The sequence below is a fragment of the Pseudophryne corroboree genome, chromosome 8 (genome assembly GCF_028390025.1).
Source record: "Pseudophryne corroboree isolate aPseCor3 chromosome 8, aPseCor3.hap2, whole genome shotgun sequence".
Lineage (NCBI taxonomy): Eukaryota > Metazoa > Chordata > Amphibia > Anura > Myobatrachidae > Pseudophryne > Pseudophryne corroboree.
The window spans coordinates 468,229,909-468,374,087 of record NC_086451.1 but is presented as its reverse complement, the minus strand read 5'-3'; the positions used below and the strand labels follow the sequence as shown (position 1 = coordinate 468,374,087).

At 46.7% G+C, this 144,179-nt stretch overlaps 2 protein-coding genes across 2 annotated transcripts; both read right to left on the bottom strand.

The window, feature by feature from the left end:
• Positions 1 to 21,932: 21,932 nt before the first annotated feature.
• On the bottom strand, positions 21,933 to 47,613 carry SASH3 (SAM and SH3 domain containing 3). The gene is made up of 8 exons (XM_063938371.1): positions 47,478 to 47,613; positions 38,439 to 38,534; positions 32,199 to 32,351; positions 28,778 to 28,895; positions 27,569 to 27,726; positions 26,383 to 26,589; positions 25,349 to 25,499; positions 21,933 to 24,236 (listed from the first exon to the last, which is right to left on the bottom strand). The coding sequence occupies exons 1-8, from the start codon at positions 47,532 to 47,534 to the stop codon at positions 24,043 to 24,045; spliced, it is 1,134 nt and encodes a 377-aa protein (XP_063794441.1). The 5' UTR covers positions 47,535 to 47,613; the 3' UTR covers positions 21,933 to 24,042.
• An 18,709-nt stretch (positions 47,614 to 66,322) lies between these two features.
• On the bottom strand, positions 66,323 to 128,945 carry XPNPEP2 (X-prolyl aminopeptidase 2). Its single transcript, XM_063935760.1, has 21 exons — positions 128,817 to 128,945; positions 127,924 to 127,991; positions 125,049 to 125,159; positions 121,014 to 121,077; positions 113,783 to 113,887; positions 95,943 to 96,029; positions 93,317 to 93,463; positions 92,074 to 92,175; positions 89,387 to 89,468; positions 87,266 to 87,458; positions 86,938 to 87,027; positions 85,832 to 85,941; positions 84,127 to 84,204; positions 83,812 to 83,883; positions 73,527 to 73,587; positions 72,320 to 72,389; positions 70,463 to 70,567; positions 70,203 to 70,262; positions 68,474 to 68,550; positions 67,342 to 67,440; positions 66,323 to 66,988 (listed from the first exon to the last, which is right to left on the bottom strand). Exons 1-21 carry the CDS (start codon positions 128,863 to 128,865, stop codon positions 66,788 to 66,790), a joined length of 2,031 nt encoding a protein of 676 aa, XP_063791830.1. The 5' UTR covers positions 128,866 to 128,945; the 3' UTR covers positions 66,323 to 66,787.
• Between the last annotated feature and the right edge of the window lie 15,234 nt (positions 128,946 to 144,179).

Below are 144,179 nucleotides of genomic sequence, written 5' to 3'. Positions count from 1 at the left end.
GAAGCGTGGGTTCCCCCGATAAGAAACTGGTAATTTCTAAAAAGTTACTGATGGCGTACCCTTTCCCGCCAGAGGATAGGTCACGTTGGGAGATATCCCCTAGGGTGGATAAGGCGCTCACACGTTTGTCAAAAAAGGTGGCACTGCCGTCTTAGGATACGGCCACCTTAAAGGAGCCTGCTGATAAAAAGCAGGAGGCTATCCTGAAGTCTGTATATACACACTCAGGTACTATACTGAGACCTGCAATTGCCTCAGCATAAATAGTGCTGCTGCAGCGTGGTCTGATACCCTGTCAGATAATATTAATACCCTAGACAGGGATAATATTTTGCTAACATAGAGCATATTAAAGACGTCGTCTTATATATGAAGGATGCACAGAGGGATATTTGCCGGCTGGCATCCAGAATTAATGCAATGTCCATTCTGCCAGGAGGGTATTAGAAACCCGGCAGTGGACAGGTGATGCTGCCTTTAAAAGGCACATGGAGATTCTGCCTTATAAGGCTGAGGAATTGTTTGGGGATGGTCTCTGGGACCTCGTATCCACAGCAACAGCGGGAAAGAGAATTTTTTTACCTCAGGTTTCCTCACAGCCTAAGAAAGCACCGTATTTTCAGGTACAGTCCTTTCGGCTTCAGAAAAGCAAGCGGGTCAAAGGCGCTTCCTTTCTGCACAGAGACAAGGGAAGAAGGAAAAAGCTGCACCAGACAGCCAGTTCCCAGGATCAAAAATCTTCCCCCGCTTCCTCTGAGTCCACCGCATGACGCTGGGGCTCCACAGGTGGAGACAGGTGCGGTGGGGGCGCGTCTCGGGAACTTCAGGGACCAGTGGGCTTGCCCACAGGTGGATCCCTAGGTTCTGCAAGTAGTATCACAGGGATACAGGCTGGAGTTCGAGGCGACTCCCCCTCGCCGTTACCTCACATCAGCCTTGCCTGCTGCCCTCGGAGAAAGGGAGGTAGTACTGGCTGCAATTCACAAGCTGTACTTCCAGCAGGTGAAATCAAGGTACCCCTCCTTCAACAAGGCCGGGGTTACTATTCCAAAATGTTGTGGTACCGAAACCAGACGGTTCGGTGAGACCCATTCTAAAATTGAAAGCCTTGAACACTTATATACGAAGGTTCAAGTTCAAAATGGAATCGCTCAGGGCGATTATTGCAAGCCTGGAGAATTTCATGGTATCACTGGACATCAAGGATGCTTACCTGCATGTCCCTATTTACCCTCTTCACCAGGAGTACCTCAAAATTGTGGTACAGGATTGTCATTACCAATTCCAGACGTTGCCGTTGGTCTGTCCCCGGCACCGAGGGTATTTACCAAGGTAATGGCCGAAATAATTATCCCGTACTTGGACGATCTCCTTTATAAAGGCGAGGTCCAGGGAGCAGTTGTTCGTCGGAGTAGCACTATCTCGGAAGTGCTACAACAGCACGGCTGGATTCTGAATATTCCAAAGTCGCAGCTCCTACGACGCGTCTACTGTTCCTGGGTATGGTTCTGGACACAGAACAGGATAAAAAGGGTTTCTCCTGGAGGAGAAGTCCAAGGAGTTGTCGTCTCTAGACAGAGACCTCCTAATACAAATACAGGTGTCGGTGCATCAATGCACGCGAGCCCTGGGAAAGATGGTAGCTTCTTACGAAGAAATTCCATTCGCCAGGTCCCATGCAAGGATTTTCCAGTGGGATCTGTTGGACAAGTGGTCCGGGTCGCATCTTCAGATGCATCGGCGGATAACACTGTCTCCAAGGGCCAGGGTGTCGCTGTTGTGGTGGCTGCAGAGTGCTCATCTTTTAGGGGGCCGCAGATTCGGCATACAGGACTGGGTCCTGGTGACCACGGATGCCAGCCTTCGAGGCTGGGGGGCAGTCACACAGGGAAGAAACTTCCAAGGACTATGGAAAAGTCAGGAGACTTCCCTACACATAAATATTCTGGAACTAAGGGCCATTTACAATGCCCTAAGTCAGGCTAGACCCCTGCTTCAACACCGGCCGGTGCTGATCCAGTCAGACAACATCACGGCGGTCGCTCATGTAAACCGACAGGGCGGCACAAGAAGCAGGATGGTGATGGCAGAAGCCACAAGGATTCTCCGATGGGCGGAAAATCATGTGTTAGCACTGTCAGCAGTGTTCATTCCCGGAGTGGACAACTGGGAAGCAGACTTTCTCAGCAGACACGACCTCCACCCGGGAGAGTGGGGACTTCATCCAGAAGTCTTCCAAATGATTGTACACCGTTGGGAAAGGCCACAGGTGGACATGATGGCGTCCCGCCTCAACAAAAAGCTACAAAGATATTGCGCCAGGTCAAGGGACCCTCAGGCGATAGCTGTGGACGCTCTGGTAACACCGTGGGTGTACCAGTCGGTGTATGTGTTCCCTTCTCTGCCTCTCTTACCCAGGGTAATGAGAATAATAAGAAGGAGAGGAGTAAGAACTATACTCATTGTTCCGGATTGGCCAAGAAGAGCTTGGTACCCAGAACTCCAATGAATGATCTCAGAGTACCCATGGCCTCTGCCGCTCAGACAGGACCTGCTGCAGCAGGGGGCCTGTCTGTTCCAAGACGTACCGCGGCTGCGTTTGACGGCATGGCGGTTGAACGCCGGATCCTGAAGGAAAAGGGCATTCCGGAGGAAGTTATCCCTACGCTAATTGAAGCTAGGAAAGAAGTGAACGCAAACCATTATCACCGCATATGGCGGAAATATGTTGCGTGCTGTGAGGCCAGGAAGGCCCCAAAGGAGGAATTTCAGCTAGGTCGATTTCTGCACTTCCTACAGTCAGAGGTGACTATGGGCCTAAAATTGGGTTCCATTAAGGTCCAGATTTCGGCTCTATCGATTTTCTTCCAAAATAGAACTGGCTTCACTGCCTGAAGTTCAGACTTTTGTTAAGGGAGTGCTGCATAGTCAGTCCCCGTTTGTGCCTCCAGTGGCACCGTGGGATCTCAACGTGGTGTTGGATTTCCTGAAGTCGCATTGGGTTGAGCCACTTAAATCCGTGGAGCTACAATACCTCACGTGAAAAGTGGTCATGCTGTGGGCCTTGGCGTCGGCCAGGCGTGTATCAGAATTGGCGGCTTTGTCATGCAAAAGTCCTTATCTGATTTTTTATATGGATAAGGCGGAATTGAGGACTCGTTCCCAATTCCTTCCTAAGGTGGTATCAGTTTTTCATGTGAACCAACCTATTGTGGTGCCTGCGGCTACTTGGGACTTGGAGGATTCCAAGTTACTGGACGTAGTCAGGGCCCTGAAAAGTATATGTTTCCAGGACGGCTGGAGTCGGGAAAACTGACTCTCTATTTATCCTGTATGCACCCAACAAGCTGGGTGATCCTGCTTCTAAGCAGACTATTGCTCGCTGGATCTGTAGCACGATTCAACTTGCACATTCTGCGGCTGGACTGCCGCACCCTAAATCTGTAAAAGCCCATTCCACGAGGAAAGTGGGCTCTTCTTGGGCGGCTGCCCGAGGGGTCTCTGCTTTACAAATTTGCTGAGCTGTTACTTGGTCGGGTTTAAACATTTTTGCAAGAGTCTACAAGTTTGATACCCTGGCTGAGGAGGACCTAGAGTTTGCTCATTCGGTGCTGCAGAGTCATCCGCACTCTCCCGCCCGTTTGGGAGCTTTGGTATAATCCCCATGGTCCTTACGGAGTCCCAGCATCCACTTAGGACGTCAGAGAAAATAAGATTTTACTCACCGGTAAATCTATTTCTCGTAGTCCGTAGTAGATGCTGGGCGCCCATCCCAAGTGCGGATTGTCTGCAATACTTGTTTATAGTTATTGCCTAACTAAAGGGTTATTGTTGAGCCATCTGTTGAGAGGCTCAGTTATATTTCATACTGTTAACTGGGTATAGTATCACGAGTTATACGGTGTGATTGGTGTGGCTGGTATGAGTCTTACCCGGGATTCAAAATCCTTCCTTATTGTGTCAGCTCCTCCGGGCACAGTATCCTAACTGAGGTCTGGAGGAGGGTCATGGTGGGAGGAGCCAGTGCACACCAGGTAGTCCTAAAGCTTTCTTTAGTTGTGCCCAGTCTCCTGCGGAGCCGCTATTCCCCATGGTCCTTACGGAGTCCCAGCATCCACTACGGACTACGAGAAATAGATTTACCGGTGAGTAAAATCTTATTTTTACCGTTACAATTGTGCTGGACCATGCAATATGTGGCATTTGTATCACACTCCTATTGCCCTGTAGAGTGTAAGCCTGCGAGCAGGGCCCTATTACCCAGTCTTGTTTTATTACTATGTTTGTTCCCAATTGTAAAGCACTACAGAATATGCTGGCACTATATAAATAAATACATGTTAAATAATAACTGAGTTGAAGATTTTGGGTGGAATAATGGGGACTATTTATTCTACATGTATTAATGCCAAACACTGTATATGTGCTATCGTTTTGGGTACGAAATACCGTGGTCAGGATACCGGCAGTCACAATGCTAACGGATCCCGGTGAGTATTCTAACCCTAGGCCTGTCCATCCCCTCCCACAGTCTTTACCCTCCCCCTAGTGCCTAACCCTAATACTTGCCGTCAGGATCTTGACCGCCCGATATTCTGACTATCCGGTGCTATCTTGGGAGAAGATCATAGAACAAAACACAACTTACAGTGATAGGAAACAGAAGTTAAAGCTTTCCCTAGACAAAGGAGCTTGCAATCAAAGAGAACGTGTGGAGAACAGTTGGATCATAAGGTAGATGAATAATAATTTTGGGCTATTCCATGAAAATATGGTCAGAGGCTAATACATTAAAGTCAACACCGGTAGAAGATTTTGGCATTATTGATCAGTTAAAGTTCTCTATTTTGCTAATAGAGGAATATCAGTTTGATTGATTTGTGATCTAGTTTTTCATATTAGGGCTCTTTAAACTATCAGTGTCCACTGATTTGAAAAAAATATAATGGGCTGGCTTTCCTTAATTTGCATTTAAAGCATTGAAAATGTTTTTGATTAAATTATCGCATAATATCTCAATAAAAGGGGTAATATAATTAAAATAAGGCAGTTGAACAGCCATAAGTAATTCCCCATAATATGGTTAAATTAAAAGTTATACTGAAGTTAATTCCATTACTGAAAAAGGTAAAATAAAAAATAAAAATGTGATTACTTTGTTCAGTTTTTGAGACATTGCCTCAAAATTCAGTTTTATATTAAAGTTTTGCTGTGCTCATTACCCACTTGGTGATTGTTACTTTATTTAAAGAAAAAAAAAATGTGCCCAGGTTACACAAATTGTCAGACTGTTCCCAAATTTATGTAGATATATCCCCAAGATGTCCACGTCGTGCAATCAAATTGTAAAAATTTTAATTCTGGAAGCTGAATTTATCAATCTTGTGTACAAACACAGACAGTAGTAACATGTCTCATGAATGATAATTTCATTACTGACCTTGAAAGTAGGCTGATTTATCAAGGATAACTTACACAAGATTGCTGTTAAGCAATTCTGATTTTATATGGGGTTTATGGTTGGGTTATAGTGATTTGTTGACATTGGTGGTGGCAGTTGTATAATGAGTAGAGTTTATCACTATTAAAAGGTGATTCCATTATTGGTGGCATTGCCCATTTATCTGCTGATAGGGAAGTTAAGGACTACTACAAGTAGTACTTATGTATGATCATAGCGGAGAAGGACACTAGTTCCTTCAAATATTTAGAAAATTTCTTGATAGGACTGAGGTAGAATGTTCTATGAAGGGGAACTGGTGTGGGAATTGTTTTACAGGGGTGAGGGTGTGAGAGGCTAGACCAGAGGCATTACTAGGCTTTTTGGACCCGAGGGCAAGATTAAGAATAGTGGCAGGAAGAGCTGGTGGAGGGTGGGATGACAGCTCTGTGGTGGTCTGACTGGAGGGCGGGCAGTGCTGGTGGCGCCCCCCTCTGCTGGGGCTGCCACCGTGCTCAGGACATGTGCCCTGCTTGCACCCCCTTAGTTACGCCGTTGTGCTAGACTTAAGATGGTTACTTGAGCAGTGCAATAGTCATATGGAAGATTTTGGCTGAGGTTGGGAAAGAAGAAGGAAATATAGTGGGACAGGAAGATGTAGGAAAGGCTTACAAATTTACATTTGTAATCTGAAATGTATGAGAAGTCAATGAAGAGATTGGTGGAGGAACATCAGAGTAGGAAAGGCCGGAGGTATGGAGGAGTCTGGGAGCCGCATTCTGCATTCATTGCAGGGGCCTACTCACGTCATTGGCAGGCCAGGCTGAAGGAGATTGCAGTAGTCAAAAATGGTGGTCTGGATCATATTGATGGTGTACTTTTGGAGATGTTGAGCAAACCAGATTTGGGGGGTAGATTTCGTAAAGCTTCTATATCAGGCAAGTGGTGGTATTGCCAATAGCAACCAGATTCTGTCTGTCATTTTCAAGAATGCAATAGAGGAATGATAGCTCGAGTCTGATTGTTATTTGCACCACTTGTCTGCTGGAGTATGGTGATGGAGAGTGGAGGGAGATATGGATAGCCTTATAGAGTCACAGAAAATGATATACATACATATGAAAATGTTTCCAATTGTCCAGTGAGACGCATGTCGCCTTACGTCCATCACAACAGAACGGACACAGCACGACATCAGGTACGACACGTTTAGCGCAGAGAAAGTGTAGAGAGCAGCCGATCGCTGACCGCAGTATAGGCACAAGATGTTTTGCTCGTTTTTGTGTGCAATCTGGTAATATGAAGTGTCAACGCAGTGCGTAATAACCATTTACCATAGATACAAACACACCCACCGGATGCAAATTAGATTCCTTTAAGTCAGTGGTTCTCACACTTGGTCCTCAGGACCCTACACCGGCCATGTTTTCCAGATCACCCAGCAGGTGCACAGGTGTACTCATTACTCACTGACAAATTTTAAAAAATCCACAGGAGGAGTTAGTTTCTTCACTTGTGATTTTGTGAGGAGACTTGGAAAAGGGGTGGAGGGATATAATCCGTGTCGGCGCTACCCGCTCAGCAAGGTCTGCAATGCAGGGAGGTGCCATGCTGAAGAGGCGCTCTCCCTGCTTTACAAACCTTGCTGATGTGCGCTGTTGCTGGCCTTTACCGCTGTGCCTGTCACGCAGTGTGACAGGTGCCGTTAAAATGAGCGGCTCCACTTCCCTTCCTCCTTACTACTGCCTCTGCGTTCTGCCGGTGGAGCCTTGTGTGAGGGCAGCTTCACGCTGCAGAAGTGTGACCCTCTCTGGCAGATGGGGGTGGGACCTGTGGTGATTGACAGCTCGGCCATAAATCACACAGACAGCCGGGGTGCAGCTGCCGGGAGGCCGGTGGGGAACAACACAGGCACTTCGTCCTAGGGCTGCATCATGACAGGGTGCCTCAGGCGAGGCCAGCCTGGGCAGCACAGGAAGAAGCTAATCAGTGGGGTGATACAAGGGGCAGATAAGGGGCTGAGTCTAGGGACGGATTATGGTGTGGCACGGGGCAGCTACTGGGGGGGGGGGGGCAGGGGACAGATAATGAGGTGACACAGGTGCCTGGACCGGTTACAGGTAATGGGGTAGCACAGGTGCTAGGACGGGACAGATATTGGGGTGACACAGGCGCCAAGGACTGGTTACAGGTAAAGGTGCGACACTGGTTCCACAACTGGGGACATATGACAGGATGACAGGCCTGGGAACAGATATGTGGGTGACATAGTGTATGGTACTGGGGACAGATCTGGGGGATGATAACTGGATGATACAGGTGATGGGGACTAATAATAGGGTGACACAGGTGCTGGGGATGGATAATAGGCTAACACAGGTCCCAGGTCAGGACACGATAATGAGGGGATACAAGGGCAACGTCTGGGGACAGAGAATATGGTGACAAAGGGTTCAGGACTGAGGGAGTCAGGGCTTATGCTGCGGGCTGAGAATAGGAAGACGCAGGAGCGCAGGCAGGTGATGCCAGGCTACGTGCCACATCCAGAGTCAGGAGTAAGAGGAGAGAGGCAGGTAGGATGTGCTGTGGGCAGGAGGTCTCTCTTTACTTGCCCACTGGCCACCACCAGAAAGTCTGAGCACAGGGTGATGGCTGGCAGGGGAATGAGATCTCCAAATAAAGGGGAAAACAACGGGTCCAGAAGAATAATAATTATAATAATAATAATTTTATTTATATAGCGCTCTTTCTCCAATAGGACTCAAGGCGCTTAACAGATACATAGCATAATATAGTACAGAAAATAATGAAGTACATTTCTCTGACGTCCTAGTGGATGCTGGGACTCCTTCAGGACCATGGGGATTAGCGGCTCCGCAGGAGACAGGGCACAAAAATAAAAGCTTTAGGACTAGGTGGTGTGCACTGGCTCCTCCCCCTATGACCCTCCTCCAAGCCTCAGTTAGGTTTTTGTGCCCGTCCGAGCAGGGTGCAATCTAGGTGGCTCTCCTAAAGAGCTGCTTAGAAAAAGTTATTAGGTTTTTTATTTTCAGTGAGTCCTGCTGGCAACAGGCTCACTGCAACAAGGGACTTAGGGGAGAAGAAGTGAACTCACCTGCGTGCAGGATGGATTGGCTTCTTAGGCTACTGGACACCATTAGCTCCAGAGGGATCGAACACAGGCCCAGCCATGGAGTCCGGTCCCAGAGCCGCGCCGCCGACCCCCTTGCAGATGCCGAAAAGTGAAGAGGTCCAGAAACCGGCGGCAGAAGACTTTTCAGTCTTCATGAGGTAGCGCACAGCACTGCAGCTGTGCGCCATTGTTGTCAGCACACTTCACACCAGCGGTCACTGAGGGTGCAGGGCGCTGGGGGGGGGCGCCCTGGGCAGCAATGATAATACCTTGTTCTGGCTAAAAATACATCACATATAGCCCCTGGGGCTATATGGATGTATTTAACCCCTGCCAGGTCTCACAAACACCGGGAGAAGAGCCCGCCGAAATAGGGGGCGGGGCCTATCTCCTCAGCACACAGCGCCATTTTCCTGCACAGCTCCGCTGCGAGGAAGGCTCCCAGGACTCTCCCCTGCACTGCACTACAGAAACAGGGTAAAAAAACAGAGAGGGGGGGCACTTTTTTGGCGATATTGATATATTAAGCTGCTATAAAGGAAACAACACTTCTGTAGGGTTGTTCCTATATATTTATAGCGCTTGGGTGTGTGCTGGCAAACTCTCCCTCTGTCTCCCCAAAGGGCTAGTGGGGTCCTGTCTTCGATAAGAGCATTCCCTGTGTGTCTGCTGTGTGTCGGTACGTGTGTGTCGACATGTATGAGGACGATGTTGGTGTGGAGGCAGAGCAATTGCCGGTAATGGTGATGTCACCCCCTAGGGAGTCGACACCGGAATGGATGGCTTTGTTTATGGAATTACGTGATAATGTCAGCACGTTACAAAAATCAGTTGACGACATGAGACGGCCGGCAAACCAGTTAGTACCTGTCCAGGCGTCTCAGACACCGTCATGGGCTGTAAAACGCCCTTTACCTCAGTCGGTCGACACAGACCCAGACACGGACACCGAATCTAGTGTCGACGGTGAAGAAACAAACGTATTTTCCAGTAGGGCCACACGTTATATGATCACGGCAATGAAGGAGGCTTTGCATATCTCTGATACTGCAAGTACCACAAAAAGGGGTATTATGTGGGGTCTGAAAAAACTACCTGTAGTTTTTCCTGAATCAGAGGAATTGAATGAAGTGTGTGATAAAGCGTGGGTTAACCCCGATAGAAAACTGCTAATTTCAAAGAAGTTATTGGCATTATATCCTTTCCCGCCAGAGGTTAGGGCGCGCTGGGAAACACCCCCTAAGGTGGATAAGGCACTCACACGCTTATCAAAACAAGTGGCGTTACCGTCTCCTGAAACGGCCGCCCTCAAGGATCCAGCTGATAGGAGGCTGGAAACTACCCTGAAAAGTATATACACTCATACTGGTGTTATACTGCGACCAGCCATCGCCTCAGCATGGATGTGCAGTGCTGGGGTGGTTTGGTCGGATTCCCTGACTGAAAATATTGATACCCTGGATAGGGACAGTATTTTATTGACTATAGAGCAATTAAAGGATGCTTTTCTTTATATGCGAGATGCTCAGAGGGATATTTGCACTCTGGCATCGAGAGTAAGTGCGATGTCCATATCTGCCAGAAGAAGTTTATGGACGCGACAGTGGTCAGGTGATGCGGATTCCAAACGGCATATGGAAGTATTGCCGTATAAAGGGGAGGAATTATTTGGGGTCGGTCTATCGGATTTGGTGGCCACGGCAACAGCCGGGAAATCCACCTTTTTACCTCAGGTCCCCTCCCAACAGAAAAAGACACAGTCTTTTCAGCCGCAGTCCTTTCGTTCCTATAAGAACAAGCGGGCAAAAGGACAGTCATATCTGCCCCGAGGCAAGGGAAAGGGTAAGAGAGTGCACCAAGCAGCTCCCTCCCAGGAGCAGAAGCCCCCCCGGCTTCTGCAAAGCCCTCAGCATGACGTTGGGGCTTTACAAGCGGACTCAGGGGCGGTGGGGGGTCGACTCAAGAATTTCAGCGCACAGTGGGCTCACTCACAGGTGGACCCCTGGATCCTGCAGGTAGTATCTCAGGGTTACAGGTTGGAATTCGAGAAGTCTCCCCCTCGCCGGTTCCTAAAGTCTGCTCTGCCAACGTCTCCCTCAGACAGGGCGACGGTGTTGGAAGCCATTCACAAGCTGTATTCTCAGCAGGTGATAGTCAAGGTACCCCTCCTACAACAGGGAAAGGGGTATTATTCCACACTATTTGTGGTACCGAAGCCGGACGGCTCGGTAAGACCTATTCTAAATCTGAAATCTTTGAACCTGTACATACAAAAATTCAAGTTCAAGATGGAGTCACTCAGAGCAGTGATAGCGAATCTGGAAGAAGGGGACTTTATGGTGTCCCTGGACATCAAGGATGCTTACCTGCATGTCCCAATTTGCCCTTCACATCAAGGGTACCTCAGGTTCGTGGTGCAAAACTGTCATTATCAGTTTCAGACGCTGCCGTTTGGATTGTCCACGGCACCTCGGGTCTTTACCAAGGTAATGGCCGAAATGATGTTTCTTCTGCGAAGAAAAGGCGTATTAATTATCCCTTACTTGGACGATCTCCTGATAAGGGCAAGGTCCAGAGAACAGCTGGAGGACGTAGTAGCACTAACCCAAGTAGTGCTGCAACAGCACGGGTGGATTCTGAATTTTCCAAAATCTCAATTGACCCCGACGACACGTCTGCTGTTCCTGGGAATGATTCTGGACACGGTTCAGAAAAAGGTGTTTCTTCCGGAGGAGAAAGCCAGGGAGTTATCCGAACTTGTCAGGAACCTCCTAAAACCAGGAAAAGTGTCTGTGCATCAATGCACAAGAGTCCTGGGAAAAATGGTGGCTTCTTACGAAGCGATTCCATTCGGCAGATTCCACGCACGAACTTTTCAGTGGGATCTGCTGGACAAATGGTCCGGATCGCATCTGCAGATGCATCAGCGGATAACTTTGTCTCCACGGACAAGGGTGTCTCTTCTGTGGTGGTTGCAGAGTGCTCATCTGTTAGAGGGCCGCAGATTCGGCATACAGGACTGGGTCCTGGTGACCACGGATGCCAGTCTGAGAGGCTGGGGAGCGGTCACACAGGGAAGAAACTTCCAGGGAGTGTGGTCAAGCCTGGAGATGTCTCTTCACATAAATATACTGGAGCTAAGAGCGATTTACAATGCTCTAAGCCTGGCAAAACCCCTGCTTCAGGGTCAGCCGGTGTTGATCCAGTCGGACAACATCACGGCAGTCGCCCACGTAAACAGACAGGGCGGCACAAGAAGCAGGAGGGCAATGGCAGAAGCTGCAAGGATTCTTCGCTGGGCGGAAGATCATGTGATAGCACTGTCAGCAGTGTTCATTCCGGGAGTAGACAACTGGGAAGCGGACTTCCTCAGCAGACACGATCTACACCCGGGAGAGTGGGGACTTCATCCAGAAGTCTTCCACATGATTGTGAACCGTTGGGAAAAACCAAAGGTGGATATGATGGCGTCCCGCCTCAACAAAAAACTGGACAGGTATTGCGCCAGGTCAAGAGACCCTCAGGCAATAGCTGTGGACGCTCTGGTAACACCGTGGGTGTTCCAGTCAGTGTATGTGTTTCCTCCTCTGCCTCTCATACCAAAAGTACTGAGCATTATACGGCAAAGGGGAGTAAGAACGATACTCGTGGCTCCGGATTGGCCAAGAAGAACTTGGTACCCAGAACTTCAGGAGATGCTCACGGAAGATCCGTGGCTTCTACCTCTAAGACGGGACCTGCTTCAGCAGGGACCGTGTCTATTCCAAGACTTACCGCGGCTGCGTTTGACGGCATGGCGGTTGAACGCCGAATTCTAAGGGAAAAAGGCATTCCGGAAGAGGTCATCCCTACCCTGGTAAAAGCCAGGAAGGAGGTGACTGCACAACATTATCACCGCATTTGGAGAAAATATGTTGCGTGGTGTGAGGCCAGGAAGGCCCCGACGGAGGAATTTCAACTGGGTCGATTCCTACATTTCCTGCAAACAGGATTGTCTATGGGCCTCAAATTAGGGTCCATTAAGGTTCAAATTTCGGCCCTGTCGATTTTCTTCCAGAAAGAATTGGCTTCAGTTCCTGAAGTCCAGACTTTTGTAAAAGGAGTACTACATATACAGCCCCCGGTTGTGCCCCCAGTGGCTCCGTGGGATCTTAATGTAGTTTTGGATTTTCTCAAATCCCATTGGTTTGAGCCACTCAAATCGGTGGATTTGAAATATCTTACATGGAAAGTAACCATGCTACTGGCCCTGGCTTCAGCCAGGAGAGTGTCAAAATTGGCGGCTTTATCGTATAAAAGCCCATATCTGATTTTCCATTCGGACAGGGCAGAACTGCGGACGCGTCCTCAGTTTCTGCCTAAGGTGGTTTCAGCGTTTCACCTGAACCAGCCTATTGTGGTGCCTGCGGCTACTAGCGATTTGGAGGATTCCAAGTTGCTGGACGTTGTCAGGGCATTGAAAATATATATTTCAAGGACGGCTGGAGTCAGAAAATCTGACTCGCTGTTTATACTGTATGCACCCAACAAGCTGGGTGCTCCTGCTTCTAAGCAGACGATTGCTCGTTGGATTTGTAGCACAATTCAACTTGCACATTCTGTGGCAGGCCTGCCACAGCCTAAATCTATCAAGGCCCATTCCACAAGGAAGGTGGGCTCATCTTGGGCGGCTGCCCGAGGGGTCTCGGCATTACAACTCTGCCGAGCAGCTACGTGGTCGGGGGAGAACACGTTTGTAAAATTCTACAAATTTGATACCCTGGCTAAAGAGGACCTGGAGTTCTCTCATTCGGTGCTGCAGAGTTATCCGCACTCTCCCGCCCGTTTGGGAGCTTTGGTATAATCCCCATGGTCCTGACGGAGTCCCAGCATCCACTAGGACGTCAGAGAAAATAAGATTTTACTTACCGATAAATCTATTTCTCGTAGTCCGTAGTGGATGCTGGGCGCCCATCCCAAGTGCGGATTGTCTGCAATACTTGTACATAGTTATTGTTACAAAAAAATCGGGTTGTTATTGTTGTGAGCCGTCTGTTCAGAGGCTCCTACGTTTGTCATACTGTTAACTGGGTTCAGATCACAGGTTGCACGGTGTGATTGGTGTGGCTGGTATGAGTCTTACCCGGGATTCAAAATCCTTCCTTATTGTGTACGCTCGTCCGGGCACAGTATCCTAACTGAGGCTTGGAGGAGGGTCATAGGGGGAGGAGCCAGTGCACACCACCTAGTCCTAAAGCTTTTATTTTTGTGCCCGGTCTCCTGCGGAGCCGCTAATCCCCATGGTCCTGACGGAGTCCCAGCATCCACTACGGACTACGAGAAATAGATTTATCGGTAAGTAAAATCTTATTTTTCATAAAATACAGAAGCATGAAGATACTAAAAGGGGCACTATGGAAATGCTTTAGTAAACAGAAAAGTCTTGAGTCTACTTTTGAAGGATTCTATAGTTGGGGCCTCTCGCACTGTGCGGGGAAATGAGTTCCATAGAGTCGGAGCCGCATGACTAAAAGCTCGACCCCCAGATGAATTACGGAAGATTCTAGGTACTGCTAAAAGTCCTTCATCTACAGATCGCAGTAATCGAGTGGGGCAGTATGGGGTCAGAAGCTGTTTCAGGTACCTTGGGCCCTGGTCATGTAATGCTTTGAAACTCAGTAAGCCAATCTTGAAGATGATTCGCCATCTTACAGGCAGCCAGTGAAGGGAGTAGAGGATGGGTGTTATGTGGCTAGAATGGGGCTGGTTGGTTAACAGCCTGGCAGCTGTGTTTTGCACCATCTGTAAGTGGTGCAATTCTTTTGCTGGGACACCAAAGGTAGAGGTCATTACAGTAGTCTAATCGAGATGATACAAATGCATGTATGACTTTTGGCATATCATCTGAGGGAATTAAGTGCTTGATTCTGGCTATGTTCCTCAGGTGAAAGAATGAGGATTTGATTGTGGCTGATATCTGATGTTTAAGTGTCAAGCCACCATCCAGGACAACGCCAAGATTCCGCACATGATCACTGGTCTGTAATTCTGAATCCCCGAGTGTAAGTCCAGTTGGTTGGCTATGCTGCAGTCTTGTCCTTTGATGTTGCGGTCGTATCAAAAGGACCTCTGTTTTATCCGGGTTCAGTCGCAGCCAACTGGCGCTCATCCACTTCTGTAGTTCAGCTAGACAGCCATTTAGGGTTGCTATTGGGTTATCAGTGCCCGGAGCAAAGGACAAGTAGCGTTGTGTATCATCTGCATAGCAGTGGTAGACCAGGCCATGGCGCCTGATTATTTCGCCCAATGGGAGCATGTATACTGCAAAAAGCATGGGGGATAGTATAGAACCTTGTGGGACACCACATGGCAATGGAACTGGTGGTGATGAGTATAATCCAGATGATACTCTCTGTGACCTGCCTGTGAGAAATGATTTGAACCAGCTCAGGACTGTGCCATCCAGACCACAGAAATGTATCAGTCGCTCAATCAGAAGCCCATGGTCCACGGTATCAAATGCTGCCGAGAGATCCAGAAGGATTAATATTGAACAGTCACCTTTGTCTTTTGCCATCAGAAGATCATTTAACACACACACCAGGGCTGTTTCAGTGCTATGTCTTCTCCTGAATCCTGATTGAAATGGATCATAAATATCATGGGTTGTCAGGCGGGTTTCCAGTTGATTTGCAACGACTTTCTCAATAACCTTTCCTAGGAAAGGAAGGTTCGATACCGGTCTGTAGTTGGTCATGCAGTCGGGATCTAAATTAGGTTTTTTAAGAAGCGGTCTAACAATTGCTTTCTTTAGGGGTCCAGGAAAAATGCCTGTCTGCAAAGAGCATTGAACAATTTTTGTAAAGACAGGACCAATTATATCCATACAACCTATTAGAAGCTTGGTTGAGGCTGGGTCCAGATCACAGGTGGTGGGACGCAAAATTCGAGCAATTTCAGCAGTGTCCTTTACATCCACTGGGTCAAAGCTGGTCCATGAAGGCAGGTAGCTTATATTGGCAGGCTTTGTAGTTTGGCACTCCTTTGATGGCACTGTGGAGATTCCAGCCCGGATGGTAGATATTTTATCTGCAAAGAAGTTTGCAAACTCGTTGCATCTTGCCTGGGAGAGGGTCTCATCAGTCTGCAGGCATGCTGGTTTGCAAAGCATCTCCACTGTGCGGAAAAGCTGAGCTGGCCTATTGTTTGCTGCTGTGATCTCATTTGACAGGAACTGTGCCTTCTTACGAGTGATTGTCGATTGATATTCTTCGTTATGCTTTATTAGTTTTATTTTGTCATCCACTAGGTTAGTCTTCCTCCATCGTCTTTCCAGTCTACGCCCCCTTTTCTTGAGCTCACTAACACTGTTGTCGAACCATGGAGCTTGACGTTGTGGTTTACGAGGTCTTAAACGCACAGGGGCGATAACATCAATTGCAGAAGGTGGAGGACAGGACACAGCAGAGACATGTCACTGTGGACAGCTCCAGGGCTAAGACGTCTCTGTAGGTGCTGAAGTCAGCATCAAGCAGCTGAAGTGGAGAGAAGTAAGTGATCGGCGCTTTGTGTCGGTCGGACGTGTGACCGGGGGTTTGTGCTATTAGTATGGCTGCTGCTGGAACTGGCCATCGGTGCTCTGCAACCGTCTCCTATCACAGATAGAAGCGTGCTGCAGTGTGAATGCCCCCTCTCCAGTCATTAACTGGAAAGGGGGCTGTCACACAACGTTTCATCCAGCCATTGCCCCTGGACGCACCTGTGTGGTTTGTGGGTCCACCTGAAAATGGTGGAAAGAATGAAAAACAAGTCTGACTTATTCTCACTTTGGGACCTCTCTGTTTAGCTGTTAACATTCGGTCTAACTCGATATTGAGAGTTGGATACATCAGAGCTCTGTGACGTGTTTGCATTGGTGCAAGTGTGCGCAGAAATCTGCTTATCAAGTGCAATTGGAAAGTGCAGTATACATCCAGTTTCTAGTGTGGTTATAGGGCCTCTGCCATCTCAGACGATCAGAGCATTTGTGCAAATACTAGCGCTCAGTTTTGTCATAAATGACCTTTATTAACTCAGTGATTCATTTTATTGTGTAAGTAACACTTTGTGTAATGTGACTGACGGACACTAATGTGCGTTGTAATGTTAATTGGTATTATTCTGTGGTCATGCCCCTTCCCCATGAAACCACGCACCTAAATTTTTGCTGCGCACATCTGTTCCTTATATATATATATATATATATATATATATATATATATATATATAATCTCCTATATATTAGTCCAAATCTGTGACTCTGTGGCTGGCCGTAACGCTGGGCGGAGTCACCTGCTTCTGGCCAGACAGCCACACAATCCAGCCACCGTCGTCAGAGGGAACCACCACTGGACACCTCCAGCCGCACGCAACAACCGCTGCACGGGAGCCGCCCGCACCCCGACCCACCACAGCCTTCCCCGCCACAACCCCTCCCCAGCTCCCAGCCTCTCACATGAAGCGGGGGACGGGAGCCGCCCGCACCAGCGCTGCTTGCCCCCGCCACCCCCACCCTCCCCACCTCCAGCCTCTCACATGAAGTGGGGGACGGGAGCCGGCCGCACCCCGCACCAATGCTCCCCGCCACCCCCCCTCCTCAGCTCCCACCTCCAGCCTCGCACATGAAGCGGGGGATAGCAGCCGCCCGCACCAACGCTGCCTGCCCCCAGCTCCCACCTCCAGCCTCTCACATGAAGCGGGGGATGGGAGCCGGCCGCACCCCGCACCAACGTTGCCTGCCCCCACCACCCCCTCCCCAGCTCCAGCCTCTCACTTGAGGCGGGGGAAGGGAACCGGCCGCACCCCGCACCAATGCTCTCTGCCCCCGCCACCCCCCCTCCTCAGCTCCCACCTCCAGCCTCGCACATGAAGCACTGGACGGGAGCCGCAATACACCCGCACCAACGCTGCCTGCCCTCCCCTCCCCAGCTCCCTCCTCCAGCCTCGCACATGAAGCACTGGACGGGAGCCGCAATACACCCGCACCAACGCTGCCTGCCCTCCCCTCCCCAGCTCCCTCCTCCAGCCTCTCACATGAAGCACTGGACGGGAGGCACAAGACACCCGCACCCACCACACCCTGCCTCCATAAACCACCCTTCCCAGCTCCCACCTCCAGCACCCCTCACCACTACGCAACAACATATACAGCCAGCAAACCCACTCCACACACTTTCCACAGCTCCATACATCACAGAACACCACACACCTAACTACGCACCCCTTAATACTCCACCACACTCCTTCCCTTCAAAACCCTCAAAAAACCACCCCAACACCACCTGAACCCTATAGCACACACACCTCCCTCCCTCTGCAACCAACTAATTCTGTCAAACCATCAAAACACCAGTGACCCCACAACACTACGGCCATATCGTAACGCCAGTCATTCTCTACTTACACCAGCAACACCTAAACACCATACCCAACCACCTGGATTATTCTCTAACACCCCCACAACCACCTCTCCAACACCCCCACGCACACCACACGGCCAGCCCACAACCCCAATAACCCCATATCTCCCACACAGCCTCCACAACTACAACACCCATCCACCACCCCCTGCACCACAACACAACCTTCACCATCTGCCAAAGCACACCTCTGAACACAAACCTCGCCCACCCACAACCTCAACACACTAGAAACTCCCCCACTGTATTCAACCACCACACCTCACAAACACATCCATCTAACACCCACGCACAATACCTAACACAACCCCTTCCATAAATCCATCCCACCTTGCTCCTCAACACACCCTTCCACATCCCCCCACCTAATCACCACCCACCCTTCCATGCACACACCACCCTAAACACATCACCCTATCCAAACATCCCTCCGCCATGGCACCTTTGCACACCCAACCCCTTAACCACACACCCACAACTCCACCAAGTGCAGCACCTCAGTCCCACAACCCTCACCCCTATGCCAAAGTATACAGTTAACGGACCACACCCACCATCCACCCTTACTCTGGTCAGCCAACAACCACAGCTTCTTATGGACAGACAGCCTAATCCATGTACCCCTTCTCACAAAACACTCCACCAACCACCGTCCCTTCACAATGCAGACCAAAGCCAACCCTACACCTATTAAATCCAAACATTCAACCTACCCTTACGCCTCATACACCCCACCCACACCCCCATCAAGTCCCCCTTGCACATGCCATACACACAACCTGCACCCCCTCTCAACCTACCTGTCCGCAAACCCTTCCTCCCTCACACACACTTTTCCTTCACCCTCTCTTATTGCCATGCCCTCCAATGATAACCTCCCACCACTCACATCATGTACACACCACATTGTCTTCAGCCCCTCTACAACATCACCCCCATCCCCACCTCCCTTTCCCAAACAACCATCCTCCACATCCACACCACTGAATACCATCCCACTCTGCACACTGTCACTACCTACATCATAAAACACTGCCACCACAAACAAACCCCTACCCCTCAACACAACCCCACCCACACCTACAACTCACCCACCTTCACCACACACCCTGTACCTCACAAGCACAACCCCCAACTCTTTCTGCACATGTTACATCTGCCCCCCCTGCAGTGCACATGGTTTTGCCCAACTGCTAACAAAATTCCTGCTGCGATCAACTTGGAAATACCCCCATTGCTGGGTGCATCACTGGTGATATGAGCAGCTCACATCCCGCGATGTATGACGGAAAGTGAGATAACGGCGCAGTTCTAGGAATGAGACATCGCTCCCCGGATAAGTCTTATCTGCTCTGACAGGCTGCGCGCTGTGCGGAGAGGCTTCTTCTGTATCACCCTCTCCCTGCACATAGTAGTGATGAGGCGAGCCCCCCTTCCGCAGGGGATTTTACTTTGTTTTACCCAGATCCCTGCTGCTTGGGGGGGGGGGGTGTGTGTGTGTGTGTGTGTGTGTTTGTGTGTGTGTGTGTGTGTGTGTGTGTGTGTGTGTGTGTGTGTATATATGAGGCGTAAGGGTAGGTTGAATGTTTGGATTTAAAAGGTGTAGGGTTGGCTTTGGTCTGCATTGTGAAGGGACGGTGGTTGGTGGAGTGTTTTGTGAGAAGTTCGTTATTCCATTAAAGAGTATTGCTGTGGCAGAGACTCTAGTAATTGTGTGTAGTAAAGTTGCAGTGTGTTGTGTCCCAGCACTGCGTCTACTCAGGGCAGATCCACGCATGTGCTCATGACAGCCGGATACCGCAGGTCCGCAGATGACCAGGACCCAGCGTCACCCCCTCACCCTGGACATCCCAGTGGGGACCCCGCACCATGAACATCACCAGGTGCTGTGGGCCTTCATGCTGGCTGCGGCCAAGTGGCTGGTGCGGCCGGAGGAGAAGAACATGGCTGGCTCCCGGGATGGTGGGGAAAGCCGAGGCTCAACCTCCTAGCAGCACAGAGATGCTCGACGCCTGGGACTGTTCTCTGTGTCGGGCTCGAGTGATGTCCTGCTGCTAAGGTAATCTCTTTTAAGTGGGAGGGGCATAACTAAGTGGGAGGAGTAAGAGTAGAGAGGGGAGGAGTCAGTATACATTTTTAACCCCCCCCCCCCTAAAACTAAAGTCTAGATCCGCCACTGCCCCGGACGTAATAACGTACTCTATGACATAATGATATGTTGAAGGGCGCTGAATAATATGGGCGGTGTATACATATTAACCTAGTGCTTTAAAAAAAAATATGTAATAATAATGTTTTTCATTATTTAATTTAAATTTATTTTCCTTACGTTTTGTCGTCATTAGGAATACAGGAATTTCCCCCTCTTTTCCTAATCTATATACCCCAGCACTTTTTGTATTGCATGTGTGTTTTTGTAAGTCAACTTTTTATGCCATTTTTCTGTAAAAGAAAGTCATGTTTTTTTGATTCAGTTGTTATGTTGGTCTCCAGAGTGCCCTTCCATAGAGTTTTTCTTTTTGATTTTTTTATGTTCTCTGAACAAATTGATCCATTCAAAAATCCAGCTCGTTAACGCCCGGACATAAATGAACCAATGAACAGTTCCATGTTAGATGCTTAGGCTGTAAGAACTGCTGAGTGTATTTGACAATAGGATCTATGGGGGGGGGGTCATTCCGAGTTGTTTGCTCGCTAGCTAGTTTTAGCAGCCGTGCAAACGCTATGCCGCCGCCCACTGGGGAGTGTATTTTAGCTTAGCAGAAGTGCGAACGCTTGTGCAGCCGAGCTCTGCAAAAACAGTTTGTGCAGTTTCTGAGTAGCTCTGAACCTACTCAGCGCTTGCGATCACTTCAGCCTATTCGTGTCCGGATTTGATGTCATACACCCGCCCAGCGAACGCCCAGCCACGCCTGCATTTTTTCAAACACGCCTGCGTTTTTGCAAACACTCCCTGAAAACGGTCAGTTGACACCCAGAAACGCCCCCTTCCTGTCAATCTTCTTGCGGTCGTCCGTGCGAAGGAAAACTTCGCTAGAACCTGAGCACAACCACAAAGAGCTTTGTACCCGTACGTCGCGCGTGCGCATTGCAACCCATACGCATGCGCATAAATGCCATTTTTTTCACCTGATCGCTGCGCTGCAAAAATCGGCAGCGAGCGATCGACTCAGAATGACCCCCTATGTACAGTACTAAGCCTTGAAGAGAGAGAAAGTGTACGGGGACAAAGTAGCAACCAATCAGCGCCTGTCATTTTTGAAACAGCCTGGCGACATGGCAGTTAGGAGCTGATTGGCTGGTACTTTATCTCTGTCCACTCTATCTCTCTCTCCAATGCTTAGTACATCGATCCCTATGTCACTGATAGAATACTGTATAAGCTGTTTAGCTTCTTTTTACTCGTTGCCAACCCCTTGACTCTCCACATGCTGCACTGGAAGCTGCAATGACTGACTCTGTGCAGTCACACGGATAAGACGGAGAGAAGCATTTGGATATTTTCATCTCCATACTTGAGCTATTTTTTTCCGTGAAGCATCAGCAACTTCTGTATTACAAGCGTCTTTCTCAATTTAACTTTCTTATTGAGGACACAAATGTTTTTGTTTTGTTTTTTTCATTTTTGTTTTTTCATTTTTCTTTTCTTTTTTTTCTTTTTGATCCCTCTATCAATGACCCCTCTGTGTTGTATTTTAGCTTCACTCTGTATGTACTGTAACAGTGCGCAGCTGCGAGCAATATTAAGTGAAGACACGTGTTCCTGTACAGATCAGAAAGATAGTAAGACTCCTTGGTCTTCTGTTTCTCTTCCATGGACACCATACAAAGTAACCAAGGTCGGCAATGGTACCTCCTGGGAGCTCTCCCAACCTTGTATATGTGTTCTATGGTGGAAAGAAGAAATACAATATATCACATCCTATGTACAACTTTATTTAATACTCAGATGACCTTTAGTACACAGAAATACATGTAGAGGTGAGTTTTATAGAACAGAAGACACGTTGACGTTTAAGCTCCGTATGGACACAAATCTATTAGCTGAGCCCAGATGGAGCCATCACAGTCGCTTAGAGGCTGTCCATCGAAGGACATACAGTAATTATGTTTAACTAAAATCAGACTGTGGAGTGTTCAGCTGTAAGTGGACTCAATGGGTTTTCATCAATGAGACTCGCTAAGCCCTCTGGGCCTGACTCCTGACTGCTTGCATCTATTATTCCCAAAGTGTGCCAGGATTAAAAAAAAGACGTAGCATCTACAACAGAGCCAGAATCATAGAGGGCGATTCTGTCATCAGCGATCTGTCTTCACCCCCCTGTCACTGTGTGCAGGAAAATGAGCAAAGTTTGTAAATAAGCAGTAATTTGCGCAGCCGGGCATCGCGGTGAAGCCTGACGGCACAGCGCCAAGCATTGAATGGTCTACAAAGATTCTAAGTAAAGAGTGCATGACCATACACCATCATATAGTTACTGGTGTGATAAGTACTGTTAATAATGTGTGTATTGCAGCACTTCTACTTAGTTCTTATGGACAGATGCAACATTCAACTTTTTTATGTTTTTTATGGACAGTTTGTAAACTTGAATTAAAATAAAATATGTGGATGAATGTGGGCCACTTATTTAATAGGTATATAGCGCCAGCAATTCCCCAACTTAACCGTATGTGTTCCAGGGCCGGAGCCAGAGGTGCACGCAATTCGAACGCTATGGCGCTGTTCACGTAGTTGAAAGGAGGAACTGACCCGCCCCTTAAGCATGGGAACATACCATTGCATCCCCCTGGTGGGCCCTTCGCGCCCCAGTCCGAGACTGTCTACACCTTTATGTCATTGCGCATGTGCAAAAAGTCCTGAACACCACGACTCAATGATTCTATTGCGATCGGAAGAGAGGGCATCCGATATAAGGCAGCACCGTGACAAGTGTTCCTGGGCAGTGACTGTTAGGTGGCCTGCAGTGAGCGTGAAAATAATTTGTCTCAAAGGCGTGTTATGGAAGTGTCGCGGGCATGTCTGTGAAAGCGGCTGCATTCTCAAACGCACAGCCCCAGAGGCCATATTCTGATGGAGGAATTGCTTGTGGCTTATCAGGAATCACCGGCGGTGCATAGATGCAGAAAGTGGGTGTCTCAGTGCTTGCTACTACACATCATCACAGCCACGACTCCGGCAACGGCAGACTCCGCAGTGTCCATCTCTGTATTTGGCCACTAGTTGGGTAAGATCCTCCTGGATGTTGGTAATACTAGTACAGTATGTAATTTTGCTTCTACACACAGGATTGGACTGGCCCACCGGAGCACAGGGGGCATTCCCGGTGGGCCCCACTGCATAAGGGCCCACCCCCTCATGTTCCAGACTCAAATTGTACATTGTTACTGTATTAGATGGGAAGTTATCCAGTGGAGCAGGACCACTGATAAACATGGGTTCTTGGTTCACTTCTATAAAAATGACACCAAGCTTTGTCTGACGGCCAAGCATCTGCGATTCCTGACCACACCCCCTCTGGTGGATGACCCGCCCCTTAAGCATAGGCCCATACCATTGCATCCCCCTGGTGGGCCCTTCACGTCCCAGTCCGAGACTGTCTACACCTTTATGTCACACAAGAAGTTCATGAAAGGTCTTTGTCCTTCACAATGCATCATACGATGTGTCACATAAGAAGTTTGTTTTAATCCTCTCTGCATTGTAACATTATCTTTTACAAAATGCATATTACTTATCATCTGTATGTGCTGTAATATGCCTGAGGACTGTGAAGAACTGTACAATATAATCCAAAAGCTACAACAAAAAGACTATACCAATAAACCAACAGAAAAAAAGACAAAAAAGAAAGTTTACAATACTGTGTAATATTAGAAAACGTATTTGGTCCTTATATCCAGGAATCTTGCCAGGTCAGAGGCATCATTATTTTTAGTCCACTTGATGGTTTTCTATTTGACTTATTCCTGGATGTTACCCGTTTGTTCTTCAGTTTCACAATCTCGAGGTTCCGGTTCTCATCCATCCATCAGCCGTTATGAGACTGCTTCTGGATAACGGAGTCTTCTAAGGATAAGTTCTGTAAGTTCTCCATACTGGTCTTGTCTGTCTCATCCCGACTGTTCTCAAAATTCTCTGATCCCTCATAGCAGCCCGAGTCTCGCGGAAGGTGACAGTTTTGGTTGGAAGATGTCTCGGTCACCTCCTCTGATTCACTGCCGGCTGCAATACATGAATCATGACAAATTAATGACTGTGCTGTAATTGGGTTTTGATAAAATTTCTCTCCCACATTGTGAACTATTGCCCTGCTGCAAAATCACTAAGGGGGAATTCAGATAGCCCCAACACTGTTTTGGGAGGGGAAAAAACATCTTTTACCTTGATTTTTGCCCGGTGTGTTTTTCAGGCAATTCAATTATAGCCTGTTTTTTTTTGTCCTGAAAAATGTCCCATTTTTGGGCAAAAACACATAGGATCCGGGATAACTTTCGAGACCTATGTGGTTGCGATTGTGAAAACAGGTCACGTAGAAACAGAATTTGACAGTAGATAAGAACTACTTGTGAATGTGAGTGTGAGCTATGGGGAAACACATAGCCTATGTTCTAACCCAGCCTCTAATCTATTCTTAAGACAATTGTCAAGTCAATCGATTCAAATGATTGGCCGTGATTGAGCAACATACAGTGGCGGCTCCAGAGCTGGGAGTCGCACGACCTGGCAGTGAGTTAGTTTGGGATGAAAGTTGGTGTGGCTCTAGTATTTGAACCTTGGACTGTGCTGCAGCCCCACCTCTGGGGCAGCCACTAGCTACAAACATACATTTAATTTTTGTATATTAGTAGGGAGATAGATATATATATATATATATATATATTTATTGTATATAGGGAAAAAAATATTAAAGTAGCCTGTAGATATGGGGAAAATATTTTTCCCATGTGTGCCACTCATGTTTGTTAGCTCTTTGAAAACTGAGAAGAGCATCTTTGGGCAATAACTTGCATTGCTCTACATAGACACAATATCTCAGGATATGTCTGGTTAATTTGTAGGCTACATTTAGAAGCTATTTAAGGAATGGCCTGTTAATGCAATCTCCTGTCATCACAGAGGAGTTATAGTATATTTGTCACACATACACATTCTGGAGGCTAGATCAATATTCTACCCATAGCCATGAATATTGGCTATGGGTGCACAAGATAGCCGCCTGTACTCCGTATAAGCAATGTCCCGTCCCAGTGTTAATGACAGCAGCAGATAAAGGAAACCTCTACAATCTCCTATGTAGTGTTCCCGCATGAGTACTAGTTACAGAGTTTCCTTACTGCCATAATCCAGCAGGAACTCGGCCGCAGTCAGGAGCTTGACGACGTGTTGTGGGTCAGTGATATTTAGTTCAAGCAGGTGACTCTCCGTCAGGTCTTTAAAGTCTTCGATCGTCTCGTAACCGTTCAGCATGAGGGTTGCAATATGTTCCTGTGGATAAATAATCAGAAAATATGACCTGACCACATCCTGACCGCATGTGCACACTGAACTACTCTGTAACATACATTCATAGAATCAGTGAGTAGACATGTAGAAGGTTTTAATATTGTCAGAATGTAATCACTTACTGTAAGAAATGATTTGCTGCACTATATTCTCTGATTTACATGCCCATTGTTACTTTTGAGATAGAGATTCCCTTGGGTAATTTTTGGTGAAGAGGCCTGGACCTGTTAGGAGGTCTCTAAGCACCTCAGATCTATCACATGCTTCTCACTATGGAATTGAAGCTTATCCCGCTTCAAACTACTATCAGCCAATCAGAGCCCTATTACCCAGGCCATTAGGCAACTGAGGCTTCCTTCTAGGGCCCAATGGGAATGGGCAGGTCTGGATTATTCTAACCTGTTGTTATATGTATGTGTGTGGGTTTTTGTAAATATTTTTATTATACAACTGGTGGGAGGAAGAGGCCCAAACCATTATTCTGCCTAGTGCCTTATTGGGTATTAATCAAGCACCTTTTGATGTAACCCATAATGTTCACAATTAGTGGAAGATGTATCAAACCTTTGAGATAGATAAGGTGGAGCAACAGCTGAAGTGGTTTCATAGTCAAAACAAGCAAGTTACGACTCTCGATTTAGCCCAGAGGTTCCCAAACGTGGTCCTCAAGGCACCGCAACGTTCCAGGTTTTAGGTATATCCATGGCTCATAACAAATTGTTAAATCAAATTGACTGAGGAGTTATTTAAGTCACCTGTGGCAAATCATGGATATACTTAAAACCTAAACCATTGGGTGCCTCGAGGACCACGTTTGAGGATCCTCTGGTTTAGCCAATCAAGGTTTGCACAATTAGTGTCTGACCTGCATATTAATGCGTTCTAGCAGCTCCTGCAGACTCTTCGGTTGGGACTTCTTGCTCCGTCCGCGTCTCCTGGCTTTTCTCGGGGCGTCTTTCTCTTCAGGCAGAATATTAACATAGATAAACTTGAATGACCCAACCTTGTTGTTGAGCATTCCCGTCCACGTGCCATCTGGTGGTTTTTCAATGATGTCAATGATATCTCCAACCTGAGGGCAATGAAAGGAACCTAATTAGTTTTATGTTCTGCAAGATACTGAATGGAAAGCACATGGGGGGTAGCACAGCGGAACAGTGGTTGGCATTCCCACCGTTCAGTTCCAGTTTTTGTCAGACATTTCCTCTCCTGGATAATGACATGAAATATCCAATGCAAATGATTTTTAACAATAATCATTGCCCTCTAACCCTACGAGCAATTCCTCCGTTAGCTTTTTATATATTTAAATGTGGTTAACTAGGGATGGTCCTTGACGGCTCTGCAATCGATGGTCTTTATCGATGATGTTATTTGTGATTTACAATTGACATCACGTGTAGCCAAATTGGGCGATAGTCCTGCCTGTTGCATAAATCCTCCTCACAGAACGGGTATAAAAACATTTCCAACTCTGGGGGTCTTTCCGACCCGTTCGCACGCAGCGGTTCTTTGCTGTGGTGCGAACGGGTTGGAAATGCGCATGCACGGCAGACGCATTGCGCACACACGTCGTTGCCTGGCGACGATAGTCGCCGGACAACGACGCCGCCAGCGAGAAATGTGATAGCAGCGGCGATCGCAAAAAGACGGACAGGCGGGAGGCGTTCCGGGGCGGATACTCACCGTTTTCCAGGCGTGGTGAGTCCAACGCAGGTGGATCCAGGCGTTTGGAGGGCGGATGTCTGACGTCAGGACCGGGACCTTCATCGCTGGATCCGTCGCACAGGGTAAGTAGCTGCAGGGCTGGTCTTGTTTTACTTGAAACTTTTTTAGCTTAGCAGGGCTGCACAAACGATCGCAGCCCTGCTATGCTAAAATACACTCCCCCCATAGGCGGCGTCAGGTTGATCACACGAGCAGCAAAAAGTTGCTACGTGCGATGAACTCGGAATGACCCCTTCTGTTTCCTATAAGTCACATGGACGCTCTGCGCCCTGATTTTATGACTGTAAAAGGCCTAGTTCTGTAATGGCAAAGATTTGTCTTACTCTAAGCTTGAGCGAATCCTTTTCGTAAGGGCTCGGTGTGAAGTCGGTATGGACCTTCGCTTTCCCACAAAACGGGCCCGTGTACGGCGGCGACATGCATTCCATATTCATGCTGTCCCTGGTGCTGAACATGTATGACGGACTGCACAGCTCACTGCCTGTATGGGGAGGAAACAGCGGCGGGTTACAGCACAAGCTCATTTATAAAGCAATACATCATTCTGCATTTCTTGTCGGAAGGTAGGGTATCCGGTCAGAATGTCGACACCAGAATATCGACATGTTTGGAATGTTGACAGAATATGAACATGGGTGGTAGGTCAACAATGTCAACATTTAACACATTGATACCAGAATGTTGACAGTACATTTTTTTGTTATTTTTAGGTTTAGGAGTTAGGATTAGTCTTAACAAAAAATTGTATGCCAGCATTCCGGCGTGAACAGGTCAAAGGTCAACATGAACATGTTGACATTTTGTCTAATTGTAAAGCGCAACGGAATATGCTGCGCTATATAAGAAACTTAATAAATACATAAATAAATTTTGCCCATGTCGACATGTGTGAATGTCAACGTTTCTCCTGTTGAACTAATGTCTTTGTCAACATTCAGACATTCATTCTGAATGTCGACTTTTCATGCAACACCCGGATGGCATCAATCAATGGACATGCTAATTAAAAGGGAAAAAAATTAAGATTTTTATATATATTTAAAAAAAAAATCTGTATTCCTGATTGGAATCTATGGCTTGTGGCAATGACGGTAGTTTTGGCACTGAGTTGCGGCACATTGATGGTATACGGCAGGTATAAAACAATTGGCTGATTGGCGTTAGTGTGTCGTAACATACAGTATCAGCAAATCACTTGTCTATTGCAGGCAGCAGATGCGCCCATATTACAGACTAAGCCGTCAGGAACATGCAGCCTGATACCCCAGCTCCATCTAATAAGCTAAATTCTAATTCAGGGGGAAGTGTATCAAACACACTACAGAGAACAAGGGTGGGAGAAGTTGCCCACAGCAGGCAATCCGATCTAGCTATCATTTTATGGAATGTATGAAATAAATGAGCGCTAGAAACTAATTGATCATTAGGGGCCACTTCTCCACGTGTCCTTTTTAGAAAGTTTGATAAATCTCCCACTGTCAGTCCCATCACCATCAAAACCATTACCAACCCATGTTGTTACATGAACTCACCACTAGAGGTCTGTCTGCTGACTGTTGTGTGTTCACTGTCCTCATAGTCTGACAGTTTGCAGGGGAAGCTCCCATCAGGGGATACGGGGGACGAGGATGCTTGTTCTCCTGGTTCTTCCTACAGCAGACATGGAAATAGGGACATACTGTATGATATGCAGTGTGTAGTAATAGTGTGGGTGCCAGTGGCAAATGCAGAATTTCTAGAGGGGGGGATTTCTGAAAGCAGTCCACAATCTCCCACTCTGCGGAACATTGAAGCAAGTGCTAGTAACGGGTGGTCTTCAGGTTGTCGGCGGCCGGGCTCCCGGCGACCACCATACCGACGCCGGAATCCCGACTGCTGGCATACCGACAACTTTTCTCCCTCTTGGGGGGTCCACGACCCTCCTAGAGGGAAAATAGATAGCGTAGCGCGCCACTGTGCCCGCAGTGTGGCGAGCACAGTGAGCTCGCAAGGGGCTCATTTGCGGTCGACTAGCTGTCGGAATGCCGGCGGACGGGATTCCGGCACCGGTATGCTGGTCGCCGGGACCCTGACTGCCGGCAAACCATACTACACCCCTAGTAACGACCCTGGACATTAATGTGTATACACTGGAAACTGTATGAAATGCAGGATTAATATTTAACACTGTAGATGGTCTATAGTATGGTATGTATCAAACATTTAAATAACGTAAATAAGTGGTCAGGAAAAGGTCAAACATCCCATAATAAATAATTACACAAACATAATAGAACCAGTACTGCACTTTCTAAGCACACATTCTCCCGCCTCACGGTAAGGCTGCTGTCTTTTCTTCCTGGTAGCTACTCTCTGGTCCAGTGCACTGACTGAGCACTCATATCCACACACACAGCAAACTCAGTAGAAGCAGCTGCTACCACTGGGCATGTGCAGCAGCTCCACTCTGTCCCGTACACTGCAAGATGTGGCGACAGCTCTAGTAATAGTATTATATACCATTGCTATTGTCATAATTTGAGCCACTTGCCAAGAGGAGGGGGGTTTCTGGGCAACTGGACCCTCCCCCTGCGTTTGCCTATAGGTACCATTATTCACGGGACACAGGCCAGCGACATATAAATGATACTGACTTAGATGCCCTGGAGTTCATGCATTCAGTCTGCAATTTTGTTTCCCCTAAACACCTTTGTCCAAGATTTAGCTTAGAACATGTGTCAAATTACTAGTCCAAAATTGCATGTATCTCCATCCTTGTGCGGTTGTGAGTGGTAACAGGTTAGCGTGATCTGGGCAGTAACAGGGCGGGTATACTGAGTTGCACAGAAAGGCTCATTTCCATGGGAGTGTCATTGATGTAGTAAAATATTGTTGCACCTCTGCAGGGGTTGCGTGGAAATCCGATTCCTTTTCAGACAGATCATTTGCACCAAGCACGGTGCAGGCGGAGATTCAGACACTATTGATGACAGCTGCATACACGGCCGTGAACCCAGTGGGCGAGATAGGCTTATCGCATTCAGTCGCTCAGACTTCAGAAACGCCAATGCAGATTGTCGCATTTGAATATTAGACGCAGCCGCAGAGAACAACGATCACGGATGCATCCGACTCAGCTCCTCAGTGACTATGGGGTCTATTTACTAAGCCCTGGATAAAGTGGACGGAGATAAAGTACCAGCCAATCAGCTCCTAATTGTCATTTTTCAAACCCAGCCTGTGACATGCCAGGTAGTTGCTGATTGGCTGGTACTTTAGCTCCGTCCACTTTATCTCCATCCAGGGCTTCGTAAATAGACCCCTATTTCCCCTCCCCAAGCGCACACATAGCAGCCACATTCTGCTCCTGGGAACTGTCCATGTAACTATAACAATGTGCAAAAACACTGGTTCTAAATTCGACCTACTGTGACAGCATTCTAGTACGTGTGAGTGATGAGAGGGAGGGGACACAGCGACTGACATTATTGCATTCGGCAGTATTGTGTGTATTTATATATGTGTCCATGAATTTACCTGCATCTAATCTGCCTGGATTATATATAAGGTTTCCTACTGATAGGGAGGTAGCCATTATTGTCAGCAATCATAATGTTGACACTACCCGGTCAACGGTTATGATGTCAGCATCTTTGAATTATAAATCATTGAACATAGCCACATCTGCAGGATGTCATCATTCTGCATGGACTGGGGGGTTAGGGTTAAGTTATGGGAGAGGAGGGTTAGGATGTAGCAGCGGAAGGTTAGGGTTAGGCAATGAGAGTGGAGGGTTAAGGTTAGGCTATGGAAGTGGAGGGTTAGGGTTAGGCTATAGGAGTGGAGGGTTAGGCTGCAGCAGCAGAAGGTTAGGATTAGGCTATTGGAGTGGAGGGTTTGGCTATAGGAGTGGAGGGTTAGGGTTAGGCTATAGGAGTGGAGGGTTAGGCTGCAGCAGAAGGTTAGGATTAGGCTATAGGAGTGGAGGGTTAGGGTTAGGCTATAGGAGAGGAGGGTTAGGCTGCGGCAGCAGAAGGTTAGGATTAGGCTACTGGAGTGGAGGGTTAGGCTGCGGCAGCAGATGGTTAGGATTAGGCTATTGGAGTGGAGGGTTAGGCTATAGGAGTGGAGGGTTAGGCTGTGGCAGCAGAAGGTTAGGATTAGGCTATAGGAGTGGAGGGTTAGGCTGCGTCAGCAGAGGGTTAGGGTTAGGCTATTGGAGTGGAGGGTTAGGCTATAGGAGTGGAGGGTTAGGGTTAGGCTATTGGAGTGGAGGGTTAGGCTATAGAAGTGGAGGGTTAGGCTGCGTCAGCAGAAGGTTAGGGTTAGGCTATTGGAGTGGAGGGTTAGGGTTAGGCTATAGGAGTGGAGGGTTAGGGTTAGGCTATTGGAGTGGAGGGTTAGGGTAAGGCTATTGGAGTGGAGGGTTAGGGTTAGGCTATAGGAGTGGAGGGTTAGGCTATTGGAGTGGAGGGTTAGGGTTAGGCTATTGGAGTGGAGGGTTAGGGTCAGGCTATTGGAGTGGAGGGTTAGGGTTAGGCTATAGGAGTGGAGGGTTAGGATGCAGCAGCAGTAGGTTAGGATTAGGCTATTGGAGTGCATGGTTAGGATTAGGCTATTGGAGTGCATGGTTAGGATTAGGCTATTGGAGTGCATGGTTAGGGATAGGCACTAGGATGATACTAATTGCCGGAATGTGACACCCACCGTCAACTGACTTCCTGGCCGAACAAAAAACGCTGGAACAGCCGGACCTACCAAACTTTGTGTGACACCACTGGACCACCAGGAATGTTTTATCAACATTATAAACGTGTTGACATTTCACCAGTGTAGACATGAGGACTGACTACATGATGAATGTCACCAGAATTTCCCGCACCCAGTTTGCCACCCCTGTGCCCATCCCCTCTTAGATGCCACATTTGCAGAGAAATTGTTACATATGCATTTTTTGACCAGGTAAGTTCTCACCATTTCATCAGCCATCGCCTTCAGCATAATCTTTCCTGATTTTCTGTTCATGGTCCGAGATATTACGGCCCGCCACTTTTTGCCGAACTTGCCTCCACTGTGCTTAACTTCTTCTGCTCCTTTGGTTCCAGACCCAGCGTCATCTTCAAGGATCTGCATAGACAATAGAACATTGACAACATCACCAGTAGAATAAGGCCTGCTGGTTTCATCCACAGTGTCCAGAATGACATTGTCCTTAATATGTTTTCATCACAATATAAAGCCACTCAGGACCCCCAACCGCCAATAGCAAATGTCACTTGTCATTGTGGGCTTGTACTTTCAAACTAGGGGTCTATTTACTAAGCTTTGGATAGAGATAAACTACCAGCCAACCAGCTTCTGTCATTTTTCAAGCCCAGCCTGTAACATGACAGTTAGAGGCTGATTGGCTAGTACTTTATCTCCATTCACTTTATGTCCATCCAAGGCTTAGTAAATAGACCCTAAAGTTCATAAGTGCTGTATGCACTGTGTATGGGCTACCTCCTTTTTTTTTGCTTTGGCCATCTAGAAAAAATCCAAGAAGATTTTTGGCCCCTTTGGGAAATTGGAGGATCTTCGCTTGGGATAATAATAATAATAATAATAATAATAATAATAATAATAATAGAATTTATATAGCGCTCTTTCTCCAAACAGGACTCAAGCGATTCTGGGTTCCAATGTTTAGACAATATCTAGGTCGACTAGCAATAGGTCGATCCCATATGATCAACATGCATTAGGACGACACTGACAAAAGGTCGACATGCTTTAGGTTAACACTGACAAAAGGTCGACAAGTACAAAAGGTCAACAGGTTCAAATAGTCGACATGGCAATGGTCAACACACATATGGTCGACACAGCTTTTTAAGGGTTTTTTGCCTTTTTATTAATACCTTTTTCATACTTTACCATCCACGTGAACTTCGATGGGGAATAGTAACCTACAAGGTGACACGGTACATTAATTGGGGTTTGACTGTGAAAACGGCACCAAAAAAGAAAAGAAAAAAGTTGTGCTGACCTTTTTTGTGTCGACTCTTTGTTCCTGACGACCTTTTCCTGTGTTGACTTTTTGTCAGTGTCGACCTAATGCATGTCAACCATCTGGGGTCGACCTAGACATTGTAGATCTTCTATTCCACACCGGGATGCGGCCTAGACTCCTCATATGAATTAGATTTAGGCCCAGATTTATCAAGCCTTGGAGAGTGATAAATTGCATGGTGATAAAGTACCAACCAATCAGCTGCTAACTGTCATTTTTCAAACCCAGCCTGTAACATGGCAGTTAGGAGCTGATTGGCTGGTCCTTTATCACCGTGTAGTTTATCACTCTCCAAGGCTTGATAAATCTGGGCCTTAATAACTTAGCAGTTATAAAAACACATAGCGTTATCCTTGTGGAGGACTGCCTGGTGTTGTCACATCATTGTTATCATTGTGTGATGTGTCTGTATATTATTAATGGTTTACACAGGGCCGGTTCCAGCGCTTTTTGCGCCCCGGGCGGGAAATAGGGGCGTGGCTTCATACAGGAGGCATGGTCAGTTACGCCCCCTGTTCAGTAGAGTAGCGCCGATGAAATGCTGTGCGGTGCGCGATGACGTCATCGCGCACCGCACAGTAAAGGTCCTCTCCACGAAAGAAAACTAGACGCTACGCGTCTAGTTCTCTTCACAGCGGCAGCTGGGGGCAGTAGCGGATCTTGCCATGGTGTGGCGCCCTCCGGAAGGCTTCGCCCCGGTCAAAAGTCCTGCTTGCCCATGGCAAGATCCGCTACTGATTACAATAATCATTTACCTAGTCATTTGTTTAAACCATGTCTTGGCACCGGGAAGGCAAAGCCGGGCTATGCGTAAGTCCAACTTACCCAGTTGGCAGAATAAAAAAAAGTAATCATTGCCCCTGAATCTTCACAAGAGATCTTCAATATCAGCTAGTCCTGATTACAGACCCAGACTGCCTTTATCCAGGTGTTGCACACAGAGTATAGTTCATTATGGTCACTGTACTAGGTAAAAGTCTTGCAATGTTACAGGAAGCTAATGCAGAGAAAAGTGCAGCGACCGATAGTGAGAGTGGCAGCGACAGAGTCCTATTGGGGGATGAACAATTGGGTGGCCCGGGGAGTTTTGTGAATATCACAGAATAAGATGTCATCCCGCAGACCCAAAGTAGGGATGACCATTAACCATTGATGATTTGAAATCATCGATGGTCTGTGACCAATGTTGAATACTTTTACCATTGATAGGGGAGAACCAGATGTTTTCCCGCCATCTATGGTAGAGAGCTACCAAATTTTCTTTTCTTTCTCAAAGGGTCTGAACACGGAGCTTAGACCTGCCCCTGAAACCTGTGAAGCCCCGCCCCTTGGCTCTGATTGGCCCACAGCTCATTCATTGCTAATGCAGAGGTGATCATGAGTGGGTAAAACCATCAATAGTTCCCTTACAGATAGTTTAACACCATCAAGGTTATTCCTCAATGGTATCATCAATAGTGACCATCGATTGATAACCCACTGATGGCCATACCTAACCCAAAGGCGGTGCTTCTCCGCCACCTAAGTGAAGGGGATTGCAACCACGGTGACGGATGAGACGATAAGAATGCACATGAAACAGCAGAGGAGATGGTGGTGTACCTGTCTATGCATGCAGATGCACCACATGTGTGCAATCACAAAGATCCTAGTGAATCCCTTGCACTGGATCTAAGACTGGCCAATACTGAGACAGTAAAGGCCTGCATCATGCAGAACATGCTGGGGGTGGATGTAGTTAAAATGCCGCCGGACGGGATACCGACCGGTGGAAAAATACCGTCATCACAATCCCGACAGAGCTTGGGATTCTGGTGTTAAATTACCGACACCTGGAATCCCGAATGTTCTTTTAGCAGGATGCGCTTGTGTCCTGCTGCAGGGGGTGGGAGGTTAGGTTTAGGCACTAGTATGGGGGTTAGGGTGCAGGGACGGGAAGCGGATAGTTAGGTACCGGGAAGAGGGGTTAGGGTTAGGCACTTACATGAGGAGGTTAGGGTTAGTCACCAAGTGGGGAGGGTTAGGTTTAGGCAGCGGGAAAGGTAAGGTTAGGGTTAGGCACCCACAAGGGAGGGTAGGGGGCAGGGGAGGGTTAGGGTTAGGCAGCGGGGAGGGTTAGGGTTAGGCAGCGGGGAAGGGAGGGTTAGGGTTAGGCACCCACAAGGGAGGGTTAGGGTAGGGGGCAGGGGAGGGTTAGGTTTAGGCAGCGGGGAAGGTTAGGGTTAGGCAGTGGGGAAGGGAGGGTTAGGCAGCGGGGAAGGGAGGGTTAGTGTTAGGCACCACCGGGGAGGGTTAGGGTTAGGCAGCAGGGAAGGTAAGGGTTAGGCAGCGGGGAAGGGAGTGTTAGGTTTAGTCACCACCGCGGAGGGTTATGGTCAGGCAGCGGGGAAGGGAAGGTTAGGGGTAGACAGCGGGGAAGGGAGGGTTAGGCACCACCGGGGAGGGGTAGGGTTAGGCAGCGGGGAAGGGAGGGTTAGGGTTAGGCACCACCGTGAAGGGCTAGGGTTAGGCAGCGGGGAAGGGAGGGTTAGGTTTAGGCACCACCAAGGAGGGTTAGGGTTAGGCAGCGGGGAAGGTTAGGGTTAGGCAGCGGGGAAGGGAGGGTTAGGCACCACCGGGGAGGGTTAGGGTTAGGCAGCGGGGAAGGGAAGGTTAGGTGTAGACAGCAGGGAAGGGCGGGTTAGGTTTAGGCAGCGGGGAAGGTTAGGGTTAGGCAGCGGGGAAGGTTAGGGTAAGGCAGCGGGGAAGGGAGGGTTAGGGTTAGGCAGCGGGGTAGGGACGGTTATGGGTAGACAGAGGGGAAGGAGGGTTAGGGTTAGGCACCACCGGGGACGTTTAGGGTAGGGGGCAGGGGAGGGTTAGGGTACTCTCTGGGGGGGCTGTCGGGATCTTGATGAATGGGATGCTGCTGTCGGTGTTATGACCGCCGGCATCCCATCCATCGGTATATCATAACGAATCCGCTGGGAGAGCTCATCCAGGTACCAACCCCTGCAGTATCCAACCGCTCAGGTGCATACAACACCCTGTCTGGGATATGCAGACAAGTACACGTTTAATGTGACATTAGCTGACACCGATATGTATCTTCAGGTATTTTATTCCATGATAGCTGTGCATGGTATGGAGAAGGCAGAGCGGCCCTAATCTCTATACCCCAGTGCGGCAGGAGGTGCGCTCCAGGCGTCCCATGCTTTGTGCCCTGCAGCATGCGGCAATTATGTGGATGTTCGCAGCGCACTCTTGGCTCGATTTGCAGTAGCTCCAGAGGCCTACAGGTCCATGTTGTGTACGCTGTCCAAGGGTGGCCTCTTGTGCGCTTCCTGCCTAGTTTGTTGGTTTATTACTGTGGGGTCTATTTACTAAGTCTTTGAGAATGATAAAGTGGAGAGAGATAAAGTACAAGCCAATCAGCTCCTAACTGTTATATCACAGGCTGGGTTTGAAAACTGACAGGAGCTGAGTGGTTGGTACTTTATATCTCTCCAAGGCTTAGTACATCTGCCCCTTGATGTTCTGCTAAGACGAGTGTTGCTTTGTGTGAGGGTTCTGAAAGCTTCAGATTCTAAGTTCCAAGAAACATAACAACAAAGGGTTTAAACCCATCAACCTCTCCATCCGGCTCTTTGATCTAACCCTAACACCTACACCTCTGCGCCTTTGCAGCAAGCTAGCGCTCTGAGGCTGAAAAGCAGCTGAAATCACGATGTTATCACATTTTTCAGTGGAATTTAAGCTTAGAAGGATTTTCTTTTGTAACAGTAATTGTGATGTTTGTGTAATAGCGTAGCAGCACAGCGTTGTGCAATCACCTGAGACATAACGCACAATGCATGAAGATGTCTATCTGTAGGGTCACAGTGATGCTTTGACAATAGGACAGGAATGCTTTGGTTATACTGAGCAACGTTACACCGCCTGGCGGTTTGGTTATCGTTATGTCGGGGATTTTAATACTAGATGATAATTACATTTCAGAAAAGAAAGTAACATACTGTTTCTACTAATACAAATAAATAAAAACAGTTGTTGCTAAAAACTGATCATCTGCATTGATACAAACTTGTGCAAGAATATTCCAAAATGTTACTGGCAAAAGCAAAGAATCAAAAAGTTTTCATTCCCTCCATATTAAAAAAGGAAACCGCTGAAAAACCAGCGTGAAAGGCAAAATGTTTTCTCTCAGGATTCTTTAACTTTAGCATGGCACAGACTGATGGTAGCGCTCACCCCTCCTTCTCCAGACAAGGGCAGCAAAGAAGCCCCTTCTCTCCAGGAAAAACATCAGGGACAGACTGATATTCTGCAGAAGGTTCAGGGATTGGACTGCTGAGGACTGGGGTAAAGTCATTTTCTCTGATGAATCCCTTTTCAGATTGTTTGGGGCATCTGGAAAAACGCTTGTCCGGAGAAGGGAAGGTGAGCGCTACCATCAGTCCTGTGTCATGCCAATAGTAGAGCATCCGGAGACCATTCACGTGTGGGGTGGCTTCTCAGCCAAGGGAGTGGGCTCACTTACAATTTTGCCTAAGAACACAGCCATGAATAAAGAATGGTACCAAAACATCCTCTAAGAGCAACTTCTCCCAATCATCCAAGAACCGTTTGGTGACATACGTACAATGCCTTTTCCAGCATGATAGAGCCCCTTGCCATAAGGCAAACTTGATAACTAAGTGGCTCGGAGAACAAAAACATCGAAATTTTGGGTCCACGGCCAGAAAACTTCCCAGATCTTAATGCCATTGAGAACTTGTGGTCAATCCTCAAGAAGCGGGTGAGCAAACAAAAACCCACAAATTCTAACAAACTCCAAGCATTGATTAGGCAAGAATGGGGCGGCCATCAGTCAGTACGTGGTCCAGAAGTTGACTGACAGTGTGCCAGGGCAAATTGCAGACGTCTTTAAAAAGAAGGGTCAACACTGCAAATATTGACTCTTTGCATAAACTTAATGTAATGATCAATAAAAGCCTTTGACACTTATGAAATGCTTGTAATTTTACTTCTGTATACAATAGTAACATCTGACAAAAAGGTCTAAAAACACTGAAGCAGCAAACTTTGTGTAAACCAATACTGTGTCATTCTCAAAAGTTTTGGCCAAAATCGCATGTACGACAGCAGTAGCCCATGACTAAGTTAGTAGCTTCTGGACCCACCTCATTCTCCAAGTTGAACTCCTTCTCGCACACAACTGGGGAGCTTGGCTTCGATTTTCCAAAATCCTTGAAACTGCTGGATCGTTGCAAAGAGAGCTGGAGAAAAATACAACAGAGTATGAGCGACAGCGGAAACCGGGCGCCTTTTTCCCATAATCAGGGATCACAATACAGTAGTGTCCTTCTTCCCTGCCGCGCACCATGCAAATTAACCCAATCTCCGCCAAGGGGTTTCCCCCTCCTCACTTTATTCATGCAGCCTACACACAAGCTAGACCTACAGTAGATGTTTTAAAAGTAATTTTCAGAAAATACTATTAGTCAAATAAAATGTAACTTCCTCAATTTTTTCTTTAAATGTAAGAAAGTGAAGTAAAAGTAGTTTTGTGGTTCTTGCTTCAGAATTAATTCACCTTTCCAAAACTGCAATATAAAACATGTTCATTTATCATGAGTGTTATGGCTAGGCTGCTGTACTGGGGGGGGGGGGGGGGGGGGGGGGGGGGTAGTTAGTGTTAGGCTGCGGGGTTGCACTGCAGGTGGGGCAAATGTAACATGTGCAGAGGGAGTTAGACTTGGGTGGAGTGTGTTTAAACTGAAATGTCAATTGCAGTGTAGAAATAAAGTTGTCTAACACTTGTAGGCTACATGCAAAAGCAGACAGTATTTACCCTGCACAGAAACAATATAACGCACCCAAATCTAAATCTCTCTGCACATGTTACATCTGCCCCATCTGCAGTACATTATGGTTTTGCCCAGTTGAGTGCAATTTCTTGCTTTGCTTACAAACTTGAATCAGACCCAGTGTGATCACACCTCATCCAGTAAACAGTAGCTACATGAACCCCCAGGGTAACTTGGGCTCCTGTGCTTTTTACCAGTTCCCCCAACTCCCCACCCCCTTTCCAGTAGCCCTGTTCATATCTGCATCTGTAATCAACCTCAAGATTATTTAAACACCTCTTCTTGAAATACTAAACATGTCCAAAGGACACAATGATTCTGCAGACAGACAATGCAGACGATGCAGAACTGAAGTACGTTTGCTGAGCATATCTTGTATATTTTCACTCCGTGAATGCTTCAAAATTAAATGTGCTCAACTACAGGTGATGCTGAGGTATGGTATGGGATCAGTAGTTGGAGGGTATACTGATCCTTGTAATGCCATATTGGAAGATCCTAGGGTTCCTCCAGGTGTCAAACATTGGAAAGTAGAGAGAGATAAAGTACCAACCAATCAGCTCCTAACTATCATGTTACAGGCTGTGTTTAAAAAAATGACAGTTAGGAACTGACTGATACTTAGGGGTCTATTTACTAAGCCTTGGATGGAGGTAAAGTGAACGATGTAGATTCTATTATCATGTAGCGTTAGTACCACCAAAACAAAGATGTCTTGGTGTGGCTGGTGGCTTACCATTTGTTTGCAAATATATGTAACTGAGATCTCTGCATGCTACTATTATGTAGGATGCATGTCCAGTTTTGTTGGGGAACTTATGTTGTGTTTTCTTGTCTAGGTTCGCCCCTCCCTGGCATGCACCTGTGACGGGCGAATACATCGAGCATCTGCCATTCTGTGTATCACTAGTGAGCGGGTTTTGTCAGGAGGAAAAACTAAAATGTGTGAATTGATGATACTCTGATAATACATTGTTATAAGAAAGTAACAATTGCGTTGCATATAATACACTACAGATTGTTTCCACCAGCGTCTGTGCGGTTCTCACTTCTAGAATGCTGAAACCTCAGATTCTCTTTATGTCGCTGCAACTGGGGATATGTGTGACATTAACCCTTCCCGCTGCTGTGCAGGCCGCAGCGCTCCACAGGAAGCGCGCTCACACCTGAGAGCTGACGGGAAACTGAGCCGAGTTTCAGTCATCAGACAAACAAATGAGGCTCCAGCTGAGACGTTTCTGTAGCTGTTTTAGTAAGGTGGGAACAGGGTTTGCTGTCTGCAATGTAATGCTCAGGACAATGTTTCCCAACCTGTCCAGCTGGCATCCAGGGCAGGGTCGGACTGGCCCACAGGGGCAGGGCCGTTTCTTGGGGCAGGCGAGCAGTGCAACCGCACTGGGCGCCCGCCGCGGCACTAACTGTGGCTCCCTGCTTCCCCCTCCTATTTCTCCCCGAGTAACCCGCTCGGGGGCGGAGTTTCACGGAATGACGCGGTTGCGCCGTTACGTCACAACGCAACCCCGTCACTCCGTGAAACTCCCCCCCCCCCCCCGAGCGGAGTACAGAGGGGGATCCAAGATAGGAAGAGGGAAAGGCCGGCGCGAGGAGCGACTGGTGAGGCGGGCCGAAGAGCGGTAATCGCCTCTGTAAGTATTCTCTCTCTCTCTCTCAATGTGTAAAATGGGGACACCTGCCGTAATGTGTGAAATGGGGAATCTTGCCTGCCGTAGTGTGGGGATTTAATGTATCAAGGGCTTTGCAGTGTGTGGTATAATATGGTGCAGGGGGCATTACTGGGTGGGGCTAAATATGGTAGAATTTCTTTTTCCTGTGGTGGTCGTGATCTGTTGGAGCAGGGTCAAAAACTGGATTGTGAGGTAGACTTTTCAGACGGGGCCATGCCCATTTAAATTAGACCACACCCATTTAGACGAGGCCACGCCCCCTTGCCGTGTGGCGCGCACAAGTTTTTTTTTTTTATCTAGGTGTGTGTGTGGGGGGTTTTTTATGTCAAGGGGGGGGCACATTTTTAAATCTCGCACTGGGAGCCAAATTGGCTAGAAACAGCCCTGCACAGGGGTACCGGGGAAACCACCGGTAGGCCCCACTGCCCGAAGGTCCACTCCTTCCTCTAGGGATTAGGTTCCAGACTATGCACTTGTATAATACATGGTAGATATGTTGCATTACACTGCACTAGACTATTGTGCATTTCAAGCCTCTGTGGAGGCTGGCCACACCCCCTTTGTAGGCTGGCCACACCCCTAAGTATGGGCCCCTATAACTGCAGTCCCCCGGTGGGCCCTTCCTGCCCCAGTCCGACACTAATCCAGGGGGTTAAAAAAAAAAGTGACAAGAGCCGCACTGTAGGTACGGTAGCAGCCGCTGATTAGCTAACGGCTCTGCAAGTGACAGCACTCATGTGGGCTCCACCACTTCGGCCCCCGCTCTGTATGTACAGAATGTACAGTGAATAGAAGCCGGGGGTTTGCGTATGCTCAGTAAAGCTGCCGCTTGACTGCACATGTGATGTCCCGGGACCCAGCTGGCGGCAGCAGCTGCTTCGGGACCTGACCCGTGGCAGGCCCCTCCTCCTCAAAGGTTGGAGCCCCTGCTGCGGGAGGGGGGACCTCTTTATTGAGGGGTCCTCACTTTCTGATGAATCCCAAGGCTGGGGTGACTAGTTGTTAGGAAAGAATGCTTTGGCTGGGGGTCCCCATCAAGTGTGTGCCCTGACTGTAGCATCACCCTCCATTCCCCCCCACGCTAGTAAGAGCCTGGTGTTTGACCTGGAAATACGCGGGACCCATACTCCCCCCCCCCCCCCCCCCCCCCAGTATTTCTAGCATCATAACTGGTTCAAGAGCCCAGTTTAGGTTCATTGAAATACGGGGGGACCCCCACAGTTTTACCCCATATTTCCTGAACCAGGAGTGGCTCACATAGCCCAACGCTGGTTATGTTGTTGGGGGGAACCCCCCACAGTTTTTTCCCCCCCAAAACTAATCCTTTAATTCACTTATTACACAAAAGCCTGCACAGATCTCCTTGATCCGTACAGGCTTCCCAACAAACACAGCTGTTTTTTTTTGTGAGAGTATTGGTATAGTGAATTGTGTAGCGATTTTGGTGCAAGTTCGATCAATTTTGCAAACACGATTTGCATTACTATCAATGTTATTTTGTATGTTCAGATGGTGATTTGCCGCGATTTGGTCTGCAAAGTTGAATTTGACATGCGAACTGGCCATTAGTAAATTAGCAGTTTGCACAATCGTGGCTTGATCGCCGAATAACGAAATATTACCAAACACAATTCTTAGTAACTTTCCCCCTAAGAGTCCATGTTATAGTGATATCTATGCTTGAGCGAAGATGATTAAATAAAAATCCCTGAAAAACTAATCAAGTCTGGGGAAAAAAAGGGGGAACTTGGACTGCACACCCAATTTTCAAACATAGTAAGGTATCCAGTACCACACAGGAAAAAAAAAGTAAAGTTTCACCCTATGCACTAAGAATACTTAAAGTCAAAATAATTTTGATGAACTCTTACAATTAGCGTGGAGTATACGTGAAGTTCTTAGCACAAATTTGGCCAAATATGGGCCAATCCATCACGTCCAGGTGAACTTCATTAGTTGGGTCCCCAACATCCCTAATAACACATTATACAGTATAAATGTATCCAGTTCTTTCCTTTAAATAGAGCCAATTCTATATGTATTACGCAATGCAGGAACCTGTACTAATTAAAAACACCTAAGGGTAGATCTGTGTGGTACTGGAAGCCTCACAACTTTTGCCAGGGGGTCATCCCACTCCAAACAGATGCAATTGTGCCTGTTAGGTGGACATCTTAGCGTGCATTTTGTGGCAACGTACTCTTATTGTTCTAAACATACTCAAAGGTGCCAAGATTGGGGGGAGGGGGAGGTTAAGGCCTCTGTTACGTCCCAAGAGTGAAGGCATGGTGTAACCATAATGCCGCAATCAAGTCCCCTGGTGCCATGTCCAAGCCCTTTCATACATGCCCCCCCCCCCCCCCTCCATCTGACTACCCGAGCTTGTCCAATGTCTTGTTTGTACTGCACGTCCCCCTTCAGCTTCCCTCTTGGCCTACTTGGCTGGGTAGTTGGAGCCAAGTCACCAGGGCAAGAGAGGCAGCCTCGAATTGACCGGACCCATTGTCGTACATGTTTCCATGTTGTGTCTACATTGAGGGCAAGAGAGCATAACCGAGGGAACTGCATGCAAATCTGAATTATTAAAATGAGATGAGTAATAATAATGAAAGTGCCACATAAGGCTGGAACTGCTGTCATCTGCAGAACGTGGGCTAAATATACCGTGCACCACAGATATTTGTGTTTCTTCCTTTTTTTTTATTTTAACTAAATCGTAGACATAAACAATTCACTTTTAATGATAAATATTACATTACAGTAATGAAGAGATATCAGGTGTTAAACCTGAGTCCCTTCTCTAATATACACTATATAAATGATATACAATAATATACATAACAATTGTGTGCACACAGTACAGCGATCACAAGCCGCTACGTTTTCAGATACTTTGTGACACTTTAGTCTCTCTACCATATTTATATGGCAAATGATGTGACCCCCCTCTTTTATTATAGTGTGGAATAAGAACTATTATAATGCCTTTTACTTCCAATTTCCTGTTTAATTAAGGTTAACGACTTCCATAGTAGGAGACCATTGAGATAGACTAATAAATAAGAATTGTGGTGAACAATAATTCTGCAGTCGTGTTGCACACGATAAATGTCTGTTGTAACGTAAGCTGGGTACACACTATCCAGCTGATCAGCTGAAAATGGCTATTCGGTATAATAATTGTAAAATGTGTATGCAGGAGCGTTTGAGAGGTTTTAACTGATAAACGCTGAAAACGCTCCTGATTGGGTGAACGATATAGCGTGCGCTTCACGACCTATATCATTCCCGTCTCCCGATCTAATTCAAGGGATGAATGCAAAGTACTCACTGAGGGGGTTAATCAGGTTCATTAGCAAACCAAAAAATAGAGATGAGCGGGTTCGGTTTTACTCGGTTCTCAAAACGGCATCTTATTGGCTATCCAAAACACGTGACATCCGTGAGCCAATAAGATGCCGTTTTGAGAACCGAGTAAATCCGAGTAAAACCGAACCCGCTCATCTCTACCAAAAAAGCACACTAATGGGCAAAACCATGTTGGACTGCAGGTGGGGCAGATGTAGAATGTGCACAGAGAGAGTTAATGGTAGCCGTTTTGCACAGTGAACTACTGACATCACTGTGGCAGTGACATCACTGAGACAGGAGGCAATCTGATAGGCTGCATTCTCATGGTTGCCTGTACAACTGCTTACCAAATCTGGACATTCAGTAAATGATATAAAAGTTTTCATACCATGAGAAAACTCATAGTGCACTAATTTGTTTTAACACTTATTGCACAGAAGAATTTTTTACTTCAGATATCAGATATGTTCAGCGGTTCTCAAACTGTAGGTCACGACCCCAAAGTGGTTCGCGACCATATCAGCATGTGGTTGCGACTCCCTGCTGATTGTCAGGTTGATGATGACTTCTCTGACCTCTCAGCCAGCGATAAGAGGAATATGAAATTGAACTGTCTGCCTCACCCCCACCCCAGTGCACAGACAGTCCAGTCCTGCCAACAGGAGGGGAGCACTGAGTGCAGACTGCATGAAATGTGTTAAATACCCACTGCCTCTCCCTAGTCATCCACTGCCTCTGCCTGTCACCCACTACCACCTACTGTCACCCTTTGCTTCTCCCTGTCACTCTCTGCGTCTCCTTGTCACCCACAGCCTCCCCAGTCTCCCCCTGTCACCCACTGCCTCCCCAGTCTTCCCCTGTAACCCTCTGCCTTCCCTGCATTTCCCCTGTCACCCTGTGCCTTCCCCCATCACCCTCTGTCTCCTCATCACCCACTACCTGTATCATTCACTGCTTCACCAGTCTCTCACTGCCTCTGGCTATAATCCTCTGTCACCCACTGCCTCTCCCTAGTGATCCACTGCTGCTGCCTGTCACCCACTACCACCTCCTGTCACCCACTGCTTCTCCCTATCACTCTCTGCTCCTCCTTGTCACCCACTGCCTCCCAGTCTCCCCATCACCCACTGCCTCCCCAGTCTTCCCCTGTCACCCTCTGCCTTCACTGCCTTTCCCCTGCCACCCTGTGCCTTCCCCCATCACCCTCTGTCTCCTCATCACCCACTACCTCTGTCATTCACTGCCCCCCCCCCCCCCCAGTCTCTCACTGCCTCTGCCTGTAACCCTGTCACCCACTGCCTCTCCCTGTAATCCACTCTCTTCCCCCTGTCACCCTATTCCTTCTACCTTTAATCCACTCTCTTTCTAGTCACCCTCTGCCTCTCCCTGCCTCCTCCATAGATTTAACATATAAACTTAACATTCGCATGAATGTGTTAAAAAACACATGTAGGTCAGGGGCTCCAAAAGGAGCTCGTCCCTGGGATGTGTAGAAATGAAGTGATCACATTAGCGGTCACTTCACTTCTGTTTTATGATTCCGCAGTGCTACCGCACATGCGTAGTCTGTTAACCACGCATGTGTGATGACCATTCTGCTGTAACTTCCTAGGGTCCCGTAAAAATGTTCATTGTCAAGCGGGGTCCCAGAGCAAAATAGTTTGAGAACCCCTGTGTTAGACAATGCATATGTGTGCTACACATCCAGGTCCAATAGTGGTCACATCCCCTGTGGTTTCTCAGCCATTGGTTGGAGTACTTCACCAGCCTGGAGAATTAAACTTCATGGACAGAAAGGTGCTGCTTTCACTCTATGGGTGGCCATTGGAAGCTGGCACAGTGGAGGCATTGCAATGCCATGTAGCCACCTCATGTACCCATTTGATGGTAGTACAGTACCTTTGATGGAATGTTGGTGCACATGTGCAGTGGGCAGCTCATGATTTTGCATGGGCCAAGGATCTCTGCTCTGGACACAAGGAGCTTCTCCTTCCTGCAGGAAGAGTGAGGTCCACAGCCATCAGAAAGAAGCATGCGATGGTGGTGACCACGGCAATCCTGCCAACAGGCATTTCCATTGGATCAGGAACATCAACGTTTGTCCACCATCAGTTTCTGATGGCCGTCCCTATCTCACTTACACGTCCCTCATACCCAGGAGTTTCCATATTGCTGATGGATGAAGTCCTCCTACTTTAATAACTGGAGTCCTCCAGCCTTCAGCCACCACCGGGTGCCACACGTGACATGGACCTAGCTTCCTTAAACATTATAGACCCAGTCTCTGCATTCTTACTCCTCCTCTTCTAGTACTACAATAATATGAAGACTCTGGGGTCTATTTACTAAGCCTTGGGTGGAGATAAAGTAGACGGAGCTAAAGTACCAGTCAATCAGCTCCCAACTGTCATTTTTCAAACACAGCCTGTGACATGGCAGTTAGGAGCTGATTGGCTGGCACTTTGTCTCTGTCCACTTTATCTCCATCCAATGCTTAGTAAATAGACCCATCTGTTACAGTATATATGCTTTTTTTGCACTAATGAAATTACGAAACCCTCGCCCCCCCATCCTCCAACAAACTGAGACTAGCACAGAGCGTTTTCCAGGTTATGTCATCATAACCTTACCATACAATGGGCGGGATTTACTATAAGCAATCGCCGTCTCTCGACGCCTACCGCAGCGATACTAATCGCATATGTACTAACATATGCAATTAGAATCGCAATGCGGTATAGGAGGCCCCCCGCGATGATGTCTACCGGGGTCTGCGGGGGTCAGCAGGGGTCTCCGTCACCTCCCAGACTCGGGAGGTGACGTGGGCAGGGAGTCCCCCCGGGCTCCTCCTCCTCCCCCCTGCAGCCGGAAGGAGACAAGGCTGTGATGCGGGGGAGAAGGAGGAGGGGGGGCCGCACCAGCAGGCAGTAGCAGCTCAGGTATGCCGGGGGGGAAGGGGGGGGGCCGTCGTGAGTGGCGCGGGGCGGCGGCGGCGGTAAGAAACCCATAGGCTTCTATAGGGTATCGCCATAAAAAGATGGCGATACCCTATGAGGCGAAAACGCGGGCGGTTGGAGTTAGTACATATGAAAATGCGGTAAAACGGGGGTTTTACCACATTTTTCCCTTTAGTAAATCCCGCCCTATCCCTTTAAACCAGGACATTCATGAATTACACAGGTCTTGGTTTTAATCAGCCATAGACCTGTGTAATTCATGTGTGTCCCGGTATGTTATACATATTCTAATTCTCTACCAGTCATGCACACCTGTGCGCCTTGTATCCGATGCGTGAGATCACCCCTGTGTACCTCACCTTTTTCTTCTGAGCGGGGGTCCTTGTCCGAGGCGTTGGAGGGCTTCCGCGCAGCATCCCTGATTGATTTGTGGGGCTCTGAGATACGAAGTATCAGTCTACGAGCGGCTCAGAAGGCTTGGTGCTTCTTTCTTTTTTTTTTGCAAGGGATTGAGAATATTACAGGAAACAAGGTCACGTGATCTGCCAAAAAGGCCCACTTCTCGGTTCTCGCTCAGAGTGTTGCAGCAGAATGAGACCAGAAGGGACCTGTGAATCAGGAAGGAAACGGCAGCAATATCACCCAACAGCTGTGCCCAACACACAACTTCTGAGACAGCCAGAGAGACTGTCAGAGTGATCCCTGCCACACGGACCACCCCGTTATAGCTGCTGTGACCACTGGGCCTGATTCATGTTGGTAAGTAAAGCAAAAAAGCAAGCAACTGGGAAAACACCATGCTGCACTGCAGGTGGGGGCAGATGTAACACGTGCAGAGGGGGTAGCGGTTGATTTACCGATGGACACAATACAGACGGGTATAATCCCAACAGCCACTGACCGGCAGTCAAAATACCGACATGGTCAAAATACCGTCATTATGCCGATATGTTCGAATGCCGACACAGTCAGAATACCGACATTTGAAATGCCGACATGTCAAAATGCCTATATGCGTTTTTAAGATTTTTTTCCCCAAAAAACAGACTTGTTCATACTTTGCCATCCCCAGTGGACCTGGACGGGAAATATAACAGTGTGCGGAGCGCAGCGAAGCATCGTGCCGGAAGTATGGCGAGCGCAGCGAGGGGACACGGTACACTTAGACGGTGTCCATGTCAACCTATGTAGACATGACACAAAACCCTCCAGAAAAAACTCATGCCGGTATTTTGACATGTCGACATTTAAAATGTCGGTATTCTGACTATGTAGGCATTTTGAACATGCTGGCATAATGAATGTCGGTATTTTGACCATGTCGGCATCTTGAGTGTAGGTCAATGGCTGTCGGGATTACGACCGTCAGTTTTGTGTCCGCCGGTAAATCATAATGAATCCGTGCAGAGAGAGTGAGATTTGGGGGGGGGGGGGGTTCAAAAATGAAATCTAAATTGCAGTGTAAAAAAAAAGCTGTCTAACATTTGTGGTCTAACATGCAAAAGCAGCCAGTATTTACACTGCACAGCAACAATATAGCCCACCCGAATCGAACTCTCTCTGCACATGTTACATCTGCCCTCCCTGCAGTGTAACATGGTTTTGCCCAGTTGCTCGCTTATTTGCTATACTTACCAACATGAATCAGTCCCCATTGTAAGTATCCAACTGGATAATCAAAAGGCGATTATGAAAGGTACCCTGGATCTAGGGATGGGACAATCTGGCCCTGTGGGCACCTCAAGAAAGGCGAGTGTAATTCCTTGGACCAACACAGTGCTTGTCCCTTGGGACTCATTTTATCATAGCATGGGGGAGCACAGAGGAAGTTAGTTCAGTCTCTTGCCCTGGCACCATTTCAGGTTTTATTTTGTTTGCAGGAAAGCCACCCAATGTTTCGATATATTACAAGTAGCGAGTGCTCCCTGGAATCTACAGAGACCTTCAGCAGAGATGTGTATTTGCGTTTGCGGTGCGTGCGAGCAATTTGCTAAAAAGCTTCAAAGACACCAAAGTGAGAAATGCAATAAAAAGAGTCCCAGGCGTAAATTTCTAAGGTTGATTTTAATAGATTTTAAATTGCTCTAAATTAATGTTGTGTTTCAGGAGCTAAAACAAACATTTACTAACAAAAACTGATATAAAAAATTGTCGCTATCAACCTGTAAGAAATTTACCCACAGAATCGACATGGCAGCCTTACATAAGACAACATTGAGCAGTAATTTAGGGCAAAGGTAAAGGGAAATAGTTTATGATGTGTCGTTTCCACTGCAACTCCTAGTGATTATTTTGCTGCCCGTGGTTTATAACAGGTGTTGGTTCAGTGGTAATATATGAGCAATGTGTTGGAAATATGTGTGTACAGTCCTGAGGATGTAGCAGAGTTTCCGTACATACTGGTATATGTCTTACAACTACAAACAGCCCAGTTACTTATCCTGTGGAGTGGTTTTATAGAAGATATACAGGTACAGCCGTACTCACTGTTACACACACTGGTCAGTCTATGGATGTACTGGGTAACGGCAGACCCATAGAGATCATGGCCGGGCCATGGTACTTGAGGGGACAAGGCCTAATGTAATGAGGTGTGGACAAATAAAAAAAAAAACAGAAAAAAATAGTATTTACGATCGGCAATCGCCTCCCCGCACCCACTGCACTTGGCACACAGCATCATGTGCTAGACTGACAGGCAGAAGATGCGGCGCTGACAGGTAAGTGGGAAAGCAGAGTGAGGAGATGACCTGGGCCACCACCAGGCCCCTCCATCAGACCCAGCCATGGTAATTACATGTGCAGGGAGATGTAGATTTGGGTGCGGTGTGTTCAAACTGAAATCTAAATTGCAGTGTAAAAATAAAGCAGCCAGTATTTACCCTGCACAGAAACAAAATAACCCACCCAACTCTAACTCTCTCTGCACATGTTACATATGCCCCACCTGCAGCCCATGAGCTAACGAACTTGCTGCTGCGATCAGCTCTGAATTACCCCCTCTGTTTTGTTTCGCTGCACAGTAGAGGGAAGTAAGTGGTGTTAGGTGCAACCTACGGGCGGTTTCTTCTGACTTCTGCATAAATGTTTCCAGAAAATAGGTTTTAAAATAGAGGTGTTTGCAGAAATTTTACAATAAATATCACTTTTAATGATGGAGACAAAATACCAAAACCTCTGTCATGTAATACTTCTCCTCATCTCGTGGAATGCGGAATTTTGCGTTTTTCCCGAGTGGAATTTGGCCTTTACGCCTTGCATGTGCCCCTTTTCCTCCGGAATTCCCCCATGGTAATTCCTCCACCTAAACATACTAAAGGCAGCGGGATGTGAAGACATGAAAGAGCCGGTATCATTATATTTCCTGCTCGGTCTCCGGAACAGGGCTCTTGTGCTGCACGCCATTCCACTGCCAGCTGCAGGTGCTGTATCATCAGGACATTACAGTACCCTTGGCATCAGGCTCCCTGGTGGACTTTGAGCCAGGACTTACCATGTTTGCAGAAGTTGTGGTGGCAGCTGCTGTCAGTGAGGATGCCATAGAGGTCACCAAAAGAGGAACAAAGATGGAAGCAGCATTGGCAATTAGGGGCGTAACCAGTGGTATACCATGTAACCATGGCGGCAGCACCACCCGTCACATGTCAACAAACAAAACAGGCCCCGCGTGCACATCAGCCCACCGGCCCGAGAATATTCTTCCTTCTCTTCTCCCCCCCATCCCCATGGGTCGATGTGGCCAGCCGGCCCTGGCAGTTATACCCACTGCGCCATAGAAACATAGAAATTGACGGCAGATAAAAACCACTTGGTCCATCAAGCCTGCCCCTTTTCCAGCAGCAATTTCCCAAACCCTTGGTGTAATGAATCCTTGGCACTGTTGCAGTAGTTTCCCATCGCTTCCCAGCTCGTTTGATGTCTCTAATCGTGTGCAGATGATTACGTGGAAATGTGGGGCACAGAGCTGACGCAAAGTGCAGCAATCTCTAGCCGTCGCCTGCATTACATAAAATATGGAGCAGAACAATCATTCCATGGATTAGGGACACAAAAGCAGAAATTCTGTGTTGTGTCTTGGAAGTGACATGCAATTTGTCCTGAATGCCTCTGCAAATTTGGTCATCTCTAATACAGTTCAATCTCCTTTCCCTAGTATATAACTGGGCAGATCCACTTATAGCAGAATAAATAGGATTATCTGCAAAAATACAAAACTGTGGGCCCACAGATCTGGCTACACCTTATGTACTATGGGGGTAATTCAGAGTTGATCGCAGCAGCAAATTTTTTAGCAGTTGGGCAAAACCATGTGCACTGCAGGGGGGGGGGGGGGGGGCAGATGTAACATGTGCAGAGAGAGTTAGATTTGGGTGGGTTATTTTGTTTCTGTGCAGGGTAAATACTGGCTGCTTTATTTTTACACTGCAATTTAGATTTCAGTTTGAACACACCCCACCCAAATCTAACTCTCTCTGCACGTTATATCTGCCTCCCCTGCACTGCACATGGGCCCTCATTCCGAGTTGTTCGCTCGCTAGCTGCTTTTAGCAGCATTGCACACGCTAAGCCGCCGCCCTCTGGGAGTGAATCTTAGCTTAGCAGAATTGCAAACGAAAGATTAGCAGAATTGCGAATAGAAATTTCTTAGCAGTTTCTGAGTAGCTCGAGACTTACTCCTACACAGCGATCAGTTCAGTCAGTTTCATTCCTGGTTTGACGTCACAAACACACCCAGCGTTCGCCCAGACACTCCCCCGTTTCTTCAGACACGCCTGCGTTTTTCCCAGAAACGTCAGCGTTTTTCCGCACACTCCCATAAAACGGCCTCTTTCCGCCCAGAAACACCCACTTCCTGTCAATCACACTACGATCACCAGAACGATAAAAAAACTTTGTTACGCCGTGAGTAAAATACCAAACTTTTGTGCTAATTTACTTGGCGCAGGCGCACTGCGAACATTGCACATGCGCAGTTTGCAACTAATCTCGCTCCGTAGCGAAAAAAACTAACGAGCGAACAACTCGGAATCACCCCCATGGTTTTGCCCAACTGCTAAGAAATTTGCTGCTGCGATCAGGTCTGAATTACCCCCTGTGAGTCTACATTTGGGAGAAAGCATCCATTTATATGGAAAACACACACCACACACACTGCACCCATTTCTTCTATACTCATCTTTCTGGTGTCTATCGGTGAATGTGTGTGGACCCCCTCCTCTCCTGCAGCCGTCACCGCCGCTGCTAACACAGAGCACTAGAGACTCTGGCACAGTGCCGGAGTCTACAGTGCATGCGCAGGACTCCGAAATAAATGGCATGGAGGCCATTTTTTCGGAGTCCTGTGCATGCGCTGTAGACTCCGGCACTGTGAGTCTCAGTGCTGAGAGCGCTAGCAGCTGCAGTGACGGCTGCAGGAGAGGAGGGGGCCCACACACAGAGTCTGCACACGGGTCCCCTCCTCTCTAGAAACGCCTCTGGGCGTACAATGTGTCTATACTGTTGGGGGATCGTTATAAGCTTACATGTGATCTTCATTTCACAGACCTGATCACTAGGGGGCGTTTTTTGCATCCCTGCGATCAGGTAGTCACCACCTACAGGGGGAGGGTATTGTGTGTGTGCAGGTGTGCGTTCACTTGTACAGGAGAGCTGCACAACAGCAGTTTGTGCAGTATCTGCTCAGGCCAGGACTTACTCAGCCGCTGCGATGATCGTGGCTGGAGGTGACGTCAGAAATCCTCCCACAAAACGCCGTGTCCCACCTGCGTTTTCCCGGACACACCCTAAAAACGGTCAGTTGCCACCCACAAACACCCTCTTCCTGTCAATCTCCTTGCGCACCATCCCGTCGTTGACCGGCGCTCACTGGCGCCGCGGTCCGTCGCGTCTGCGCATTGCGGTGCATAAACATGCGCAGTGCAGACCTGATCGCAGCCTGTGAGAAAACGCACCGCAGCGATCAGGTCTGAATCGGACCCTTTTTTTGGGGACAATATATTTAAATAACATTCTAGAGGTGTAGAGGACACTTGGATGGGGCGTTCTCTGATGTCTGGGTGCCATCTGAGCCCCCTACATTCTTAAAAATTGAGAGGCGGCACAAACCAGGCCAAGTCCAATTCTTCCAATGGGATGTCTTTGAAAAACATTTCCAGAAGATGTTATATGGGAATATCAATGTCTTATGATGATAAGTTATATACGATCCAAAACACTCAATATCCAAGCTTCCTGGGAAAATAAGGCTGCCATGTAAAATATTATTCTGAAGAAATATGTTTTTACATTTTTAATACAAAAAAAAAAAACACAAATTTTTGTTTGGACTATTGCCCAATATCTAAAAAGGGTCTGGGACTCCAGGTCAACAACAAAAAGGTCGACACACCTTAGGTCGACGCCAATTGGTCAACACACCTTAGGTCGACATGGACAAAAGGTCAACAGGAACAAGGTCGACATGAAAAAAGGTCGACATGAGTTTTTAATGTTTTTTTGGTGTTGTTTTCTTCGTAGAGTGGCCGGGAACCCCAATTAGTGCACCGCGTCCCCTCGCATGGCTCGCTTCGCTCGCCATGCTTCGGGCATGGTGCCTTCGCTTCGCTCGGCACAGATTACCGTTCCAATCGTAGTCCACGTGGATCGTTAAGTATGAAAAGGCTCCCAAAAAAAAAATAATTGTGAAAAACTCGTTCCTGTCGACCTTTTGTCCATGTCGACCTAAGGTGTGTTGACCAATTGGCGTCGACCTAAGGTGTGTCGACCTTTTTGTTGTCGACCTGGAGTCCGGATACCTCTCAAAACAGTCTGTGAACCAAACACAGGGACAATCTCACCCAAAAAATAGTGGTGTTTATTTCTATATTATTGTATTCATACAGAGGAGGGTCTAGGTGTGACAGGAGCCTCACACAGCTACTTGGTCTTGTAGGAGGACCCTGCACAGTCCACTATACAACTCTCAGTCTGTGTGCAGCAAACCTAACAAATCTTATAGCGGGGCAGTGGGACAGTCCCCTCAAATCGGAACTGTACTGCCAAAATGGGGAGGGTTTGGAAGCATTGGTTTAATACCAAGAAAGTTATATATGGAGTGGAGGCAGGTATAGTAGCGCAGTACAATTATATCTGGCAACTCAATGGGTACCTAAACATGGAGTATATTTACTAATCTGTCAGACTAACCCACTGCCCCATGCTCTTCTCCTCTGTGTCACCCCTGTCTGCCCCTCCCCTTTACAATGTAAGCTCTCACGAGCAGGGCCCTCTGCCCTCATGTGCTTTTCCTTCTCTTACTTAGTCTATCTTCTACTCCATACTCCCTACAACGGCACTTCGCCCTCAGTTTCTGCAACCCTGATGCTTAATTCAGTGTCCTGTCCCCTGATGCAGCAATGTGTATATACCATGTACTTGCCCAACACTGTCTCGTACTGTAAGTTGCTGCTTTCTTGTTGTGCTCATTTATTTATGTACTTTGTTAGGCGCTGTGGAACCCTTGTGGTGCCATATAAAGGATAATAATAATAATACAGTACTGTAAGTATATGACTGAGGAAGATAGATGTATTTAGCTTAAGCAGTGTCAGCCATTTTGTTAAGTAGCAGCCATGATGTAGTGAAGTAAAAGTATGCTTTGCTGGATAAATCATAATAATGCTGACATTTCACAGTTAGTACGTTCTGTGCGAAGCAAGGTCGTAGCTATAAGTCTTAAAAACATGTTATTAGACAGTCTCTCTGTGTTTAGACTTCTTGTGAAGGACACGTATGAGGGTGTCAGCCTGAGAAGAATTATGGAAAGAGATGCATTATTATTTTGAAATGTGACGTGTATCAAGTGTTCATGCAAGTATCTTTTTTCTCTATATAATGTCATGCTGAATATAGTGGAGGCAGTCTCATTTGGTGGACATAACTGCGTGTGTTGTCTGCTTCCTGGGATTCCCAATCGATTGGTAAACAAAGGGTAACGAACAGACAATTGAAGGAGATTGATAGTAGGAGGTTTATCTCCGACATGACCTTGTAAGGCTACCCTGAATGGCCAGAGCAGGCGTTCTGCCCAATTAGCGCTGAGAGGGGCTATTTAGCGTGAGTTGAGTAACAGTGAGGACACATGTGTAGGTGCACGTTCTGGGGGTCCTGTAGAACCTGCCGCTCAGGATAAGTGTGGATCACTGCCTTCGCGCCGTGGGCTGTATATGCATGAGAGCGCAACTTATCACGTCATTAGGAACCCATACCGTACCTTCCAGAATATATCGCTGGGAATTGGTATAAAATAGGCCACACCCCTGTAACACCTAAATGATTCCCAGAGCCACCTAAATTTTACCCTGTTTGGCTGGGACTATAGGGGTCTAGACATAAATCTATGAAAAGAGTGGAGAAAAAGACCAGTGGAGAAGTTGTCCATGGCAACTAATCAGATTTAAAGGAAGCCTTTATCACATACATTCTATAAAATGTAAGGGAGATGCTGATTGGTTGCCATGGGCAACTTCTTCTACTGGTCTGCTTCTCCACTGTTTACTTTTCACTGCTTCATGAATAGACCCCTCAATGACAAAAATTAGGACTGTCCTTAGTGAAATCAGGATTGGTTTCAGGTCTGGGGGCAGGTGGCTCACAGAGGCAGGAGGTAAACCCACAGAGTGGCCACCTCCATTGTGTGCATGTGATGGGTGACGCGGGACCTGGTGTGTCACAATATGTGTTTATCTTCCCTGGTGATCTCAGGAAGGCAGTGTTGTTGTGTGAGGCGGGTGTAGTTGCCGGTTTCCTGGGCAGATGTATTCTCTGTGTTAGGGAAATTCATTTCTTTTATTCTCTCCTTCTGCTTTTTCTCTGGCCACAAAGAAACAGTTTTCTATTTAATCCGATAACAGGGAAGTATCTGACGGTGATCACCTGGCCGTACGGTGGGCGGAAAATGCTAAATCTGAGAGAGTCATGAGGAATGGTTGGAAGTCATTGTGTGTACAAGTGTGTGTCCTTCGCTAGTGTTAAGGTCCATACACATTAGACGATGTCGCTCTGTGACGATGTTTCCCCTCCCATATCGCTCAGTGACGTCACGCCCCCGCCAGCCCTGCATGAAGGTCGTGGACGACAGTCCACATCCTTCATGCATGCCCTACCGACAGCGACGATCGTTGCCGACCCGCGGGGCCGCGCATCGGTCGTCGCTGGCGGCATACACACTTGACGATAAAATGAGCGACGTCGCTCAAGGAGGGGGAAAATGAGCGATGTCGCTCATTTTATCGGCAAGTGTGTATAGACCTTAAGTGTGTTGCCTGAGCACCATGTGGGGAGAGGAACAATTCTTATCTGCACCTTCTAGGCTTCCTCTGTTGCCTTAATGAAGCGGGGACAACGATTCTGTAAGCCTTAACTATCTTACCTGAATCAAATTGCATGGTTCCAATTCACGGTGGCGCAGAGTTACAGTGGCGCGCAGTTACGGTGGCGCAACCTTTGTCATTCTGCAGCGCATTCATAGATTCTGCATTTCTCAGAGTTTTATGTCTACACATAGGGGGTCATTCCGAGTTGATCGCTAGCTGAAAATGTTCGCTGCGCAGTGATGATGCAAAAAAACGGCACTTCTGCGCATGCGTATGCGGCGCAATGTGCATGCGTATGCGGCGCAATGCGCACGCGCGACGTACTTTCACAACGGCCGATGTAGTTTCACACAAGGTCTAGCGAAGCTTTTCAGTCGCACTGCTGGCCGCAGAGTGATTGACAGGAAGTGGGCGTTTCTGGGTGTCAACTGACCGTTTTCAGGGAGTGTTCGGAAAAACGCAGGCGTGCCAGGAAAAACGCAGGCGTGGCTGGGCGAACGCAGGGCGTGTTCGTGACATCAAAACAGGAACTGAACAGTCTGAAGTGATCGCAAGCGCTAAGTAGGTCTGGAGCTACTCTGAAACTGCACAACATTATTTCGTAGCCGCTGTGCGATCCTTTCGTTCGCACTTCTGCTAAGCTAAAATACACTCCCAGTGGGAGGCGGCTTAGCGTTTGCACGGCTGCTAAAAACAGCTAGCGAGCTATCAACTAGGAATGTCCCCCATAGAGCAGGGGCAACAACTGTATCAAATCACCCTAGTTGCATTTCCTGACAAGTGTGAAGCCTGGAAGTGAAACACTGGCTCAGATTTATCAAGCCTTGGAGAGTTATAAATTGCACAATGGTAAAGTAGCAGCCAATCAGCTCCTAACTGCCATGTCACAGGCTGTGTTTGAAAAATGACAGTTAGGAGCTGATTGGCTGGTGCTTTATCACCGTGTTATTTATCACTCTCCAAGGCTTGATAAATCTGGACCATAGTATGGTTTATTTTCTGATACAACATACATTTTGAGTGTGGTAGCAACTGCTGCTTGTAACTAAGGGGTCTATGGGGGTCATTCCGACCCAATCGCTCGCTGCAGTTTCTCGCAGCGCAGCGATCAGGTCGGAACTGCGCATGCGCCGGTGCCGCAGTGCGCCGGCACATGGCAGCCGTCGTTGCCTAGCGATAACCTCTGAGGCAGAGGCGGTCGCTGGGCGGAAGGGGGCTGGACGGCTTCGTTAAGCCGCCGTTTAGGGGGCGCAGTCCGGCCAATGCAGGCATGGCCGGACAGTTGGGGGGGTGGGCCGCGGCGACTGCGTGACGTCACACGCAGCTGCTGCGGGCTGGGGGAGCGACGAGTAGCTCCCGGGTAGCACGCTAAAGCTGCGCTGGTCGGGAGCTACTCTTGAAGTGCAAAGGCATCGCCGCTGTGCGATGCCTTTGCACTTCTGCGGGGGGGCGGGGGGGGGGGGCGGCACTGACATGCGGGGCGGACTAGCACAGCTACAATCAACTCAGAATGAGCCCCTATGTACTAAGCCTTGGAGAGAGATAAAGTGGACAGGAATAAAGCACCAGTCAATCAGCTCCTAACTGTCATGTTACAGGCTGGGTTTGAAAAATGACAATTAAGAGCTAGTTGGTTAGTACTTTATTTCTCTGCACTTTGGGGGTAATTCCCAAGTTGATCGCAGCAGGAATTTTGTTAGCAGTTGGGCAAAACCATGTGCACTGCAGGGGGGGCAGATATAACATGTGCAGAGAGAGTTAGATTTGGGTGTGGTGTGTTCAATCTGCAATCTAATTTGCAGTGTAAAAATAAAGCAGCCAGTATTTACCCTGCACAGAAACAAAATAACCCACCCAAATCTAACTCTTTCTGCACATGTTATATCTGCCTCCCCTGCAGTGCACATGGTTTTTGCCCAACTGCTAACAAAATTCCTGCTGCGATCAACTTGGAATTACCCCCTTTATCTCTCTCCAAGGCTTAATAAATTGATCCCAACAAAACTCATAAAATTCACTTACAATGAAGCTGTAAGTATAGAAGATGTTGCTGACATCATTCAGTTCCCCGTTTTGCAACGTGTGACTGTAGACTGACGTGTGGTCACAGCAGATTTACATAATCCCTACTGCGCTCTCTCACCACACGCTCCTCCGTCATAGAAGCACCTATCAGATAACTGTTCTTTATGTTGGGTACATTTTGATGATTCAGAAACACACGTCAGGACTTCCCCCTAATCCTATGATATGTACCGTTAGGTTGGGGGATATACTGTACATGATTTGGTTTGACTATAGTGGAAGATGGGCCTGCTAATCATAGAGACAGGGGTAGGCAACGTTTTTTTCTCTTCGGGTGCCAGATGTTGAAGTTTACAAGCCACGTATATTTTTTGGAGTGCCACCACCATACAATGATACAAGTCATATACAAACATTTACAAAAATAATAAATGGGTACTAAAAATGACACTGGCCTCACTGCCCTTCATACTGTATATTGAAGACTTACTGGATCATTTGTAGTCTGGAGATGCTTCAGAATTTTATACTGTTATTCAACCCAGGCTGCGCTGTGTGTGCAGGCCATTTGGAGAGGGGCTAGCACCCCAAAAACATCTCCTCTGTGGGCAGACGAGGTGACGTAAGAGGGGGAGCAGTGGGTCTAGTAGGAGAGGGCCAGACCCAGTGGGTGACATATAAACATCTTGAAATGCCACCTTTAGACACTAGTGCTAAGCAGGGCAGCCAGCAGGGGGGGACTGTGGGGGACTGGAGTCCTGGGCCCTTATAAAAAGGGGGGCCCACCTCTGGCTCCTACAACAGCTGGTGCAGGGAGGTCTTAAGACAAACCGTCCCAGCGTATCAGCTCTCTGTGAATCATTCCTGCAGGTCCACAATGCTCCACCCATATGTAACATCATGATGTGTGAAATCACATAGGGGTGGAGTGGTGCGGCAGAATCTTTTTTTTTTTTGGGTGTGGGGGCCCTGTCTATTTTGTCAACCATGGGCCCCACAATTTCTGATGGCAGTCCTGTGCTAAGGGTTGCCTATCCCTGATACAGACCATTGCAAGAGATCTCCATTCTTAGAAACCTATACGTGATGGTATGCTGCCGGCAAACTGCATTCCTCAAGAAAGGGGTTCCATTCTACATCTACGTGCTCACTTTATAATGCACTCGTCAGGCAATTTATGGGAATATTCCAATGTTCTGATTTTTAAATCAATATATACCAGTCCATTATGTGGGTGCCCACCAGGAGTCCTAGAACACCTTACTCTCTAATCTTCGCTACTGTCTCATTGATAAATTCTCCAGTCAGCATCATTAATGGTGGAGCTGTTTCCGCTGTACAGGGCAGATGTACTAAGTCTTGAAGAGAGATAAAGTACCAACCAACCAGCTCCTGTCATTTTCGAAACGCAGCAGTTAGGAGCTGATTGGCTGGTGCTTTAGCTCCATCCACTTTATCTCTCTCCCAGGCTTAGTACAAAAAAATTGCTAAAATTGCACAGAATAAATGAATCGCACTAAGAATGGATAATCCTGGACAAACAGTCAATAAAAGGTGAAACTTTTAAAGTTAATTAAAAGTCAATTAAATTGTAATAGCAAAAAAGGCGGAAAGAAGAAAAAAAAAGTAAAAAAAAAAGAGGAACTCTTTGTTTAAAAAAAAAAAAGGAAGATGCTTATCTATTTAAAGAGGTGCAGTCTGGGAAGGTCCAACGCGTTTCGTCAGATAGACTTCATCAAGGGTGTTTTTAGATTTATGTCCAGGACACTGCCAAGCCGGAAATCTCACCCTCACCGCCCGGATAGACTTCCTACATGGAATCATGTGACAGTTTTGTAAATCTCCAGTAAGAACTCTCAGGAGGCCATCCAACTGGGGATAACACGTAACATTTAATTGAATTCCCCTGACAATTACTTATTTCCACTCCCGGTTGTACTAATGTAATTAAATATGACAGCTTTACCCACAAAGAGGACGCACCACAAATCAAACACACACACACACAAATATTACATCATACTGAATGGGGTGTGGTATGGAAGGCAGATAGTAACTAGGCCGACAGTGTCTAGGTCGACCACTATTGGTCGACAGTAACTAGGTAGACAGGGTCTTTAGGTCGACATTGTCTACGTCGACAGGTCAAAAGGTCAACATGAGTTTTTGATGTTTTTTTGGTGTCGTTTTCTTCGTAAAGTGACCGGGAACCTCAATTAGTGCACCGTGTCCCCTCGCTTCGCTCGCCATGCTTCGGGCAAGTTGCTTCGCTCCGCTACCGCTTCACTCGGCACAGGTTACCGTTCCAATCGTAGTCCACGTGGATCATTAAGTATGAAAAAGTTGAAAAAAGCAAAACAATCGTGAAAAACTCATGTCGACCTTTTGACATGTCGACCTAGTTACTGTCGACCAATAGTGGTCGACCTAGTTACTGTCGACCAATAGTGGTCGACCTAGAGACCAGATCCCACTGAATGTATGTATCCGCCAGTGGGATGTACAAACGATCGTGATATTTTGAAAAAAACAAAATGCAAATCTCACATCTTCCTCTGCTTTCAGCAAGTAGCGACCGGTCCCTCTGGATTTGTGGACAGTTACCAGCTGCTCCCCGTTCTGTCCACCACATGAGCAACTGCCCAAATCTGATGGCTGCATTTTCCATGGTATCAGTGATCCCCGTCCGGCAGAAAATATTAAAGCAGAAACAGTTTCGGACTGGAGCATGAAGGGCCCACCAGGGAAAGCAGTAGTAAGGGCCCATGCTTAGGGGTGTGGCCAGCCTTCAGAGGGGGTGTGGCCAGCCACAACAGAGGCTTGGCTAACCATTAGTGCATGTTCTGGGCCCCTTGATAAATATGTACAGTAAATACTGCTGGTGCATGATGATGATGTACCAGATTAATAACAGCAATGTACTGTACAGAATACACATAGTCCTGTGCAATATAAGGTAACATATGTATAATGTATAATTCAAATGCACAGGGCGGGATGTAGTAATGCACATCACTGCACAGCGCCATGTGAGGGATCCGATCCCTTCACACAGCGCTGCGGAGAGCTTCTATGGGGCATCACCAGCATGCCCTGCAGCGCTGACCTGCCGGCCGGGGGTTAGTACATTGGGAAAATGCGGTAAATGGGAGTTTACCGCATTTTCCGTTTAGTACATCCCGCCCACAGTCTGGAAGCTGATCCCTACTAGACCACTCAATTTCTCCTGCCGACAAACAAGCTGAGATGTGGTAATTAATGGATGGGTACGGCCGGAGACTCAGACACCATCTTTGGGTGGCCTGACTACTTTATACCACACTTCCCTCCTGTGGCAAGGTAAGGAGGAAAAATAGGTACTGGCGCCGGCTGAGATCGAATGCGAGATAAGTAACTCAATTAGTAAGGTTTAAAAAATTATTATATTTAATAAACATTCATCAAATAGAGGGTATCTCATCCCTCAAAATGTAAAACACAAGCAATTGCTGTACAATATAAAAAGCGCTTTGTAGGATCCCACTATATTAGCTCTTTTAGAAATGATGTCCACTGGTATTCCTGGCTAGGACACTATTCCACATTTGCCCACAAGTTCAGTTAGGTATAAGGTAATTTACCAGACTGGATTCCAGATAAATCCCCTAGGTCTCTTTAGCAGTTGAGAACCAGAAGGCAGTGAGGTGATGAGTCCAAGTCAAACGAGGAACTTGTGTCGGAATTTCATTCTAGTGGAAGCTTGATAGGTCCAAAGTTTGCCAGGAGGTGGATGAGGGTGCTGGTATTTGTGGTCCTACAGGCTCAACGCGTTTCGCTGGTCTGATGGATGCCAGCTTCCTCAGGAGCTCATGTAGAGCAGTGTGACCCGTGGTACAATCCAGGGCACAAAGATTATTAGGCCGCTCAGTTGCTGACACGGGGAAACCAGTCTGTAGCCTGCGGAAGGACACCACACTGCACAGAAAGGCTTGTGTGCGTCCTGGCCTCCTTGTCTGTGACATGATGATGTCATGGGGGGCAGAGTGGTGCACAGTGCGGATGTGCCCTAGTGTGACACTGGTACTGGGTCTTTTAATTCTATTTAATGGTCATTAATGTATAGCAGAAGCACTGTACACAGAGCATATACATTCAGTAAACCAGCAAAAAGAAATAAAAGCGATTTATTAAAATAATTGTAAAGTTTTATTCATAGTACATTTTACTGTCCTCCTATTCAGACAGCAATTTCAGGATGAGGAAAGGAAGAGAAATTACTCCCTAGATTTTACTCACTATTTACAAAAGCTGCGTTAGAGACAAAAGATAGGTGCATGCGCCATGGGCGTCAACATTTGTCCCCGTTCACTGTGGGAGGGGCCAACTGATAGTTGAGGCGTCAGTAATTGTTGTGAGTCCCTCCTTCAGGCCTCATGTGTGCATTGCCCCTCCCACAATGGGACGGGGACACAGCAATGTTTTACTCAGTAAGACAGGTGTGTAGTTGCGGTGGTGAAGCTTTGCAAATTCATTTATACATTTATATTTCTTATTTTGCAATAATTTCCTGTATAACACTGCTTTATCCTGTGGTACTGGTCTCATAGTTGTCCTACAAACATCATCCTCTTTTATTTATAGTTACCCACTCTACCGGAGTGCCCAGGAGACACCCAATAAGCAGAAGACCTCTGAGGCTTTGGATAATGGCCCTCATTCTGAGTAAATCGCTAGCTGGCGTTGTTCGCTGTGTAGCAATCATTTAAAAAAACAGCAAAACTGCGCATGCGTATGAGCTGCAATGCGCATGCGCGGCTTACGGGTACAAAGAGCATCTTTGTTTTGCATTGCTTCTAGCGACGATTCCATTCGCACAGCTGATCGCAAGGACATTGACAGGAAGTGGGGGTTTATGGGTGTCAACTGACCGTTTTATGGGTGTGTTTGGAAAAACGCAGGCGTGTCCAGGCGTTTGCAGGGCGGGTGTCTGACGTCAATTCCGGGACCTTTGTTCCAGCAATCATCGCACAGGATAAGTAACTATAGGGCTGGTCTTGTTTTGCACAAAATGTTTTTGCAGAGCTCGGCTGCACATGCGTTCGCACTCTTGCAAAGCAAAAATACACTCCCCCGTGGGCGGCGACTATGCGTTTGCACGGCTGTTAAAGTAGCTAGCGAGCGATCAACTAGGAATGAGGGCCACAGAGTAGGCAATTCTTATTGGAGTGTGCTTGCCTGCTAGGTGGGCAAAGATACTACTGTATGTGATGATGCATAAAAGCCAAACCACTTCCAATACTCTTCCTTTGAAGAATGTTTCCCTCCTGAACTATGGCCCTCATTCCGAGTTGATCGGTCGCAAGGCGATTTTAGCAGAGTTACACACGCTAAGCCGCCGCCTACTGGGAGTGAATCTTAGCTTCTTAAAATTGCGACCGATGTATTCGCAATAATGCGATTACTAACTACTTAGCAGTTTCAGAGTAGCTCCAGACTTACTCTGCCTGTGCGATCATTTCAGTGCTTGTCGTTCCTGGTTGACGTCACAAACACACCCAGCGTTCGCCCAGGCACTCCCACCGTTTCCCCGGCCACTCCTGCTTTTTTTCCGGAAACGGTAGCGTTTTCAGCCACACGCCCCTGAAACGCCGTGTTTCCGCCCAGTAACACCCATTTCCTGTCAATCACATTACGATCGCCGGAGCGAAGAAAAAGCCGTGAGTAAAAATACTTTCATCATAGTAAAGTTACTTGGCGCAGTCGCAGTGCGAACATTGCGCATGCGTACTAAGCGGATTTTCACTGCGATGCGATGAAAAATACAGAGCGAACAACTCGGAATGAGGGCCTATATCAAGGGTCTTAACAAAGTTCAGGAGGGAAATATTCTTCAAAGGAAGAGAAATCTTAGAACTCGAGTACATACACTGAGACTGGAGGGGGGGAGGTTCAGGGGAAATTTAAGGAAAAATTACTTCACAGAAAGGGTAGTGGACAAATGGAATAGCCTCCCATCAGAGGTGGTAGAGGATGAGACGGTAGAGCAATTTAAACATGCTTGGGATAGGATATGAATATCCTTACAAAAAATTAAGGTTCAAAAAGGGTTGAGATTGCCTAAAGAATAAAATAGGGGCAGACTAGATGAGCCAAGTGGTTCTTATCTGCCGTCAAATTCTATGTTTCTATAAAAGCCACAACCACTTCCAATACATACAGTACCCAGGGGGCAGAAATGGGATCATGTGACCAGGACAGCTGTGCAAAGTGCATCACGTCCAGGGGCTTGGTATGAACACTAGGAAAGTGGGTTTGCTTATTGTGTCTATAGCAGTTATACACCTCATACGCTCTTGTAGCACAGCTCTGATGTGCCCCCTTTGTGTTTAGGGGCAGAAGTACTAAGCTTTGGAGAGAGATAAAGTGGTGAGAGATACCAACCAATCAGCTCCCAAGTGTCATTTTTCAAACACCGCCTGTAACATGACAGCTACGAGCTGATAGGCTGGTACTTTATCTCTCTACGCTTTATCTCACTCCAAGGCTTAGTATATAGACCCCTAAGTTTGTAATTCCCATGTAACAGGCTGAGTTTGAAAAATGACACTTAGGAGCTGATTAGTTGGTACTTTATCTCTTTTCATTACAGGTGTGGAAAATGCAATCTGGAATGCAAATTTAAGGGCTTGTAGGAGAAATTGACTAATTCTCCTCCAGCTGCCCATTCGTACATTCTGGTGAATAATATTAAATATGTGATAACATCCTTTTTCTCATTCTTTTAGTAAAAATGATTTTGATAAATTTGCCCGTTTTGTGCATATAGAAGTATTGTACGTCTGCGTCAGTCTGATCCAGAGGTGGACGTGTATCCCGGTACGACTGCTTATTTGTATGCAGTGCAACAGTCAACTTACGCTAATGCCAAAGTAGCTGGAAAACACACAGAAACGCCAGCCGGCAGAATCTCTTATCCAGTGCTCTGCGTAAAACATCGCACCATCGATCGCAAATTCACCGCACTGCTGGACATTAGGGCAGCCCTATGGTTGCTTGGAATGTCTGTTGGAACACGGCCGCCCGGTGCAATTGCAACTGAGCCCATGACACGCCCGCATTGGGGGTCATTCCGAGTTGTTCGCTCGTTATATTTTTCTCGCAACGGAGCGATTAGTCGCTAATGCGCATGCGCAATGTCCGCAGTGCGAGTGCGCCAAGTAAATTTGCTATGCAGTTAGGTATTTTACTCACGACATTACAAGGTTTTTTCTTCGTTCTGGTGATCGTAATGTGATTGACAGGAAGTGGGTGTTTCTGGGCGGAAACTGGCCGTTTTATGGGAGTGTGTGAAAAAACGCTGCCGTTTCTGGGAAAAACGCGGGAGTGGCTGGAGAAACGGAGGAGTGTCTGGGCGAACGCTGGGTGTGTTTGTGACGTCAAACCAGGAACGACAAGCACTGAACTGATCGCAGATGCCGAGTAAGTCTGGAGCTACTCAGAAACTGCTAAGAAGTGTCTATTCGCTATTTTGCTAATCTTTCGTTCGCAATTTTGATAAGCTAAGATTCACTCCCAGTAGGCGGCGGCTTAGCGTGTGCAAAGCTGCTAAAAGCAGCTTGCGAGCGAACAACTCGGAATGACCCCCATTGAGTAGCCTCCCCCCACTTAGCTCACAGGAGCACACAACGTAATTGCCTCTCTCTGTGTCCCAATCCGTTTTGTGACTGCCGACAGTAACTCGCCGCACTGAAATCATTTTACACTTGGTACATTAGAATAATATCTTCAGTGATTTGCGTTTGATCAAAGCTGGCGAATTCTAGAATCATTTCCAAAGACTACAAACTCTGATCTTATAGAAAATAAACGTTAACATGTAATAGATGTACATTCTGCAGCAGAAAGGTCATTTGAAGGACAGCTTTCCTCAAATCGCTTTATTACAGCAGAATACATATTGTATTGTGGTTATTGTTCATTTCACAAAAAAAACAAAGGAAGTTATTAAAAAGAGTTTTATACAATAACAATAAATTGTCTGGCACTGTCACGCAGTCGGTAGATGACGGGGGACAATTATGGTCAAATATCGCAGTCAGATGCGCTGGATATTTCCAAGACCGGTTTAGGGAATTTTGATCATTCATTACACAATAACCACATGAGCGAAAATATTATATTGCTGGAATAATGCTGCTGTTAGTTCCTCAATATCTTTAGCGCCATCCCCTTATTTGTTTATTTCAAGAAATGTATTGAGTTGAGAAAGTTATTATTAATAACTAGCAGGTGTTCGTTATCTCACAGATCTGTCACACCGACGCCTGCTGTAGAAATACGTTGGTTATAACCGTTACTGTCAGGACCCCGAGAGATGCTGTAATGAACGTCCCATGTGATAACGGCTCCGTGTTCTTCTCCAGCCATTTATATTCCTCATTAAGATTCTGTTTCTTTAGTTCAGGCCCCATAATGCGTCTGATTTTCTCATACAGCTTGTCAACATATTCAATCTAACAGACAAAAAGATCAACATTGCGTAAATATTGGTCTCAGCTGTGTTGTGAACAGAGATAAATAAGATCAATGATTAAAAGTTGCAAACTGTATCAATCTGCATTAGGCCTTTATAACATGAAACATACTATATGTATATATAACATTTCCCACTGGATCTCTTCTGCAAAACCCACTCAATGTGTCCCTCAGAACTCCTTGGTCTACACTGGAGATAATTTGCTACAAAAATAAATGCAGCAATTGAGGAAAACGGTGTAGAAGTGATACAATTTCCCAGCTTTTAATTTTTACATGAAACGCGTTAGGCTTCAGATGTGATCAATATAAAAAAACAGCATTTACTCACCTGTACATCTGTCATAATACTGGTGTCAATCAGACTTCTGTGATATGGAACTAAGGTCACCGTCTCAAATGTCAGATACTTCTCGCCTCCAAATGTGTGCTAAGCATGAACAGAGAGAAACAGAGAGAGAGAAAAAAGAAAGAGGTGGAGGTTCAGAGAGAGAAAGAGAGCAGAAAATAGGTACAGAAAGAGAGAGCAAGGGGTGGGGGATGAGGCAGAAAGAGAGAGAGAGAAGGGTGAGGGTTTATTTTATACTGAACATGGTAGGCAAAAAAATACATATATAAAATACTATTATTGGCAGCTGTGATTTCAGAAGACATTCGAGGGTAAATATAATAGGGTCCGAGTTTGTCAGAGGTGTAGGATTTTAGCCCGTATTTTTAAAACAGCAATCATCACCAAAGCAAAACCGGTTGGTTTTACTTTGTAAATGATTGCCGCTTTAAAAATACGGACAATCATGGGTTTTGCTTCAGTAATGTTTGCCGTTTTAAAAATACGGGCACTCAATTAAGACTACAGTAAGCCATTAAACAGACCAAATCAATTTCAACTAGAAATAATTCACTTTTTGTTCAATTACATTTGATCCAGCTCACATCAAATTCCCTACAGTTTCTTCACGTTAGTTTCACCATCTTCGGATGGTGTAAACTCATTTTAACCTATGGAGGCATGGTAGCAGGAGAGAGATCTTTTCAACCCCCTCCCACCGCCTCTATGATTGACTGCGGCGGGCGTTTGCAGGGTGGCGATGTGGCATGGGGCAGTGCGAACAGGGGCGTGCCAGGATCGTATTCAGGGGGCAGCGTGACGTCACACACATCCACTCTGAACAAAAAATGGCGCCAGACGAAAACCACAGATCCGAAGCATACGCAATTAGATAGCGGACGCATTGGGAGGCGGCCCCACGCACACTGGGCGTTCTCGCCCTGTGCTGGGCAGCCTTCAGCATGTGCAGAGATGAACACAGATCTGGCTGAGTATGCAGCCATCTGCGTTTTTCTCTGAATAACCCCCAACGTGCGCAAGATTAATGAAAAGAGAAAACGAAAAAGTAAAAGTAAAGAAATAAAAGTAAAAGAAAACAAAAAGTAAAGTAAAAATAGTAAAGAAATAAAGAAACCTTTGTGTTTGCTTCCACTACCACCGCAATATCCTCAATGCGAATACCAAAATATCCGTCATGATAGTAACCAGGCTCTAAAGAGGAATATAGAAGACGTGAGACAGTACAACAGGTGATATACACGTGTGACAGTCATTATTTATCTCCTACCACTGGTGCACACAAAAGGAAATGTCGCTTCTCTACTGGCGCAGGCCACCTCTTGTTTTACATTCCCATGGCTATATACAGTAAATATGATTTCTGGTTAAGGTGGTTATACGTATACACCCCACAATGTATATAACGTACGTGCTTCTGAATCAGCTGTGATTGTCTAATCATACTAATCCTCACAATATAAAATTGAATAGTAAGAAATACATGGTCTGGCGGTCTGGACAGAGGGATAAATCTCTGATGTAGTCAGACTTGCGCATGCGCAGGAATCGGAATGTAGATCTGGGGATGGGATGTCACAGGCAGCGCCCCAAACGCTGCAGCGAGATTTACATACTGCTGGAATTTGCAGGTGTCAAGAAGCATCCCAGACAATGAGGGCCTGACAAACCCATTTTCGGAGAGTGGTGAAGCTGGCTGCGGCCCCTGCCTGTAAGAGTGAATATCACGGCTGCGACCCCTGCCCTGGGAGAGTATCACCGGCTGCTGCCCCCTGCCCTGGGAGAGTGACTATCACCGGCTGCAGCCCCCTGCCCTGGGAGATTGACGATCACCGGCTGCCCCCTGCCCTGTGAGAGTGACTATCACCGGCTGCTGCCCCGTACCCTGGGAGAGTGGCTATCACCGACTGCTGCCCCCTGCCCTGGGAGAGTGACTATCACCGGCTGCTGCCCCCTGCCCTGGGAGAGTGACTATCACCGGCTGCTGCCCCCTGTCCTGGGAGAGTGACTATCACCGGCTGCGGCCCCTGCCCTGGGAGAGTGACTATCACCGGCTGCTGCCCCCTGCCCTGGGAGAGTGACTATCACTGGCTGCTGACCCTGCCCTGGGAGAGTGACTATCACCGGCTGCCCCCTGCCCTGGGAGAGTGACTATCACCGGCTGCTGCCCCCTGCCCTGAGAGAGTGACTATCACCGGCTGCTGCCCCCTGCCCTGGGAGAGTGACTATCACCGGCTGCCCCCTGCCCTGGGAGAGTGACTATCACCGGATGTGGGCCCCTGCCCTGGGAGAGTGACTATCACCGGCTGCTGCCCCCTGCCCTGAGAGAGTGACTATCACCAGCTGCTGCCCCCTGCCCTGGAAGAGAGACTATCACCGGCTGCCCCCTGCCCTGGAAGAGTGACTATCACCGGCTGCCCCCTGCCCTGGGAGAGTGACTATCACCGGCTGCTGCCCCCTGCCCTGGGAGAGTGACTATCACCGGCTGCTGCCCCCTGCCCTGGGAGAGTGACTATCACCGGCTGCTGCCCCCTGCCCTGGGAGAGTGACTATCACCAGCTGTGGCCTCTGCCCTGGGAGAGTGACTATCACCGGATGCTGCCCTGGGAGATTGACTATCACCGGCTGCGGCCCCCTGCCCTGGGAGAGTGACTATCATCGGCTGCTGCCCCCTGCCCTGGGAGAGTGACTATCAGCGGCTGTGGGTCCCTGCCCTCTATATATGAGGTTAATCAACCACCCACACTATGATAATTATGGTCAGTCTGGGAGTTCTAAATAAATAAACACAACATATTGTCAAAGTATGAAACTGTTACTTTACAAATGGCAGAAAATGAACTTACCGATTGATGTAAACATTCCAACAGTCATTCCAATGTTACTCGACTGAAAGCCTACTGGCCCTAAAATATCCAAACATGTATTCAAATAATGTATTTTGTAGATAGATAGATAGATAGATAGATAGATAGATAGATAGATAGATAGAAATATGTGTCTATCACAGGTGATGTTAATGACTTGCACTGTAGGCAGCACAGAGATGTGAGAAAAGATTCAACAAATTATTAGAAAGTTTTACTTTTCCCGCTGATTTACTTACATTCATGGACAGCGAAGAAGTTTCCGATTCCATGTCCGGTGCCATGGCCAAAATTTAAGCCCACTTCCCACAGAGCCTGTCTGGCTATACATTCTATCACTCTCCCTGGCAGACAAAACATTTGTGTTTAATCCACAACTTCCGCCTACTGCCGACATTCAGATTACAGACATCATCCTCAGTGTAATGTATGAAGCGCAGGATTCCAGGAGCAGAATGTTAAGGTTTATTTATGAAAGTAGAGAAACAGATCACCGAGGCTGCTGTGTAACATTGGGAGCCCAGTTTCATGGGGGTGTTCATTATTTTATGGGGCCAGACTGAGTCACATGCAGGGGGTGCAATGGTCTGCACAGTCATTTGACAGAATGTGGGTACATATGAGGTGTTCCCCATCTATTCATACAGCAGCTACAGACAAAAAGGAAATTATCACTTTGCAGAGCGAGGTTCTACGGACTAGGGGCCTAATCCAGAGACCTGATCACTCGCTAGCTATTTTTTGCAGCGCTGCGATCAGATAGTCGCCGCCTATAGGGGAGTGTATTTTCGCTTTGCAAGTGTGCGAACGCTTGTGCAGCCGAGCGCTACAAAAAAGTTTTGTGCAGTTGCTGAGTAGGTCTGAACTTACTCAGCCGCTGCGATCACTTCATCCTGTCCTGTCCCGGAATTGACGTCAGGAACCCGCCCTACAAACGCCAGGACACGCCTGCGTTTTTCCAACCACTCCCAGAAAACGGTCAGTTGCCACCCACAAACGCCTTCTTCCTGTCAATCTCCTTGCGAACGCCCGTGCGAATGGATTCTTCATTAAATCCATCGCTCAGCAACGATCCGCTTTGTACCCGTACGACGCGCATGCGCATTGCGCTTCGTACGCATGCGCTGTTCTGAACTGATCACAGCGCAGCGAAAAAACCTAGCGTGCGATCAGGTCTGAATGAGGCCCTCGGTAAAGTAGCTGTGATATAGGGGTAAAGGGCATTTTTAGGGATATTTCTTGCTTCAAGGGAGGCGGCATTGATTAATTTCCACCACCCCTGAAGTGGAGAGCTTGTAGGGGAGACGTCTCAAGCTATGAAGAGAGATAGGCCCAGATTTATCAAGCCTCGGAGAGTGATAAATTGTACGGTGATAAAGTACCAACCAATCAGCTCCTAACTGTCATTTTTCAAATGCAGCATGTAACATGACAGTTGGGAGCTGATTGGTTGGTACTTTACCACTGTGCAATTTATCACTCGCCAAGGCTTGATACATCTGGGCCATAGTGTGGAGAAGTTACCCAAAGCAACCAATTTACTTCTGTCATTTTTCTAGCACATTTTCTGACAGAGGCTGTTGCTATGGACACGGCTCCATTTTAATCTCAAAGGTTTCAAGGTTTTGATTCATCCCCCTGGGTTCTTTCCTGATATTAGGACATGTTTTGCATCTTCTGGTTGTTCTCATGTGGAAAGTGCACTTTTATATGCGCTCAGAGGACTGTAATAAATATCTGAAAATATATACAAAATGGAAACTTAAAAAGACAGCTCCAGTGTCCCCCTCACTGTCATGATCAATAGAAGATATACCGGTAACTCCTACATGAGAAAAACTGGGGACATTTCTAGGACTGGCAATTAGACATTGAGCAGCACAGTGGCACAATGGTCAGCACTGCTGTCTCTAGGTCCATAAAACTAATGCAAGCCATAAAGCATAAATAAGAAAATAATCATTCAACACAATTCATTTAGCTTTGATGTAACTCGCTATTATCTAATGAAAGCTATTTCCATAATATTAAATAATCCTTCGGATGTCGGTATGTTGGGAATAAAAAACAACTGTAAATCTAATAGATGAGCCTACCAGATGTGCGCGGCGGGAAGACCAGTCTGCTCAGCTCAATATTTCCCATCAGGACCCGCGTATAAGCTTCCTGTGCGATAAGATAAGGTGATAATCACAGAGTGCAGGTTATCGTGTTGCATTAATGAACCCAAACACAATAAGCAGGAAAGACAATATCACAGAGACGCATATTTGTAAAAAAATAAATAAAATAAAATAGTTAAGTGACAGATAAAATGGGAGGAGCCTCCTCTGACATCACAGGGGCTTATTCACAAAAGTACATTCTTACACTGGGCTGGGCTGTCATAAATTTCTCAGCTGTTATTTCGGCGCAGCCTGTTCTGTGATAATGACGCTGCTGTACCCTGGTTTGTACTTGTTATAAACACAGAACGCCACACAAAGCTCATTAGAATTAGTACTGATTACTATCAGAGGATGAAGGAGACTCGTTATCAATGTTTTAAAAAAGTCTCTTAGTGCTATCGACGCCGGGGCAAGTTATTCCCATGAGACAGTTTCAGCATTATTTTTTGCAGGCCCTACTCCCCTAGTGAAACCAACCCTAGGGCCAACTGGTCTAGAGCTGCCTAAAATCATGCCAGGGGAACCCCACACTGCGAGTCTCCTCTCTTTGGTTCCACCAGTCCAGACTGGTGTACCCCATGTTGGTTTTTCCCCTTAGATTGGGGTAACCAGCAGTACAATGAGAAAACAATGCTATTAGTTATTTCTTTTTCTTAAATACAGAAGTAAGTGGGCAATGTCCACCTACTGTACTTCTGTGACGGGCCAATCATGCAGATTAAGGAGGCGTTGGAACTGTACTCATACACCTGCACGGTTTGCATGATATTGGCTGGTTGGAGGTTGGATTTTCACCAATTAGCCTGAATAACTTTTTGTTTGTTTGTTTTACTGTTTTCTTTTGTGTATTTTAGGATACAGGCAATTATTGTTTCCCCTCCTACACTGTGCAATTATCGCTCCAAGTTACCATTTAGCTGGAACGATAATTGTGCTGTGTACAGAACCACAAGCTTTAATTACATCAATGTAGTTAAGTAGACATTGCGATTCAAGGCTCGTTCAGTTCTCATATGGGACTTTTGGTCCCTCGCCATGCATAGTCCTGATACTTTGTTTCCGTTCTCTTGCCTCTCTATAGCAGACAAGTAACAATTCCAATCATAGATGATATTTCTGTAAAAGATAATTTCACCTTTTCGAAGTCAGTTGGTTTCCCCCAGTGAACGGTCCTTGTGATGTCTGTTGTTCCATCACTGGAAAATAGTAAGAAACATTGTACAAATATTGTATTACGGATCATGAACGTGTCACAGCAACCAATGTGAAAAAAAATAAAAACATGGACTACGGTTTTTAGATTTTACGATTAATGGATCAATGGAAATTAACCAGAATCAGACGTTAGGGTCCTTTGTACAAAGCCCATTGATGGTCAGAATTCTGCAGGTCCTGGAGGTAAGTACAGGGTTAGGGGTTAGGCAGTGGGAGGGGAAGGTTAGGCTGCTGGGGAGGTTAGGGTTTGGCTGTGGGAGGGGGAGGTTAGGGTTAGGCAGTGGGAAGGGGAGGTTAGGCTGCGGGGGGGGGGTTAGGGTTTGGCTGTGGGAGGGGGAGGTTAGGAGTTAGGCAGTGGGAGGGGGAGGTTAGGGGTTGGCTGTGTGAGGGGTGGTTAGGGTTAGGCAGTGGGAGGGGGAGGTTAGGCTGTGGGGGGGGGGTTAGGGTTTGGCTGTGGGAGGGGGAGGTTAGGGGTTAGGCAGTGGGAGGGGGAGGTTAGGGGTTGGCTGTGTGAGGGGTGGTTAGGGTTAGGCAGTGGGAGGGGGAGGTTAGGCTGTAGGGGGGGGTTAGGGTTTGGCTGTGGGAGGGGAAGGTTAGGGTTAGGCTGTGAGGGCAATGATAGGTTTAGGCTGCGATGATGGGGGAGGTTAGGCAGCAGCTGTGGGGGAAGATTAGGGGATTAGGTTAGGGTTAGGCTGTGGGAGGGGAAGGTTAGGGTTAGGCTGTGAGGGCAATGATAGGTTTAGGCTGCGATGATGGGGGAGGTTAGGCAGCAGCTGTGGGGGAAGATTAGGGGATTAGGGTTAGGCTGTGGGAGGTTAAGGTTAGGCTGTGAGGGCAATGATAGGTTTAGGCTGCGATGATGGGGGAGGTTAGGCAGCAGCTGTGGGGGAAGATTATGGGATTAGGGTTAGGCTGTGGGAGGGGAAGGTTAGGGTTAGGCTGTGAGGGCAATGATAGGTTTAGGCTGCGATGATGGGGGAGGTTAGGCAGCAGCTGTGGGGGAAGATTAGGGCATTAGGGTTAGGCTGTGGGAGGGGAAGGTTAGGGTTAGGCTGTGAGGGCAATGATAGGTTTAGGCTGCGATGATGGGGGAGGTTAGGCAGCAGCTGTGGTGGAAGATTAGGGGATTAGGGTTAGGCTGTGTGAGGGGTGGTTAGGGTTAGGCTGCGGGGGCAATGATAGGTTTAGGCTGGGATGATGGGGGAGGTTAGGCAGCAGCTGTGAGGGAAGATTAGGGGATTAGGGTTAGGCTGTGGGAGGGGGAGGTTAGGGTTAGGCTGTGAGGGCAATGATAGGTTTAGGCTGCGATGATGGGGGAGGTTAGGCAGCAGCTGTGAGGGAAGATTAGGGGATTAGGGTTAGGCTGTGGGAGGGGGAGGTTAGGGTAAGGCTGTGAGGGCAATGATAGGTTTAGGCTGCGATGATGGGGGAGGTTAGGCAGCAGCTGTGAGGGAAGATTAGGGGATTAGGGTTAGGCTGTGGGAGGGGGAGGTTAGGGTTAGGCTGTGAGGGCAATGATAGGTTTAGGCTGCGATGATGGGGGAGGTTAGGCAGCAGCTGTGAGGGAAGATTAGGGCATTAGGGTTAAGTTGTGGGAGGGGAAGGTTAGGGTTAGGCTGTGAGGGCAATGATAGGTTTAGGCTGGGATGATGGGGGCGGTTAGGCAGCAGCTGTGGGGGAAGATTAGGGGATTAGGGTTAGGCTGTTTGAGGGGGAGGTTAGGCTGCGGGGGGGGGTTAGGATTTGGCTGTGGGAGGGGGAGGTTAGGCTGCGGGGGGGGGGGGGGGGGTTAGGGTTTGGCTGTGGGAGGGGGAGTTTAGGGTTAGGCTGGGATGATGGGGGCGGTTAGGCAGCAGCTGTGGGGGAAGTTTAGGGGATTAGGGTTAGGCTACGGGAGGGGTGGTTAGGGTTAGCCCATTAGCGTTTCTAGAATGGGTGCAGTGTGTGCAGTGCACACGGGCCCCTGGGTCCAGGGAGGGCCCACACTGCACACACTGCACCCATTTAAATACTTGTCTTACCGGAGTCCAGCGGCGGGCACAGCGATCGCGGCAGAAATCACCGCCAAAATGGACACCGCACATGGGCGGTAGCCAAATTGGTCTCCGGATCGTGGCGGGCATCATGTTTCAGAGACCTGCGCATGCGCAGTAGACTCCGGCACAATGCCGGAGTCTACAGTGCCGTACAGAGGTACGGGCCCACCCGAAGGGGCCCACGGGCCCACTCCTCTGTTGAAACTCCCCTGGCTTAGCCTATGGGAGGGGAAGGTTAGGCTGTGGGGGGATGGTTAGGGTTAGGCTGTGGGAGTGGGAGGTAAGTGTTAGGCTGTGGGAGGGGAAGGTTAGGCTGTGGGGGGATGGTTAGGGTTAGGCTGTGGGAGTGGGAGGTAAGTGTTAGGCTATGGGAGGGGAAGGTTAGGCTGTGGGGGGATGGTTAGGGTTAGGCTGTGGGAGTGGGAGGTAAGTATTAGGCTGTGGGAGGGGAAGGTTAGGCTGTGGGGGGATGGTTAGGGTTAGGCTGTGGGAGTGGGAGGTAAGTGTTAGGCTGTGGGAGGGGAAGGTTAGGCTGTGGGGGGATGGTTAGGGTTAGGCTGTGGGAGTGGGAGGTAAGTGTTAGGCTGTGGGAGGGGAAGGTTAGGCTGTGGGGGGATGGTTAGGGTTAGGCTGTGGGAGTGGGAGGTAAGTGTTAGGCTGTGGGAGGGGAAGGTTAGGCTGTGGGGGGATGGTTAGGGTTAGGCTGTGGGAGTGGGAGGTAAGTGTTAGGCTGTGGGAGGGGAAGGTTAGGCTGTGGGGGGATGGTTAGGGTTAGGCTGTGGGAGTGAGAGGTAAGTGTTAGGCTGTGGGAGGGGAAGGTTAGGCTGCGGGGGGATGGTTAGGGTTAGGCTGTGGGAGTGGGAGGTATGTGTTAGGCTGTGGGAGGGGAAGGTTAGGCTGCGGGGGGGGTAAATTAGGGTTAGGCTGTGGGAGTGGGAGGTAAGTGTTAGGCTGTGGGAGGGGAAGGTTAGGCTGCGGGGGGATGGTTAGGGTTAGGCTGTGGGAGTGGGAGGTAAGTGTTAGGCTGTGGGAGGGGAAGGTTAGGCTGTGGGGGGATGGTTAGGGTTAGGCTGTGGGAGTGGGAGGTAAGTGTTAGGCTGTGGGAGGGGAAGGTTAGGCTGTGGGGGGATGGTTAGGGTTAGGCTGTGGGAGTGGGAGGTAAGTGTTAGGCTGTGGGAGGGGAAGGTTAGGCTGCGGGGGGATGGTTAGGGTTAGGCTGTGGGAGTGGGAGGTATGTGTTAGGCTGTGGGAGGGGAAGGTTAGGCTGCGGGGGGGGGGGTAAGTTAGGGTTAGGCTGTGGGAGTGGGAGGTAAGTGTTAGGCTGTGGGAGGGGAAGGTTAGGCTGCGGGGGGATGGTTAGGGTTAGGCTGTGGGAGTGGGAGGTATGTGTTAGGCTGTGAGAGGGGAAGGTTAGGCTGCGGGGGGGTAAGTTAGGGTTAGGCTGTGGGAGTGGGAGGTAAGTGTTAGGCTGTGGGAGGGGAAGGTTAGGCTGTGGGGGGATGGTTAGGGTTAGGCTGTGGGAGTGGGAGGTAAGTGTTAGGCTGTGGGAGGGGAAGGTTAGGCTGTGGGGGGATGGTTAGGGTTAGGCTGTGGGAGTGGGAGGTAAGTGTTAGGCTGTGGGAGGGGAAGGTTAGGCTGTGGGGGGATGGTTAGGGTTAGGCTGTGGGAGTGGGAGGTAAGTGTTAGGCTGTGGGAGGGGAAGGTTAGGCCGTGGGGGGATGGTTAGGGTTAGGCTGTGGGAGTGGGAGGTAAGTGTTAGGCTGTGGGAGGGGAAGGTTAGGCTGCGGGGGGATGGTTAGGGTTAGGCTGTGGGAGTGGGAGGTATGTGTTAGGCTGTGGGAGGGGAAGGTTAGGCTGCGGGGGGGGGGTTTGTTAGGGTTAGGCTGTGGGAGTGGGAGGTAAGTGTTAGGCTGTGGGAGGGGAAGGTTAGGCTGCGGGGGGATGGTTAGGGTTAGGCTGTGGGAGTGGGAGGTATGTGTTAGGCTGTGAGAGGGGAAGGTTAGGCTGCGGGGGGGGTAAGTTAGGGTTAGGCTGTGGGAGTGGGAGGTAAGTGTTAGGCTGTGGGAGGGGAAGGTTAGGCCGTGGGGGGATGGTTAGGGTTAGGCTGTGGGAGTGGGAGGTAAGTGTTAGGCTGTGGGAGGGGAAGGTTAGGCTGTGGGGGGATGGTTAGGGTTAGGCTGTGGGAGTGGGAGGTAAGTGTTAGGCTGTGGGAGGGGAAGGTTAGGCTGTGGGGGGATGGTTAGGGTTAGGCTGTGGGAGTGGGAGGTAAGTGTTAGGCTGTGGGAGGGGAAGGTTAGGCCGTGGGGGGATGGTTAGGGTTAGGCTGTGGGAGTGGGAGGTAAGTGTTAGGCTGTGGGAGGGGAAGGTTAGGCTGTGGGGGGATGGTTAGGGTTAGGCTGTGGGAGTGGGAGGTAAGTGTTAGGCTGTGGGAGGGGAAGGTTAGGCTGTGGGGGGATGGTTAGGGTTAGGCTGTGGGAGTGGGAGGTAAGTGTTAGGCTGTGGGAGGGGAAGGTTAGGCTGTGGGGGGATGGTTAGGGTTAGGCTGTGGGAGTGGGAGGTAAGTGTTAGGCTGTGGGAGGGGAAGGTTAGGCTGTGGGGGGATGGTTAGGGTTAGGCTGTGGGAGTGAGAGGTAAGTGTTAGGCTGTGGGAGGGGAAGGTTAGGCTGCGGGGGGATGGTTAGGGTTAGGCTGTGGGAGTGGGAGGTATGTGTTAGGCTGTGGGAGGGGAAGGTTAGGCTGCGGGGGGGGTAAGTTAGGGTTAGGCTGTGGGAGTGGGAGGTAAGTGTTAGGCTGTGGGAGGGGAAGGTTAGGCTGCGGGGGGATGGTTAGGGTTAGGCTGTGGAAGTGGGAGGTAAGTGTTAGGCTGTGGGAGGGGAAGGTTAGGCTGTGGGGGGATGGTTAGGGTTAGGCTGTGGGAGTGGGAGGTAAGTGTTAGGCTGTGGGGGGATGGTTAGGGTTAGGCTGTGGGAGTGGGAGGTAAGTGTTAGGCTGTGGGAGGGGAAGGTTAGGCTGTGGGGGGATGGTTAGGGTTAGGCTGTGGGAGTGGGAGGTAAGTGTTAGGCTGTGGGAGGGGAAGGTTAGGCTGTGGGGGGATGGTTAGGGTTAGGCTGTGGGAGTGGGAGGTAAGTGTTAGGCTGTGGGAGGGGAAGGTTAGGCTGTGGGGGGATGGTTAGGGTTAGGCTGTGGGAGTGGGAGGTAAGTGTTAGGCTGTGGGAGGGGAAGGTTAGGCTGTGGGGGGATGGTTAGGGTTAGGCTGTGGGAGTGAGAGGTAAGTGTTAGGCTGTGGGAGGGGAAGGTTAGGCTGCGGGGGGATGGTTAGGGTTAGGCTGTGGGAGTGGGAGGTATGTGTTAGGCTGTGGGAGGGGAAGGTTAGGCTGCGGGGGGGGTAAGTTAGGGTTAGGCTGTGGGAGTGGGAGGTAAGTGTTAGGCTGTGGGAGGGGAAGGTTAGGCTGCGGGGGGATGGTTAGGGTTAGGCTGTGGAAGTGGGAGGTAAGTGTTAGGCTGTGGGAGGGGAAGGTTAGGCTGTGGGGGGATGGTTAGGGTTAGGCTGTGGGAGTGGGAGGTAAGTGTTAGGCTGTGGGGGGATGGTTAGGGTTAGGCTGTGGGAGTGGGAGGTAAGTGTTAGGCTGTGGGAGGGGAAGGTTAGGCTGTGGGGGGATGGTTAGGGTTAGGCTGTGGGAGTGGGAGGTAAGTGTTAGGCTGTGGGAGGGGAAGGTTAGGCTGCGGGGGGATGGTTAGGGTTAGGCTGTGGGAGTGGGAGGTATGTGTTAGGCTGTGGGAGGGGAAGGTTAGGCTGCGGGGGGGGGTAAGTTAGGGTTAGGCTGTGGGAGTGGGAGGTAAGTGTTAGGCTGTGGGAGGGGAAGGTTAGGCTGCGGGGGGATGGTTAGGGTTAGGCTGTGGGAGTGGGAGGTATGTGTTAGGCTGTGAGAGGGGAAGGTTAGGCTGCGTGGGGGGATGGTTAGGGTTAGGCTGTGGGAGTGGGAGGTAAGTGTTAGGCTGTGGGAGGGGAAGGTTAGGCTGCGGGGGGATGGTTAGGGTTAGGCTGTGGGAGTGGGAGGTATGTGTTAGGCTGTGGGAGGGGAAGGTTAGGCTGCGGGGGGGGTAAGTTAGGGTTAGGCTGTGGGAGTGGGAGGTAAGTGTTAGGCTGTGGGAGGGGAAGGTTAGGCTGCGGGGGGATGGTTAGGGTTAGGCTGTGGGAGTGGGAGGTAAGTGTTAGGCTGTGGGAGGGGAAGGTTAGGCTGTGGGGGGATGGTTAGGGTTAGGCTGTGGGAGTGGGAGGTAAGTGTTAGGCTGTGGGAGGGGAAGGTTAGGCTGTGGGGGGATGGTTAGGGTTAGGCTGTGGGAGTGGGAGGTAAGTGTTAGGCTGTGGGAGGGGAAGGTTAGGCTACGGGGGGATGGTTAGGGATAGGCTGTGGGAGTGGGAGGTAAGTGTTAGGCTGTGGGAGGGGAAGGTTAGGCTGCGTGGGGGTATGGTTAGGGTTAGGCTGTGGGAGTGGGAGGTAAGTGTTAAGCTGTGGGAGGGGAAGGTTAGGCTGTGGGGGGATGGTTAGGGTTAGGCTGTGGGAGTGGGAGGTAATTGTTAGGCTGTGGGAGGGGAAGGTTAGGCTGCGGGGGGATGGTTAGGGTTAGGCTGTGGGAGTGGGAGGTATGTGTTAGGCTGTGGGAGGGGAAGGTTAGGCTGCGGGGGGGGGGGTAAGTTAGGGTTAGGCTGTGGGAGTGGGAGGTAAGTGTTAGGCTGTGGGAGGGGAAGGTTAGGCTGCGGGGGGATGGTTAGGGTTAGGCTGTGGGAGTGGGAGGTAAGTGTTAGGCTGTGGGAGGGGAAGGTTAGGCTGTGGGGGGATGGTTAGGGTTAGGCTGTGGGAGTGGGAGGTAAGTGTTAGGCTGTGGGAGGGGAAGGTTAGGCTGTGGGGGGATGGTTAGGGTTAGGCTGTGGGAGTGGGAGGTAAGTGTTAGGCTGTGGGAGGGGAAGGTTAGGCTGCGGGGGGATGGTTAGGGTTAGGCTGTGGGAGTGGGAGGTATGTGTTAGGCTGTGGGAGGGGAAGGTTAGGCTGCGGGGGGGGGGGTAAATTAGGGTTAGGCTGTGGGAGTGGGAGGTAAGTGTTAGGCTGTGGGAGGGGAAGGTTAGGCTGTGGGGGGATGGTTAAGGTTAGGCTGTGGGAGCGGGAGGTAAGTGTTAGGCTGTGGGAGGGGAAGGTTAGGCTGCGGGGGGATGGTTAGGGTTAGGCTGTGGGAGTGGGAGGTATGTGTTAGGCTGTGGGAGGGGAAGGTTAGGCTGCGGGGGGGGGGTAAGTTAGGGTTAGGCTGTGGGAGTGGGAGGTAAGTGTTAGGCTGTGGGAGGGGAAGGTTAGGCTGCGGGGGGATGGTTAGGGTTAGGCTGTGGGAGTGGGAGGTAAGTGTTAGGCTGTGGGAGGGGAAGGTTAGGCTGCGGGGGGATGGTTAGGGTTAGGCTGTGGGAGTGGGAGGTAAGTGTTAGGCTGTGGGAGGGGAAGGTTAGGCTGTGGGGGGATGGTTAGGGTTAGGCTGTGGGAGTGGGAGGTAAGTGTTAGGCTGTGGGAGGGGAAGGTTAGGCTGTGGGGGGATGGTTAGGGTTAGGCTGTGGGAGTGGGAGGTAAGTGTTAGGCTGTGGGAGGGGAAGGTTAGGCTACGGGGGGATGGTTAGGGATAGGCTGTGGGAGTGGGAGGTAAGTGTTAGGCTGTGGGAGGGGAAGGTTAGGCTGCGTGGGGGTATGGTTAGGGTTAGGCTGTGGGAGTGGGAGGTAAGTGTTAAGCTGTGGGAGGGGAAGGTTAGGCTGTGGGGGGATGGTTAGGGTTAGGCTGTGGGAGTGGGAGGTAATTGTTAGGCTGTGGGAGGGGAAGGTTAGGCTGCGGGGGGATGGTTAGGGTTAGGCTGTGGGAGTGGGAGGTATGTGTTAGGCTGTGGGAGGGGAAGGTTAGGCTGCGGGGGGGGGGGGTAAGTTAGGGTTAGGCTGTGGGAGTGGGAGGTAAGTGTTAGGCTGTGGGAGGGGAAGGTTAGGCTGCGGGGGGATGGTTAGGGTTAGGCTGTGGGAGTGGGAGGTAAGTGTTAGGCTGTGGGAGGGGAAGGTTAGGCTGTGGGGGGATGGTTAGGGTTAGGCTGTGGGAGTGGGAGGTAAGTGTTAGGCTGTGGGAGGGGAAGGTTAGGCTGTGGGGGGATGGTTAGGGTTAGGCTGTGGGAGTGGGAGGTAAGTGTTAGGCTGTGGGAGGGGAAGGTTAGGCTGCGGGGGGATGGTTAGGGTTAGGCTGTGGGAGTGGGAGGTATGTGTTAGGCTGTGGGAGGGGAAGGTTAGGCTGCGGGGGGGGGGGGTAAATTAGGGTTAGGCTGTGGGAGTGGGAGGTAAGTGTTAGGCTGTGGGAGGGGAAGGTTAGGCTGTGGGGGGATGGTTAAGGTTAGGCTGTGGGAGCGGGAGGTAAGTGTTAGGCTGTGGGAGGGGAAGGTTAGGCTGCGGGGGGATGGTTAGGGTTAGGCTGTGGGAGTGGGAGGTATGTGTTAGGCTGTGGGAGGGGAAGGTTAGGCTGCGGGGGGGGGGGTAAGTTAGGGTTAGGCTGTGGGAGTGGGAGGTAAGTGTTAGGCTGTGGGAGGGGAAGGTTAGGCTGCGGGGGGATGGTTAGGGTTAGGCTGTGGGAGTGGGAGGTAAGTGTTAGGCTGTGGGAGGGGAAGGTTAGGCTGTGGGGGGATGGTTAGGGTTAGGCTGTGGGAGTGGGAGGTAAGTGTTAGGCTGTGGGAGGGGAGGGTTAGGCTGTGGGGGGATGGTTAGGGTTAGGCTGTGGGAGTGGGAGGTAAGTGTTAGGCTGTGGGAGGGGAAGGTTAGGCTACGGGGGGATGGTTAGGTATAGGCTGTGGGAGTGGGAGGTAAGTGTTAGGCTGTGGGAGGGGAAGGTTAGGCTGCGTGGGGGGATGGTTAGGGTTAGGCTGTGGGAGTGGGAGGTAAGTGTTAAGCTGTGGGAGGGGAAGGTTAGGCTGTGGGGGGATGGTTAGGGTTAGGCTGTGGGAGTGGGAGGTAAGTGTTAGGCTGTGGGAGGGGAAGGTTAGGCTGCGGGGGGATGGTTAGGGTTAGGCTGTGGGAGTGGGAGGTATGTGTTAGGCTGTGGGAGGGGAAGGTTAGGCTGCGGGGCGGGTAAGTTAGGGTTAGGCTGTGGGAGTGGGAGGTAAGTGTTAGGCTGTGGGAGGGGAAGGTTAGGCTGCGGGGGGATGGTTAGGGTTAGGCTGTGGGAGTGGGAGGTAAGTGTTAGGCTGTGGGAGGGGAAGGTTAGGCTGTGGGGGGATGGTTAGGGTTAGGCTGTGGGAGTGGGAGGAAAGTGTTAGGCTGTGGGAGGGGAAGGTTAGGCTGTGGGGGGATGGTTAGGGTTAGGCTGTGGGAGTGGGAGGTAAGTGTTAGGCTGTGGGAGGAGAAGGTTAGGCTACGGGGGGGGTGGTTAGGGATAGGCTGTGGGAGTGGGAGGTAAGTGTTAGGCTGTGGGAGGGGAAGGTTAGGCTGCGTGGGGGGATGGTTAGGGTTAGGCTGTGGGAGTGGGAGGTAAGTGTTAGGCTATTGGAGGGGAAGGTTAGGCTGCGGGGGGGGGGTAAATTAGGGTTAGGCTGTGGGAGTGGGAGGTAAGTGTTAGGCTGTGGGAGGGGAAGGTTAGGCTGCAGGGGGGGGTGGTTAGGGTTAGGCTGTGGGAGTGGGAGGTTAGGGTTAGGCAGCAGGAGGGGTGGGTCAGGGTTAGGATTAGGGGTAGGGTGAAAATACTTACCGGGATGTGTTGGGATTCTGTCGGGATCCCGACTGCTGGGATTTCATACCCAACGCCATTTGTAGTTGATGTAACCCAAGATGCTGTCACCGATTATAGCAACACTAATATGTAAATACAACTGACGACAGTACTAAACATGCATCTGCCGATCTTTGGCCAGCCATGATTGGCGATCCACAGGGGAATTTGGGAAATTAAACATGTTAAAAAAATCCCATATTAGCTAATCCCAACCGTTTTCTGTCGGGATGGGGGGAATCAGGATTTCTAAACATGTTTAATATTCCCGATTCCCTGACCCGGCCGTTGGGGGATGGGGAAATTGCCCCAATATACAGTATCTGTGATGTATGGGGACCATTACAAATTTGCAGTAAAATAATCTGCATAGGAACGTGACAATGAAATACTCACAAATACTGTCCCCCAGAATCAACGAGGTACATTTCTCTCACACTCAGTTTGCGGTTGGTCTCGTTCGTTGCTCTGTAAAAGTTAGGTCAGAATTCTCTTTTGGGACCCAGAATTTTATCAGTTGTTTTGAACTGCTAAAAACTCTTATATTGACATCAACGATATTTCTCACACACAAAATATGTACAAATGAGTTACAGCTGTCACGTAATGATAGAAAGAGAGGGGAGGGGGAGAGGGAGAGGGAGGGGGGGTATTTTTGCTTCAGGTAGCGATGTGAGGAATCTGGAGGCCCCCAGGTGGCGTGTACTCTACCTGTAATGCGGTAGCGCTGCGTTTAGACCACCGGCAGAAATGGTACCAAAACTCGGCCCTTTGAAGTATGCCTGTTTCCTAGAATATATAAAGACAGAAAAGTTTTTTTGAGTTCTTTATATACAAATTTTGTCTTCCAACCCTGACCTTATACCAAAGGGGGTCATTCCGACTTGATCGTAGCTAGGCTAAATTTAGGACAGCTATGATCATCTTCCCTGACATGTGGGGGGACGCCCAGCACAGTCCGCCCCCCCCCCCTGCACAAATACAAAAGCATCGCACAGCGGCAAATCTTTTGTATTTGTGGAGCAACTCCCGGCCAGCGCAGCTCCTGCGGCTGGCCGGGAGTTGATCGTTGCTGTCACTGGCTGCAGCGGCTGCGTGAGACGTCACGCAGCCGCCGTGGCCCGCCCCTCCAAGAAGGGTCCAAATACAGCCAACGCGTTTCAACCCAAAATGCTATGGGTCTTTCTCAAGGCAATGTGAAAGACCCATAGCACATTGCCTTGAGAAAGACCCATAGCATTTTGAGTTGAAACGCGTTGGGTGTATTTGGACCCTTCTGTTCCAGTGAAAGGTGAACTGCTACCCATTTACCGGAGGAATACACCTGATCGTCCACCCGGGAGGACCTTTTTGGTGACTAAAAACATAACACGCTTTTGAGGACTGTTTCACACCAGTTCTCATATAACTCCGGTAATTGTTCTATTTGCAGCATCTCTAACTGGACGTGGGGAATTTGATAGTTTTGGAATCTCTTTTAATGGCTGTATTGTGTGTATGTCATTAAAACATAAATTGTACTACACATGATGTTATTTCATTCTTTCCTTATGTGCTGAGAACAAAACACATATCAGTGGAAGGAGCTCTTGAGGATCAACCTCCAGTTTAAGGAATATATTATCATTTTCTATGAACTACTTTCATATTGTTTGAGTGGCGCCTGGTATAAGCAATTACCCTCTTTCTTTTATTGGGGGTATCCAATTAGCCGCGGTTAATTACCAAGGGTAATTGTCCTGCTGGGAGCTATCCTATCAATCCTGATAATCTGGCGTGAGTCGCTGCTTATCTAGGATTTTGTTTCACCTGCCTCAGACAGGCAAAATCAAATCCCGAGAAACAGACCCATTTTCATCCAAAAACGGGGCTGTTTCTATCGAAAACACACAGGTTTCACTGAGAAAATTGGATAGCCTGTAAAAATATCTCGGTGAAACATCAAGAAAAAAAAATCGGGAAAAAATGACTTTTTTCACGCCAGATGTTTATTCACCTCTTATTGGATACCCCAAAAAAACTCTGCAATAGGCCGGCTGCTTCTGTGCATGCGCCATCTACCTGACACTGTCACTGGAAAGACGGAACCGCTGGCTGGAGGTAGGTGGCCGAGCCTGCTGCACAACGGCCCCCCAGGCCCCCCGAGTGTTAATACTCCTCTTTGCCATGAAAGTGCCTGTGTTGCAAATGGTATGAAAAACATGAAAAGCGAAGGAAACATTATAGCGCACAGGGAAGTCGCTAGTTACATAACTCAGCTACTGTAGCGACAATGTAACTCAATGACCATGTGGAAAACACTTCCTTTCCCTGTATATTTATATCACATAATTCCAGCCAAACCCAATGTTCAGTGTTTGGTGGCATTACCACCTAATTAACATTTTCCAATAATACTTAGCTACTGAAATCTTACGATCGGCGCTCGTCAACATATTCTGCTCCGCTGTCTTCAGTCACAGTGTCCGTCGGTACGGTTTTCTCCAGCCAAGCCAAGTACTCGATCACAGCCACCGCATCCCGGATCTAGGGCACAACGTCACCAAAACTTTACACGCATAGCAAATGCTTATAGCGACACGCAAGCTGTCTGATGCCGCTAGCGCCCCCCGAAGGCACTCCACCCACACTGGTGCTTCTCTAGGTATTGTGAGTCAGATATCAAATGTCTGCATTTTATATTAGTTGTAACTTTTTTTTAAATCATATTGCAAACTTAAAAAATACTACATTATTGACACATAGTGGGGCAGCTTCTGAAATTGGAGCAAAGCAAAAAAGAAGAGTAAATAGTGGTGGCTTTCGCATGTAGCCCACAAACAATGGGCAGATTTATTCTTAAGGGCCCTACACACTGCGCGATCCACCGCTGAGCTGCCCAACGGCAGATACGGCCGACAGGCGACCCGGCGGCGGTAGAGCAGTGACGCGGGGAGTGAAGTTTCTTCACTCCCCCCATCACCCGGCTCCATAGCAGTGCAGGCAAATATGGACGAGATTGTCCATATTGGCCTGCATGCACAAGCGACGGGGCACCAGCGATGAATGAGCGTGGGTCCGTGAATCATTCATCGCTGGTGCCTCCACATTGAAAGATATGAACGGCATCTTGTTCATTAATGAACGAGATTGTTCATATCTTTCACTAATATCGCCCAGTGTGTAGGGCCTATAACACTGCAATGTAGATCTGAGTTTGGACACACCTCTCCCAAATCTAAATCTCTCTGCACATGTTACATCTTCCCCACCTGCAGTGTAGCACGGTTTTATCCAGCTGCAGGGTTGGACTGGCCCATAGATATACTGGGGAAATCCCAGATGGCTCCACTGTCTGGACAGTGAGTGAGCACTCCACTCCCTTCTCTAGGGGTCAGTTACTTGATGGATAAAGCACTCACTAGCTGAACAATCACACCCATGTGGTCCACCTGTGAAGCTGCGCTGTGTGTGCAGAAAAATGTGAAGGTTTAACCCTCTCCTATAACATATAATACAACTTTTTTAGTTCCCTCTACTCACATGGCAGTTCTTCAATAATTGCTGTTCTTTTTCAGTTTTCACGGCTTTTGTCCTCATGACCGGAGAATATTCCTCAGCCACAAGTTTGCTCTGCAAATAATTATCCAGAGAGTTAAAGCTAACACACTTTCAGCAAATGCACGAATAATGTGTATTTGTGTTACAGTACTAGAGAATGCTATTGGAATATACTGTTACATGTCATTTATAAATACAGAAACTGGACCTTACAATAGCCATGCAATATTCTGGTGTCTCTCTGTAATACAAAATCCTGTATGTATTCTCTGTAACTGCAGGATACCATCTCTCATAACGCTGCTTTTACCTTTGGTATAATTTCATATACTCCATAATTGGTGTACTTTGATCCAATCCATATCTTCACATTGCCCCGCACGTACTCTACCACGGTTTCCCGAACTTTCTCATATTCCAAAATTTGGACACACGTTCCAGGACAATTGCTGGTCAAGTAGCCACGGACCTGACTTGAGATCCGGCTGACATTTACAAACAAGCTGTATGGAAGACAGAGGGACATTGCAGAATGTATAAAGGGCCCTCATAGAGGGGATATAAGCTGAGTGATATGTTAATGATAGTTAAAAAAAATGTCAGGAAATTGGGGTTGCAGTGAACAGCAGATTCTCAGTGCAGACCCTTTTACAGTGAAGCTCTGATACATAGTAATGGGTGGAGACTGGGACTTACATCTGAAGAGCCAATCAGTACATGGTACTGATCACGCCCCTCCTTTTCTGGATTATAGCTGAGGGCAGAGCCGGCCCTAACCAATATGATGCCCTAGGCAAGATTTTGGCTGGTGCCCTCTAGCACCGCCGCTAGTTCTGCAGGAGATGCCTGGCATGAGTCAGCTGGCAGCTCTGCTAACGTCAGCTGCCTTTTGTTTATGAAAATGCATCACATTATTTGCATTACTATGTGGCTAGGATGCACAAGCAGCTTCTGCTGATTAAAATGATATGCAGCATGCCTATATTCTGTGTGCGACTGCGGCTGTATCTGCATACAAAATGCTACATTACAGTGATTTCCAGGAATACACTGCAACGTAGCATTTCGCATGCAGATACAGCCGCAGTCACACACAGAATATAGGCATGCTGCATATCATTTTAATCAGCAGAAGCTGCTGGTGCCCCTAAGCATACCAAATGCCCTAGGCATTTGCCTAGTTTGCCTATGCCTAAGGCCGGCTCTGGCTGAGGGGCTCATGGTGCCCCCCTGTTCGGTGGGCAGCGCCAAAAATACTTTGTAAAATAATGTTTTTAATAAGAGGGCGTGGTCATGCATCCGTGATTAAGCCACACCCCCTGTATTACCCGGGCCCAGAAAAGCTCTCTACAGCCCTGCCGACATCGACGCTGAGTCCGACTCCAAATCCTGCCCTAAAAGACTACCCCTTTCTGCCTCTCATTCCCAGTCATCCGGTTTGGAGGAAACACTGAATGAACTTTATTTTTTACATTTTGACCTTTCATTTTTGTAAAATAAAATGATCCTTATCTTTTGGACAGTGCGATACATTGTACCAGATACACATATACATATAACAATAGAAAGACAATAACGCTTTACCTATATCATAAAGAAGTCATGTACACAGAAGACTTACAGTAGGTACCACCAGGGCTGTTTCTAGCCAATTTGGCTCCCAGTGCGAGATTTAAAAATGCGCCCCCCCATGACATAAAAAAATGTGCCCCCCCACACACACACACCTAGATAAAAAACAACAACTTTCTCGCGCTCGGCAAGGGGGTGTGGCCTCATCTAAATGGGTGTGGCCTCATTTAAATGGGCATGGCCTCGTCTGAAAAGACTACCTCACAATCCAGTTTTTGACCCTGCTCCAACAGATCACGACCACCACAGGAAAAAAAATTCTACCATATTAAGCACCACACAGTAATGCCACCTGCACCATATTATGCCACACACCGCAATGCCCTTGATACATTAAATCCCCACACTACAGCAGGCAAGAGTCCCCATTTCACACATTACGGCAGGTGTCCCCATTTTACACATTGAGAGAGAGAGAGAGAGAGAGAGAATACTTACAGAGGCAATTACCGCTCTTCGGCCCGCCTCACCAGTCGCTCCTCGCGCCGGCCTTTCCCTCTTCCTAACTTGTACTCTGTACTCTGCTCGGGGGGGAGTTTCGCGGAGTGACGGGGTTGCGTCGTGACGTAACGACGCAACCACGTCATTCCGTGAAGCTCCGCCCCCCGAGCGGGTTACTCGGGGAGAAATAGGAGGGGGAAGCAGGGAGCCACAGTTAGTGCCGCGGCGGGCGCCCAGTGCGGTTGCACTGCTCGCCTGCCCCAAGAAACTGCCCTGGGTACCACCAAATACTATGGCAATAAGCAGGGCCGTATCTGTTATTGCCTAAAATGTATCTACTGCTTCTGGAGCTCGTTACCTGATGGAGTCTGTGGTCAGCAGGGAGTATGAGTAGAAGAAAGGATTGTATGGAATGTCTTGTCCACGGAGGTTGAACAGCCCTATGAGAAATAGAACAAATATAATCGTTTAATAATTCTATAATTAGTTATTAAGTTCAACTATTCATACATTCATACTGCGCTGCTCCAGAGGAAGGTGAAACTGTGACCATCCCCAATTCACAGTTGTCTCATAGGGGGGCCAAACATGGCAGTCAGATAAATTTCCTGGATCAATCACCCCCATGATGTCCCCACCTTCTGTTAGTGAATTTGCCACTATCCACTTCATGGAATAAGAAATTCATAGCTACGCCGTTCTTACAATAAAGAACCCTTCCTGTACTTGTGGGATAAGAAATTCACAGGTACACTGCCCGTACAGTAAAGAATCCTTCCTGTGCTTGTGGGATAATGAATTCACAGATAAACTGCTCTTAAAGTAAACAACCTTTCCTGAGCGTGTGGGAAGAGGAATTCACAGATAAACTGCTCTAACAGTAAAGTATCCTTCCTGTGCTCATGGGATAATGAATTCACAGCTGCACTGCTCTTACAGTAATGTACCCTTCCTGTGCTCGTGCAATAAGAAATTTACAGCAACACCTCTCTTACAGTAAAGAATCATTCCTGTGCTCATGGGATAAGGAATTCACAGTGACAATGCTCTTATAGTAAAGACACCTTCCTTTGCTCATGGTAAGCCAGCCTTTCTTCTGTTTGTCCAAATGGATGTAACCGATGGTTATTATAACCATAAACGCATAGCTTTTTTTTTTTTTTTTTTTTTTTTTAAACTTAAATGGTTTTAAATGTATCCATTCATTAGTTCTCTACCTTTTTACTGCTTATTAAATCATATTGCATTTTTTGTAAAAAAAATATATACGGTATATTTTGACATAATAAATTATTTAAAATTGTGAGCACTATTTGCATAGTAATCTTGCATTTTTATTCCTTATATACTTATATTAATTTACTTATTTTTGTCGCTATTAACCGGCAGACGTCAGGAATTAAATGTCCAAAGTCCATTTAAATTCATCAAGGGTGAATATAATAATCCACCTATCCACCCAAGTGATGTGCACGATGTCTGGTTATGTTACAGATGGGTCCATGTTTATCTTGACCTTTAATAGGATTAACTGAGACTGGCCAGTCGGACTTAATCCCCTGCTGTAATGACTTAATCCCCTGCTGTATTATTCTTTGTATTGTATTGCAGCTGAGAACAGTAGATGAAGGGTTTATGTTAATAAACCATGTTGTGCCTAGGCGCAGCAAACTAGCCAAGATAACTGTGGACCCATCTGTATATTATATGAATGACTAAACATCAAAGGAGGATCCATAACAGAAGCCCCTAACACTGCAGCCGGGACACTTAGGAACAAGGGGTTCCAGTCCAGACCAAAAGACTTTACTTGTGCAGCCACGGAAGGACATCGGAGTAAGAATTGTCCAATAGGGTGAGTTTGAACATCTTTCATCCTGAGATACAGTACAGTGTGAGCTATGTATATTGTTTATTGTTTTTCATATACTATTGCTGTATTTCTTCTGTATGTAACTACTGACCCCTTTATTCTGCTCGGTCACTGGTACATAAAGTTTATTACATGAACTCTTGGACGTATTTATTATATATACTAATTAGACCACCTCTAAGGCATCTTTTTTCCAGACAAATCTGCTTTTTCTAACCTTTATCCATAATTCAACTGTCTCATTATTAATGCGGTTATATGTGTGACCCATTTACTGTCCTTTGTAGACAGTCTGACAGCATATAATTGCAGAAAGCCTGTTTTACTCTTTGCAGAAGTCTCTATGTGAGTGATCTGTCACACGCTGCGTATCCAGCATCTCTCAGCCCCTGAGTGACCAGCTCAACGTGGGATTATTTGTTATTAGAAATCAGGCCCTGACACCACTAAGCCTAAAACACAAGTTACCATATAAAAGCCACTTCCCCAGGTAACTTATGAGATAGAGCGACGGTAGCTTAACCCCTCTATGGGGGTAATTCAGACCTGATTGCTCACTAGCGTTTTTGGCAGCACTGCGATCAGGTCAGAACTGCGCATGCGTATGCAGCGCAATGCGCAGGCGCATCGCACGGGTACAAAGCGTATCGTTGCTGTGCGATGGGTTTTACGAAGAATCCATTCACACAGCCGATCGCAAGCAGATTGACAGGAAGAGGGCATTTGTGGGTGTCAACTGACCGTTTTCTGGGAGTGTTTGGAAAAACGCAGGCGTGTCCAAGCATTTGCAGGGCGGGTGTCTGACGTCAGTTCCGGCCCCGGACAGGCTGAAGTGATCGCAGCGGCTGAGTAAGTCCTGCGAAACTCAGAAACTGCAAAAAGTTTGTTTGTACCGCTCGGCTGCACATGCGATCGCACACTTGCACAGCTAAAATACACTCCCCGGTGGGCGGCGACTATGCGAACGCAGGACTGCAAAAATGCTAGCGAGCGGTCAGGTCTGAATTAGGTCCTATGTGTCTCTTAGATACTGCAATATTCCACATATTTGTGGAACACCCATTGGTTGCATCCTGTAATGCGCCGCCCGACCTCAGTCATGGCATTCTGTGTATATAACGCAATGACAGCGCAGGTAGAGATCTGATTCCCCTGATGGAATTGTAGCTTACATGCAGACTCTTCCAGAGCGGATAACAGCACCGCGGTCGGCTTCTGGGAGTGCTGGCTCATTTGATTTCGGATATTAGTCACTTTTTCCTGCCAGGTGCTGCCTGTAACAAAAGGGGACAGTAAGGGGACACGGACAATGCTTCTGGAATTTCCACATTAATCTGTTTGAATCAAAGTACAAAGACTTCACCCACATAAAGCGCTAAATAGCAATAAATACCGCGACCATCCCATATATACAGAATGAAACATTTGTCACATTTGCAGGATAAACAATTAGTTTTCAGCATTATTTTCAGTGAACCAGTTGATACATAGGTGCATAAATACATTATACTAGCCACATCTACCTGCATGTCTGTATACCCAGTGGTGGCTTTCTCACTAGGTGACTAGGGGTGCCACTGGCTGGGGGATGGCACAGCTGGCTCCCCGGTATGAGAGCTCGGCTAGGCCGCTGGCCAAATGAGGTCAGGTGATTCTTTCTTTTTGTCATTACAACATATTTCGTGAACGGGTGTGACCGAAAATGTTGTGCCTAGGGTCGGCCTGACCCCTAAATTCGCCCCTACATAAACCCAAAATGATCTCCCCTACAGACTGCAGCTGACAAGTCCAGACAAGTAGAACACTTGTCTAGACTTGAGATAAGAGGTTTGGATTCGATGAACTTGGGACCGTAATTTGATGTGAGCGCAACTTTTCCCGTTGTGCACTGTCACTTGCAGAGACGCATCTGATCTTCACCATACAATTTTCAGGGTGCAGGGGTCCTTAACCTCGGTCCTCAAGTACTCCCAACAGTTCATGTTTTCCAGGTCACCTAGCAGGTGAACAGGTGTATTTATTACTCACTGACACATTTTAAAGGACCCACAGATGGAGCAAATTATTTCACTTGCAGTCCTGTGAGGAGACTGGAAAACATGAACTGTTGGGGGTACTTGAGGACTGTAGTGTACATCTGACGACATGTGTAACTTACAACACAGCCGCACACACATGCATGGATGGAAAGGTCACAATGTTGCATTCAGGCCCTCTGTGCATAGACTCTATTACAGTGGTGTGAATTCCCCTCTAGGCCAGATTTATTGATTAAACTAGACACAGCTCGACATACTTTGGCTATGTGCATTTAACCCTTAATGATATAATTGCATCATAGATCAGTGAATTGCATCTGTTTTACAATTGTCATGGGAAATTATGCAATGTTATTTTTTATATTCGATTAATTACCTACAAACTCGTTAGGAATGGAATAGACCTCGTTGTTGGGTAGAGGGGGCCGCTGACTTCCCCAAACCACATCCACCAGATTGTTGGGTATTGAGAGCAGAATTCTCCCAGAATCCTCCAGTAAATTGTTAAAAGACTCCCATTCATCTGTAAAGAAAGGAAAGACCCAGAACATTGCACTGTAAAACGATGGTGATAATCATTTTATACAATAACATTCAGACATCAAGCAGCCCCCGCTTGAGAACAGGGATGTGGACGTGCGCTATCAAATGTGTTTATCGGACAAATTAGTGCAATAAGAAAGCAGTGAGGGTCCTGCTGGGGATGAGCGTGTTTTCCAGCTGACACCAAACTACCGTATATTGGGGGTCATTCCGAGTTCGCTCTTTATTTTTTTTCGCTACGGAGCGATTAGTCGCAAACTGCGCATGCCTAATGTACGCAGTGCGCCTGCACCAAGTAAATTAGCACAGAAGTTTGGTATTTTACTCACGGCGTAACACAGTTTTTTCATCGTTCTGCTGATCGTAGTGTGATTGACAGGAAGTGGGTGTTTCTGGGCGGAAACTGGCCGTTTTATGGGAGTGTGCGAAAAAACGCAGGCGTTTCAGGGAAAAACGCGGGAGTGTCTGGAGAAACGGGGGAGTGGCTGGGCGAACGCTGGGCATGTGTGTGACGTCCAACCAGGAACGAAACTGACTGAACTGATTGCTATTTGTGAGTAAGTTTCGAGCTACTCAGAAACTGCTAAGAAATTTCTATTTGCAATTCTGCTAATCTTTAGTTCGCAATTCTGCTAAGCTAAAATACACTCCCAGAGGGCGGCGGCTTAGCCTGTGCAATGCTGCTAAAAGCAGCTAGCGAGCGATCAATTCGGAATCACCCCCATTGTATTATATTTCATTCTGAGCTTTGCAAAGTTAGGACCAGATTTATCAAGCCTTGGAGAGAGATAAATTGCACGGTGATTTGTACCAACCAATCATCTCCCAACTGTCATTTTTTAAACACAGCCTGTAACATGACAGTTGGGAGCTGGTTGGTTGGTACTTTATCACAAATGCAATTATTCACTCTCCAAGGCTTGATAAATCAGGGCCTCTTTGTTCTTGAAACTCAGATAAATTATTCTATTCTGACTGACAGGCAAGTCTTGTGCTGTCATTATTGGTACTTATTGTTCAACATGCATTAGATCAGGGCTGGCCAAACCGGTCCTCGAGATCTACCAACAGGTCATGTTTTCCTGGCCTCCAGGAGATCTGTAGAATGGTCAATTAGGAATGAATGCAGCACATCTTAATTAGTAATGACTACACCTGTGCACCAGCTAGGTGGTCTGGAATATGTGAACTGTTGATAGATCTCGAGGACTGGTTTGGCCAGCCCTGCATTAGATTGATCGGGATCTAAAAGGTAGACACTGGAAAAGTTTGATAGGTACGAAAGATCGACAAAGGTCGATATGGAAATGGTTGACACAAAAATTATCTTTTTTGGTGTCAGTTTGTATGTTTAACCCTATAAGAGCCAAATTAGTGGACACGTGTACCCTTGTGGGCTTGCCACTCTCTCCACAAGTTACTATTCCCAATCGTAGTCCACATGGATAGTAAATCAAGCCAAAGTAAAAAACAAAAAACATGAAAAACAAAACAAAAACAGTGTTGAACTTTGTAATGTCAACTTTTTGAACCTCTGCTCTGATGTACATAGACATGATGCGTTTCAGATCTGGGGTGAATGTTGAAACTGAATTTTAAGAATACAAATTTGGAAAGACTGATCCTCTTAAGAAGATTTGTCGCCTCCTATGACCCAGAAATGTAGAAGTGGAAAAGATTTTAGTAGATTCAAAATAATATACGTACAGTAGATCCCAATATTCCGATTCCTCCTGCAAAATATTTTATTTGGGATGATGGGATGCATAAGAAATGACACTATATTAATATTAATAATGTACATTTGTGTCACTTCTCGGTCTGTCTCTTTACACTACCTAGTTATAGGATACTTTCTTATCAATGGAGGTCATTCCGAGTTGTTCGCTCGTTGCCGATTTTCGCTATGCTGCGAATAGGTGGAAAATACGCATGCGCATGGTACGCAGAGCGCATGCGCTTAGTAATTTTACTAAGAACTTAGTAGATTTACTCACGAGCAAACAACGTTTTTTCCACGCTGAAGTGATCGTAGTGTCATTGACAGGAAGTGGGTGTTTCTGGGGGGAAACTCAGCGTTTTCACGGCGTTTGCGGAAAAACGCAGGAGTGGCTGGAGAAACGGGGGAGTGGCTGGCTGAACGCAGGGCGTGTTTGTGACGTCAAACCAGGAACAAAACTGACTGAGCTGATCGCTATTTGTGAGTAGGTCTGGAGCTACTCAGAAACTGCTAAGAAATATGTATTCACAATTCTGCTAATCTTTCGTTCGCAATTCTGCTAAGCTAAGATACACTCCCAGAGGGCGGCGGCCTAGCGTGTGCAATGCTGCTAAAAGCAGCTAGCGAGCGAACAACTCGGAATCACTCCCCAATGATTCAACACAAATGTGTTGTTGATTTTATATGAATTCTATACACTTATGGCAAATAAAATGCTAACTTGACAATAGCAACTTACCAATAGACCAAAGGAAAGGATCAAAGCCAATTTTATCTCCATCTTTAAGTTCTTCCAGGATCCAGGACACAATGTTAGACGCTGACACTGAACATAATGACAGAATCACAGATAATATGATAATGTATAATGTATAGGTTATAACTGCAGCACAGATGGCGTAATGGTTAGCACAACAAAATGAGAAATGTGGTACTGTATATAAAAGAACATTTACAGAAGAGAAGGTCCTAATAGTACTCTCAAAACTGAAAGTGGAGAAATCCATGGGGACAGATGGGATACATCCAAGGATACTAAAAGAACTTTAATGGGTGCTGGTAGCACCATTAGCATAATTATTCAACCATTCACTAGCTACAGGAGTAATTCCAGAGGACTGGAAAAGAGTGAACGTAGTCCCACTGCACAAAAGTGGATGTAAGGAAGAGGCAAGCAACTACCGACCAGTGAGCCTTACATAAGTAGTAGGGAAATTGATGGAAACACTACTAAAAGAAAGAGTTGTAGATTATCTAAAAAAGCAATTTACAGGATCCCAAACAGCATGGATTCACTGGGGGTAGATCATGTCAAATAAATCTTACTGACTTTTTTGTCTGTGTGACTAAAGTAATAGATAAAGGTGGAGCCATGGATATAGCTTATCTAGACTTTAGTAAGGCTTTTGACACTGTTCCACATCGCAGATTGCTAAATAAACTTGAAAGCTTGGGATTGGATACTAAGATGGTTGAATAGATAAGATCTTGGTTGCAGGATAGAAAACAGAGAGTTGTAGTAAATGGAGTGCATTCCCCTGAGGGGAATGTTACCAGTGGAGTACCCCAGAGATCTGTACTTGGACCAGTGCTTTTTAATATCTTTATTAGTGACATTACAAATGACATTAAAGGGAAAGTATGCCTTTTTGCAGATGACACAAAGGTATGCAACAGGGCAGACACACCAGGAGGGGTAAAACAAACGATTGAGGATCTAGGTAGACTAGAGGAAAAATGCAAAATCATGCACTTGGGTCCCAAAAATCCAAAGGCTAAATATAGTATTAATGGCACTATACTGGAAACTACTGAGGAGGAAAGGGATCTAGGAGTCATTATTTCAGGTGACATAAAGGCAGGTAAGCAATGTAACAAGGCAATGAGGAAGACTAGTCAGATGCTTGGTTGCATAGGGAGAGGAATCATCAGCAGAAAAAAATAAGTAATAATGCCACTGTATAGGTCATTGGTACGGCCTCATCTAGAATACTGTGTCCAGTTCTTTAGGCCATATCTTCAGAGGGATATAAATACATTAGAGAGTGTACAAAGAAGGGCAACTAAAATGGTGCATGGCCTACATCACAATACATACCCAGAAAGACTAAAAAATCTCACTATGTATAGTGTGGGGCAGAGAAGGGAAAGGGGGGGACATGATAGAAACTTTCACATATATCAAGGGTTTTAACAAAGTCCAGGAGGGAAACATTCTCCAAATAAAGAGAAGCAATAGGACACGAGGACATGCACTGAGACTGGAGGGGGGGGGGGGGGGGGGGTTCAGGGGAAATGTAAGAAAAATGACTTCACAGAAAGGGTAGGGGACAAGTGGAGTAGCCTCCCATCAGAGGTGGTAGAGGCTAAGACAGTAGAGACAATTTAAGTATGCATGGGATAGACATAAGGATATCCTTACAAAGAAATAAGGATCAAATAGGATAGGATTGAGGTTATCAAAACGATAAAAGAAATAGGGGTGGACTAGATGAACCGAGTTGTTGTAATCTGCCGTTACATTCTGTGTTTACAGTATATGTTACTAGATAAATGGTAGGTGGATGCTGGTTGGTTACTATGGGCAACTTCTCCACTCTAGAAAACTTGAAACATCTCCCCCTAAGATAAGAGGCTTATTTAGTAACGTGGAGCAGAGTGATGTTGTTCTATTACCCACAACAGAAGATAACGGCACATAAATCTAGAACAAATAAAATATATATTGGACTAGGAGTAATGCCTGTAGCAATAGAAACGGGAACGCTGTGATGTGGGGTATGTGTTGTTGTTGGAAATGTCACCACCCCTCCCCTCTCTCCGTCCGTCCGACATTCCCGCTGTTTCTGGAGCAACATACAAGGTAATGTTTGGGAGACTTACAGCATAAATCAGATTTTTCTTCCACACACCCATATCAGACATTACGCTGGTGTTTATTACCAGATGTGATAAAATAAATGTCACACTATATATCATGTAATAATATCTACTGTATGTGTAACCAGTGTACAGTAAGTGGTCATATGTGTCATGTAATTATATCTACTGTATGTGTAACCAGTGAACAGTAAGTGGTTGTTTGTGTCATGTAACAATATCTACTGTATGTGTAACCAGTTTACAGTAAGTGGCCGTATGTGTCATGTAATAATATCTACTGTATGTATAACCAGTGTACAGTAAGTAGTCGTATGTGTCATGTAATAATATCTACTGTATGTGTAAGCAGTGTACAGTAAGTCGTCTTATGTGTCATGTAATTATATCTACTGTATGTGTAACCAGTGTACAGTAAGTGGTCGTATGTGTCATGTAATAATATCTACTGTATGTGTAACCAGTGTACAGTAAGTGGCCGTATGTGTCATGTAATAATATCTACTGTATGTGTAACCAGTGTACAGTAAGTAGTCGTATGTGTCATGTAATAATATCTACTGTATGTGTAACCAGTGTACAGTAAGTAGTCGTATATGTCATGTAATAATATCTACTGTATGTGTAACCAGTGTACAGTAAGTAGTCATATGTGTCATGTAATAATATCTACTGTATGTGTAAGCAGTGTACAGTAAGTCGTCTTATGTGTCATGTAATTATATCTACTGTATGTGTAACCAGTGTACAGTAAGTGGTTGTTTGTGTCATGTAACAATATCTACTGTATGTGTAACCAGTGTACAGTAAGTGGTCATATGTGTCATGTAATAATATCTACTGTATGTGTAACCAGTGTACAGTAAGTAGTCGTATATGTCATGTAATAATATCTACTGTATGTGTAACCAGTGTACAGTAAGTAGTCATATGTGTCATGTAATTATATCTACTGTATGTGTAACCAGTGTACAGTAAGTGGTTGTTTGTGTCATGTAACAATATCTACTGTATGTGTAACCAGTGTACAGTAAGTGGTCGTATGTGTCATGTAATAATATCTACTGTATGTGTAACCAGTGTACAGTAAGTGGTCGTATGTGTCATGTAATAATATCTACTGTATGTGTAACCAGTGTACAGTAAGTGGTCATATGTGTCATGTAATAATATCTACTGTATGTGTAACCAGTGTACAGTAAGTGGTCATATGTGTCATGTAATAATATCTACTGTATGTGTAACCAGTGTACAGTAAGTGGTCGTATGTGTCATGTAATAATATCTACTGTATGTGTAACCAGTGTACAGTAAGTGGCCGTATGTGTCATGTAATAATATCTACTGTATGTGTAACCAGTGTACAGTAAGTGGTCGTATGTGTCATGTAACAATATCTACTGTATGTGTAACCAGTGTACAGTAAGTGGTCGTATGTGTCATGTAATAATATCTACTGTATGTGTAACCAGTGTACAGTAAGTGGTCGTATGTGTCATGTAACAATATCTACTGTATGTGTAACCAGTGTACAGTAAGTGGTCGTATGTGTCATGTAATAATATCTACTGTATGTGTAACCAGTGTACAGTAAGTGGTCGTATGTGTCATGTTATAATATCTACTGTATGTGTAACCAGTGTACAGTAAGTGGTTATATGTGTCATGTAATAATATCTACTGTATGTGTAACCAGTGTACAGTAAGTGGCCGTATGTGTCATGTAATAATATCTACTGTATGTGTAACCAGTGTACAGTAAGTGGTCGTATGTGTCATGTAATAATATCTACTGTATGTATAACCAGTGTACAGTAAGTGGTCATATGTGTCATATAATAATATCTACTGTATGTGTAACCAGTGTACAGTAAGTGGTCGTATGTGTCATGTAATAATATCTACTGTATGTGTAACCAGTGTACAGTAAGTAGTCGTATGTGTCATGTAATAATATCTACTGTATGTGTAACCAGTGTACAGTAAGTAGTCGTATGTGTCATGTAATAATATCTACTGTATGTGTAACCAGTGTACAGTAAGTAGTCGTATGTGTCATGTAATAATATCTACTGTATGTGTAACCAGTGTACAGTAAGTAGTCGTATGTGTCATGTAATAATATCTACTGTATGTGTAACCAGTGTACAGTAAGTAGTCGTATGTGTCATGTAATATTATCTACTGTATGTGTAACCAGTATACAGTAAGTGGTCGTAAGTGTCATGTAATAATATCTACTGTATGTGTTACCAGTGTACAGTAAGTGGTCGTATGTGTCATGTAATAATATCTACTGTATGTGTAACCAGTGTACAGTAAGTAGTCGTATGTGTCATGTAATAATATCTACTGTATGTGTAACCAGTGTACAGTAAGTAGTCGTATGTGTCATGTAATAATATCTACTGTATGTGTAACCAGTGTACAGTAAGTAGTCGTATGTGTCATGTAATATTATCTACTGTATGTGTAACCAGTATACAGTAAGTGGTCGTATGTGTCATGTAATAATATCTACTGTATGTGTTACCAGTGTACAGTAAGTAGTCGTATGTGTCATGTAATAATATCTACTGTATGTGTAACCAGTGTACAGTAAGTGGTCGTATGTGTCATGTAATAATATCTACTGTATGTGTAACCAGTGTACAGTAAGTAGTCGCATGTGTCATGTAATAATATCTACTGTATGTATAACCAGTGTACAGTAAGTGGTCTAATGTGTCATGTAATAATATCTACTGTATGTGTAACCAGTGTACAGTAAGTGGTCGTATGTGTCATGTAATAATATCTACTGTATGTGTAACCAGTGTACAGTAAGTGGTCTAATGTGTCATGTAATAATATCTACTGTATGTATAACCAGTGTACAGTAAGTGGTCTAATGTGTCATGTAATAATATCTACTGTATGTGTAACCAGTGTACAGTAAGTGGTCGTATGTGTCATGTAATAATATCTACTGTATGTGTAACCAGTGTACAGTAAGTGACCGTATGTGTCATGTAATAATATCTACTGTATGTGTAACCAGTGTACAGTAAGTAGTCGTATGTGTCATGTAATAATATCTACTGTATGTGTAACCAGTGTACAGTAAGTAGTCATATGTGTCATGTAATAATATCTACTGTATGTGTAAGCAGTGTACAGTAAGTCGTCTTATGTGTCATGTAATTATATCTACTGTATGTGTAACCAGTGTACAGTAAGTGGTTGTTTGTGTCATGTAACAATATCTACTGTATGTGTAACCAGTGTACAGTAAGTGGTTGTATGTGTCATGTAACAATATCTACTGTATGTGTAACCAGTGTACAGTAAGTGGCCGTATGTGTCATGTAACAATATCTACTGTATGTGTAACCAGTGTACAGTAAGTGGTCGTATGTGTCATGTAACAATATCTACTGTATGTGTAACCAGTGTACAGTAAGTCGTCTTATGTGTCATGTAATAATATCTACTGTATGTGTAACCAGTGTACAGTAAGTGGCCGTATGTGTCATGTAACAATATCTACTGTATGTGTAACCAGTGTACAGTAAGTGGTCTAATGTGTCATGTAATAATATCTACTGTATGTGTAACCAGTGTACAGTAAGTGGTCGTATGTGTCATGTAACAATATCTACTGTATGTGTAACCAGTGTACAGTAAGTGGCCGTATGTGTCATGTAACAATATCTACTGTATGTGTAACCAGTGTACAGTAAGTAGTCGTATGTGTCATGTAATAATATCTACTGTATGTGTAACCAGTGTACAGTAAGTGGTCGTATGTGTCATGTAATAATATCTACTGTATGTGTAACCAGTGTACAGTAAGTGGTCGTATGTGTCATGTAACAATATCTACTGTATGTGTAACCAGTGTACAGTAAGTGGTCGTATGTGTCATGTTATAATATCTACTGTATGTGTAACCAGTGTACAGTAAGTGGTCGTATGTGTCATGTAATAATATCTACTGTATGTGTAACCAGTGTACAGTAAGTAGTCGTATGTGTCATGTAATAATATCTACTGTATGTGTAACCAGTGTACAGTAAGTGGTCGTATGTGTCATATAATAATATCTACTGTATGTGTAACCAGTGTACAGTAAGTGGTCGTATGTGTCATGTAATAATATCTACTGTATGTGTAACCAGTGTACAGTAAGTAGTCGTATGTGTCATGTAATAATATCTACTGTATGTGTAACCAGTGTACAGTAAGTGGTCGTATGTGTCATGTAATAATATCTACTGTATGTGTAACCAGTGTACAGTAAGTAGTCGTATGTGTCATGTAATAATATCTACTGTATGTGTAACCAGTGTACAGTAAGTAGTCGTATGTGTCATGTAATAATATCTACTGTATGTGTAACCAGTGTACAGTTAGTGGTCGTATGTGTCATTTAATAATATCTACTGTATGTGTAACCAGTGTACAGTAAGTGGTCGTATGTGTCATGTAATAATATCTACTGTATGTGTAACCAGTGTACAGTAAGTGGTCGTATGTGTCATGTAATAATATCTACTGTATGTGTAACCAGTGTACAGTAAGTGATCGTATGTGTCATGTAATAATATCTACTGTATGTGTAACCAGTGTACAGTAAGTGGTCGTATGTGTCATGTAATAATATCTACTGTATGTGTAACCAGTGTACAGTAAGTAGTCGCATGTGTCATGTAATAATATCTACTGTATGTGTAACCAGTGTACAGTAAGTGATTGTATGTGTCATGTAATAATATCTACTGTATGTGTAACCAGTGTACAGTAAGTGGTCGTATGTGTCATGTAATAATATCTACTGTATGTGTAACCAGTGTACAGTAAGTGATTGTATGTGTCATGTAATAATATCTACTGTATGTGTAACCAGTGTACAGTAAGTGGTCTAATGTGTCATGTAATAATATCTACTGTATGTGTAACCAGTGTACAGTAAGTAGTCGTATGTGTCATGTAATTATATCTACTGTATGTGTAACCAGTGTACAGTAAGTGGTCGTATGTGTCATGTAATAATATCTACTGTATGTGTAACCAGTGTACAGTAAGTGGTCGTATGTGTCATGTAATAATATCTACTGTATGTGTAACCAGTGTACAGTAAGTGATTGTATGTGTCATATAATAATATCTACTGTATGTGTAACCAGTGTACAGTAAGTGGTCGTATGTGTCATGTAATAATATCTACTGTATGTGTAACCAGTGTACAGTAAGTAGTCGCATGTGTCATGTAATAATATCTACTGTATGTGTAACCAGTGTACAGTAAGTGATTGTATGTGTCATGTAATAATATCTACTGTATGTGTAACCAGTGTACAGTAAGTGATTGTATGTGTCATATAATAATATCTACTGTATGTGTAACCAGTGTACAGTAAGTGGTCGTATGTGTCATGTAATAATATCTACTGTATGTGTAACCAGTGTACAGTAAGTAGTCGCATGTGTCATGTAATAATATCTACTGTATGTGTAACCAGTGTACAGTAAGTAGTCGCATGTGTCATGTAATAATATCTACTGTATGTGTAACCAGTGTACAGTAAGTGATTGTATGTGTCATGTAATAATATCTACTGTATGTGTAACCAGTGTACAGTAAGTGGTCGTATGTGTCATGTAATAATATCTACTGTATGTGTAACCAGTGTACAGTAAGTGGTCATATGTGTCATGTAATAATATCTACTGTATGTGTAACCAGTGTACAGTAAGTAGTCGCATGTGTCATGTAATAATATCTACTGTATGTGTAACCAGTGTACAGTAAGTGATTGTATGTGTCATGTAATAATATCTACTGTATGTGTAACCAGTGTACAGTAAGTGGTCGTATGTGTCATGTAATAATATCTACTGTATGTGTAACCAGTGTACAGTAAGTAGTCGCATGTGTCATGTAATAATATCTACTGTATGTATAACCAGTGTACAGTAAGTGGTCATATGTGTCATGTAATAATATCTACTGTATGTGTAACCAGTGTACAGTAAGTGGTCTAATGTGTCATGTAATAATATCTACTGTATGTGTAACCAGTGTACAGTAAGTGGTCTAATGTGTCATGTAATAATATCTACTGTATGTGTAACCAGTGTACAGTAAGTGGTCGTATGTGTCATGTAATAATATCTACTGTATGTATAACCAGTGTACAGTAAGTCGTCTTATGTGTCATGTAATAATATCTACTGTATGTGTAACCAGTGTACAGTAAGTAGTCGTATGTGTCATGTAATAATTAGAGATGAGCGCCTGAAATTTTTCGGGTTTTGTGTTTTGGTTTTGGGTTCGGTTCCGCGGCCGTGTTTTGGGTTCGAACGCGTTTTGGCAAAACCTCACCGAATTTTTTTTGTCGGATTCGGGTGTGTTTTGGATTCGGGTGTTTTTTTCCAAAAACACTAAAAAACAGCTTAAATCATAGAATTTGGGGGTCATTTTGATCCCAAAGTATTATTAACCTCAAAAACCATAATTTACACTCATTTTCAGTCTATTCTGAATACCTCACACCTCACAATATTATTTTTAGTCCTAAAATTTGCACCGAGGTCGCTGTGTGAGTAAGATAAGCGACCCTAGTGGCCGACACAAACACCGGGCCCATCTAGGAGTGGCACTGCAGTGTCACGCAGGATGTCCCTTCCAAAAAACCCTCCCCAAACAGCACATGACGCAAAGAAAAAAAGAGGCGCAATGAGGTAGCTGTGTGAGTAAGATTAGCGACCCTAGTGGCCGACACAAACACCGGGCCCATCTAGGAGTGGCACTGCAGTGTCACGCAGGATGTCCCTTCCAAAAAACCCTCCCCAAACAGCACATGACGCAAAGAAAAAAAGAGGCGCAATGAGGTAGCTGTGTGAGTAAGATTAGCGACCCTAGTGGCCGACACAAACACCGGGCCCATCTAGGAGTGGCACTGCAGTGTCACGCAGGATGTCCCTTCCAAAAAACCCTCCCCAAACAGCACATGACGCAAAGAAAAAAAGAGGCGCAATGAGGTAGCTGACTGTGTGAGTAAGATTAGCGACCCTAGTGGCCGTCACAAACACCGGGCCCATCTAGGAGTGGCACTGCAGTGTCACGCAGGATGTCCCTTCCAAAAAAACCCTCCCCAATCAGCACATGATGCAAAGAAAAAGAAAAGAAAAAAGAGGTGCAAGATGGAATTGTCCTTGGGCCCTCCCACCCACCCTTATGTTGTATAAACAAAACAGGACATGCACACTTTAACCAACCCATCATTTCAGTGACAGGGTCTGCCACACGACTGTGACTGATATGACGGGTTGGTTTGGACCCCCCCCAAAAAAGAAGCAATTAATCTCTCCTTGCACAAACTGGCTCTACAGAGGCAAGATGTCCACCTCATCTTCACCCTCCGATATATCACCGTGTACATCCCCCTCCTCACAGATTATCAATTCGTCCCCACTGGAATCCACCATCTCAGCTCCCTGTGTACTTTGTGGAGGCAATTGCTGCTGGTCAATGTCTCCGCGGAGGAATTGATTATAATTCATTTTAATGAACATCATCTTCTCCACATTTTCTGGATGTAACCTCGTACGCCGATTGCTGACAAGGTGAGCGGCGGCACTAAACACTCTTTCGGAGTACACACTTGTGGGAGGGCAACTTAGGTAGAATAAAGCCAGTTTGTGCAAGGGCCTCCAAATTGCCTCTTTTTCCTGCCAGTATAAGTACGGACTGTGTGACGTGCCTACTTGGATGCGGTCACTCATATAATCCTCCACCATTCTATCAATGTTGAGAGAATCATATGCAGTGACAGTAGACGACATGTCCGTAATCGTTGTCAGGTCCTTCAGTCCGGACCAGATGTCAGCATCAGCAGTCGCTCCAGACTGCCCTGCATCACCGCCAGCGGGTGGGCTCGGAATTCTGAGCCTTTTCCTCGCACCCCCAGTTGCGGGAGAATGTGAAGGAGGAGATGTTGACAGGTCACGTTCCGCTTGACTTGACAATTTTGTCACCAGCAGGTCTTTCAACCCCAGCAGACCTGTGTCTGCCGGAAAGAGAGATCCAAGGTAGGCTTTAAATCTAGGATCGAGCACGGTGGCCAAAATGTAGTGCTCTGATTTCAACAGATTGACCACCCGTGAATCCTTGTTAAGCGAATTAAGGGCTGCATCCACAAGTCCCACATGCCTAGCGGAATCGCTCCCTTTTAGCTCCTTCTTCAATGCCTCCAGCTTCTTCTGCAAAAGCCTGATGAGGGGAATGACCTGACTCAGGCTGGCAGTGTCTGAACTGACTTCACGTGTGGCAAGTTCAAAGGGCATCAGAACCTTGCACAATGTTGAAATCATTCTCCACTGCACTTGAGACAGGTGCATTCCATCTCCTATATCGTGCTCAATTGCATAGGCTTGAATGGCCTTTTGCTGCTCCTCCAACCTCTGAAGCATATAGAGGGTTGAATTCCACCTCGTTACCACTTCTTGCTTCAGATGATGGCAGGGCAGGTTCAGTAGTTTTTGGTGGTGCTCCAGTCTTCTGTACGTGGTGCCTGTACGCCGAAAGTGTCCCGCAATTTTTCTGGCCACCGACAGCATCTCTTGCACGCCCCTGTCGTTTTTAAAAAAATTCTGCACCACCAAATTCAAGGTATGTGCAAAACATGGGACGTGCTGGAATTTGCCCATATTTAATGCACACACAATATTGCTGGCGTTGTCCGATGCCACAAATCCACAGGAGAGTCCAATTGGGGTAAGCCATTCCGCGATGATCTTCCTCAGTTGCCGTAAGAGGTTTTCAGCTGTGTGCGTATTCTGGAAAGCGGTGATACAAAGCGTAGCCTGCCTAGGAAAGAGTTGGCGTTTGCGAGATGCTGCTACTGGTGCCGCCGCTGCTGTTCTTGCGGCGGGAGTCCATACATCTACCCAGTGGGCTGTCACAGTCATATAGTCCTGACCCTGCCCTGCTCCACTTGTCCACATGTCCGTGGTTAAGTGGACATTGGGTACAACTGCATTTTTTAGGAGACTGGTGAGTCTTTTTCTGACGTCCGTGTACATTCTCGGTATCGCCTGCCTAGAGAAGTGGAACCTAGATGGTATTTGGTAACGGGGGCACACTGCCTCAATAAATTGTCTAGTTCCCTGTGAACTAACGGCGGATACCGGACGCACGTCTAACACCAACATAGTTGTCAAGGACTCAGTTATCCGCTTTGCAGTAGGATGACTGCTGTGATATTTCATCTTCCTCGCAAAGGACTGTTGAACAGTCAATTGCTTACTGGAAGTAGTACAAGTGGGCTTACGACTTCCCCTCTGGGATGACCATCGACTCCCAGCGGCAACAACAGCAGCGCCAGCAGCAGTAGGCGTTACACGCAAGGATGCATCGGAGGAATCCCAGGCAGGAGAGGACTCGTCAGACTTGCCAGTGACATGGCCTGCAGGACTATTGGCATTCCCGGGGAAGGAGGAAATTGACACTGAGGGAGTTGGTGGGGTGGTTTGCGTGAGCTTGGTTACAAGAGGAAGGGATTTACTGGTCAGTGGACTGCTTCCGCTGTCACCCAAAGTTTTTGAACTTGTCACTGACTTATTATGAATGCGCTGCAGGTGACGTATAAGGGAGGATGTTCCGAGGTGGTTAACGTCCTTACCCCTACTTATTACAGCTTGACAAAGGGAACACACGGCTTGACACCTGTTGTCCGCATTTCTGGTGAAATACCTCCACACCGAAGAGCTGATTTTTTTGGTATTTTCACCTGGCATGTCAACGGCCATATTCCTCCCACGGACAACAGGTGTCTCCCCGGGTGCCTGACTTAAACAAACCACCTCACCATCAGAATCCTCCTGGTCAATTTCCTCCCCAGCGCCAGCAACACCCATATCCTCCTCATCCTGGTGTACTTCAACACTGACATCTTCAATCTGACTATCAGGAACTGGACTGCGGGTGCTCCTTCCAGCACTTGCAGGGGGCGTGCAAATGGTGGAAGGCGCATGCTCTTCACGTCCAGTGTTGGGAAGGTCAGGCATCGCAACCGACACAATTGGACTCTCCTTGTGGATTTGGGATTTCAAAGAACGCACAGTTCTTTGCGGTGCTTTTGCCAGCTTGAGTCTTTTCAGTTTTCTAGCGAGAGGCTGAGTGCTTCCATCCTCATGTGAAGCTGAACCACTAGCCATGAACATAGGCCAGGGCCTCAGCCGTTCCTTGCCACTCCGTGTGGTAAATGGCATATTGGCAAGTTTACGCTTCTCCTCCGACAATTTTATTTTAGGTTTTGGAGTCCTTTTTTTACTGATATTTGGTGTTTTGGTTTTGACATGCTCTGTACTATGCCATTGGGCATCGGCCTTGGCAGACGACGTTGCTGGCATTTCATCGTCTCGGCCATGACTAGTGGCAGCAGCTTCAGCACGAGGTGGAAGTGGATCTTGATCTTTCCCTAATTTTGGAACCTCAACATTTTTGTTCTCCATATTTTAATAGGCACAACTAAAAGGCACCTCAGGTAAACAATGGAGATGGATGGATTGGATACTAGTATACAATTATGGACGGGCTGCCGAGTGCCGACACAGAGGTAGCCACAGCCGTGAACTACCGCACTGTACTGTGTCTGCTGCTAATATATAGACTGGTTGATAAAGAGATAGTATACTCGTAACTAGTATGTATGTATAAAGAAAGAAAAAAAAACCACGGTTAGGTGGTATATACAATTATGGACGGGCTGCCGAGTGCCGACACAGAGGTAGCCACAGCCGTGAACTACCGCACTGTACTGTGTCTGCTGCTAATATATAGACTGGTTGATAAAGAGATAGTATACTCGTAACTAGTATGTATGTATAAAGAAAGAAAAAAAAACCACGGTTAGGTGGTATATACAATTATGGACGGGCTGCCGAGTGCCGACACAGAGGTAGCCACAGCCGTGAACTACCGCACTGTACTGTGTCTGCTGCTAATATATAGACTGGTTGATAAAGAGATAGTATACTCGTAACTAGTATGTATGTATAAAGAAAGAAAAAAAAACCACGGTTAGGTCACTGGTATATACAATTATGGACGGGCTGCCGAGTGCCGACACAGAGGTAGCCACAGCCGTGAACTACCGCACTGTACTGTGTCTGCTGCTAATATATAGACTGGTTGATAAAGAGATAGTATACTCGTAACTAGTATGTATGTATAAAGAAAGAAAAAAAAACCACGGTTAGGTGGTATATACAATTATGGACGGGCTGCCGAGTGCCGACACAGAGGTAGCCACAGCCGTGAACTACCGCACTGTACTGTGTCTGCTGCTAATATATAGACTGGTTGATAAAGAGATAGTATACTCGTAACTAGTATGTATGTATAAAGAAAGAAAAAAAAACCACGGTTAGGTCACTGGTATATACAATTATGGACGGGCTGCCGAGTGCCGACACAGAGGTAGCCACAGCCGTGAACTACCGCACTGTACTGTGTCTGCTGCTAATATATAGACTGGTTGATAAAGAGATAGTATACTCGTAACTAGTATGTATGTATAAAGAAAGAAAAAAAAACCACGGTTAGGTGGTATATACAATTATGGACGGGCTGCCGAGTGCCGACACAGAGGTAGCCACAGCCGTGAACTACCGCACTGTACTGTGTCTGCTGCTAATATATAGACTGGTTGATAAAGAGATAGTATACTCGTAACTAGTATGTATGTATAAAGAAAGAAAAAAAAACCACGGTTAGGTCACTGGTATATACAATTATGGACGGGCTGCCGAGTGCCGACACAGAGGTAGCCACAGCCGTGAACTACCGCACTGTACTGTGTCTGCTGCTAATATATAGACTGGTTGATAAAGAGATAGTATACTCGTAACTAGTATGTATGTATAAAGAAAGAAAAAAAAAACACGGTTAGGTGGTATATACAATTATGGACGGGCTGCCGAGTGCCGACACAGAGGTAGCCACAGCCGTGAACTACCGCACTGTACTGTGTCTGCTGCTAATATAGACTGGTTGATAAAGAGATAGTATACTACTAATATTATATACTGGTGGTCAGGTCACTGGTCACTAGTCACACTGGCAGTGGCACTCCTGCAGCAAAAGTGTGCACTGTTTAATTTTAATATAATATTATGTACTCCTGGCTCCTGCTATAACCTATAACTGGCACTGCAGTAGTGCTCCCCAGTCTCCCCCACAATTATAAGCTGTGTGAGCTGAGCAGTCAGACAGATATATAATATATATAGATGATGCAGCACACTGGCCTGAGCCTGAGCAGTGCACACAGATATGGTATGTGACTGAGTCACTGTGTGCTGTGTATCGCTTTTTTCAGGCAGAGAACGGATTATAAATAAAAGTGGTGGTCACTGGTCACTATCAGCAAAACTCTGCACTGTACACTACTGAGTACTCCTAATGCTCCCCAAAATTAGTAAATCAAGTGTCTCTCTAATCTATTCTAATTCTAAACGGAGAGGACGCCAGCCACGTCCTCTCCCTATCAATCTCAATGCACGTGTGAAAATGGCGGCGACGCGCGGCTCCTTATATAGAATCCGAGTCTCGCGATAGAATCCGAGCCTCGCGAGAATCCGACAGCGTCATGATGACGTTCGGGCGCGCTCGGGTTAACCGAGCAAGGCGGGAAGATCCGAGTCGCTCGGACCCGTGAAAAAAAACATGAAGTTCTGGCGGGTTCGGATTCAGAGAAACCGAACCCGCTCATCTCTAGTAATAATATCTACTGTATGTGTAACCAGTGTACAGTAAGTGGTCTAATGTGTCATGTAATAATATCTACTGTATGTGTAACCAGTATACAGTAAGTGGTCGTATGTGTCATGTAATAATATCTACTGTATGTGTAACCAGTGTACAGTAAGTGGTCGTATGTGTCATGTAATAATATCTACTGTATGTATAACCAGTGTACAGTAAGTCGTCTTATGTGTCATGTAATAATATCTACTGTATGTGTAACCAGTGTACAGTAAGTGGTCTAATGTGTCATGTAATAATATCTACTGTATGTATAACCAGTGTACAGTAAGTAGTCGTATATGTCATGTAATAATATCTACTGTATGTGTAACCAGTGTACAGTAAGTAGTCATATGTGTCATGTAATAATATCTACTGTATGTGTAACCAGTGTACAGTAAGTGGTCTAATGTGTCATGTAATAATATCTACTGTATGTGTAACCAGTGTACAGTAAGTAGTCGTATGTGTCATGTAATTATATCTACTGTATGTGTAACCAGTGTACAGTAAGTGGTCGTATGTGTCATGTAATAATATCTACTGTATGTGTAACCAGTGTACAGTAAGTGGTCGTATGTGTCATGTAATAATATCTACTGTATGTGTAACCAGTGTACAGTAAGTGGTCTAATGTGTCATGTAATAATATCTACTGTATGTGTAACCAGTGTACAGTAAGTGGTCGTATGTGTCATGTAATAATATCTACTGTATGTGTAACCAGTGTACAGTAAGTAGTCATATGTGTCATGTAATAATATCTACTGTATGTGTAACCAGTGTACAGTAAGTGGTCGTATGTGTCATGTAATAATATCTACTGTATGTGTAACCAGTGTACAGTAAGTAGTCATATGTGTCATGTAATAATATCTACTGTATGTGTAACCAGTGTACAGTAAGTAGTCATATGTGTCATGTAATAATATCTACTGTATGTGTAACCAGTGTACAGTAAGTGGTCTTATGTGTCATGTAATAATATCTACTGTATGTGTAACCAGTGTACAGTAAGTGGTCTTATGTGTCATGTAATAATATCTACTGTATGTGTAACCAGTGTACAGTAAGTGGTCGTATGTGTCATGTAACAATATCTACTGTATGTGTAACCAGTGTACAGTAAGTAGTCATATGTGTCATGTAATAATATCTACTGTATGTGTAACCAGTGTACAGTAAGTAGTCATATGTGTCATGTAATAATATCTACTGTATGTGTAACCAGTGTACAGTAAGTGGTCTTATGTGTCATGTAATAATATCTACTGTATGTGTAACCAGTGTACAGTAAGTGGTCTTATGTGTCATGTAATAATATCTACTGTATGTGTAACCAGTATACAGTAAGTGGTCGTATGTGTCATGTAATATAGTAACATAGTTTCTGAGGTTGAAAAAAGACAATTTGTCCATCGAGTTCAGCCTGTTAGTGATCTCCTACAATGTAATATTTTTAAGACTAATAATAACTGTGGTGAATGTTTATCCATTATGTAAATTCCTCCTTTTTTTAATTATATTTAATTTCATTACTATAGTGCATGATTTACCCACCCTAACCCTATATATCCTTATGCATTAGGAATTTAGCCCATTCTTAAAAGTAGTGACCAAGTCCGCCATTACTACTCTCTCAGGCAGGGAATTCCACACACGTATTGTCCTTACTGTGAAGAAACCTTTCAGTCTCTGTGGCCGAAATCTCCTCTCCTCTAACTTAAGCGGGTGTCCACGTGTCCTTTGTGGTCATCTTACCAAAAACAAATCCCTCGCTAGCTCTGTGTATTGATCCCTTACAGGGTTGGACTGGCCCACAGAGGTACAGGGGAAACCCTCGATGGGCCCCACTGCCTCAGGGGCCCACCTCCTCCCCTAGGGATCAGGTTCCAGACTGTGTACTTGAATTATATATTATACATGTTACACAACACTGCACAGGACTATGGGGTATTTTCTATAGTGCATTACTGTTAATTAATGAATCTGGTAGATTATGAAGCACGCACAAGCAGTATTTACTACAGTATATAAATTTGTCAAGGGGTCCAGCCTATGCACTCTCTAATGTTTAGCCAAACCTTTATGGCGGCTGACCACACCCCCTCTGGAGACTGGCCACACCCCTAAATATGTTCCTCTACCACTGCATTCCCACAGTGGGCCCTGCATGTCCCAGTCTGACACTGACCCCTTATATATTTTTAAATGTTAATCACGTCCCATCTTAATCTCCTTTTTTCCAGTGTAAACATGCCTAGCCTAGCAAACCTTTCCTCATATTCTAGCGCCTCCATCCCCTTAATCAATTTGGTCACCCGTCTCTTAACCTTTTCTAGTTCCAGGATATCCTTTTTGTAGTATGGTGCCCGTAGTTGTGCACATTATTCGAGATGTGGCCTCACTAGTGATTTATATAATGGGGGTATAACACTCTCATCCCTTGCATCAATTCCCAGCTTAATGCATGCTAAGACCTTGTTTGCCTTTTTTGCTGCATTCTTACTATCCATTTTGCTGCTCATGCTTCCAGTTTAAATAGGTCATTCTGAAGAGACTCAGCATTTCCCTCTGAATTTATAGCCTTACACAATTTGGTATCGTCTGCAAAAATTGACACCGTGCTCTATAGACCTACTGCTAGATCATTTATGAAAATGTTGAAGAATAGTGGTCCAAGTACAGTCACTTGTGGCACACCGTTAGTACTTCAGTCCCATTCGAAAACGTTCCATTTACCACCACTCGCTGCTCCCTTTTGTCCAACCAATTACTAACCCAAGTATATATTTTGATATGTAAAAATATCATCTCTTATGTGTAACCAGTGTACAGTAACAGGTGCAGAAGTTGTCGTATGTATCATTCTCATTGGTAAGTGTAACAGGGCATGTACTGACGCGTCTTCTGCAGCTCCCAGTTGCAGTCCATCTGGCGCTCTGCTTGCGTCCAATACCGGCTATCCGTAAACACTGCGGCTCTGTCGAGGGTCACTAGGGCGGAGCCTAAAATGACAAATAATATCTTTATGGAAGTATCTTTCTTTTTTAAATTTTGGCAAGTTTATTGTCGGCGCTGATAGGGGGCGTCGGGGAAAGCGAAGCCCCACAGAGGGGACGGAGCATGCACTCCTGCACCCCGATACTTCCATCCTTGCTCTGTTTATAGAGGAAAGGGGAGAGATGTATCAAACCTTCTAAAGAGGACAGGTGGCGTAGTTATATCAGCCAATCAGGTTCTAGCTATCATTTTATAGAATGTAATAGCAACAGCTTTTATTTGTCCTCTTTCGAAGGTTTGATACATCTCTCTCAAAGTGGTCTATGTACTAACCCTTGGATAGAGATTAAGTGGGCAGAGAAAATGTGCCAGCCAATCAGCTTCTAACTGCCATGTTACAGTCTATGTTTGAAAAATGACAGTTAGGAGCTGATTGGCTGGCACTTTATCTCTCCCCGAGGCTAGTACTTCTTCCCCCAAATCACTAACACAATCCAATCCACATTTCACCTTTTATTAATATACATTTTAACAGTAAATAAGAAATAGATCAGGGAGCAAGGGCCGGATGCAATAAATATTTTCCACGAACATTTCCCATTTTTCTCTTGCCAGGAAACGGCCTCCGATAAGAGGTGACGCTATAACGCTGCATCCTGGTTTGGTTCCCCTGTAGTCACTGCGATTGTGCAGCTGTCGGCTGGTGAATGCATCACCGCGGGACCACGGAGAGGGACCCTGTGGATCCCTCTCCAGAAGAATTTGCGAAACAGTAGCCAGTCAGTGGCGGAACAAGCAAGCGGTGGGCCCAGGTGCAACAAAATGCTTTGGCCCCCCCCCCCCCCCATCCCATCCAAGTCCACCCCACGGGCAGTGCGCGCCGTAGGCGCGCGCAAAAATACATAGTGGCGTGGCTTCGTGGGGAAGGGGTGTGTCCACAAAATAATACCAATTCATAAAACGGTGCACAGTAGTCTCCATTCTTCAAATTACGCCGCACAGTAGCACCACTACACCAGGTAGAGACCCTTTCACTCCTTACAGCGAACAGATTCCCCTTTTTACACATAACGGCAGACAGTGTGCACTTTTTACACATAACGGCAGACAGCGTGCCCTCGTTACACATAGCGGCAGACAGCGTGCCCTCGTTACACATAGCGGCAGACAGCGTGCACTTTTTACACATTACGGCAGACAGCGTCCCCATTTTACACATTACGGCAGACAGCGTCCCCATTTTACACATTACGGCAGACACCATACACTTTTACACATAACGGCAGATAGCGTGCCCTTTTTACACATTACGGCAGGCAGATTCTACCTTTTTACACTTAACGGCAGACAGCGTGCCCTTTTTACACATTACGGCAGGCAGATTCTACCTTTTTACACATAGCGGCAGGCAGATTCCCCATTTTTATACATAGCGGCAGGCAGATTCCCCATTTTTATACATAGCGGCAGGCAGATTCCCCATTTTTACACATTGCGGCAGGCAGATTCCCCATTTTTACATTGCGGCCAGGCAGATTCCCCATTTTTACACATTGCGGCAGGCAGATTCCCCATTTTTACATTGCGGCAGGCAGATTCCCCATTTTTATACATAGCGGCAGGCAGTCCCCCCTTTTTACACATTGCGGCAGGCAGTCCCAACAAATAAAAAAAGAAAGAGACAGAAAGAAAGAAAGAAAGAAAGAAAGAAAGAAAGAAAGAAAGAAAGAAAGAAAGAAAGAAAGAAAGAAAGAAAGAAAGAAAGAAGAATTATACTTACCCTCTCTGTTGGCTCAGGCTCCTCGGTGCAGCTTCCCGGGCAGTAGAGAAGAAGGAGGAGGGAGGTGAAGGAGGGAGCCGCAGCAGCGCTGTGTTACTGGTGGAGGCGCTGCTGCTGCTGCCCCTCTGCTTCCCTATAGGCTGTTCTCAGAGACAGCCTATAGTGAAGCAGAGGAGCAGCAGCAGCAGCGCCTCCACCAGTAACAAAGCGCTGCTGCGGCTCTCTCCTTCACTGAGAGACTGTGACCTGTTTGTATATGAGGGAGGGAGGGACGGACCCTCCTCCCTCCTTCGTGTGCGGGTGACCAGAATCGTTCCTTATGACGGGCGGGTCACGGGAGCGCTGGTGTGCGGCTGCGGCATGACATACAATGAGTCATTGTGACTCATTCATGTAATGCCGGCCGGCGGCTGTGGGCCCTTGAGTGCGGCGGGGCCCCAGTGCAATGCACTGCCTGCCCCGCCAGTAGTTCCGCCCCTGAGTAGCCTTTAGGCTACTACTGTCTAGGCTAACCGGTAAGTCCAGCTGCACAGCAGCCCCCATAGAAAACTACAGGGGCTGCATAGGTGGTCGGAAATATATGGATTGGAAGGACTATCTGCTGGGAAACCTCTATGGTAGATTTGGGGGATCCTTTGTAGCTGTGGCTAACACACAAATATTAAGTGATAAATAGACCCCAAAAAAAGAAACAAAAATGGAAGTAATGAAAGATGTATCTCACTCTTAGGCTGGGTACACAACAGACAGATATGTCAGTGGACACACACTCGCTTTCACTGAGCGGCCGATTATCTGTCTGGTGTGTAGACAGCCTTACCGATTGGCCGCTCGATGTGTCGGTCCTCTCATCCAGCTGTGACGTCGGCCCCTGCAGCAATTGTACGGGTGGTCAGGAGGACTACCCGTACACACAGCTGAAGCAATGTGTCTGTGAACGACATAGGAGGTCGTCCAGATCTGATCGCTGGGCTTTTTTTTTTCCCTGAAAAAATGTATTAATTTCTTAATAGCGATTCCGGCGCTAAGACAGAGCTGGTCCTCTAAGCTGCTGTAGACAGGGGGATTGTCAATCCCCCTTACACATAAAAAATACAATATCAAAACAAAACAGCGCTCAAAAATGTATGACAGGTGTTTTCATATAAAATAATCATATATTTAATATACACAATTGAATAAACCAATGTACAAAATTCATAGATAAAACACTTTGAATAGAGCCTCACTGCCAGTCTCTAGACCCGATCAATTGCTTGTGTGGGCACGGGTTAACCTATGATGTCAGTGTAGCTGGTCAGTCTATCAACCAGATCCTTTATGTGGCGTGCAAATAATTATATGAACATCCAGTCTCTTTGGTAAATATTTATCGATTTCCTCGTGGATGTTGCCGGGTATCCCACCTAGCGAGGGTCCAGTGTGTACTTCCGATCCTACGCAAAAAAGGTGGTGGTTCTCCCTTTATTAATGTCCACAGTTATTAGGCCGGAGTCTCTTCAAAGCTTAGGATGGTAGGATTTCTGCCAAAGGCTTAGGCATCCTGTGAAGTGACCTGATGGATGTTCATAAAATTATCTGCACACCACATAAAGGATCCTGTTGATAGACTGACCAGCTACAGGGCCATCTTTCCGTATGGGCTCAATGGGCTCTTGCCCAAAGGCCCCAAGAGAATAAGGATCCTAGGATGATAGCTGAGGGTCCCCTCTTTCCAGGGGTACCTGATTTTTGTAAATCAATCCTGGGGAACCGGAGATATCCGACTTGAAAGCAGTGGTCCCCATCCAAGCCTGTTAATTGCTCTCCCCATCCAAGCCTGTTATTTGGTGTTCCCAGCCAGATATCTCGGGTTCTGTCTGACTTAGAATTTTTCTGATGGTATACTCCAAAAGCTGGGACTCTCTCCTTTTGCTGGACACTGGCAGCTTGTCTCTACTATGCCCAGAACCAGAGATATCAGCCTTCAAGCAGCTGGTCCCTGCTCCAGCTCCACACGCCTAATATGCAGTTTTAGATTTTCGTTGGTGAATTGCTCTGGCTCCTGAACTCTGATCCCCAAGTCTCCAGAACCTCCTGAAAGGTGAGACACTGTAGTTTTTTTAATCTCATTCAAAGCTAAGAAATATATTTTCAGGAACTTGAGATATCTGCAGTCAGGGAAGCTGCCCTCCCACCGGAAAATGATGAATATTAAGCCCACTCCACTATCAGTATCTACCCCTCCCCTACGTATAAACACCCCCTACCACCCTGGAAGTCATGTTCCAGGGCTTCATAATTCAGCCCAATGCCCCCTGTACAGTTTAGCCCCATCTGTGCAGTAAAGGAGTAATTAGCAGAAATTACTGCTCCAGGTCCTACATGCTGAGCAGAAGATAGAACACCCCCTACCGCCCGCGGGACATCAAAGCTGCCGCTGATAGCACCCCCCACCTCTACCGCTGGAGGATGGGTAGGGGGCCCAGTGCATGGCTGTGCCCAGGGGCCTACACTGCTGTTAAGACGGCTCTGACCAGCTACACTGACATCATAGGTTAACCCGTGCCCACACAAGCAATTAATCGGGTCTAGAGACTGGCAGTGAGGCTCTATTCAAAGTGTTTTATCGATGAATTTTGGACATTGGTTAATTCAATTGTGTATAATAAATTTGATTATTTTATATGAAAACACCTGTCATACATTTTTGAGTGCTGTTTTGTTTTTATATTGTATTTTTTTTTTCTGTCCTGCGATCAGATAGTCACCGCCTCCAGGGGGAGTGTAAATTTGCCGTGCAAGTGTGCGATCCCATGTGTAGCCGAGCTGCAAAAATCCACTGTGTGCAGTCTCTGCGCAGCCCAGGACTTACTCCTCCAGTGCGATGATCGGGGCCGGAGCTGACGTCACACACACACACTCCCTGAAAACGCTTGGACACACCTGCGTTTTTCCGGACACTCCCAGTAAACGCTCAGTTGCCACCCACAAATGGCCTCTTCCTGTCAATCACCTTGCGAACGCCCGTGCGATCAGATTTTTCGCACCATCCTGTCACTGACCGGCGATGCCCTTTGTTGTTGTCCAATGTGCATGCGCTGTTATGACCTGATTGCCCGCTGTGTGAAAACGCACAGCACCGATCATATCTGAATTACCCCCATGGTTTTGCCCATTAGCTAACAAATTTGCTGCTGCGATCAGGTCTGAATTTGGCCCATAGTTCACAGGCACGTCGTTATGATAAATGATGTAACGTCACAGGTCAGGGGAACCGTACAAACATTATTATCCCCACTCTGACTAGATACACTGTAGTAAAATGTAATAAAACAGATAATTAGAAATCAGATCTGGATTAGTATAAGAGCCTAGCTTTATGATACCAAAATTCAAATAATTTATTTACTTGAGTAACCTTTTCATTTTATAGTCCTGTTGATGATTTACGACCGATAGTAATGCAGGTAAGCCACAAAAACACATTCATTATATGTTCCTATATAATACAGCTGACTTCTAAACACAGGAACTATTTTTATTGAAAAAGAAAAAAGTGCCACCCTCTACCTCATGCTATCAGCGACTGCCTCTCCCTGTCACCTATCTGCCTCCCATTCCCTCTGCCTCCCACTGCCTTCCCCTGCCACCCTCTGCCTTCTCCTGCTATCCTCTACCACCCCCTGTCACCCACTTCCTTCTCATCACTCTCTGCCTCTCATTGCCCTCCCCTGCCACCCTCTACCCCATGTTATCAGCCACTGCCTCCCCCTGTCACCCTCTGCCTGCCAATGCCTTCCACTGCCTCCCTCTGTCACCCACTGCCTCTCCTGGAACTCATCTGCCTCATCTTGGTCACCATCTGCCTGAACAAGCCCTATAAGGGAATACAGAAAATACACACTTTTTGTTATACTCCAATCCCTCATCTTCAGATAATTTGCAGGTTGCTGTTATACATTGTACGGCCGTCTACCTATCTCCTTGCTGTGATTTAGACTGATGTGTATTAAGTGGGTCTGAAGGGATGGTTTGGTACATTGCCCGCCACCATTTGTCAAACTTAAACATCGGCATTCATCAGATCAATCACTTAATTTGTGATGAGAATTCAATGCTGACAAATGATGATGTTCTAGAATGGACCCTGGAGACCCCCCGTCCTCCTATTTACTACAACAGACCTTGGAAAGCAGCCACCACCACTGTGCTTACCTTTACCGCCTATACATGTGGATAATATTACTGCACTCTGCAAACCAATTAGACTTGAATGGTAAAGGGAAGCCGATAATTTCAAATGCTTTCATTCCTAATGGTTCAGAGACGCAGGTGCCAACAAGGCAGTGATAAAGTGCTCACAGTGCGTATGAAGGGGAGATGTATCAAGGCTTGGAGAGGCAACCAATCAACTTCTGTCATTTGACTGCGATAGATAATTGATAGCTTTATTGATTGCCAGCAATTGAACGATTACAAAATATGGGGCCAATACAAGCTCATGGCTTGGACATAACCCCCAAAAGTCCTGCTTTTCGTGGGACTGCCCAGATATGCTTTATGTCATAAGACAGGGGGTCCCAAACCTTCTCGAATTATGGCGCATTGCACTTTTGGCAATATTTTCCCAGAATCCCTATACCAAAGGTTTCAGCACCTACCAGTAATAGGCCCTCCCCCACAAGCGCTGGCTTCCTCATGTGCACTCTGTAACACCCATCAGAACGCCCGCATTAGGACTAGTCTTCACTCAGAAGATTGTTTATGTCAGCCTAAAGCTAACCCTAACCACCCGTAACATAATCATATACCTAACCCTAACACAAACCCTAACCACCCGTAACATAATCATATACCTAACCCTAACACAAACCCTAAACATCATTATGACTGCAGACATTCAGAACCTGTGGACATTCTGGTGTCGACCATCTGACTCCACCTTCTGCATTTCGTCAAGTCAACTGCTCGTGGCACACCTGAGATGCCTTGGCACACCGTTTGGGAACCACTGCCATGAGTGGTTGGTCTCATGGAGAAAGTGGGCACGCCTTTGTTATAGTGTCGGTGTGGCTGGGTGGATTTTGATGTAGGGTCTAATTCAGAGATAAACGCAAACTCCATAATTTGTGTGCATCTCCTATGGTTCAGCGTCTGAGAATATGGATTCTGTGCCATCATACACAGTGACCCATGACCCGCAGTCAGACGTTTTCTACTTTCACCAATGAATGCATGCGGACGGTGCAGCCATATAAATAGGACTGACTCTGAACACAGGTAGAAATTTGCACCTATTCTCAAGCACACACTGCAGCCGTGGACTCAGGCCCCATAGGTGCAGGACCCAACATGACAGTTTTGTTTACCTGAGGATCCGGTGAAACCGGTCAGCCACTGTCTTCGTTTTTCCGGATCTGCAATGTACTCCCCCTGTTTACACAATGCAAAACTGGTGTAAAATGAAACAGTAAAATATATATATCTGCTGTAAGACAATATGGATACACAAATACAGTACAATACAGCTGGGCCAACACCTTGGGACCACTACCAATGCTTTGCTATGGGTCCCGATGATGCACGGTTCCACCTCTACTCAGAATCTACAGTATTCTGGGGTCCCCTGAGATCTGCAACTGATTTTATTGAGATCCACAACTATTAGGCCCTTTCATGGGGTCACCCTGAGAATTGTGGGCGGAGCTTAAAAAAGGTTGTGCTGTACTGCTCACTGCCCGCACCCCAGTATTCAGCCTCTCCAGTTTTCAGACCTACCCTGCAGCTCACCAGCATCATATGAAAGTGTCACTGAGAAAAATATGGTCTGGGTTCGGGGGCACCTTTATGGCAACATGTGTTGTTGTGTTATATGTAAGTTAAGGGGGTGTAGGCGCAGGGATAGGGGTGGTGGGAGGGGAGAGATGACCCGTGGGAACAGGGAAGCATGAGTACTGAGCACAGACTGGGAAGTGAAGGGGGAACAGGGTAGCACATACAATGTGGTGTGTGGAGGGGGAACAGAGGAATGCACATAAATTAAATACCCACTGCCTCTCCCAGGTCAGCCTCTGCCTCTCCCTAGTTAACCTCTGCCTCTCCATAGTTACCCTCTGATACTCCCTGTCACCTGCCTCTCTCTGTCACCCACTGCATCCCCCTGCCTACCTCTGTCTTCACCTGTCACCCTCTGCCTCTCCCTACAACCCTCTGCCTTTACCTGCATCCCTCTGTCTCTCCCTGTTACCCACTGCCTTTCCCTGCAATCATCTGCCTTCACTTGTCACCCACTGCTTTCCCCTGTCACCCTTTGCCTCCCACAGCCTTCCCCTGCCACCCTCTGTCTTCTCCTGCCACACTCTATCACCCTGTCACCCATTGCCTATCCATCACCCTCTGCCTCCCACTCTCTTTCCTGGCCACCCTTTGCCTCTCCCTGACACACTATGCCTCTCACTGCCTTTTCCTGGTAGCCTCTTCCTTCTCCTACCACCATATACCTACCTCTGTCAGTCACTGACTCCGTCTGTCATCCACTGCCTCCCTCTGTCACTTTCTGCCTTCCTCTGTCACCCTCAGCCTCTCTTTGCCTCTCCTTGTCACCCTCTGCCTCCCAATGTCTTGCACTCTCTGCCTTCCCCTGTCACCACTGCCTCCCATGTAACCCACTGCTTCTACTTGCACCCCTCTGACTTCTCTTTGTCACCATCTGCCTCCCACTGCCTTCCAATCACCCTCTGCCTCTTGAGTCACCCACTGCCTCCCCGTCACCCTCTGTTTCCTACTGCCTCTCCCTGCCACATTATGCCTCTTCCTGTCACCCTCTGCCTCCCAATGTCTTCCACTGCTACCCATCTGCCTCCCACTGCCTTCCCATCACCCTCTGCCTCTTGAGTCATCCACTGCCTCCCCCTGTCACCCTCTGCTTCCTACTGCCTCTCCCTGCCAACTTTTGCCTCTCCCTGTCACTTTCTGCCTCCCAATGTCTTCTACTGCCATTCTCTGCCTTTCCCTATCACCCACTGCATCTCTTAGCACCCGTCTGCCTCCTCTTGGTCACTCTCTGCCTCTCACTGCCTTCCCCTGTCACCGACTGCCTCCCCCTGTCACCCACTGCCTTTCATTGCCTTCCCAGTCACCCACTGCATCTCTGCCTCTCCCTGTCAACCCCAAAAGCATTTGAAGGGGGTATAAAGGTAATATTTGCATGAATGTATTAAAAAACACATAGAACAGGGGCTCCGAAAGAAGCTTGTCACTGCATTGTGTAAGAAATTAAGTGATCAAATTAGCAGTCACTTCACTTCTGTTTTGTGCCTCTGCAGTGCTACTGTGCATACGTGGATGCTGTGACCATGCATATGTGGCAGCCATTCTGTGTTAACTTGCTGGGGTACTGTAATCATTTTTATTGTAAGACGGGGTCCCAGGGCAAAATATTTTGAGAACTCATTGGGGGGAATTTAATAAAGGTCGATTTTAATTAATTTAAAATCAATGAAATCGACCAAAATCAATTTCAGTCGATGTTGGGTTTCAGTGGCTGAAACACACATTTGCTATTATATTAATTTTTAAGTGTTAAAAAATGTGTGTTTTGGCCCTGGAAGTACAACATTGATTTTAATTGATCAAAATCTATGAAAATTGACCTTTAGTTAATTCTGCCCTGGTCTAGAGCTGCTGTTTTAAGGGATCATACATAACAATATAACGAGAATCATATTTGTACATTTGTTTTATATACTGGTAGATAACAGGGGTGTGCGTGTGTCAGAAACTGGCAGAATTTAGGAAGAAAGTGGAAAAGTTCCAAATGAATTTAGTACATGGCCGTAGAAGGCCGGGCTGGCAGCTGGGTGATGGTTTTTGTGAATACTGTGCTATAAATCAGCATAAACAGACAGTATAAAGAGGAAGAGGAGCCTGCTAGCACCTGGCACAGAGATAGAGCACCTCCCGTATACACATCCTGCTGCATCTTCTTCCTTTTCCATAATGTTTCAAGTCAAAAGAAGAAATAAAAAAAGCAGAAGGAGGATATTCCTCATGCAACACGTTGCTTCATTAGCAGATGCAGAGAGAACCCTGACACCTGTGCAACTGAGATAAAGTGGCGGATCCCTAGTACAGTATATGCCAGGAACACATCTCTTCATCGCACACTGGTATCTTCTTATAGATGCCGATCAGCGTGAAAAAACTTACTAAATATTCTTTAAACTTAATGAACATTCTTACGTTCTCCAACAACTAATGGAACACATGGCGGCTTTCTCTGATGTCGGTGAGATGGGTTAGAGGCTGGTGCTGGAGGTGCTGCGGTACCAACTGTTTTACGTCCATCTCTGCATAGCGCGCAGATCCATAGACACGCCATCACTGAACTGTGCGTGCTCTTTCCCGTAGCATGCAATGTGCAATTTCACGCATGATGGGCCTAATTCAGACCTGATCGCAGCAGCAAATTTGTTAGCAAATGGGCAAAACCATGGCCCTCATTCCGAGTTGTTCGCTCGCTAGCTGATTTTAGCAGCATTGCACATGCTAGGCCGCCGCCCTCTGGGAGTGTATCTTAGCTTAGCAGAATAGCGAACGAAAGATTAGCAGAATTGCTATTACATAATTCTTAGCAGTTTCTGAGTAGCTCCGGACCTACTCACAGATTGCGATCAGTTCAGTCAGTTTCGTTCCTGGTTTTACGTCACAAACATGCCCTGCGTTCGGCCAGCCACTCCCCCGTTCTTCCAGTCACTCCTGCGTTTTTACCTGGAATGCCTGCGTTTTTTAGCACACTCCCTGAAAACGGCCAGTTTCCGCCCAGAAACACCCACTTCCTGTCAATCACACTACGATCACTCGAGCGTTGAAAAAACTTTGCTCGAGCTTGTGTAAATCTACTAAGTACTTAGTTAAATTACTAAGCGCATGCGCTCTGCGTACCATGCGCATGCGCATTTTCCACCTATTCGCTGCGTTGCTAAAATCGGCAACGAGCGAACAACTCGGAATGACCCCCATGGTTTTGCCCATTAGAGAACAAATTTGCTGCTGCGATCAGATCTGAATTAGGCCCCATATGTTCTGCAATGGGGCAGACGTATTTAAGCCTGGTGAAGCGATAAAGTGGATGGTGATCACACACCAGACAATCAGCTCCTAACTGTCATTTTTCGCACCCAACCTGTAACTTGACAGTTAGGAGCTGATTGGCTGGTGCGTTATCACCTCCCACTTTATCACTTCTCCAGGCTTAATGCATCTGCCCCAGTCAACTTTGCATGAGCCGCACAGTGTTCCGAATATGCGCAGCGTTAAACTTTGAATATGCCTCCTACATGACTGACCAATGGCCATGTCTGACGAATCACTAATGTACAAATTGCGGCAGGCATCGCTCTCACCAGGTGCGGGTCGGTGGGCGGTATGATATAGGCGCTAATGTTGCTGTTTCTCATCTCCTGCCGAAGCTTGTTCAGGTCTTCAGTGGAAATCTTTGCAGTGGGTGGAATGTACTGGGGAACAGAGCACAAAACAAACATCCATTATGCATTATCCTGTACATACAGTATCAGCGTAATATAAATACAAGTAATTTATAAAGTATAAAGGGATTAGAGGGCGGAGAGAAGGGAGAGGAAGGAACAAGGAGGGGTGAAGGACACTATAAGAGCAAGGAAGAAGACAGAAATGTGCAGATGTACTAAGCCCTGGAGAGAGATAAAGTAGAGAGTCTGAGATAAAGTACCAGCCAATCAGCTCCTAACTTTATCATTCTCCAAGGCTTAGTACAACTGCCCCTATAGAGAGGAAGCAAAGGGCTGGGTAGAGAACAGAGTAGGAGGAAAGAATCGCCATTAATAATACACTTATACTGTAGATGTTAAGTTACAATTTCACATAACATTTTCTAGAATCTGGATGGCCCAGCAGTGAATTACTTGCTCCCGGGGGCAGCGGTGTCACCAGCGGCACTTTCTGGGTTCCAGCGGTCATGTGACAAGTAATTATAGGGGAGTCATCTGATGCACCAATGTTCCAGTAAGAACAGTTCCCTTATCCCTAACCCTAAATCTCCCCTTGAGTGCCTAAGCGTAACACCCCCCCCCCACACCATAGCCTAGCCATAACCCCCTTTTGCCACAGCCTAACCCTAACCTCACCCCTGTAGCCGAACCTTACCCCCTCTCCCGTAGCCTAACCCTAACCTCCTCCTGTAGCCTAACCCTAACCCGCCCCTGGAGCCTATGCCTACCCCTCGTAGCCTGACCCTAACCTCCCCCCGTGGCCTAACCCTAACCTCTCCCCCTCAGTGTAAACCCTAACCTCTCCCCTGTAACCTAATCGTACCTCCTCCCCCGTAGCCTAACCCTAACCTCCTCCTGTAGCCTAACACTAACCTAACCCTGCAGCCTAACCCTACTCCCCCGTAGCCTAACCCTAACCTCCCCCTGCAGCCTAACCTTAACCTCTCCCCGCAGCTTAACACTAAACCCCCCCTCTCCCCCACAGCCTAACCCTAACCTCTCCCCCCGCAGCCAAACCCTACTCTCCCGGGAAAGGCCGGGAGGCTTCCGTAAATCGGGTGGCATTCTCGGCCACCCAGAGTAAAAGGCAAGTCTTCCGGCAATGGTCAGTCATCCGCACCCCTCCCCCATTTCTCCCCCTCATCTGCCCGCATGCTGGTAATCTGGGCATTGAATAGCAGGGGGCAGAACCGCAATCATGACATCAAACCACCTGCCTATGCCCCCTGTTGAACCGCCCAACCTGCCTCCCAGACTGGGGCAGCCAAAGAGTCGGCAGGTATGCCTAACCCTAACCTCCCCCAGCAGCCTAACCCTGATGTCGACATTCTGTGAACAATTAAGATTGTCGACATTGTGAATATCACCTTATGACTGCATCCCTAGAATCTACCCGCACCAGCCCATCATATGCACAGCACTGAGTTATCTGACCCTGTGTCACAGGTGCATCTCCTGAGACCGAGGAGTAGACGTCCGGTATGACGTGCGCAGGGTGGACCACCAAGGTGCACAGATGCAGTGATAAAGTGATAAATAATTACTGTGAGCAGCTGGCAGGTCCACAGTAAGGAGCTGACACTTGTGCCTTTCATATGATGCAGTCTCAGTCTCTCATTGCAGTCAGTGGAATGTGTCTTGGTTGGTCTTATTGGCTGATAGTGTTAGGCATGGGTGGTGCTGAGCTCCTGCAGTCAGCCTCTAGGTGGCGACATTGCAGGTACTTTTGACAATTGGCCAGATATCAGAGTGTGTCACCCCAAATCAGTTGCAATGCAATGTAATCACTATTAGCCATGCAGAAAAGGTGGGGGGAAGACGACCGCAATCAGCCTGTGTGCGTGGTTGTAACTCAACACTAACAATCCCCCATGGACCTGGAGGCCACAGAGAGACACTCAACTGGGGATCACCCAATTTGGCTACCCAAGCTGAACAGCTGATTGATTCTCAAATCAAGTCAGTCCTAGGGGGATATTTATGAAAGCCTGGAGAGAGATATTGGGGTCTATTTACTTAACCTTGGATGGAGATAAAGTGCACAGAGATAAAGTACCAGCCAATCAGCTCCTAACTGTCATTTTTCGAACCCAGACTGTGACATGACAGTTAGGAGCTGATTGGATGGTACTTTATCTCCATTGACTTTATCTCCATCCAAGGCTTAGTAAATAGACCCCAAAGTACCAGCCAATCAGCTCCTAACTGTCATTCATCAAACACAGCCTGTAACATGGTAGTTAGGAACCGATAGGCTGGTACTTTATCTCTCTCCACTTTCTCTCCAAGCTCTGCTAATCTCCACCCTTGTGTTACTGCCATAAGGTGATCATCCATATGCAGCAACCCAGTATTATTAGGGGGCACCAGGGGCAACCAAGGGTTGGGTTACATAGTACCGAAGGCTGGCCCTTTTGTGTAGTGTGGTCTGCCAGGGGGGGCCCGGCCATGCCCTCAAGTTGTTTTGGCCATGCCTCTTTCCCACTGGATCTACATTTTACCGGTAGGGCCTATCATGCCCCAATATATCGTGGCCATGGCCTCTAAGCACCGTGGACATTTTTCTTGGAGCCCCTGGAGGAGAACACCTGGTATCATGTAATACAAATGTTCACAGGTTGTCAGTAATACAGGGAGGAAGGACAAGGTCAGAATGTAAGTTTAGCAGATATGTCCCTTTCACACTGAAATACTCAGACCCCCCTACCCCCTTCCCCTTTGAGGGCATTATGTAAATGAATACAGTTCTCACCGGAGGACTGATAGAACAATTCCTTATGGTAGTGTCTCGCGGCTGTTGGGGAAAACCTGCGGACAATCCTGTAAAAAAAGAGAATATGTTCAATAGACTTGAATGAAATTGAGTCTCATTGTAATGAATTACTAGAAGTTAGGCAGTAAGATCAGCACTAAGTTTGGTCATAGCTCTCAGGGAGAATTGGCCCAGGGACAAAAACAGGGATCTGCTGAGCTATTCGGCTTCTGCACAATCCTCGGAGACTTAGCTCTGTTTAAGTTCATAATGGAAACTCCCAAAAAGGCAGAATATCCTCTTGTTCTTCCCATGAGACTAACTTTTATTTTTATTTTTTATTCTAATGTTCTAATGCAGCGAAAGCCCCCACCCCCAAAATAAATAAATAAAGCAATTATCTTGCACCTCTAAACCCATCAATGCAGTAAATCATTTTTTATTTCTGTTTGTTGCATATTGGTCCAACCCATATAGTGGAACTACAGATCCCAGCTTCCCCTGCTAAGCTGTAGCTGCGCTGCTCCGACAGGGAATGGCAGCACAACTGGCTGTACAGCAACTGTATGATAAAACATCCAGACAAAAAACTCCATGAAAACACTCAAATAGGAGAACAGACCTTATCCAACAATAACACGTTATAATGTACAGTCTAGGCTGTGTGTCACATAAAGTCATATTTGCATCATAATATACGTCACATAGGTTCCGTGCATCAAACTTTCTGCTTAGCATTGTGCAAAATTAGGAGTAAAATATAGTTAGAAATACATAATTGATAATCTTGCATAGGGAAGCAGGTCAAAATCCCACAGCCGGTTATTCCCATTAATATGTAATAAACCCCCAGATCCATGCAAGTCTAGCATCCTGGGACAGGACAAACGTACCATAGTGGATGTAGATGCATAGCACAAAGGTCCAGAGAAACTCAGACATGGTATCCTCCACCTGCAGCAGAAAGAGAATCACCCTCCTATCTCCTAGAGGTGCACAGTAATCTCTGAGCTGATCTGATAATAACCCATCTCCTTGTCCTATTGGGTTTTCCTGCTCCGCCCAAGTCCATAACAGCAAACAACCCACCAGCCCACATCCAGAGAGATCCGCAGCTTCCCTGACACTCTGACTTCCCTTATTCCGGAGATAATGGGCTTATTTCCAACATATATGGAAGGGACTGAGGTCACAGAGAAGGGTAACCTGCATGAAAGTTGTCAAAGTAACTTCCTCTAATGCTCCATGATCTGTTTTATTTGTAACAAATACAAAATACAAAATAATTCCCATAGTTCGGGAATGTTCAGTCCGTATTTATTCTGCGGAATATCCTGGGAGTTGCTGTACGGTTATAAAGAAACCTTTTACTTGTTGTAACAAAGTTCAAAGATTCACCCTTCAGGTAAGGTATAATATAGTTTCCACGAGTGACTGATTAACTTTTAATTAGCCCTGTGGTGTTATTAGTACAAGGATGGGTCGTAAAAGCTCAGATGCTGAAATGTCCAGAAATTAAAACAGCGCATCATAAAATACAAATATTATACCTGTATAATCATTCACATGTGTCTATCAAAAGAGTTCTCGGCTGAACTAGTTTATTAAATGACATACACTGAAAGTAGGATCCACTATTTGCATATGTCAAAGTACATATTTAAAACTGATACATCATAAAACACATATTTTGCACTCAGAAGTGTATATAACTATTCTGCCGCACATATGAATCCTACCCGGGTATAGTTTACAATCTATGGCCCTCATTCCGAGTTGATCGGTCGCAAGGCGAATTTAGCAGAGTTACACACGCTAAGCCGCCGCCTACTGGGAGTGAATCTTAGCTTCTTAAAATTGCGACCGATGTATTCGCAATATTGCGATTACTAACTACTTAGCAGTTTCAGAGTAGCTCCAGACTTACTCTGCCTGTGCGATCATTTCAGTGCTTGTCGTTCCTGGTTGACGTCACAAACACACCCAGCGTTCGCCCAGGCACTCCCACCGTTTCTCCGGCCACTCCTGCGTTTTTTCCGGAAACGGTAGCGTTTTCAGCCACACGCCCCTGAAACGCCGTGTTTCCGCCCAGTAACACCCATTTCCTGTCAATCACATTACGATCGCCGGAGCGAAGAAAAAGCCGTGAGTAAAAATACTTTCTTCATAGTAAAGTTACTTGGCGCAGTCGCAGTGCGAACATTGCGCATGCGTACTAAGCGGATTTTCACTGCGATGCGATGAAAAAGAACGAGCGAACAACTCGGAATGAGGGCCAATATATACTGTGCAATGTTTAAATAAGCAAGTTCCACCTGCTGGTCATAAGTGGTACTGCGGTAGTTTAACAGATTTATTTTTTTACATGTTTAATAAATTAACTTATTTAATAAACAACATAAATCTTTGAATGGAATATATATATTCCATTCAAAGTACATGTTTCACCCAAATAAAGTGCTGATTTGTCTATTGTTTTACCATATGTAAAGAAAAAAGTTGTAGACCAATAGTTACCATCAGTAATTACCTTTGTTATGTTTTCTAGTTCATTTTGTCAAACGACGATAAAGATGAGCAATATTTTCAAAACTGACTCCATCACATTCTGCATTTAGGCCCAAGATTTCTTACAATCTGCCCTGTAATGTCTGTTTTGTTCCATCAAGAAGCACCACAAAGCAGAATGAATTATTACCGTCATCAATATAAACTATGAATTCTGTGCACTTTATAAACATGCGTGGGAATGGTAAAGACTGCCTGCCTGCTTTGTATCTCCCGGTCACCCGGCCCACAGATGTTAAATCAATATGACTGACAGTTCTCTGCTTTCTTATATAAAACTGAGTAGCCCGGGTTTTCCTTTAAACCTGGAAACAAAAAGGGAGGGGAGGGGGGGGGGGGGCTTTTCCCCAACCCCGGTATTCCCCTGCACATTATATAGTAGTTACAACAATACTTGAAAACTATATGGTAATGGAAATATAGAGATATTTGTTGCATGTATTTGCAAAGACATTGTAAGCTGCCGGGCCTCTTCACGGCTTCTCTGATTACTGGCAGTCCCTACACTGCATGATAACAGTTCCTGTCCATCTGTCTGACTGTAGGCCCACCCTGAGATCTGTCAGTGGGAGTGAGAGCGGAACCTCTTCCAAACACATATGGTAAGTACTTCACTTTGCCACTATATATATATATACTATATATACGCATACGCACACACATTTTGCATATTGATAACTAGCCAATAATCTTATTTACAATTTCATTTGTGCATAAAATATGAAATGATTAATAGGAAGAATTATTGATGTTGAGACCATGCAAATAGACACTTACAGTCAACGTAAGAGTTAAGTTGCTTCATACAGCCTTCACCCACCCTGACAGCTGAGGAGCATCACACTACTGTGTTCCTCTGTGACAGGACATCATCTGGATGCAGCCTGAGCTCTCCGTCACTACAGTACTTGGAAGCCTTGTTTATTCTGGCAGTGCTGACTGTTCCCACTGGGCATAACACTGAGCCAGCCGGACAGATACCCAGCAACCCAAACACAAGCACCTACTGTTGGCTTAGCCATGTCTCAGTCTCTGATTTATAGTCCCAGCCTGAGTTGAGCTAAGGCCGCCTAGAAAAGAGACTCGCTGACTGTCCTTTGTGCCATTAATGGGTGTTTGCATCGACCATCATCTCTTATTATGGTGAAACTAAAATAGAAAACACCGTTTATAAACTAGAAGAGCTTTATATGATTATGCAGCATTAATAGTGCAATGGGAACCTCAACGCTTCACATCCAGCTGTCACCAAGTGGGAGGATTCTCATAATGTCTTCTCCTGGTATGTCAACAAAGGAAGACAGAAAACTGCAGAAACGTGACAACGATTGGCGTTGACTCTTTATTAAAGCAAAATATACAAAGAGATAAAGAAAACTCTGAAAAAGAAAATAAATAAGTCAAATAGAAAAGTGCTGCAGTTAGCAAGCCGACGTATTTATCCAAACCCAGAGCGATTTGTGGTTTTGAAAGACTTGAATAAGTTAAGGTCCGTGGAAGTGTAACTAATAATTCTAATAATTGTAATAATACATGAAAGGCAGGAGGAGGATAGCGTAGTGATCGTTAAATGAGACTGTTCTAAATGTAGAAAAGATTCTATTAGAACACATTGATTAAAACATTAATCTATGACAAAAGGGAGCTGAGCAGTGACGATTTTAGTGAAGCTAGTCAAAGAAAAAAAACATCTAAGCGTTTTCTTGGCTTACGCAGCCTAAACCGTAACAGATATATCACAGCGATGGACTTTGGGACTAATTCAGACCTGATCGCAGCAGCAAATTTGTTAGCAGTTGGGCAAAAGCATGTGCACTGCAGGTGGGGCAGATGTAACATGTGCAGAGAGAGTTAGATTTGGGTGGGGTGTGTTCAAACTGAAATCTAAAAAGTAGTGTAAAAATAAAGCAGCACAGAAAGAATATAACCCACCCAAATCTAACTCTCTCTGCACTTGCTATATCTGCCCCACCTGCAGTGCACATGGGGCCTAATTCAGACCTGGTCGCACACAGGCTATTTTTTGCACTGCTGCGACCAGGTAATCGCCGCCCACAGGGGAGAGGGGATTCGCTGTGCAGGGCTGCAAACGCTTGTGCAGAGAGCACAGCTCAGGACTTACTCACCCGCTGCGATGATCCTTACTGGAGCTGACGTCAGGATCTCTCCCTGGAAACGGCCGGACAGGCCTGCGTTCGCATCGACACTCCCAGAAAATGCCTCTTCCTGTCAATCATCTTGTGTTCGCTGCTGCAAACGCTTTCTTCATTGTTGTCGCCGCTGCCCGGGGACGGCCGTCGCTGGCCATGGACGCGCCTGCGCATTCCGGCCCACGCGCATGTGTTGTTCATACCCGATCGCACAACTGCAAAAAACTGCAGCGTTTGATTGGGTCTGAATGACCCCCATGGTTTTGCCCATTTGCTAACAAATTTGCTGCTGCGATCAGGTCTGAATTGGGCTCTTTATTTCATACTATGTAGAGATTGATATATATTGGGGGTAATTCTGAGTTGATCGCAGCAGGAACTTTGTTAGCAGTTGGGCAAAACCATGTGCACTGCAGGTGGGGCAGATGTAACATGTGCAGAGAGAGTTAGATGTGGGTGGCGTGTGTTCAATCTGCAATCTAAATTGCAGTGTAAAAATAAAGCAGCCAGTATTTACCCTGCACAGAAACAAAACAACCCACCCAAATCTAACTATCTCTGCATATGTTATATCTGCCTCCCCTGCAGTGCACATGGTTTTGCCCAACTGCTAACAAAGTTCCTGCTGCGTTCAACTTAGAATTACCCCCATTATCCGGTTTCTCCAGAAAATTTGATGGAAGCCCTGTTTACTGATACAAAATTTCAGTTTTTCCCTTTTTTTATTTATGGGATCATGATTGCGTAATATAAACCCACCGAAGTTTTGCATGGGACGTGATTACAAAAAAAACTTTGAAAAACTTTTTGATTGAAGCTACTATTTTAACTGCCCGTGGCACTGTAGAAAAGGTTTTAATACAGATAATCTCAAATTCAGATTTTACATTTAATTTCAAATAAATCTAATTCCTGGTAAGAGTATTGTGACCGGACGGTCCCGTACGAAAGCCCTCACCGCTTTCGCGTCCTGTCCCCAGTACACAGAATGGATGTTTAGGTCACACGGGACCTGGCCTCATGGGATTCCCGCAGACCGTCAGTAACCGCCAGTTACTGACTCCACCCACTGTGCAGTGGGCAGGTTCATGCTGCCACCACCAGACTCCTAACCTGCCGTGGCGTCTGGAACCATGGTTCTGCTCTGCATGCGTCGACATGCCGCCTTACCACACCTGTGTGGTGTTGCCGAATCCCCAAACGTTGCTTGCCCAAGTGTAATAATTATAAAATACTACTTACAGATGATAATGATGAGTATCAACTTATTCGTTTTCTTCTTTACTGCTGCTGTTGCTTGAATTTTCTTCTTTTATGTGAGAAGGGTTACTGATGCACCAAGTAAAGCTTTTATTTAATAATATATAATTTGAAAATAATTGATCAAATAAATTATAATTTATTGTACAGCAACATATGTTATTAGTTGATTCAAAAAAAAAAAAAATTACTATACTGAAGGCAACTCACTTGCTGGAATAGGCGTAAAGAAACAATTACAATATTCTACTGTTACAATATAATATTTCCGTTAGAATAAAAATTATATGAGACAAATTTGTTTTCTTTTTCTACTTAAGTAGACACTATTGTATCTATATCATATACTAATATGGATATCCTTAAATAACACTAAAAGTTAATACTGCGCAGTTAGTCATTTGTAAATGGCCATTACGGTGGTGCACATGGAGTCTCTATTAACCAATAGCCTTGAAGGCAGCAATGAAAGAATCAGGCTTTCTACTGTAGCAGGCGTAATAATTTTTGCCTAAACTCTCTGGAAATCTCGTTCTCTTATAAATAACATCAAACTTTGTATTCCAAAATGTGAATTGTGCCTGACTAGATCCAGGAAGAAAATTGAGTTCTGATGTCCTTGGTATCAAATAGTTAATCTGCAGAGACGTGAGAACACCTGTTTGCTCTTAACAGAAAATAGTCTGAATAAACTTTGTTTTTCTGTAATAGGCTATCCTTCAGATGACGTGACTATAACCCAACATTGAACAGTATATTACTTGTGTAGATCCCACAACGGTTTAAGCTAATTCCTTGCTCTTTACAGACTCTACTCCTATCAGTGACCACCGCGTTATGCCCGCGCTATAATGTTCTCATCTCTGGTCATACTGCTCTTGTAACGTGGAATTACACCTAAGAGTTACCACTCAATATTGCATAAAGATCACTATCTCCTTTCCCAGCAGGTGTTGGATAAAAGCTGGAAGTGGCAGGGAGCTGAGAACTGCAAGGGTGAGATACAATTATAATTCAATTTAACCACAATTACTGTATAATTCCACAGCGTTTCTTGACTATTTCATACGTCTATTCCGCCGTTATACATTAACAGGGTATATTTGCCTTATCAGTCACTGGACTATATTTCACTGTAATCTTCTAATTCCAGTTTAGGCAGAGCTAAGTATACCCTACAGCTGGTAGTACTTAATGTGACACAGAAGATAATTTCCTCACTTACACTTCTGTGATTCAGCTGTACTACTGTGAGGTACCTAACTTCTTCCCAGGAAAGTGTCACTCTGCCTGTCCGGACCTTGGTATTGAAACACTGCCTTTGTCAAGAAGGAGCTATTGATACTGTTACTGGCTTCTGCGCTGTCACGGCGCCCACGGAAGCCCAGCTGTCTCTGATGCTGCTGCGGCTGGCGTCTGTGTTACCAGGGCGCCCACGGAAGCCCTGCTGTCCCTGATGCTGCTGCGGCTGGCGTCTGTGTTTCTATGGCGCCCACGGAAGCCCCGCTGTCTACTCCGGATAGCCGCCGGGTCAGGCTAGGTACTCACTGTCCCAGACGATCTCCTCGATCTCTTCACGAATCGGAGCCATTCCACGCCGCCTAGCTGCGCCACATCGCTCCCGTCAGGTACCTCATGCAACTCTCCTCAACGGTCGCACGGGTACCCCCTTTTTATCTTCTCCACAAGGGTTCCCCGGATGTGTCCCGCCAACGACACATCAGCAGGCAGTTAACTATCTGTCTCCTGCTCGAGGACATCCCGCTGCCATGTACCCATTGATTTTAATGGTGTTGTCCATATAGTCACTCCAACTCCCCTCTGTGAGGGCCACACACATAACGTTAGCCATTGTATTTTTACAAGAAAAATATATATACATTACAGTCGTTATCTTACAATTTTTCCAATAGACTGCCTAAAATAACCAGGTTATTACACAAGCACAGCATGGTAGCGGGCCGAAGGCGGAGCTTAGAGACACTGGTTACACCCTGGACAGCCGGTGAATGGAGCTAGGTTTCGCCTAGCCCTGCAGATCACAAGATGAAGTGCTCGTCTTTAGGCAGAAGATCTTTATTTGCCCAAATATTTCTGAAAAGAACTTCAGCAATACAGCAGATGTTTATAGCAGAAGAAAATGGTATAATACACTCTGGATGCTCGCAGGCCTCCTTTTTATGTTAATTTTCCACACAGTACCACAGGGGGTAAGCCCGCCCTGTGGTTTACAGCCAATCAATGTTTACTCATGAGCTGTGCATGCCTTGGTCACATGCACAGCTACCATTGTCCTCTATGGACAGTGGGGAGTGGTCACTCTCCTTTGACCGTCCCATCCTGGAGGGTCGGGATACGCCTCGGTGACGTTCAGTCTAGGCTGGGGGAAGTTTTCCCGCCTAAACGTACTTCCAGAAACCTGCCCGGGACCTAGCTCACCATCTGCAGCCCGGATTCGGGCTCCAGAGCTGGGCAGCCTAGATCCTCTGGTCAGGGTTTCCTGGCCATTACGGGTGACCTCTATGGAGCTCCAGAAAACCACTCAGCTTGTTTCAAAGCTGAGCTTCTCCTCTCTCTTCCAATGCCACTTTCAAGTCTGAGGCTGGAGGAGAAAGCATTCCGTTTTTGGGGAAAAGGTCTGGGGGAATCCATCGGCCTGCCCAGCCATGGATTCCCCCCTCCTGGGACACAACAACCAAGTAAGTGCATTTTACCTTTAAATACATTACATTTAAACACATACATGTCTGTTAAATATATACTGACCCTGCACAGGCTCCACATACCCAGGCACTGCAGTGCCTCACAACACAATATATTTATATATTACATTTAAAAACAATGCTTTGCTTTACTGAGTGCTGGGCTCCCTGAGCCCTGCAGCATGGCTGCTAGGGCTCTCTCCAGGGTCAGCAGGGCGCTCTGGGTGGGGGGGGGAGCTGGCTGCAGCAAGGGCTTAATGGTTTCTGCCCCGCTGCCACCCAGTGTGGTTGAAATTGCTGCCTCCCCGCAGCCCCTATACAACGCTGCGGCGCACCCCCCTTTAGAAACCCGGCGGCTCGGGGCGCTCATCCCGGCCGCCGTAGCTCTGTGCCTCTGGAGCGCTGAGGCACGGGAGCAGCGCTCACGGCCCCCAGCGTCCAGTTACCTACACTTGCCTCTGCCGCTAGGGAGCCGGCTAGCCTGGTCCCCTGTGAGCGGCACACCACCCCTGGCAGCGCAGCAGCCTGGGACGCTCATCCCGGCTGCTGTGGCTGGCCACCTCCGTAGCGCTGAGGTGAGTGCTGCAGCGGGAGTGGATCCCCCGGCTGCAGCGGCTCTCCTCTCCCCCAGCGCGCACACACATCTCAGCGCGCCGGGGCTGCCCTCACTGCTGCAGTAGCCGGAGAGGTCCGGGACCGCGGCGCTACATTAGAAATACATTTAAAAAATGTTTTTAAATATGGCGCCCAGCACCAGTGTCCATTTAAAAGTGCCGCCAAGCGCCCATTGTTCATGAATATGGCACCGGGCACTGAGGGTTTAACTCCTTCGGTGCCGCGGCCACCATTAACCATGTGGCTGGGAGGTCTCTCCGGCCACAAGTATGCTTTGGCATGACAATGAATAAAGCACAGGGAGAGACACTTGATGTGGCCGGAGCTGACCAAAGTGGAGAATGTTTTTCTCATGGACAACTTTACGTGGCCCTTTCACGTGTCATGTCAAAACGAAATCTTTTTGTGCTGACGTCAGGAGGAAAAATTACTAATGTAGTCTACAAAAAGACCTCGGTTAAAAAAGCCTATTGCCGTAAATTCAAAATTGCAAAGCCGGGGCAGGTGCTGGTTTTAACAAAAAAGTTGCAATTAAAAAAGATGAGCTGGAGGAGAGACACTTGGATCTGAGTAGAGAGGAGAGCTGAGGTGACGCTATTGTGCAGTGATAAGCAGCTGACAGAGGAAAAATAGACGAGTGCCTGGGACTTGTAGTGCCACATGTAATGCCAAGCTGGGAGTCCTGTCCATTTGTTTGCTGTACCTAACTTTTGGTACGGAAGCCAAATCCTGATTTAGGTCCTCAGATTTGTCCTCAGAAGTGTGAAATCTCGACTGCAGTGAGGTAAGTATTTCTCCCCTCTCCCCTACCCCATACCTCTAATCATCCCTTCCTGCAACTTAACCATAGCCTCACCCTTAGTGCCTAACCCTAACCTCCCCCAGTGGTGCCTAAACCTAACCCCCCTTTCCCTTCAGCCTAACCCTCCCCCTTCAGTGCCAAAACCTAACCTCCCACGGTGGTGCCTATCCCCCACACCCACAACCCACAGCCTATCCCTAACCTCCTACCCCTTCCCTTCAGCCTAACTCCCCTGGGAGGCACCTTACCTTAAACCCTCCTCCCCCTGCCCATGCACATTACACCCTAAAGTTAACCCGCCTGCTATAATTACGTTCAGGATGCTGTCAGGATTGCCGGATTTAAATGCTGCGGCAATGGCAATTCACACCCTTCACCAGCAATTGAATTCCCCCCATAGGGACACTGCTCCTACATTATATACAGATGTAGCCATGCTCATCTTTACTGCAATGTGGCATGCTGAATGGTGTACCGGGTTGAGATTATTTGCAGCCAGCGATTGCACTATTAATTCCTAATGTAAGCAAGATGAGCATACATCTGTATCAATGCTGCAGCATTGCTATGTGACCTTCAGTTGTAAATACAATTTGTTATTGTAATTTATGTGTTTTATTGTGTATTTATTTGAAACAAATCTATTATTCTATAACAGTGACCCATTCCAGTAATTTTTAGGGTTGCTAGTAATAATTCTAGATTGCTTTTGAGTAAGCTTTCGCTCCCATTGTCTGTTTGGTTGGGGAACCCTTGCCTCTCTGCCGGACTGGGATAGGAATTGCCATCAGCTTTCTCCTGCACCACACCATCTCTCTCCTTACCAATGGGGTATAACACATGGGCAGCGGTTCTCTGTAGTCCATTTATTTAGCCCTCTGTAGTAGGTAAGGGACCTTAATGGGTATATTTTCAACAGAACAGAAGAAGTAGATTTATTGGTGAATTTTTTTCTAAATAGTTCTTAGCATATACAAATAGGGTCTGCGTTTGTAAGTTTGGAGAGAGGATACATACCAGCTCTAGGCGGAGTGGTACCTTAGATTACTTCAATGGTTCATTCAGTTGGATTATATGGTGTAAGCCAGACATTTGCAAAAAGTGAATTTTTAGCAGTTTTGGAAATGTAACTCTAGATAGTCTCCATTTTACTTTATATTGGCTACAAAATTACTTGACGGCACATGAAAGTACAATATGTCTGGGGCAAATCTAAGATTTCTAGAAGTGGGTGTCCAAATGCATGACTTTGTAGCGAGTATGGCCAGCCCACGTAGAGTGCGTAATTAGCGCTTAACACACTGTTAAAGTTCCCAGAATACCAAGTATGGGAAACACTGATCTATGGTGGAGGCTGTAGGGGAGTCTATCAAACATATTATTATCATAGAAATAAAAGTGAGCAGGAAAAGGTTAAACATCCCACAATAAACGTGCATACACAAAATAACCAGTAGGAGACAGAACTGAGTTTTCTAAGCACACATTCCCCCACCTCATGATAAGTCACCTGTCTTTTCTAGCTGTCAGCTGCTCTCTGGTCCGCTGCGCTGATTAAGCGCTCAAGTTCCACACACACGGCAGATTTGGTAGGAGAAGCTACTGCCTCTTGCCATGATCAACAGCTCTGTTCCTTTTCTTTTACAGCATGTTGTGGCTACAGCTCCTATAAAATAATATTATATACCACTGCTATTGTGGTCATGGTTCCTGCTGTTGGCTGGGCCAAAGGGGAGTTTCCGGGCAACTGTAAACCACCCCCTGCATGGCCCTATGTACAGTATGTGGTAATAAGTTTATAATACAGACAATGCTAAACACTAAAATTCTTAGGTAAAATAATGATACCACAGTCTGTAACGTCCAAACACATAATGACGTTGTTTACATTTTTAGTTAGATAATTATAAATGTGTTAAGTAGCATTATGGGCGGGTTTGGACTATGACCAAAATTTACTGAACGTAAAATAAAGTAATGTTAAACCACAAAGATTATGTAGTCTGACCCACGCAGGGGAATCAGCCACATGGCGCAGTTATCTACTCATTGACCAGCTGTACCATGACCTGCAGGAACAGGGTCACTGGATACAATGGTGGAAGAGTGAGGTAAAGGATGCACAGGCCTGGCTGCTGAGGTCCAGCTCATACTGGGAAGCAACGCGGATGAAGGAGAGTCAAAGGGAAATCAGCCGCTCTCTTTCTGTTTCCTATACAGCAGATGCCGCCAATAATGATAATGCACAAGCGATACATATATAGCACCACATAGGCTATGGAGCAGCGTACACAGGGATACAACACCATAGTGGAAGCAGGGTGGTTTAATAGAGGAGAGGGCCCATGTAGATGCTCTGTGTGGGCCCCCTACTCTCTGGCACGCAGAACACTCTGGTTTTGTGCGGATCTCTGGAAACATGGTGTCTGCGCTATGTCCTCAGACGCTTCTCTACTGCGTGTGCGCATATCTCCATTGTCACTCAGGACTCCGGAGCTGTAAGTATAATTATGTGGGTGCAGGGTGGGCACACCCAGGGGTGCTTGTAGGCGGGTTGAGGGGGGGCACTCTCCTGACAGCGTCTACATAAAGCGCAGCTATTGTGGCTCATACCTCACTGAGGCCCCACACAGTATGTTGTCGGTCACAGATTGAGGAGGTGGCTTAGTGATAGCGGGAGTGCCGGTTGCTTTGTATGTGAGTGGAGGACTGGGACGGTAATGGTGGTCAGAGCTCATCAGTGTCTATGGTAATCATATACAGATATCTTCATATACACCTATCCTCAAACTGCACCAAATAGCCACGTTTACCGCGCCACGGGCTAGTATCAAAGTACCTAGTACACTAAGGGCTTGATTTTGATTTGCATGCCGCTGTGACCACTTTAGCGACTTTTGCCGTAGTTGCGCCTATGACTTTATGCTAATTCTGGCATCAGCCCTTCCCCTGGCGTACAGCCGTGCGTCTCACTGTGCAAGGACTGATACGCACACTCTGAGCACCTGTAGATGATCTAATAGCACCTGGGGCATCTTAAGACCCAACTATCAGTCGCAACATCGAAACCCTATGGTAGGTGCAGGTTTTCCATCAGAGTCTGGCCTCCAATGTGAACTATGACGCGTCTGTGTACGCAGTCACTGCAGCGCCATGTCCGAGACACTCCCATAACACGCCCATGTCTCTGCGTCTGAATAGCCACCTCCCAGTCATCACCGAGTAACCCCAAATACGTGGCCAGTACATTTTTGTTACCGTGCTTTTCAGTACAACGGTGTTTCTGTGCACACATAGGGGTATATTTACTAAGGTTCCGATTTTGACCGAGATGCCTTTTTTTCTTCAAAGTGTCATCTCGGTCATTTACTAAACTCAAATCTCGGCAGTGATGAGGGCATTCGTATTTTTTTGGAAGTGCAACAAAAAAAATACGAATGAATACACCATCGGTCAAAACACGGCTGTTTAAGTATGAATCTCGGTCATTTACTAAGAAGTGCAAAGCAAAAAAACACTGCCGTGAAAAAATACAACTCGTAAAAAAGTGCTAAAAAAAAACAGACCTGCTTTTTTGAGCCGTGATTGGATAGGCATGCACGGATCCATGAGATCCGTGCATGTATATCAGTGGGAAGGGGTGGGAAAGTGTTAATTTTTACAAAAAAAATTGCGTGGGGTCCCCCCTCCTAAGCATAACCAGCCTCGGGCTCTTTGAGCCGATCCTGGTTGCAGAAATATGGGGGGAAAAATGACAGGGGTTCCCCCATATTTAAGCAACCAGCATCAGGCTCTGCGCCTGGTGCTGGTTCCAAAAATACGGGGGACAAAAAGCGTAGGGGTCCCCCGTATTTTTAAAACCAGCACCGGGCTCCACTAGCTGGACAGATAATGCCACAGCCGGGGGTCACTTTTATATAGTGCCCTGCGGCCGTGGCATCAAATATCCAACTAGTCACCCCTGGCCGGGGTACCCTGGGGGAGTGGGGACCCCTTCAATCAAGGGGTCCCCCCCCCCAGCCACCCAAGGGCCAGGGGTGAAGCCCGAGGCTGTCCCCCCCATCCAATGGGCTGCAGATGGGGGGCTGATAGCCTTTGTTGAAAATGTAAAGGTATTGTTTTTAGTAGCAGTACTACAAGTCCCAGCAAGCCTCCCCCGCATGCTGGTACTTGGAGAACCACAAGTACCAGCATGCGGCGGAAAAACGGGCCCGCTGGTACCTGTAGTACTATTACTAAAAAAATACCCAAAAAAAGACAAGACACACACACACCTTGAAAGTAAAGATTTATTACATACATCCACACAAACATACATACATACTTAACTATGTCCCCACGCAGGTCGGTCCTCTTCTCCAGTAGAATCCATGGGGTACCTGTTGAATAAATTATACTCACCAGCTCCAGGGTCCCAGGCTCCTCGGCGAATCCATTTCGGTCAACCGCTGAGCAGAAAGTTCCCACCATTGGTTACAATGGAGAGCATAGGCGCTACATTGTAACACTGCCGTGTGCCGCCTGTCAGTCAGTACAGGAGCACACAGCCGATCAGGAGGGTGCCACAACGTGGCGCTCCCTGATTGGCTGAAGAAACCCACTTAGACAGAAGTCAGAGTGGGTTTCTGGCATTCGTGGAAATGAAAACATGGGTCCCCTTTCAGTGCGTGGCTCGGGTGTCCGTTTTTTTATTTTAATCAAGTACGTGGATTACAAATGGATTCGCCGAGGAGCCTGGGACCCTGGAGCTGGTGAGTATAATTTATTCAACAGGTACCCCATGGATTCTACTGGAGAAGAGGACCGACCTGCGTGGGGACATAGGTAAGTATGTATGTATGTTTGTGTGGATGTATGTAATAAATCTTTACTTTCAAGGTGTGTGTGTGTCTTGTCTTTTTTTGGGTATTTTTTTAGTAATAGTGCTACAGGTACCAGCGGGCCCGTTTTTCCGCCGCATGCTGGTACTTGTGGTTCTCCAAGTACCAGCATGCGGGGGAGGCTTGCTGGGACTTGTAGTACTGCTACTAAAAACAATACCTTTACATTTTCAACAAAGGCTATCAGCCCCCCATCTGCAGCCCATTGGATGGGGGGGACAGCCTCGGGCTTCACCCCTGGCCCTTGGGTGGCTGGGGGGGGGACCCCTTGATTGAAGGGGTCCCCACTCCCCCAGGGTACCCCGGCCAGGGGTGACTAGTTGGATATTTGATGCCACGGCCGCAGGGCACTATATAAAAGTGACCCCCGGCTGTGGCATTATCTGTCCAGCTAGTGGAGCCCGGTGCTGGTTTTAAAAATACGGGGGACCCCTACGCTTTTTGTCCCCCGTATTTTTGGAACCAGGACCAGGCGCAGAGCCCGATGCTGGTTGCTTAAATATGGGGGAACCCCTGTCATTTTTTTCCCCATATTTCTGCAACCAGGATCGGCTCAAAGAGCCCGAGGCTGGTTTTGCTTAGGAGGGAGGACCCCACGCAATTTTTTTTACAGTTTTACCGTGCTTATTTAAAAAAAAAAAAAAAAATGAACCCCAGCACGGATCACACAGATCCGGCCGAGATTCATTTAGAAAAAGTCGGCAGTGTTTTGCTAATCACTGCCGTAAAAAACTAAAAAAAAACACGAATGACATCGACATCGGAACAAAAGAAAATGCAGAATACGACAGCTTAGTAAATTAGTCGTAATAAATTCAAAAAGTTGCAATTTTACACTTTCGATGTCATTCGTGATTGAACTTTGACCTTTTTCCGAAAATTACGAATGTTAGTAAATATACCCCATACAGTGTAACGCAACCACCGTAGCAGTTTTTAGGGAGTTTCCTGCACACGCAGTAGCATAAAAAGTTGGTTAACTTGTTGAGCAGAATCAGGCCCTATAAGATGCAATGTTGAGGAAAAGTAGCAAAATTGAGGAGAACATACACAATCTAGGGTGTACAGCCTGATACGTGTAACCTGCGCCGGGCATCATTATGGTAGATCTGCGACTTTATATTAATTCCATTGCTACAAAAATACTAATCATATGTATCTACTATACAATACGCAAAGTAAGATGCAAAATTCAGGAAAAAGTGCAGAGCACAGAAATTGCACCAAGCTGGGAGATAGGAGGTAGGACTGTTGGGCACGGGAGGGAGTTCCAGAGGTA

Excerpts from the sequence above, each read along its gene's own strand:
- SASH3 (XM_063938371.1), bottom strand. The coding sequence starts at position 47,534 with ATGCTGCGCGGAAGCCCTCCAACGCCTCGGACAAGGACCCCCGCTCAG. Across the intron at positions 32,352-38,438 it reads AGTTCAACTTGGAGAATGAG|ATCCTTGAAGATGACGCTGG; the intron begins GTGGGTCCAGAA and ends TTGTCTATGCAG. Across the intron at positions 25,500-26,382 it reads TAGAACGCATTAATATGCAG|GAACATATTGCAACCCTCAT; the intron begins GTCAGACACTAA and ends ATTTATCCACAG.
- XPNPEP2 (XM_063935760.1), bottom strand. The coding sequence starts at position 128,865 with ATGTCTGAGTTTCTCTGGACCTTTGTGCTATGCATCTACATCCACTAT. Across the intron at positions 96,030-113,782 it reads CTGGGAGCTGCAGAAGACGC|TGTCAGCGTCTAACATTGTG; the intron begins GTCAGTACATGC and ends CATTATGTTCAG. Across the intron at positions 68,551-70,202 it reads TGGAATGTTTACATCAATCG|AGCCTGGTTACTATCATGAC; the intron begins GTAAGTTCATTT and ends ATTCCTCTTTAG.